This window comes from Atractosteus spatula, chromosome 7 (assembly GCF_055471065.1).
Source record: "Atractosteus spatula isolate fAtrSpa1 chromosome 7, fAtrSpa1.hap1, whole genome shotgun sequence".
In the NCBI taxonomy this organism is placed as follows: domain Eukaryota; kingdom Metazoa; phylum Chordata; class Actinopteri; order Semionotiformes; family Lepisosteidae; genus Atractosteus; species Atractosteus spatula.
Genome location: NC_142712.1, coordinates 28337145 through 28475904, shown reverse-complemented (window position 1 = coordinate 28475904; position 138760 = coordinate 28337145). Strand labels below are relative to the sequence as shown.

Here is a 138760-nt window from a genome sequence, read left to right as displayed (position 1 = left end):
GAGTTTTGGAGTTAGTAACTTTTTTGTAATTCCTGAAAAGTTCAAGGTACTGACATTTGAATATAAATCTTTCTGTTTGGTATTATTTGATTTGATTTGATTTGATTAGGAAGGCACAATTAACATTGCTGCTCATTTTAAATGCATCTCCTTATTCAGAAATGTTTGTGTCAATAGTGCTCTGTTTAATGCTATGGTCATTTATCCGGCTGGTAGACAAACATCTTCTTAAGTTTCAATGTAAAAAAGACAGATGTTGTGTTAGATTACTGGGCAGAATTTGATGGTTTCTGCTTGTTTCTGGATACACTGCTGTGACTGTGTGGGTCGAGATTAATGCTCCTCTTTAGAAACGTATATAAAATGAAGGGATATCACACAATTAAGAGTAGAAAAAATGCCTCAGAATGGGAAATTTTTCACCTATTTACCATCCTCAGGGCATGAGTTCAGAAAGTTGTTTGGTAAGTAGTTTCAGGGAAGAAGGAAGTAGAGCATGGTATATCCTGATCTCCTTGAGATGTTTATACCAGACTCACCCAGCAGTCTTCTCTTTCTTCTTCTGTACAGAACATTTTGGTATATTGGTTGGTTTTTTTTCTTCACAAGAACGTTTCTAGATCCTCATGCACTGATACCATTCCTCATTTTTCTCATTTTATATTTTAAATGTGACCTTCTTTGGATGTCCACTATTTATGTTTGATCCTTAGGTTTTCAGAATTGGAAATGTGTGTAATGCAGGTTGGTTCAACTACAGTAGATGTATTGCATCAACATTTCAGTGGCCAGGACAATCTCTTATGCCTTGGTGAAGAAGATTGAGGATAAAAGTAAAACATGTTTTGTTTTAAATACTGTATGTATGCTTTTCTGTAACATTGTACATTAAACCAGGTATTTCCTAAGCCAAAAAGTATTTTAAAGACTTACCATTTACAGATTAATGTGTGACAAGGAGTTTTTGTCTGTTAGGCATACTATTACATATAGTAGTTCAGGTGGGTAGCTGCGTCAGCATGCGTAGGCTGCAAAGGAACAAGTAATAGATTTATTCCATGCTGAAAAGAGAAGAAAGAAAACACAATGTTTTGGCCATGAAGCCTTCTACAGGTTTGAGAAAGACAGGGCAGTAAGCAAAGGTAATGTAGCAGAGGAGAACAAAAGCTGGGAGAGAGGAGGAGCGGGAGACAGGAGCAGGGGACAGAGTGGCCAATCAGGTAGTGTGAAGTCAGGATAGGTGAAGAGATGTGTGAAATGAAAGCTACAATGAATAGAGAGAATTTAGAAGAAAATTAGTCTGTCATTGAGAGAAGGGGGAAGGTGTGATCCTACTATAACTGCAGGATAATTTTAGTTTCTGTAGTCTTTCTGATGTAGGAGTTAGGAAAACCATCTTTGAGAACACAGATGGAGAGATCAGTGTGATCATGGCCATCAGAGGTGAAATGAGAAACGATAGGCTTGGAGAAATCTTTAATATTCACAGCCCTAACACGTTCTCTGAAGTGGTCTCCGAGTCTCATTCCTGTTTCCCCAATGTAGATGGCTGGGCATTTACTGCAGGAGATACAGTAAATAAGGTTGCTGGAGGTACAAGATGTCATCTGAGTGATCCGGAATTGTCCTAAGGGGCCCTTGAATGAGTGTGGTGTTAGATATGTACTTGCAGGTGATACAGTGAGCTCTGTTGCAAAGGAAAGTGCCTGGTGTGGATGGTTGCTGAGGGCGGTCAAGGGAGCTGTGAACAAGAAGGTTACGTGGATTAGGTGGTCGGCGATATGAGATGATGGGGTGGTCAGAAAAGAGGGCCCCAATGTAGAGATCATCCTGTAGTGCCGTTAATAGTCCTGGGGATAGAAAATGCGTTGGGGTAGTAGGGAAGCACCAAAGGAATGCGGTTGTTACACCGGGAGTTCCTGATCAAGTTGATGGTCCGAGGGGTGTTTTTGGCTCAGGCATGGGCCATGTCAATAACATTGATGACATAGATTTCCAGAACCAAGCCCTCAAAATGTACTCTTTTTTATCAACAGAGGATACCCTAGCAGTGTTATTGACAGGGTCCTTGCCCGAGCCAAAAACACCCCTCGGACCATCAACTCAATCAGGAACTCCCGCCGTAACAACCAAATTCCTTTGGTGCTCTTTTCTGTGCAAAAGTATTAACCATCCAATGATGTCCCATTTTATTGAATTACAAATAATATGTGCACATTTTAAAATTAAAATCAACATTTTAATCAAAGTAAAAAAAGGTCACACTGAACTCTTTTATGAGTGACAGATGCTAAATGTCAGCAGAAACAAAGATCAAAACCTTAAATATGTTTATGCATAAGTAAAGTATTTACTCCTTTTGCTATGGCAAACTTAAAATAGTTCAGGTGTATATAATTACTTTGATAAGTCTTACAGTTAGTTGAATGGCCTATGTCTGTGTGCGATAATAGTGATTTACAAATTTATGGTAAATAAACTGTCTCTGCAGAGTACCTCAGTTAGGTAGTGAATTTCAAGTACCTCTGAGCATGGTGCAGTAGATAATTAAGGAATCAGAGATATCTTGACTAAAGTCTTATTCTGATCTCTAATTTCTTCCAGCGGTACCTCCACCAAGTATTGATTAAGGGGTGAATACTTATAATATCAGTCATTTACCTTTTGATTTTGATTTGCTGGAATTTAATTTCTTATTTTTATCCATAAAAGTCTTTGAGCATTCAAGATTTCATTAAAATATTCACTTTCAAAAACGAAATACACATTAAGAATTCAACGGTCATTGGAAGGGGTGAAAGCTTGTAAGAAGTCTATTTTCTTTTGCTAGGCACTATCTATAATATTAAACACACATACTTTTCAGGAACCACAAATTTTTTCATTTGTTTCAGTTATCTTCCAAAAATGTACATTCCAAGGACAATTTGTCTTCCTCTTCCTGAAAGTGATAAAGATATCATACTGTAGCACTTAGCCTTGTGACCCCTAGCACACATGCTCCCAATCTAAACAGCTGTTTGGAAAATATGTACGTTGAATGAACAATACAAACAAGAACAACAAAGTCCCAGTCTGTACACATAACTAAATAGATTATATTAAAAATGTTGAAGATTTCTGATGTTTGGTTGACTGCTAAAGAGTTAAGAAAAAAAACATATCTAAATTTATATAATTTATAATTGTCAAGAAGTATGTATTTTTAGTCTTTATTTCACCAAATCATTTGGGGATCCTGACAAGTAAGAAAAGGTGTTATCAATATATATATATAGTATACACAAGTTTATATAAGAAGAACCTCTTTAGAGGGACCTCTTTTCGCCTTATCGAAGCACTTGGCACAAACCTTTTGTGACGATGTGTAGGTCAGGAACCTATGCAGGCGGTAAAATCCGGAAGAGACTGAAAAAGGGCAACAGGTAAACACAACAGGATCAGGATGGGATGACTGACAGGGGGGCAGTGATGGCAGTGTGCGGGGGGGCATGGCACAGGCGAACAAGTCCAAAACTATCCAGAAGGGGAAATCAGGAAGCAGTCCGAATGTCCATAGCCGGGAGATCCATCCAAAACAAAATCTAGACAAGGATAAAAACCGGAACAGGATCCGGCGCAACGAGAGGGATGATGGGGCCAGGCGCTCTGAGCCCTGGACTCAGCTCAGTCAAGCCGCGGACGTAGGGCGACTTGGTGGTAGGCCAGCATCCGGGCGTCCGTCTTCCAATGCAGAGCCGGGAGTAGCGAGAGCGCCTGCCTTAAATGAGGAGTGGCAGGATTGGCGGCCTGTTCACATGATCAACTAAAATGTGAAAGGGCCGGAGCACCCTTAAGAGGAGAGATTACGATCGTGACACCTTTAAAGAGAATAGTATAGTTTTCTTACTGTGTTTGAAGAAGTATAGAAAATTTTAAAATCTGTAAGACAGGAAAGAATGAAAACCTTCCCTTTGTGTTACCTTGTAAGTGTTTCCATTGATCAGTGTTTCTGTTGTGCATGACATGAGAATTTCTATCTGTGATTATGCCCAAGATGTATTTATAGAGGACATTTTCCATGCATTGCACGCAGGAGCATGATCTTCTTACACAAGAAAGCTCACACCAAACACCATGGTCAACTGATGACAGGTATACAACACCAAATCATTGGAAATTCATAAATGTTCTGTTTTTTGGCAATAATGAAGATACATTTAAGTTTTATAGCTGCAGATTTTGTTTCAGAGTTATACATAACACCTGCTTATTTTTAAAATATTTATTGTAGAATTGAATTTGGATATAGAGGAAAATGCTTACTTTCAAAGCCAAGCCATTTGTTTGCACTTATGCATTTTATGAACTAGTTGGGTCGTCTTTCATCTACATTTTCAGAAGTGCAGCCAAAGCACTTAAAATTTCGAAAACCATGAATCAGAAAATAAAATTAACTTTTGTCTACACCTGGATAAGAACAATAACTTGGATCTGTACACATACCTGTATTGTATTTTATTTCTTGAGAACAATATTTTTTTTCAGTTTTGAATAACAAGTAGCGTATTACATCATTCTGCAAGGCTATTTAGGAATTAGATTCCAGATATTTCTTGATTACTGCATTTATGCTGTTTATTTATTTCTTTCTTTCCTTTTGAAGCAATGCACTCTATTCAGGCACAGTAAAAGCTTATATGTCATATCCTGTATGCTGCATTTATATGGCATTTACCTACTTTAAATGGTTGCTTTTTATGCAGGATGAAAGTGATAGCAAAGTTTCTTATTTTTCACATAGACACATAAGATTTATCAGATACTCAAAAATAATGCTAACCCATGTAACTGGGTTTCTTGTATATTTGGAAGCACAAAAGTATAACTTAAATACCTATTTACCTAAAACTTAAATACCTATTTCTGTTTTCTAATAATGAATATTATTTGCTCCCCTACAGATTTTGCTTTATCAAAGACAGCTGTCTCCCCCCCGGTGCTGAGCGGCTGCGGGTACTGTGGTATTAATTTGGCATCATTGAGAGTTGTCTGGCAGTGATTTTAGTGTTCAACATACAGTTACCCAGCAAGGGGTTTCCTCTGGAGAGTTCACAACCAATAAACCAGTTAAAGGAAAAACATCCATCATTCAGAGGAATGGCTGTGGGATGCTATTTTTAGAGTGCCTGCTTGTCAGACCCTCAGTCAGTGAATTTTATGCCCTAGAAAATTATGAGTTCTCCCCCAGCTTTGAAGTTTGCAGACATGACACCTGACAATTTCACTTTTATTCTCTTCTGTTTTTTAGTATATTAAGTCACAAGTTTCTTTCCTATGACATCCATAGAGGGACCCTTGCCTCTAAAGTGTCCAGATCTGATGTCCTTTATCCATCATAAGAACATAAGGAGACCATTAGGACCGCTGTATCTTATTTGGTTCTTCTAGCTGATTGATCAGAGGATCCCATCTGGCTGTTTCTTAAAAGGAGGAATTCATTTCAGCAAGTTGCTGGGTGGCTTGCTATCAAATTCTACAAACCTTTGGGTGCAGAAATACCTCCTCTTCTCTGTTTTCAGTTTAAAACGCATTTCCATGTGGTTGTCCCTTGTGTACTCTGGTTGTTGTTTCATTAATGATTCTAAAGAAACTGTCAATGTCTTTAAGGATTTTAAATACTTAAATTGGATCCCCTCAAAGTCATCTCCATTAAAGACTAAAAAGATTCTGTTCTTTTAGCCTGCCATAAAATATAAAAAAATATACATACTGTACTGTATGTTTTGAGTCCAGGAATGTACCAACTGTAACTATTTAATAGTGATCAAAATTATTTGCAATATTCTAAAGGTCTTTTGAGGTCATACTACTGTACAATTTTAACATAACATCCCTTGTTTTAAATGTACATTCAATTAGGCTAACATTCAGTTTGCCTTTTTTTTGGTTCCCCACATTGTATACAAGAATAAAAATGTTAGCCTACACATCTACAGTACAGTATGTCTTTATCATAGATAGCTTCATCATGCTTAGTGTTTTCCATTTTATAATTTGTAGTTTATAGTTTTGCTACCAACATTTAACACTTTGAACTTGTCTACTTTAAATGTCATGTGCAAGGTATTTGCCTAATCATTAACTTTAATTAAACCTTTGTGAATTTCTTTTGTAGCTTATACAATGTTTACCAATCCTCTGCACATAACTATTTCCAGAATTTAAATAATTGTTTACAGCTAGGAAGACTGCTGGTCCTAATACAGATCCCTGTGGGACTACTCTAAATGCATCACCCCAGCTGGACCCCTTATGCACATTCTGTTTTTCATTAACCAATTCTTAATCCAAATACATGAATTTATTTAAGTGCCTAATACCTGCAATTTAGGAACTAATATTTTATGAAGAATGTTATTAAAACATCATCAGAAAATGTAAATAAAACATATCATATTCTATTTTCATACATTACTGGTTGTACAGTGTCAGTTAAGATAGACATACGTTTTCAAGATTCCTCTAGTTGAGATCTTCTTGTTATTTCCATAAACATACATGTACAGTAATAGACATAAAACTTACAGTATTAGCCTATAATTACTTGGTTCGGTTTATCGATGGACACTGCATTGGAAATGTTTTAAGTCAGGGGATATACAGTATATTACCCATCTTAAATGTCTGTTGGAATAGTTTCATCAATGGCCTGTGAATAACATCTCTTGTTTCCTCAAGTATAATTGGAAGAATACCACTGGGCCCTGAAGATTTACTTGTTTCAGTAACCTGTACCATTTCTGCTTTTTCCATGCTTAAAATAGACCTTTTTTTACTCCCCAGCCTGAGGCACATTGTCAATTGCTACCTTGGTAAATACCCAAGCAAATTATTAATTTAACACATCAACCGTTTTACTTTCAATATCTAAATACTTTCATTAAAGTGTGTCATAAGAAGCTCCATGTCTTTAACCAACATTATTTATTCTAATTTCATGATGCAAAAAATCCAGGCCAGTCCTCCAGAGGTGCAGGCGTTCCTTTATCAACGCCCTGCATGTAATGAGGATTTAGATAAGGTAGTAGGGATGCCAGGCTCCATTTGATAAGCTGTGTAGTCCTGTTCCATTTTAACAAAGCATTTGCAGCAGCAAGAGCCTTTCTGTACTTGTTGAACACTGATGGTGGAATGTGTTTGCTACAGTATTTATGCCACCTCAATTAACACACAGAGGGAAACGATTAAGGATTAAGTGGGACGAGCAGCAATGTTGGACTTAATCCAGGTTCATATGTGTTGAAATAACAATTCTACTAAATGTTTTGCTAATACATTTTTTCAATCAGCTGTACATTCATGTTGCTCTTGGGATAGTTTTATTTTACTGTTCTTTCACACATTTTTCACCTAGAGTTGTATATTTGCTAACCCCAGGCAAGTCTACATTGCATATTGATTGTGTCTGTATACAGTATACTGTAAATTGTGTATGGATTGCAGCTAAAATAAATTTGATGACCAATTTAATCTTCACTGGTGGTCTGGAAAACATCTCTGATACTGGCCAAAGTTTCCCTAAATTTTCCTCAAAAAGCTTTTGATTTTGATGAAAACAGGCCTTTTCTGCATCTGACAGGGCTACTACATTTTGGAAAGTTGTCAAACTAACCCAGGAGTCTGACAGCAACAATGCCATCCTTCAGGAAGAGGCCAATTGGTCAGACTAAAGGCAGCAGTTTAAATGCCAGTGCACACTGGAGAATAATAGGGGTGATCAGGTCATGTGTCATCCATATATTCTATCTATCTGGCAAGGTATCAGCTTTGTCCTTGATTTCTTTTTTGAGCAGAACTCCCTGTCAGCAAGTATTTCCCTGAACATTGTGCCAAGAGAACTTGCTTTAAGACATTATCCCCAGCAATATACCACAAGTACAGCATTGTCACTATGCAACAACATGAAGGAGCTATATTTTGACATTATATATTTTTTTATCTTTTTAGACATTTCCATCTCTCTATAGAATAGGGATATATCACAGAGGGATTATAGTGGGGAGTACAGTAGTAAGCATTAGAATTTAAATGAAAAGACTACCAAAGAATACATTCTGTAACCACCATAAAAGGTCTACTAATTGACCTATATTAATAGCAAATAAAAGTAATAAGAAATTACTGTTATAAGACACCATGTAAAGGAAAAAAATCTAAAATAATAACTAAAAATAACAACGTGATTTTTTAAAAGTAATTTTGAGCAATTCTTTGTTCATTCCTTAAATTTCTATTCTACACTGTGGATAAGTTAAGACTATTTAGCATTTCAGAGTGTTCATTATGCCTCTTTTGACATTAATACTGGTGTTTATCTCTGCACTATATCAAGGTGACTGAAACCACAGCAGGGATACAGAGATACCTGCTGTCTTCCACCTGTTTTTCTTAATTGGGAAAAGAATGGAAAAAATAAAATATTGGTGAAGGATAACACTGGCAGCTAAAGTGGATAGCAAGTCCATTATCATTGAAAGTGCTTGTCAACCTAATTCATGTGGAACAGTATCTTAAAAAGCAGATTATCTTCTTTACCTGTTATACTGTATGTGCTTTTAATAATAATAATAATTGCTTACACTTATATAGCGCTTTTCTGGACACTCCACTCAAAGCACTTTACAGGTAATGGGGACTCCCCTCCACCACCACCAATGTGCAGCATCCACCTGGATGATGCGACGGCAGCCATAGTGCGCCAGAACACTCACCACACATCAGTGATCAGTGGGGAGGAGAGCAGAGTAATGAAGCCAATTCATAGAAGGGGATTGTTAGGAGGCCATGATTGATAAAGGCCGATGGGAAATTTGGCCAGGACGCCGGGGTACACCCCTACTCTTTTCGAGAAACGCCCTGGGATTTTTAATGACCACAGAGAGTCAGGACCTCGGATTTACATCTCATCCGAAGGAAGGCGCCTGTTTACAGTATAGTGTCCCCGTCACTATACTGGGGCTTTAGGACCCACATGAGCCGCAGGGTGAGCGCCCCCTGCTAGCCCCACTAACACCTCTTCCAGCAACAACCTTAGTTGTCCTTTTCAGGACATGTTTGACATACAGTACAGTACCAGTGCTGCTTAATGGAATTTTTACATAGTATAAGACACAAATATACTTTTACATGTATACATCACAGGCTAAGGACTGGTAATGTTGTCATTGTACAGCACTGCATTTTTCTAATTAAAAGCAAAAACATTTTTTTGTATTTGCAAATATATTTGTTCCACAGAACAAATTTTATGTAGTCATTGTGGATTTTCTCAAGACTGTCAGCTATCAGACATCTAGTTTATACTGAAATTATATATTTGTATGAATTGTACATTTGTATAATGGAATTGAATAACTGTAAATCATGTTACATAGATCCCCTAAAGTTCCCTTAGAGTGTGTTAACACTCTCAAGGGTTGACATAGTATGAACCTGTCCCAGTGAAGGTGAATTGTGTAGTACCTCATTAAAGGGTATGATAGCCCTTTGCATTTACTGAGTAAAACCAAGGTATAATTTAATTAATCCAGTTTATGACAGCTATGTAATAGTGAACTTGTTTTAAATATGTGTTCTACTTGGTTAAACACATGAACTGATTGGTTTGACACAGTAATCTTTGCAATCATAATTTAACACACAGAGCACACCTTTCACCTCTTTGGAATCATTAAAATGTAGAGATCCTTGGAAACAGAATCTATTCCTTACTGCTGTCTCCAAGCTTCTCTTGGGTTGCTATGGAAACATTTATTTCCTGAGGAGTTGGGAAAGGGAAGGATTCCATTTTCAAAGGTGTAAAATGCAAACATTTTCTTTTGTTCAGCCTTTGGCTGTCATTACTGGTCAGCTTATAACAGATAAATGGAATTTAGATTAATAATATTTTTCTTTGAATAAGAAGGAATAAAGAACAAAATCAAGAGCATGTGTTATTCATGAACAGGTGGATTTGTCCCAGAAAAGGGTTGAAAAGCCATTTTCATTTTCTTTTTTTCCAGCTAATGAATATAAAATATATTTTACAATATATTCAACTTAACTAGCATCCAAGGCAACAAACTTATACATTACTCATCACAGAGATAATTGTATTGTCACAAGTTGAGAGGGTGTGAATATGTGAATAAAGAAGGTCAGAATTATAAAGTAGAATGTCAAGTCCTGATTCTAGTTTGCTTGTCAAATTCTAAAAATTGCATGCCCCTGATTGTCAAGGAATTTACAAACACCAACTATTTTACAGCTATTTACAAAATTGCGAGTACCAGGGTGGTGTATTTTACAGACAGACTTGAAACACAAATTAGGAAGAAGAGAGAACTTGCTTCTTAAAGATTCTACTGAAGACTAAGTTGCTCCCTAAACAGAAGTTAAACAAGTGGGAACCGTTTTCACTTATCCAAACAGTGCACCATTAAGCAAATGAGAGGCTATAGCCAAGTGGAGAACACCAGAAATAGAAAAGAAATATTAAATATATACAAATATATACTGTCTATATTTTCTTCATAAACACTTCATGATACAATATAGCATACAATATCTTCCATAGCCATTTGTGCAAATGACATTAATAGCATACAATTATAAGTAGCCATTCATAATAAATATTTTCAGCCCAAAACTAAAACAAAACTAGGACTTAAGGGCCTTAAGCTTTTTGTAGCTGTGAATCAGTAACAGTGGTTACTGATATGTTTGTGTATAATAAAATTTGACTTTATTTCTGTTTTTTACAGCATGCATGTTTTATTGTTTTGTATAGTGGCTATGATGGCATTATGACAGAGTTTTTAGTTTCATTCAAGTAAAGCATTAACTAAATTCTAGCTTTGTGCCATTTCAGGATTGTTTTCTAAGACTAACTTAATTGCTCTTCTTTCTCAATGAAACATATTAGACAATTTTCAAGGATAGGGTTTCACTTAACTCCCACCTAAGAGCATCCTCACTTTTCTATTCTTACTAAAGTTATATCATATTCATATACTGTTTATGCATAATATACATAAAAAAAGGTTTAAAACAAAAGAAAACTGGAAGTAGAATCTTATTTCAGCTTATATCTTTTATTAATATTGCAAAATTCTACTTTTGTTTCCCACAGGAATTTTACACATAATAGAAAATATATCATTATGATTATCAATAGGATTCCTATTTTTTTATAAGAGAAAATGGCTATTGTTCACCGCCCACATGACAAGCAACAAGACCACACAATCAAGTATAGAGATACATTGATTTCAGGTAGTCTCTCCACAAGGACTGCTCTGTTACTTCTTAAGACACAGCAGGCTTGTCTTGATTAGTGTTTATCAATGTAAGACTTATTAGGATTTATTTGATTTATGAGTGGCCTTTTGCAGATTAAGCTAAAAGTTACTGCAGAAAGCCACAAATAAACAATTTTATACATACATATTTTATTATTGGGTAACATTCAGTGCTTGCAGTACCTATTTGGATATGTGATTCAAAGAACAGGATTTTAAACATTAATGTCAAGAAGTTCACTTGAAGCACCAGTGCCATTGTACTTTTTCCATGATGGTTTCATATTTGACTTCCAGATTACTTTTAACTAACTTTTGAAACATTAGATATATTAGTATATGTCATTCTTTCTTGGATAAAAGCTAAAATGTTGACATACTTTTGTTTATGGTCTTTCTCAGCAATTTGAGCATTGTTTTAGCTTTTTTAATTTATCTTATCTTTTATTTGTAGTTCACCAATCCGGCACCTAATCTTGTACAATAATCTATTATTTGGACACCTTTCTCTTTAACAGTCAGAAAGCAGGGTGTATTATTTTCATTTGTCACTGCATACTGACGGACATGGCATGACATGTGAAGGTAGTGACTGGAAGGTACCCTTTGGAAGTACTTGACAGTAACCCCCACTCCTCCATTGTTATAGTAATTAGTAACAGATTTGTAATGCTTTTTCAATCTGCCATCACTACTCTGTTTGTCATATTTACCAGTTTTGTTGATTATATTTGGATAATCTCTAGCTTTCAAAGAATCAAACAGTATTAAAAGGCTAGGGTTAATAATTGTTGAGTTGACTTTTTTTGAGCACACTGTCTTGACAATTGAGCACTTAGAAATACAGTTTTGGTTTCTTTGATGTATTTTGAGAAATTATCATGCAAATATAATATGGTGAACTAACATAATGTATGTAATAAAAAGCTGTCTTATTAATTCTTACATATTTTTCTCTTCTATAGAAAAAAAAACAATTCCATTTTATTTGTGTGAGATGTGTAGTAACTGTAGTTGTAAGGTTCTCATCAGGTGCTGCAAGAGCACGTGCAGACAGCCGTGCTCACTAGAGCAGAGGGGAGAATGCTGGCCAATTTACAGACATGGGGTTTGTTGTTATGGCAACACCATCCTCTGTACGATGTTAAGGCCGTGTGGAGCTTTCAAATCAGGCAGTGCTGTGTTTATAAATGGGGACTGTTCACTGGGTTATGTTTATTAATATTCACTTATGTGGAATGTGTAATGTATATATTTTGACTATTGAAATACATGGAGTTGTACATTGAAGTGCTATTAGTGTTGTTCTCCATACCAGTAAATGTAAAATACGTCTTTGTTCTATGGATCCTTCTTCAGGAAATGGTTCAGAGTACAATCTCAGGTCTATTTCTTCACAATAATCAAAGTATGTAATAGTGAAATTATTTTTTTAGCTTTCACCTATATACTTCAGTACAAATATTATAATGCTTATGATTCTATTTTAGATTTTCATCATCATTTTTTTTATTTTTTATAATAACAAATGTCTCTTTGATGAAGTTTGACTTTTGGCAGCAAAACAACAAATTTGAAATACAGTGATAAAGAAAATTAATTATGAATAATTCAGTGCTAAAATGGCAAATTAATTATCTATTAATTAAGCCGAAGGCTCTGAAATTTTGTGGTATTGAAATTGTAAGTAGTGTTTGAAATGAGAGTAAAGACTAATGTTTAGCACATAAGAATGCATTTTATTACAAAGCCTGTGTAAATAAATATTGCAGAAAGTAATGAAAGCTGTCTGCAATTAGTACTAGCTTTACCTTTTATTAAATTGGTAAATGTACCATAATATATTCTCATAAAGATTTCATAAATGGAGAATCTTTATGTTCTTGGCACAAATTGAGCAAATATAGACCTGCAAACCATATAAACAGAATTCTTTTTTGTATGTAAACCTCATTTAGTTTTCTTACTTCGGCTAATCAGTCATCATGTTCAGGCAATGTGACGGTTTGATGTACTGAGTATGTAAAGCTGTTTTAATCCTCACTTCCACAATAGAGGACAAAAAAAACAGCTTAATATGTTCAGCTGGTTCCATCCATGCCGTTTCTATGGCGACCACAACAAAACCTCCTCACTTGGAAATCAATCTGTTTCAAATCAAACCCCTGGGGACTTTCAGGGACAGAATATAATTAGACTGCACATTCTTTCAGTGTATGTAGGTGCTGGTGGTTGCTCTTCTTTACTATAATAGAGGGGTCAGTGTGTTACTGGATGGATTACACATACTGTACTCATGCCTTGTCTATTCTAGGCCCAAGTTCATCCCCAGTTTCAGTAGTGTAAAGGAAACTGTGAGTACATGACTCCACACTGGATGAGATGCTAGTCATCCCCTGCAATGCTGGTACCCATTTCTACAATAAACAATAGGAGTAAAACACCTTGAACATAGATACATATATATATATGTCTATAATTAAGAATTGGTAGCCCAGATGCTTCACTACTATACTACCTTGGCCATATATTAATTATTCACTCTCATTTGTATTGCATCCAATCTAATCTGTGTAAAATATCTTATTATCTTTTGTATCGATTCATGTACAACACCTCTTCTTCATTCTTCATTGAAAGTCCTGGCAAGTATTAGGGTAATTCAAAAACCAATATGATTTATAACTGTGAGTCTTGCCTGTTGAGGTCTATATTTTAATGCAGTGCAGTGCTACGCATCTCTGGTATTGTCTGAGCTTTATGGATGGACCAAAACAATAATCCATCCTTTCATTTTCTAACTGCTTCATACAATTTAGGGTCATGGGGGACACAGAGCCTATCATGGAAAGCTGCAGGTACAGGGGTGCAGAATGCACCAAGCATGGGGCACCAAAGCACCCAAAGGAAACCCATATGAACACGTTGAGAATACACAAGATAGAGCACCCCAGTTCCACAATTGAACCCAGAGCCCCAGTACTGCAAGGCAACAATGCTAACCATTGTACAACCGTGACACCCTCAAAAACATGAATGCAACGCAAACATTTTATCTTTTATCTTTTCCCCCCAGATATGATCACTCTAACTTTGTGTAGTTTATGGGAAATGTTCACACACATTTTGCCTTCCAAAAGTCATTTCATCAGTCAGAAGCATGAACTGTCTGCATTTCTAGCCACTTGTAGACATAAGTTTGACTAGTCGTATTTCTAACAGCTACTGTAGCATTTATCTCACTCAACCTCATTCTGCAACAACATCACTGAAACACCTAGGTGATACAGTATATTTATACCAGCACCATTTCAAACCTTAATGCTTAAACATGATACCATTATGAGAAAATATTTTCAAAATGATATGCAAGTAGACCAAATTAATCTAAGTGCATCATTAGAAGTCAGAGTGTGTTAAAATCCTTTTGATCTCTGCAACACAAACACTTTGCTGTGCCAGTTAGATGGTGTGAAGAATTGACTGATTGTTAATTGGCATTGTGCAGACTTCCATGGTGTCTTTACATCCTCAATCAAGTAACAGAGATGTTATAACTGTTTTGGCACTCTCTGCCCTTCGTTTTTTATTCATCAAAGAGCAACACTTTATCCTAGGAAACCTCTGTTTTCCACATTTGGTTCAAGTAATGCTAAATAACTGGAATAGAAACAATTACAAAAGAAGGACACACACTCTTAACTCTATTATGATTTATTTGACTATTGTAAATATTTCGGTACAGAAGGGCTTTCATCAATACTTGAGTCAAGCTACAGTATACTGTATAACCATAACTCCAAACTGACTGTTATACAAATAACTAGAAGGAAGTTTCCTTGGGTTTACTTGGTGTGTGTTAAACACCCTCAATGTGTTCAACCATCTTTGAGCTTGAGGGCCTCCAATAAAGGGTACTGCATAACTAGCGGCCTACATATTAATTAGGAATCTCTCTTTTGGGAACAACCTATTAAAATCCCTATTAGCAAAAGGCTCTAATGCCCTGAGGCAAGGAAGTCAACATGTGAGAGCTCAGTGATTTTTCCTTCTTAATAAAAACCATGTGTGTTAAAGTTGGTGTAGGGCCTTTGTGGTATGTTACTGTATAGAATGACACTAACCTTGAGGAGTATGTAGAAGCTAATTGACTAATATGAATCAGCATAATTTACATGATGTTTTGTCTACATTTAACAAATAAATAGATCTGGCCTTTCTTTTCTATTTTAAATTAAAAGTTTAACCATTAAAAAAGTTTGTGTGACAGATTTTTATTCCCTTTTTTAAACTTCTGAAGAGTTAGAAAGATTTATTATTTAGGTACATAATGTTGCAATTTTTTGTTTTCATTTTATTTTGCTTTTTTTAACATAGTAATAACAGATCATTCAAGCCACTAATGAGAAATTTATCAAGAAACAAACACTGACATTTATATAAGGGACATAATTTAATGAGTACAGTAGGGACCTTTGTTTCATGTATCTGTCAGAATGAATTTTTGGATTGCACTGTAGCATGCTGATTTTGTTCATTTATTGTATATTCCTGGTGTTTTTCTTTGGAAACAAGCAAAGAAACAGGATAGGATTCCTTTTAAAATTTTGTTTGAAGTACAGTATACTGAATGGCAATGAGAAGCAATTCAGTATACTGAACAAACTCTTTTTTTTTAATTCAGTGAAGGTTCATATGACAAATGTATTGCTTGTTTCAGTGTATCAGTGCTCTACGCTGAGTTCTTACAGGTTTGGATTTGCTGTGATGTAACTAACATGTCATGAAAACATGCTGGGATCACTTAACAACAGTGGAAAAGACCTTGTGCCCATTGACTGACACAGATGTCTCTTATGAGTTTGTGCAATTATGTTGCAAGGCAAGCAACAATCCTGCAAGGGTCTGTGGTTAAGGATCTTGCTGTCAAATGTGCTAAAAAATCTCATTCCACAAGTGTTCATTTAGTTTCATATCATGTGATCATGATCATAAGAACATAAGAAATGTTACAAAGAAAGAGAAGGCTTTTTGGACCAACTAACCCATTTGGTACAGTAGTTATTAGCTCTTTGATCCAAGGATTTAATCCAGCTCTTTCTTGAAATACATTAGTGTATCAGCTTCAAAAACATTGCTGGATAACTTCTTTCATGCTTCCACAACCCTCTGAGTTAAAAGGTGCCTCCTGTTCTTGGTTCCAAATGGCCTATCATGAAGTATCTACTTATGTTCCCTGCTTCATCTTTCACTGTTGATTGTGAAGAATCAGCACTGACTTTATTAACACTTTGAGGATTTTGATTACTTGTATTAGGTCCCTTTGTAGTCTTGTCTGTTCAAGACTAAAAAGGTTAAAAGTTTTTTAGATTTGTCAATGCAGGATAGTGCCTTTAGCCCAATGAAGCCAATTAAACATTACATGCAAAAAGGACTACTAGTGTGACACTGCTGGGGCAAACATTGTCATGCTGCAACATAAGCTGTCTGTGTCTGCCAGGCTCCACTAAAACGGAAGGAAGATCGTTCTCAAGATTTTGTTCACGTAGCATATGACAGAGGGATTACCCTAATAACAATAGATTCTAATTGGATGTAAATAGTGTGTTCTACACTTTCACTCCTAATAAATCTTGTTCAACAATACAGATCTGAACAAACAATTCTACCTCGCATTAATAGTCGGCTTCTGCAGCTGACTATCAGCAAAAATCCGATAGAACCTTGATTCATCACAGAAAATGACAAAATTCAATTTTCTGCTAAAAGTTACTGTTGCTGTGGTTGTTGATGGGTAAGGATTTGGCCATGATAATGTTTACAGCAGCACATACAGTACCATACTGTACCTGTACAGTACCTGAGGTAAGCTAGTGCTTTAGCTGTATGTGATCATGGTTGACCAGCATGAGTCCTGTAGTAGCCTCTCAGAGAAAGACAATTTTAATCTTATGAGAAATATATTTAGTCATAAATATAAATATACTTAGTCATAGTTTTTTTACTCTTGCTTTACTTTTTTCATAGCACTACTTTGGATTTTTGCTTATGGATATTTCTGTTAGTTCCATGTTAATTTAAAAGAAATGTGGACATCTTCAGGCCATCTACATTTAATTAACTTCTGAACTTCTTCAACAAACCAAAAAGAAGAAAGCAGTGCTCATTCTTCTTCAATGACAATGTGATCCTTACACAATGCAACCTGCTGGCAAATTTATCACTTACAGTCATACAGTATCTGCCATGTATCACCCCTTCTGTAACAACCTGCACTAACACAGCAGCTCCCAGACTTGGTTCTAAGGGACTCCTTAGCCTTCTGGTTTTTGCTCCAGCTGAGTTTTTAATCATAGGCTAATTGATTTCAGTTTTCTCTATGAGGCATGCTTTTAAATTTGCTGTCAGCTCTTAAAACATTGAATGGGATTTGTAATTGGTTTTAACCCTGAACCACATTCTGAGTTCCAGAACTCCTTTTATTCAGGTGTGTTTTCTGAAATGTACTGAAATGGAAATTTGTGGGAGAGGTTGATATATTGTCATTCTTACCTCAGTTTGTTAATCATAACTAGATGGCATATTAAGCAGTTGTAAAAGAAATAAGTGAGCAAATTGTTCATAAACAACAAAAGTACTGCATTATAAAGTTAAAGGAACATTGCAATACTTCAGTTGAACTGTTGAAACTAAGTACTGAGAGAACAAAGAGGTACAGTAAACTAAAGTCTAACACACAGTTGCAAGAAAAAGTCTGTGAACTTTCCGGATTTCTGCATTAATTACTCATAAAAATGTGGTCTTATCTTCAACTAAGTCACAATAATAGACAAACACAATCTGCTTAAACTAATAACACACAAACAATTGTACTTCTTGTCAGTACTGAACACATTGTTTAAACATTCACAGTCTAGGTTGGAAAAAGTATGTGAACCTCTAGGCTATTGAATTCTACCAAAGCTAATTTGAGTCAGGTGTTCCAATCAATGTGATGAGATTGGAGATGTGGGTTGGAGGTACCCTGCCCTATAAAAAAGGCACAAAAAGGTTGACTACTGACAGAGTCTGTTCTAGAAAGAACTGTTCATGTGGACCATGCCCTGATCAAAAGAAATATCAGAGGACCATAGAAGAAGAATTGTAGAGAAGCTGGAAAAGGCTACAAAAACTTTTCTAAAGGCCTGGGTGTTCATCAATCCACAGATAGACAAATTGTCTACAAATGGAGGATATTCAGTACTGTTGCTACTATCCCTAGGAGTGGGTGTCCTGCAAAGATCACAGCAAGAGCGCAGCATGCAATGCTGAAGGAGATGAAAAAGAACCCTAGGGTAACAGCAAAGGACCTGCAGAAATCTCTTGAACTTGCCAAAGTCTCTGTTCATGTGTCCACTATAAGAAAAACACTGAACAAGAATGGTGTTAATGGAAAGACACCACAGAGGAAACCACTGCTCTCCAAAAAAAAAACATTGCTGCATGTCTCAAGTTTGCAAAAGACCACCTGGATGTTCCACAACAATGTTTTGTGGACGGATGAGACAAAAGTTGAACTCTTTGGCAGAAAGCCCAATGCTATTTGGAGCTACTTTGCTTGCTGCCGCAGGGCCGGGACAGCTTGCTATCATAGAGGGAACAATGAATTCAATATTGTATCAAGAAATTTTACAGGAGAATGTCAGGGTAGCAGTCCGTCACCTAAAGCTTAATAGAAGTTGGGTGATGCAACAAGAAAATGACCTGAAACACAGGAGTAAATCAACAACAGAATGGCTTAAATGGAAGAAAATTTGTTTCCAGACCTCACCCCATTGAGATGCTGTGGCATGATCTGAAGAGAGCTGTTCACACAAGGAATCCCAGAAATCAATGAACTGAAATAGTTTTGTTAGAAGGAATAGTATAAAATTCCTCCTAACCGTTGTGCAAGTCTCATTAGCAGCTACAGGAAATGTTTGGTGGAGGTTATTGCTGCTAAGGGAGGTTCTACCAGTTACTAGATACAAGGGTTCACATACTTTTTCCAGCCTGGACAGTGCATGTTTAAATGGTGTGGTCAATATTGACAAGAAGTACAATTGTGCTTGTGTTATTAGTTTAAGCGGATTGTGTTTGTCTATTATGATGTTTTCGTTGAAGATCAGACCACATTTTATAGATAGATAGATAGATAGATAGATAGATAGATAGATAGATAGATAGATAGATACTTTATTGATCCCGTGAGGGAAATTGCAGTGCAACAGCAGCTTAACACACACAACACAGCCACAGTGTAACGAATTATATAATAATAGTACAATACATACAATACAATACAAGAGTTACTCACAGTCCGGACGCACAAGAACAAACTAGAACAGAACAGTACACAGAAAATCGTATCACACTCATATCACACATATGAATATAAATATAGATGTAACTATAGATATAAATATAAATGTATTGCACAGGTCCCTGGCATATATTGCACAAAAAGTGGTTGTAAACGGGAAAAAGAAAAAGAAAAAGAAAGAGAACAGATATAGCAGTAGATGTGTAGATGCGTTTAGTCCAGAAACAGGTCACTGTCGATGTTGCCTCTGCCAAGACGCAAGGTGGATGCGTTGTACAGTCTTATGGCAGACGGCAAGAATGACCTCCTGTAGCGCTCCCTGTCGCACCGTGGATGAATCAGTCTATTGCTGAACGTGCTCTTCATTCCTGCCAGCCTGTCAAAGAGGGGATGGGAGAAGTTGTCCATGATGGCCTCTAGTTTGGACCTCATTCTCCTCTCAGCCACTACCTCCAAGGAGTCCAGGTCAAACCCAATGACAGAGCTTGCTCTCCTGATGAGCTTGTTCAGCCTTTTGGAATCTACTGCTCTAATCCCAGAGCCCCAGCACACCACTGCGTAGAAAATGGCACTCGCTACCACCGACTGATAGAACATGTGTAGCATCTTACTACACACATTGAAGGACCTGAGCCTCCTCAAGAAGTAGAGTCGGCTCTGTCCCTTCTTATAGATGGCCTCGATGTTCTTAGACCATTCCAGTCTATCGTCGATGTGCACTCCCAGGTACTTGTACGAGTCCACCATCTCCACGCCACTCCCATGGATGTAGACAGGAGTAGGTTTGACCTTTTTCCTCCTGAAATCTACCACCAGTTCCTTTGTCTTCGTCACATTCAGTTCCAAGTGGTTCACCCCACACCACTCCACAAAGCTGCTGACCAGTCCTCTGTACTCCTCCTCCTGCTCACCCTTGATACATCCCACAATTGCAGAGTCATCTGAGAACTTCTGCAGGTGGCATGACTTTGAGTTGTACTTAAAGTCCGAAGTATAGAGGGTGAAGAGGAATGGAGAAAGAACTGTCCCTTGAGGTGCCCCTGTGTTACTCACTACCTGTTCAGACACACAGTTCTGAAGTCTCACAGACTGTGGTCTGCCTGTCAGGTAGTCAGTGATCCACGAGGTCGTGGAGGCATCGACTTGCATCTCCTCCAGCTTCCTCCTTAGAAGTAAGGGCTGGATGGTATTGAAGGCACTGGAGAAGTCGAAAAACATGATCCTTACAGTGTTGCCAGCCCTGTCCAGGTGTGAGTAGGCCCTTTGCAGCATGTAGATGATCGCATCCTCCACACCAACACTGGGCTGGTAGGCAAACTGTAGGGTGTTATGAGTAATTAATGCAGAAATCCAGGTAATTCCAAAGGGTTTACAAACTTTTTCTTGCATAGATTAGTACCAGTAATTACTAGCATGAAAACTGTGACACCAGATTTCCTCAGGACCAAGGTTGGGAATTCTGTCTAGCAATTATCTGGCAAAGCAATCTAGCTGAGCAATTCTATTCCATGAACAGATTCCAGGAAACGTCTAATCAAAGCAATGGTATGTTACATAACTGTCAGCTCTTGAACATAAAGAGTTCAAAATGGAGCCTGGACTCCAAGATAAGTAATGCTGGAAGAAGTTTATGTATGTTACTGCTCAATTAAGTGTTTTCTGATTTGGTACTGAATTATAGTAGCAATTATTAAATTGTGACTTCCTTTTGAACATATAAATCTCTGGTCTAACTAGCTTATACATTTTGGTACATATGTAAATTGGTAAGCAATAATTATGACTTCTAAAAATAATAAATTACATAGACCCAACTCAATCACTGAACTCTGTAAACCTTTTAAAGTTGGAACTGACCTCACAATGGCATTCCTAACCTGTTCCCTCCCTGCTCAGCTGCTCAGTTTAGAGTGATGGACTGCTCTAGGCACCATCTAAGTGCCTTCCATTTCTAAATGATTGACTTCACTATGGTCAAAAAGATATTAGGGGCTTTGAAATGTTATATACACTGCTGTGCCTTTATACAGGTTTGTTTTGATCTTCATGGTTGAATCCTTGATTAATTTTTTAATCTACCTGACTAAAGACCTTGTCTTTATTTCAAAATCATGTGAGCCACTATTATTGCAGTCAAACAGACTATTCAGCTAATTGTAAGGCTCATTAAGGTAATTTTGTGGAGTAAATTAATTTAGTTATGCCACTGCAATGGATTTGAATATTTATGCAATCGTGCCTTTTTGATTTGTCTTTTTTGTTTATTTGCTTTAAATGGGTGGAGTTGGTTTTTGACATACATTAATTCCCACTTAGCTGTTATAACTGCAAGTTTTAAAGTAACAAAGTGTGAAAACTGTGCAAGGATCTGAATACTTTTGAAAGGTAATGTAATTCTGTCTAAGGAAGCTAGAACAGGTGATATACACTTATGAATTTTAGTTAAAAGATCAGATAAAGATCTGAGCAACTGACAAGAACAGGAGAATTCTAGTTTCCCCAGAGATTTTCTTATACAGTATATTGTTATGGCTCTTAAAATCTGATTGTCCATTGTTTAGTTTAAAAAGAATTTGTATCAAATATGAGTTATCTGTTTATGGTGCAGGTGAATCAAAAAAGATTGTATGTAGAAAGTGTGGATGAGGAGCTTTGTGTAGCTCTTTCTAACAATAAGCAAATATTCAACAGTTCTGTTCATTGAAACAAGTTCATTTTGCATTCAAATTTCTAGTAAAAAAGTAAAGTTGAATATTTCTTGTTACAATTATGGTCTATATTTCAGTTTGAAATAAATGTTATTTCTTGCAATATTAGTACACATTATTTTACCTTTTCTTTTTAAAGGAACAGGTAAAGGTTTTCTTTTCCTTTCAGCATGGAATAAAGAGACACAACGTTTTGGCTGTAGAGACTTCTTCAGGTGTTTCTTTTTCTTTCATCAGGGGGAAAAAAAACTTTACTTCTACAGATTATTTTAAGATTATTATGCTACGAAAACGCCTGGACATCAAATATATGCTGCTTGCTCAAGGATCTTTAGAAGCACTGTTCTTACAGGTCAGAAATGCTGCTGAGTGGACATAAAATCAACCTGCAGCCACCTGCTGCAACATTTCAGCATTTACCACCATCATTTAACTTCAATTATTAGTGATGTTATCTTTCAGGTGCCTTGGAAATCTCCTTAATGCATTGTCTGCATAGGGCTGGTTTTCACAGTGCACAAAGCACATTTGTCATGACATCCTCACAACAAATGGCATTTCAGAAAATTCAGGCTCTGTTGCATTTCCAATGCCAAAACATCCCATTAGACTTTAATTTAGTTTCTCTGAAAAAGTGATCTAATCATTCATTGGATCATTTTCTTTAAGAATATGTCATTTTGTTTTGATCACCACTCTACAGTATATTTATTTGTATAAGGCTACAAAGCAATTGATGTGTGGCACCCAACACAAATGTCTTACCACTTATCTTGTTTTTCAGATTGTACAATGTACAGTACAGATTAAATTACTTTGTGTGCCTTACACAGTATACTGTATATTTAAAATTCTAGAACTATGAATCTCACCTTTTCTTGTCAGCACATTGCCTTTTTAAAACTCTCCCTATTGTATTTATTCTTTCCTCTTCACAGTTTGTTTGCTTTAACTGTAATTTGCATGCGTTGGTTCATTTTGTGTTCAATCCTGTTTTGGGAGTTTGAGTGTTTTACTTTTAATCCTTTACTATACTTCTGTTTTTCAATATTGAATGATAAGAAATATATTTAATGCATAATTTCAAAAGAATGTATTTAGGGTTATTAATTGAAGGGGTTACAGTACTTCTGGTAAAGTATGATATTTTCTGTCTGAGTAGGGGGTGTACTTGGTCATTGGAGTTTCAGCTATGGGTCATCAGACAGCTGCACACAGCTATAGCATCACGTAGGGATGCCTTACAGAACTCATGAGGAGAGCAGTGAGTCACACTGATAAACATTTAGAAGACGAGACTCAAAGTGTGTGTAAGAGGGAAGTTACACTGTGTCCTATTTCTGCTGTAACCTGAAAATATGAGTCAGTCTCTTCAAGGGGGTATTTTATGTAATGTGGCTTATTCATTTAGCTCATCTTACTTGATTTCCTCTTTTATGAATTTGTATGTTTTGCTTCCCATGGAGCTTTTCGTAGTCATTTTTTAGTGGTCTTGAAATTAAGCTCTTCCTTCGTATTTAGATATTGCGAAGGCGTCTCAGATCTTCAGGCTTAACAAGTTAGGGAGTTAGTCTAGCACTTACAGTACATGCTTCCTCCTTGTCATGTCCTGCCATTCTACATTGACATCGCTATAATATTTATTCGGGACTTCACAAAAACACACAGAACCATATTTGTACAGCAATTGAATAAGGACAATGATGAAACATTTTGAAGAAATGTTTTAATAAACATAAATAAAGTTTTAATTCATTCTCATCCATAACTTCCATAAACCAGTTCTCCTGAACTTGGTGAAGCTGTTTACTGTAATTCAAGGTTTAACGAGTGCTTTAATGCTGAATAAAATCTTAGTGTACAAGATAATGACTTTGAGAACAGGCCAAGGTGTCTGTATTAATCAAATGCAGTGATTGGAGAGGTGCTAAATTGGTTTATGTAATCATTTGTCACCTCAAAAAAGCTTTAAACTATTAGATTTTACTTTACACTCGGAACGCATATTAATTTAACCAATTAATAAATACATTTTCAAAGTGAGATTGCTGTATTTAACTGAGATATGTCAATTTCATTTCAAACAGTGTTTTGCTGTCAATTATTGATAATGTGAAAACCGTGAAGTGGGAAATTCTATATCATCTATAGATTATTTACATGATAATACTTTTTTTTTCAAAACATGCCATCAAATTAATTCAACTGTGCATTTATATTCTGATGGAGATTAACTACAGCTACAAGAAATGAATGAAGCTGTTAGAAAATGGATAGATAGATAGATAGATTAGCTACAGACAGAGATATTGCAACCCCACAAATATATGTGATCACACAACAGAATTTGTAGATTGCAAATTAAAGATGTAAACATTTGAGATATCTTCTTGGAAGTAATGTTTTTTTTTACATGATTCATCCATGTCATTTGGACAGCTTTGGTGGAATGCTTTTTTTTTTAAAGAGAACAATAATCAGGACTCTCTCTAAAACAGCATTAGTCCAAAACTCCATGACCTACCATCTATGTTATTCTTATAGTTGACCATCTTCAGCCATTCTTCAGTATTTGTGTAAATACTAAGGAATCTTAAGGATTAAAGGATTCTAAAATGACCCAAGCCTCCTCGTCTTCTAAAAAAGAACATTTTACTATAAGTATTCTACTAAGTTTGCATAGCTCATTGGCATTGAATCTTGCCTTTTCACTTCTCTAAAGCACACCTATGTACTGAATCAGTGGCCTGAAACACATTTACTGGAGAAATACATTTTGGTTGATTGACTACATGGACTCATTTTCCGGCTCAATGGCAAGAGACGGTCTATTTACTGAGGAGGAGAGAGGCCACAGCCTGAGAGATACTCTCCAATGGCTCCAATAATGTTAAAGTGTGGCCTTGTTGCCAGGACAATTGTATTTGTATTAGAATCATCAAGGTCATAGAAATTGATAAAAAAATGCCTTTAGATGTTAGAATCAGTGAGTTAAGGTGATGTGGCATTTTGAAAAGGGATGAAGCATTAATTGTGCCCTTTTCTATTCAGACAATGGTCCTAAAAGGCTATCATACTTGAATGATTTGATTTATAATGTCATTCTATGCAGTCTTCCTTTTATATTTGCCCACTGTTATCCATAGGGCTTTAATAGTGCTTAAACTTTGTCTAGACAGACAGAAAGACTGAGACATTTGTTATGAGTGCATTAGTTATACTGTACTGTAATGTTTTGTGTATTTTTTATTTTATTTTCCTTGATAATTACTGAAGATCATTAAAGATTTCAAACGTAATATTTTCTGATATGCTGATATGCATGGGTTACATATTTCAGGTTTGATATTTTCTTTTGATTTGAACTAAGAAGCTGTGCTTCTCTGACTATTTTTCCACTAAAGCGTCACCTACCCACTTTAACTCTGTGAATAAGACAGGTATGGCACCAGTCAGAACAGTGCCAGTGCACTCTTGAACTTTGAACTTTAAACACACAGTTCACATGGCAGTCTTGTTTGTGTGCCGTATTAGATTTGAGAAGGGTATGTATTTTCTTTCATGAAAGCTCTTATGGCCTGGATATCCTGAATCTCCAGACGATTTGTGTAAACTTTGAAACATGTGGAAGGCATCCAAAGTTCATTCATGTCCATGTGTTACTGACACTTGCACTCCCCCCCCAAACACACAAGGCTTCAACCCCCCAGCCCCTGCACTCCTGAGAATGCTGTGTCAGACTGAGTTTAATAGATGACTTTGGGGAAGAATTTAGACTTAAAGAGGAGCCAGATTAGAATCTAGCTTGACCTGAATTTCTATTGAACATTTAAATATGAAAATCAAAAGTGTAAGAACTCTCTAAAAAAATCAAATCTTGTATGACACCATTTCAAAATATTTGTTACTTTTTCAATATGATGTTTACCTGATCATATTTTTACACCGTACCCTGATTCCTTTTCATGAATTTATTACATGAGTAGAGAAATGTTCAAAAAGAATGTTGTAATGACTAATGACATTCTGCCTAATCTGCTATTTATTTTTTTCAACATTTTATCCAAATCCATTTTCAGTATGAAAATTAACATCTGCCTAGAAAATTTTAAAAATTTTATAATGGCCTTGTTTTGAAAGCACACTTCCTATACCCTGTATTAATGCAGCAATGCCCTTTATAGTTAACAGCCATTTTTAGTAATGCGGCTCTATCAGTCCCTTCAAGCTGTAAGTGATGGTTACCTTTATGAAGGTTCTTAGCTCTGCACACCACCTGCTGGACATATATTGCAACTACATTATTGTCTTCAGTAGATTACTGAATGACCTTGCATCCTTCTGTCTCTACAGTATGTGTGTATCTGGTTATTTTTGTCAGAATTGATGTCTGGTGGCTAACTGATCCAAGGATCTTATCCAGCCTCTTCTTCAAATAATTCTGTTTATACCTTCCATAACATTTCTGGGTAGCTTTTTACACACTCCCATATATACTGTAGCATCAACATATATTTCACACTTATCCTCAAAGGCAACACATTTATAGGTAAATTAAATATAATGAGAATATTAAGGTCTTGGAATGTGTTAAACTGTTCTGATGGAAAAAAATAGGAGACCCTCAGGGAACAGGACATGTTCACCAATTATTTCTGAATAGAAATCTCAAGAAAACCTCACAGCACTGAATAAAAAGTTTAAAGAAGATACAAAGCAGTGGGAATTGCTTGTGTACATTTTAAATCAGGCACTAAGGTTGTCTTCAAGTCTCTTAGATTGTTGACAGCACTACTACCATGTACCCAGATACAGTACATGTACAGTTTACTATATTTACATATCCCAGCTCCAGTCCAAGCCTAAACACAATCAAACTGTACATATATTTTAAAATGAACCCACCACAAGTGTTTTTCAGTCTGCCGTTTTTATGTAAATCACAAGGTGGTCACCTCCTGTTGTGAAGATGATTGCAGAGTTGGTGATCAGGCCTGACCTAAGATTGTTTGTAATGATTCCTCCCCTTTATTGCTCTTGCATTTTGGCCAGGGCTGAAATTGTGAAAGGTTGTTTGTTATATTTCTGGCTCATTGAAGCATCACTGGTGTGTGTACAGTATACGCCAGGCACCTCTGATAGCTGCAAGCTGGGAGAGCTCTATGGAGGAGAGCCTCACTGGGAGGCATGACTAACATACTGCAGCATGTTTTAATGATTAACACATACGTACTATACAAAAGCTTATATACACCCAGGACCTTCAAAAAAACTAGCCTGGCCTGGTCTTTCACAGCAATGTTTTAATATTTGTATTAATAATTCTCTTCTGTCCGCTCTCCCTTTCTTTGCTTCGTCAAGCACCCCTCTTGCCTGGCAGCTGCATGCGTGGGTTTTTTGTGGTGTCATTGAAGTGGTTAAAAAAAAAACATGGTTTTTCCAAGTTTGCCTTTTTCACTAAAAAGGACGATGAAAAAATAGGCCAGGTTTTAGCCTTTGCAGTCCAATGCAAATATCTGTGGATGTCTTGGGAGCTATCTGCTGTTAGCATGTTGTTCAAGTAAAAATTAATTTGAATTAAATTGAGAAACATCTCACGACAAAGGATAAACAGGATCCCACAAGATATAGATAAATGTGAAATAGACTAACCTATGTTCACAGAGCTTTGAACATACATTTGCTATTACCAATGTCTTCTCTAAATAGAATAAAACACAAAAATTAAATAAAATAGAATATAAAAGTTACAATGAAGAAGGCAACTGTGCATAAAGTTCATTTTATAATACCATATGTAACTGTGCATTAATGTTAAAGCATACTGTATGTTGACATTCTGTATATACCCTTAAAATAATGCTAACAATGAATGTAGCATTATTTGGTATGAATTTAGTGGAAATGTTTTGTGAATATAGGCCTCCACATGTTACATCATCTTTTGAGTTCAAGCCCCATCTGAGATGATGGAGATGGGCCACTTATTTACATTGATGAACTGGATTCTGGTATAGTGATTAAATTAGTCAAGTTTGGGGATGATACAAAATTAGGAGGATCAGCAAACACTATAGAAGTGAAATTTAAAAAGATTTAGAACATGTGGGTAGACAATAAGATAGATTTAATTGAACAGATAATTTATTGAAATTGTCCAATGTACAAGTTACACCTTAGTCGAGTTATACTGTGTACAATTTTGATCACCAGAATATAAAAATGATCTTGTTGCTCTGGAATCAGTCAAGACAAGAGGAGCTTATAGTACATTCTTTAACTCAAATGAGTATCCGAATCTGACAGGGTATAAGACCTTAATATGTTTAAAAGCTAAATATATTTAATATGCAGAAATATGAACAAAGAAGACTGAAAGGAAACCTGACTCAGGTATTAAAAATCTTCAAAAGCATTGATAAAGTTAAACTTAGTGTATGTACTTTTTCAAGATCAACAGTAAAATATACTGATGGAAAAAAGAAATGTCTAGGAGGTGTGAGAAGAGGACCTCTGAAAGGCCAGCAGCATGGAGCCTCACTGTCCTGTCACTGATACAGGGATTGTGCCTGCCGGCAGTTTCAGCAGCAGTACGGGTGGCAGATCTGAAACGATCTTTCAGATGGACTAGTCTGATGTATCGGTCCTGCTCTGGTGTGGTCACTCGAGGGCGACCGAATCTTGGATGGTCATCTGTCCTTCCGGTTTGCTGAAACCTTCAGGACACTGTGGAGCAGCTTACTCCATATTGTCTGGCAATGCTGGCACATGACATGCCTGCCTGCAGCATGCCAATGACCCTCTCCTTCTGGTGACATGCGAGGCATTATGGATTGCACAGAAAACTGACTCTTGTGTGGCCTTTTTCTTGCAGTGACCTAAGCTTTGAATTAAGGCCTTTTTAAAGGTGACCTGATCAGGCATTGTTCCACCTGGACCTCATTGGGTAAAAGTGCACCTAACAAGTTTTCGTGTAGTTGGCAAGTGGAAATGCCTCACTGCACAAGCTGTATTGCTGGTCCGACGGCTTTAAACAAATTGACAACTTTTTGTGAAAGTTCATATACTGTAACTATAGTATTCTCAAAGTTGCACTTCTTTTTTCCATCATTATACAAACCAGAGGACCCAAATGGAAACTAAAGAGGTTTTAAATTAGAAAACATGAGACACCAATTGGACTTCAATGAAACATGTACAAACGTGTACAAATGGAAACTCAAAATGTCAACAGGGGGCACTTTGTACACAAAGGGTTGGGAGCATCTGGAACAAGTACCCAACTATGTTCTGAAGCTATTGATACTTGAAGATAGCCATTACTTTTTTCAAGAAATGACTGCACTGCAATCACAGGTTAGATGAACTAAATTACCTCCTTTCTCCCATGACCTTGTAGTGGCAGAAGTATGGACCACCTTTCTTTTGCAGACTTTCTTAAATGTGTTTCTGATGTTTCATCTGATATCAGTATAGATAGTATTGAATTACTCATCAGTAAGAATTTTAATACTATTTTAGAAAACTGGAGCACGTTTGAAGACTGGTTACTTTAATCTTAGTTAAGTAGACTAGTTTACTAAAAATAAAGGGAATAGATCATTGAGTTTATTTTTTCAGTCTTTCCTAGAATGCATTAAAATGGTACTGAATACAAGTTCTTCTTCATACCTTAGTTTTTCAGTTGAGACAGCAACTTTCTTTTTTATCTGTAAAATATTTTGCACATGAGTATTTATTACTTGTTATAGGGTCATAGAAACATCAGAATCAAAATTCTGCATGCGCATATGGCATTTCTTGCCCCAGGGATCTGTGGGGTTATCAAGTAAGCATTTGCAAAAGAATTACAGTAGATTTTTATGTCTTGTCTGGCCCATTCAGAGCCTGCCTTTGATTAAAATGTCAAACTAAATTATACGAAATCAACCATGCACTCAATAGTTTGGTTTAGCACTGAAGATTATGATTTTTCATGAATCATGAAAAGGGGTTGTTTATCTTCATTGATGAACTATGCTTCATCACATAAACCTACTGTAATTGCTAAAAAGTTTTCAGAAAATGTCCTACAAGACGTAGGACATACAAAGGGTAATGAAATGTAGGAGTGAAACACAATGAAATTATGAACCTTTCATTAAATATATTCTCAATCTCTTGCATGAAGTAATGACACATGTGAATGTATGAAAAATGCATTACCTTTTGAGACAAACGGGCTTCACCTGCAGTACCATCATTATATAATGTCTCCATTAAATAACCTGTATCACTAGAATCCTGTTCTTTATCTGAAGTATATTTGTCTTTCTTATGTTTTCTCCTATGAAGACACAGGCCAACTTAGTTTTTCATCTTTTTCTATTCAGATTCTTAAGAATCAGGTCTCCAGTGTTAACTGCCCAATCTTTGTTTTTGTCCTGTGAAGGAATCAACATAAATTCTTAAGAACACCAGGGCATCAATTGTTTTCTTTTACCTTATTGACATGCAAATATCAAGTGGAAGAGAGGACACTTTTTTCCTGTTTTTTATTCAATCTACAAAGATCTCTTGAGAACATGAAACCAAACAGCTATGTCTTCTTCTAATCTTGTCACATACTGTAGAGCGTGCTTTTAATTCTCCCTTCAACCTGTGATTGAGAAGACTTACCAAAAATTGAAATAATTTAAATAATGAAGCTACTAAAGGGTATGAGTCCAGAAGCTCATCCACCCAAGGTAAAGGTGGTTATAATTAGCCATAAAATATAAAATCACATTCTCGCTTTTCACAACAGCTCAACATTAGCAGGCAAATTGAGTCATTTTAGTTGTCTGTTTTGATTAAGTCAAATCCTAAGATTCTAATCTTCAATTCTTAAATATTCTGGTGATTAATTACTTTTACTTCCACTGTTCCATTGTGCAGCTATATTTTTGAATAGACGAGACAAAGTAATGTGTCTCACATAATACACAAGAATGGTTATATATTTTCATTCATACCATAAAAAAACATAAAAGGCATGCTTTTAAGAAGAAAACCTCATACAGTTATATAATAAATAACTTTCTGAGGAAAAAAATCATCATAGTGACAGACACATTAACCTCTCAGAAATGACACCAAAATAGAACTGCCATTTCACCTAGTCAACATTCTGCCACTGTTTCCATTTAGAAGTTTCCCTTGGTAAGGAAACCATCTCTGACATTTTGTTTTCTTAGAAGAACACACCCCAGTATTGAATAATAAATTCAATATCACCAAATTCCTCCACCACATGCATGTCAGAGAATATTTATATTAGTATTAATATGGATGATAACATAGTAAAAAAAAGTCAACCTTGCCAAACAAATTCTACAGACAGCATTAGGTAAGTATTTTTTTATTAAATGTACATAACAATAAATCTGGAAATTGTGTATTTAAAAGTTAATAATTTCCTATAAAGCTATATAACAATGTGGCCAGGGCTAAAGAGAAGTATTTGCTCACCTTTGTAAGCAAAAGTCACCCCCTCAAATAGAAGGCTTAATGGACTACAGGCATTTTTCAGACATTCATCCCAGACTGTCTAAAGCTCAGCTCAGTGGATACATCAGGCACTTATTAATATTTCAGTCCTGATTTCTGCTGAACTGCCTCATTGATTCTAATTAGGTGCAAGAGAAGGTTTAAATATTTAAATCTCATTGTCAGGAAGATTGTCAAGAAGCTTTTCCCTCCTTTTTTTTATTTCAAGATACTCTGACATTTTCTCACATGCCACTGGCATGCAAAAAGACTTCAAAATGGAAGTCAAATCTATAGCTTCATTGTTGCTATGAGGTGAATATTCTTTAAACATCACCAGAGCCTTTGGGAAACAGCCTACAAAAATAATAAATGTCAGAATGTGTGCTGTATTTTATAGATGTAGAAAAATAAAGTCTGTATTTTTCCTGAAACTATAAATAAATGTTCTGATCATAGAAAAGTATTAATATTATTAGGAAATTATAAAAAAAATGCTGGCACGTGATTAAATGCTATTTTTATAACATTGTACTGGTATGGAATTCAGGAACATTAAAATAACTACAGTACATGACTAAAGCCCCATCATGCATGTAAGACACAAGAACTCTGAAGTTCTTATAATCATTTACCCACCTTTCTTGTAACAAGACAGGCATGTTTACTTTGAAAATGCTAAAGGACAATAAAACATGAACAACCGGTTCTAAAAAAGGAGAGGTATATTTGTCAGTCTTGCCATCTCACATTGTCTCTGTCGTGCCCTGACCTGTGTTAGGTAGCACAGCGTGAAGACTGGTGTCCACAAGCTATCATTAGACAAAGACTTGTGCAAAAGAAAACCTGTGGTAGAAAGCTTTAGCAGATTGAGAAGTAATGTCTTCCTGCCTTGGTACAGTATTTCCAAAACAGATTGCATTCATTTCCTAAAGTAAAAGAAAAATCTTCACTGTGTGAAGTTTTAAATTTATAGCCATTTCATCTTCATTCAAGAATTTGTTTATATTATTTTCACTACTCCCGCAGCTGTGCTCTACTAGCTGCATGATGACAGCTGGTATATACTTAAAACTCTGAACATTGGAAATTCTGTGTAATAACTAGAATATAATTTTATATTCTATCCTGTTGTTAACATTGTTCAGGCTCTGACATACGATAACTATAATTTACTGTCACTCAGCAGATCAATTCATTCTATATGAATATATACCACATACTGTAAAGGGTGTATATATATTTTTCTAAATTGTCATACAGTACCAAGGAAATTTAGTTAAAGGGTTTGGAATTAGAAAATCAGACAATGACTGGTGATAATGTCCTTCTTTTTATTAAATAAAACCTAAAGTTGTGAAAATGCTTTCTTTAGAGTTTAACTTTCAGTAACTCCCCATATACTTTTTCAGAAATGTGTTTTTTTTTCTAGGTAAGAACAGGCAATCAAATTTGTAGTTTCAGCTTTTGAAGAAAGTCTCTGCACTGAGTGATTACTGTGACAAAGCCAAAATGTAGCATTTTCATTTTCATTTTCTAATAGCAGTGAGTAATAGTTAAGATCCAAAGGAAATCCAAACTTAGAGTAGTGGAATGTAATTCAGAGCATTTTAACAAGACACACTAAACCAGGCCATCCTGCTATAAAAGCTGTTGATCTTCAAGAAGAATTAAATGTTGCCATGCTTAGCTTACCATAGCTGCATAAATGGTACAGCTTTTTAAATGTCTATTTTAAAATACCAGTGCTTAAATTAGAAACTTTGACTGACAATCAAAAATTGCAAAGCACAGCTAGACAGGAAGCTCCCATTAAGTAGTGGATTTAGAATTTTGTAATTGGTGGGTACAGTAAAACCTATTTATTCTAGGCCCAAATTATGTTAAGGCTTGGTTGTGTTGCATAGGTGAAGTACTGTACTGTATATACGGGAAATTAGCAGAGATAATAATAGGATGAAGATAAAATAAGAAGTCTTCATGTACACTTAAAGTTTAGTAATGCTGTTGCTGTTGGTATTCAAAAGATTAAGAATTATAAATTAATTAATAAATTCATATTCTAGTTTGGTTAGGAAGAAATTGAGGATATATTGAGCTTACTACTTTTCTCAAGACTTAACAGGCTTTTTCTTCAGTAAAATATGTTTACAAAATTGTCCATCTTTGAATGGAAGCATTGAGTTTTAAAAATTTGCATATTAATCAGAATTTTTGTCCTTTTTCTACTACCGACACATACTTCTTTGGAAAAAATACTTTAAAGAGGCCTGTGATTTATCTTCAGTACACATTAACACCAGTATCCTGAGTTAATCTCTAGGGAGTTCCTTAACTCCCTCCTCAAATCTGAAGGTCAGATTGGGGGCACACAGCACTACTTTTGGTGTTGTTTTGAATGCTTCCATGGCTTCCAAAAGCCATGTAAATAAAATGCACTTAAGGAAAGCAAGCCAAAAAATTGCATGCCAACTTTCAACATTGCATGCCAGCACTGTACAACCAAAATGATGTTCCACATAAGATTTTGCTTCAAAAGGCATAGGTTTGAATCTTGCAGCTGACTTTCTGGTAGTTCAATATGTCCTCCCATGTTTCATCAAAGGGGCTGTATGGGTCAAAGGGCCTGTTCTCATTTGTAACTCTGCTTATGTTATTAGGATTATATTATTTCTTAATTTTTGGAGCATAGAATGCATTTCAGTATACCTTACATAAAAACCCTTGCTCTCTTTAATATTCAGTATGTTTTCTTCTTTTACAGATTCTTTGTACACTTTGAATTGTCTTCTTAAGGTTTGGGGCAGATAGCCAGCCTCTACAAGCAGACTGTACAATGAGGGTAAATTATGAAAGCATTATAACATCTAAAAAGGACTTTTTATAAATCCAGTTAAGAATCGCATGTCTTTTTCCTTCTGTTTTCCTTGAATGCCAAGACACGCCTCACATTTTTACCTGTTTTGTTTGGCTTATGAGCCACCAAAGCTAAAACACAGCAGAGAAGTAAAAACCTTGATTCATCATCTTGGGTTTCACATGAAATGTAGCCGAGCCAAGCTTACTAAAAAAGATTATGACTCTATAGATCTTGTGTAGCCAGATGATTTAAAGAACCCAAAGAATTTACATAGAGGCTCGCATGTCAGTCAAAATTAGGGCTAGTTCCTAATAAGAGCATTGTAAAAGCACAAACCTCAGTATGCGGTGTGAGTGGTCTACTGTCTTGAAGTGTTTTCTGGTTTCACAGTCTGAATTAAATCATGGTCACTTTATAAATGTAATATTTGTACAGTGTGCTAAATAGTTATTTTGGTTGGCATACAATATTGTGTATCAGAATGATTCATGGTATTACTTGTATTTCCTGAAATGTACTTTTTATTTTTTTATACTCCTCTTGCAATAATAGAAGTTGGGCACTGTTTTACTTTTGCAGGAGTGTCTCAGTGTGTCAGTGTAAAAAAATGCATGGGAACATGGACGTATTTCTGTTCTTCTGTCCTTTCTACAATGGGATACTTTATGTGCATTTGGAGACTGTTTGCCAGTAAGAAAAAGGTTAGCTCTCCTATTTTAAGGGTGGGGTGGCTGGTAGCAGGGACACATTGTATCAATTAACTAAGCAGCAGAATCTGAGTCTGCTCAGGAACCATCTTGTACCAGAGTGTCGCGGCATGGGATAGGGGCACCAACTCGTTTGATGTGAGCTGAGAAGAGCAAAGCAGCTTAATTTAAAAGTTGAAGGAGTATTGCAACAGATAAGACAGATATTTCCCAGCTTTTGTCAGAGACAAAGCTTTCCCTTTCCTCATTAGTTCTTGTCACACATTTTCAAGAGGTTAGATACAGTATAAGTCAAGTCTTAATTATCCCTGTTTTTAAAACTCTAGTTCATGAAAGTTCATACATAGGCAATAGAGGCAATAAAACCACAAGTAGGGAGAATTGGAACTGACAGCACTTTTTGCATTTAGAAAGTGTCTTGAGTATAGTGGTCCTTTAGCAAACATTGGGTCATAAAATACAAGAAAACCTACAAATGAAAGGAGGTGATTCAGCTCATCTAGCTCCTTTGGTTTGAATTCTTACCAGTGTGGCAGAGCAAAAACAACTTTCTTTTTTTCGTCTAAAGAGCAGGAATTGGAAAGTAAATACAGTCAAGGCTGACAGTCTTCAATCCAGAAAAGTTAGTTTGAAAGTAGGTGGGTATCAGACCTCCCACAAAAGTGGAGGACAGAAGTCCTGTGCTTTTAGTTACCAGTACAATGTGCTGTTGTGTTTGTGTGGGTGCTGTGCAGCAGAAGAGGTGGAAGTGTTTTGATTGATGTGGTTGTGAAGAGGTTAATGAATTCAAGGCTCCATCCTCAGCCCTACATCTTGATCTGCCCTTGAGGGTTTTGGTCTCTTAAGGTCATTGCAAAGACATACACTCCTGTGCTGAACAAGGGAGGAAAATGAGGACAGAGGGGAGGGCATTCTGCACTTACTGCAGCTCCACTGCTTTCAGCAGGGGAGCCAAGCGTTTTCGGGCACAAATAGGAAAGAATGGAAAGTCAGTGATTAAAACGAGAATTGCTCATTAACACTGTTATTGTATGTGCATGAGCCATCCAAAGAACAACATTCCTTTATCTTGATGGGGCAACTTCAAATTGAATTGCCACTGAGGTGAGCATTCATATCCGAGCTGTCCTCTTCAGTTGTCCAAAGGCAAAATAGAAGCATACGTGCAGTGTACAAAAGCATTCCTAAAAGGAGATTGCAGAAGAAACTCTTCTTGGTCAACAGGTCTCAGGATCACAGTACCAAGTTGAAATTAATTTTATCTACACATTTTAAAAAGTTTAATGTTTGAGTAGGCCTTTCATTTGAAAAAAGCCATTAGTCTAAATGTCAGAACCCCAATGTTAGTCATGCAGTTGCAGTATGTTTGTTGTATCCAAGCATATTTACCTAGCCATGTTGTCATGTTATCAGAACTAATATACTGGCTCTTTTAATGAAACAGCTGGATGAGATCTTTGAATCAATTGGCAACTATCAATTCTAACCTTTATTTGTCCTTAACAGTTCAAATATCACTGTTTTCTCTGAGATAAAGATCGCACTTTCAGTCTATGACTAATATTTGTATTCCTTTAGTTGTATTTTTCTGATCCCTGTTTATTTTTTTGTATTTTGAGTAATTGAAACCTAAAAATTTTAAACTTTGTTTTGGCACTTCACCTTGCCTGTATAAAGACAGTTATGTATGAGAACAAATCTCTTTGCATTACTTAATTTTTACTGTCCAGGACAGAAAAACAGTAAAAAAAGAATAGTGGAGTTCTTTTTTTCCTGAACAGTGAAATAATTAATTGAATGAACATAAACACCCCCATTTATACTGATAATAAACCTGGATGGTTTATTTTAAAAAAGTAAAATATTTTAAAACGGTACATACACATTTGCAAGCCCCTGTCAGACATAGTTATGAATACGGGACAGTCTTCTTTTTATTCATTGAAGATTTCTTTCTGTTACTCTGGTTGAAAATATGATGACTCCGCGGTTGTATTTTGCGGGTTAGTTGCGGCAGCTTAGGGAGGTTGGAGAAGCACAGCTGGTTGCGATCAGAAAGAAGAAAAAGGGGGAGTGAATTTGGGGGGTGTTGCCTAACCCTGCCTCGTCTCTCCATGTGGGAAAAGGGGCTGCGGCTTTTTTCAGCCAGAAGCTTTGAATTTAAATGGATACTCGTTGCCTCGGCGCCTGTGTAATATAATTTACTAACAAAACGAGAAACGTGGGATTGCAATTTTTATTATGAATTTTCAGTAATAAAGCGGCAAAAGGATGAGTGGTCGTGTTCTCAATGGCAAAATGCTGCAGCTGCCGGCGCAGCGAGTTGGGAGGACAATGCACTTTCATTCAAGGTAAGAGGAAATGATCAGCCACACTAGCCCGCTCGCTTCTGCCATCTGGGAAAGCATTTTCTGTTGCAAGGCATTGTTGTCCATTGCACCTATGTTTTCTGAGAGCCACCCAAACAAAAAGTGAAAAATGAGCAAAGACAAATTCAAGGACACCGCTTAAAATGAACAAAGCTTCGGTACAGCGTGAACTCTTTATAACCGTTAGAGCGTTCTTGCAAAGCAGCAATTTGGAATGTGTTCTAAAAGAATGGTCTGTCAATTTTGTCAAACGCAACTCGAAGCTGACAATTCAAATAAATGAAATCGATTTACAGTGTTGCATATTAAAATATTTTTCGGCTCCGTGTTATTAGTTACATTCATATGGATTATACAACACTTGAATCATTGTAAGTAAATTTCATTTGAGAGGATTTTTTGTCTAATGCTGTAATATTTTGAGGATTAAGCGAGTTGGAATACTATGTTCTGTCGTGAGATTATTTTAATTTTATAACGTTTTAATTGTATTTCAGTTTATTGTTAATTTGATTGTTTCTGAATGTATAATCGAACATACGCGCTGGCGATTTTTTCTCTTTTTTTATGTGTATTAGTTTGAACGCATATTTTCCCTTGTTCTAGGAATGGATAACGTTCATTCTACAGCACGTTTAAGATTAACTGGTATTTTAATTATTTATATGTGTCAAATCTTCCGAATATTTACATAATTTGCTAGACCTTAAATCGGTGCATAGCTGTAGGTAAAAGAAGACTTTGCACTGAGAAGAAATCATCTCAATTGGCATTTGATTGCTTGAATGGTGTACAGTTTTTACAAGCACCTCCATAAAACTGCAAATCCACTTATTTGTAGATCTATTAGATATGCCTTAAACTTTCAGTCATGAAGTAATTTCTTTTTTTGTCTTCTTTTGACAGGCCTGAACTAACCTGTCCAGCTCACCTTTACCCAAATGTGAAAGTAATAGTTGATAGTTTCTTCTCATGTGGATCAGACATCATAAATTTAACTTTTCTTTTCTTCCACATGCTGATACACTAGAATGTTGCCATAAATTGTTAGGCGATATGATAATTAGTCACATAAGCATCTTGTACTTGTGATTGTTCAGAAACAATGATGTATGACTGGACAGGCAAAGACTAAGAAGTGACTTTTTAAAAAAATATATACATATTGGTATGAAGGCATATTAAATATTTAGTTGACTAAAGGAAGTTCCACAATGGGCACAGTTTACATAATTGAAATGAGTAGGATTTTGTCATTGGAAATAATTTATGTATACAGTAGTAAATATACAAACACTCAAGTCATCTGATAACTGATAAAGCACAGAACAGGATGAACTCATGTAGTCTGTGGTAGCTAAATTCTGTGCTGTACAGCCTGGATTGAATAAAGTGCCTAACCCCAAAATGTCTACTTCAACCCAATTTCTGCAGTCTTGTATGTTCCATTACATTTAATTATATCTTATGGATGACTTGTGAGGTCATCACAAAGAAAGCAGAGCCCACACACTTGGAGGAAGTTTGATTTTGACCTTGGAGTGTGTGTGTTTTTTTTATTCGGTGGATGGCTGACCTGAGACCGACCTTTATATAAACGTATTAACATGGAGAGACTCGACCAAGCTATTAGCCACATAAAGAATAAGAATAAGGGTGGAAGGCAATACTAGAGGTGGCAGGGTTGATAGGTCAGCAGATAAATCGTCTTAAAGAAACTCTAAAAGCCAGGAAGTTAAGCGTTGTTGCTCTTGATTATTTGGGCACCTAGCTTAAACAGTAAATAACTCCAATTAAATTTTAGATTGTGGATAGGTTTTAAATGATTAAAAACAAAAAACAACCAAGATAGAAGAGCTGTTGTGTATACTTGGACCTTTGCGATAAGAAGACTACATTAAAGATGATTCTTTTATACCTCTGCGCTTATTAATGACATCACAAATAATTGCTTACACTTATATAGTGCTTTTCTGGACACTCCACTCAAAGTGCTTTACTGGTAATGGGGACTCCCCTCCACCACCACCAATGTGCAGCATCCACAAAGAAGTGCATTTCATTGGCTGAGTGATACAGCACAGATAAAATCGTAATAAATGAGAAATTGATGCTAAGTCTAAATCCTTGTCCCATATTTAGAAAACAAACCTGAATTTTCTAAAAGTAGATCTTTAGAAAGAAGTGTGTAAATTGTCCCAAAGTATGGTTATATTATTGCTATTACATTGTTAACAAATCTAAAACAAGGATATGTTTAAAATTTATGTAAATGATAGGTAGCAATACGCTTCTTTTTGTATTGATCTCTCCATTGTTACTTCCACTTTTTTCACAGAAGACCTGTTTTCCATTTCCAGGTGGTTCTTCTTTAGTGTTTGTACTGTACACATGCCTTAGTGAGCTGTTTGCATTACAAGCAGCTTCCATGCTTTTACTGTAGGGAGTGCAAGCCTTTTTGAGTAGCTAAAAGTGAATTAGCTAAAACACCTGTCCATAAAGGAAAAATATTGTTAATGTGAAAACAAAGAGAATACATCCCCATTTATGTATTCTATTGGATTTCTTAATCTGTATATTTGGAAATAACATGTGCCTGTGCACTTACTGACTTCCAATATGTGTACACCTGCAGGGTATAGAGGAAAAACAAGTTCTCCGATCAAAATATTAAAAATATTTTGTGTGTATACAAGAAGCAAGCACTGCTTGAACAGGATGTCACATAAACTGTATTCCACAAGCTTCTGATATATTGGTAGCTCACTTTCAACTCATTCCTCTAGCAGAATTGCAGTTGTGGTTGTGAAAAGTGTGAGACTGAACTAGACAATGCACCTGTCTAACTCAAACAGTTTATAGCAGGATTGAGATCTGGTAGTTATTTTGGCCAGAAAGATGATGAATGCTTGCTCTAAACTTGCCAGCCATGCTTGTCACTAAATGATTCAAGATTGAATTGACTAAGGAGTTCTAATATTTATATATATACTGTATATTAGTGCAGTTAATGTCTGAATAGCTTTCATTGATAGTTCAATTTATTCAGTTTTATCGACATACTGTAGGTGAACACAGTTGCATTTTTAAACCATAGAATTTATAGTGGGCTTTCTTGTTAAGAAATTTAGAAGTGCAGCTGTGGAATAATGGAAGTGTAATTATGTTTAATTGGCAGTGAGAGATTCCTTCATTTCATAAGGTTTTATCAGGTTCATTTGAAATGATGCTTTGTATTAATGTTGATTAAAACCAAAGAACTGGCTTCTTGTGACATTAATGTTAGATTTTCAACCTCTGACCTTCATTAATAGTTGTTCAGTGTTTCAAGTACCTAGGAACCAAGAGGGCTAGTTAGTGTATATTTTTGATCAGGAAGTTGAAAGTGTTTGGAGTGAGTCAAAATCTTTTAGAGGCTTTATAGAATGTTGGTCTTACTATTGGTATCATGGTGTTGTATGGTAGCCTGAGCAGTAAGAGTAAAGGGAAATGGACAGAATTGTTAATATTGCTAGCAAAATAATTGACAAAAGAAACAGATTAAAGAATTGTCATATTGCAGTTCAAAGGGAAGCTCAGTTTATCACTGACAACCTCTTCCACACTCTGCATTGCCATTTTCAACTGCTACCTTCAGGGAGGCATTTTAGAATTAATGTGACCAAGAAATCTTTTGTTCCCTGTGCGATTGGTATATTAAACACAGCCACGTGACTGTTTCCTAAATGAAGCTATAGGATTAGTGTTATGATAGACACATCTCCATATTACACTATATGTATTGTTGAATGGTTAGGACTACTGTTTGTTTTTAACTTGTATTTATTTTATGTTGAGTGTGATTTTTTTTTGTAGTTTAGTATTATGATGCCAAAGACAAATTTCTACCCTTTTGGATGGACAATAAAATTATATATGTTACATATTTTATATATACAGAGTATTTCTATATATACTGTAACCCCAGTAAGGCCTTCAGGTCCTTTTGCAAATATGTTTTAAGAGTGATGTGCAAATCCTGTGATAAAATAGAATTTGTCAGGGGAAATCCTAAAACACTTCAATCTTATTAGTGGAGTGATGGTGAAGCATTTGAAATGAAGTTCTGTGTCAAGGTCTGCAGATGAAGAGTAGAAGATACATTTAGAGAGGCTTATTACTAGGTTGTCCAAGGTGCATTGTTTTTTTTTTATTCTGCCCAGGCTAAATAGAAGTGTCCCTTCTTCAAGGTCATTTGAAAGTTAAAGTGCAACCCCAGCTGCTAATTAAATACTTTTTATTACCCACAGAGAAGTCTTTCTGTTAACTAAGGAAGTCTATATTTTTATTAGGTGACATCTCCTGCTGTTTATTAAACCCCTGTTTTGTCTTCAAAAGTCAGCTACCAGTTAAGAAAAAAACTTCAAAGACTGAAACAACATTCCTCTAGCCATAAAGTGTTATATGTAAAAATATTATTCTTTGTTCCTTGGGAATTTAAACTTTTTTCTTTGATTCTCCAGAATACAAATATTGTTTCCTAACTTAGGTTTTGAAACTCCATTGTATCACTAATGTCAGTTTTTTTTCCTAAATCATTTTAATCCTGACTTGTGATTAGCATGTATAAATCAGGGAGCCTTGGGTATTTGATTTTTTTGCTAAAGTATAAGACCCTTCATTTGCTGGAAAATTCTCTGCATTGTTAATCATAGTCATAAAAATTCCAGTCAAATGTTTTCTATTAGGTGTATATGTGTTAAATTAATATTTCAAAACTGGACTTTAATTAAAGGCCTGAATACAGCAAGCCCTTTTCTACACGCAAATAGAGAAGCAAACATTATACTGTTTAAGGTTGAATAATTAAGTATGGATTTTCACCTTCAGTATATACAAAAAATAACATTCATTGATGGGCTTTATCATGTGTGTATTAATACCTCACACCCTATGACTATAAATAAACAAAATGTGATGTTAAGCAGGTTAATGTGTTAATTTATTTCCAAGGCAGAAACAAATGTGATGCTGCTTTTTTCACTACTGAAGAAAGATGAAGTTACACTGGTTTGATTTCTTCATTTATGCTAGACTGTGACATTTGTAATTTAGAAACAGAAGAGGTGGTATTTGTTCAGTACCTAATATGAGAGGCTTTTAATAGAATATTAAGTAAGGTGTTAAATGTAATGTGTTTAGTCATGGTGTAATGAGATATGTGTTTGTTGAAAGAAATATAGGCATGTCTAATTTGACATTTCCCTTTTTTGAATAATATAAACATCAGATCCATCTTGTCACTGGCTATTTCTAACTTCCTAATTTGAAATTATGATGGTAAATAAACCATTACAGATATCTGTGTGAGAGGTCTAAAATGTCCTGACTAATAACAATAAAATGGAATATGAACCAGAAACAAGTCATAGGTGATTTGATATTGCAGGAAGTAATGATTTCTCTAGATGAAGTCAGGTAGGTACAACTCTTAAAATTAATAACTAGGATTTTATCCTGCTTTTAGTCTTACTTTTTAAATAAATGAACAAATTACTTATGTAAATTGCACTGTGAAGCACATCCCTCAATGTTCTTCAGTTCTGGGCTTTAAATGTTGAAAGACTTATCATTTAGTTAATGACACTTGAATTGAGTGACTTGTATTGTGATGAGCTAAAAGATAGAATCTCCTGAATGAGTTCAATTTGAAAATAATTTTTGGAATCCACAGAACATTCCATGTTACTAGTTTTATAGCATAAACAAAGTTTCAAAACAAGGACAACCTCCTTCAAGTAATATTCTATATTCTTCAAGTAAGAAGTTACATTCAGAATCCACAATGATGTACTGACCACTTGATCAGTGAAATCAATTTCAGTTGACCAATGTGAAAAGATTCTGGGTGAATATAACATGCATTTCATATAGTAGTCATAACTGCTTTGTGACTCTAATTATAACAATTTTGATATCTTTTACTGATAGGTCTGTCATCCTTCCAGCAGGAAAAATTGAGTCTTTTAATATTGTGTGCATCTTGCTTTTCTCAAAAGAAAGTGGATAGTTATCTATCCGTTATTAGTATTACCTGAATGTGGGTTCAAATGCACCATTAGTACAGTAGGTTTATAGTGGAAATGCAATAATGTTCAACCACTCTTGGCAACTTTACTAAGATTACTTTTTCATTTCACTGAGTACATTTACTAAAAATACCCCAGTAACAACAGATTCCTCTCCTGAAAATGATAATGACAGCATGAATGCATTCATCTCTTGATAAGAGAGAATATTGGTTGCTTTCTGAGTTTTTTGAAAGTCAAGCCTGTGGTTGATTTACACTAAGCATGACTTTCATCAGGTTACTTCACCTTTAGTACTTCTGCTCAGTTTTCTCACAAAAAGGTGAGAAAGGCACTGATGTAACACAACCACTTAAATGTATTATAGTCTGTCATGAGTGACTGTCTAAAATGTGCCTAAAATGATGCCAAAACCTTTTAATCGGTATTTTATTTTTTATAAATTCTTACAAAACTTACATTCAGAAATAATAAGTTGCTTTTGATGCTCAATATATTAAAATGTATAGCATACAATACACGCTAAGTATTATCTGGACCTAATTAAAGAAAAAAGTTTATTATTAATAAATATTCAAATATCACTAATTCAAAATCACTACATCCTCTTAAAAAGTCATCATAATCATGGAAAAAGCTCCTTGTAAGATTTGTTATATATATATATCCAAGTGTTTCAATAATCACAGTTAACTATTATGCTGATGAGACATAGTAAGGAACAGTCAAGCACACCTACCTAGCTCTGACCTTATACTGTAAATGGACAGAGTAAAATGATTCCTAAATGTTTTAATTTAGCAAGAGCTGGTTAATAGTCTTGCATAATATTTTTATCTACACATCACAGAAATATATATTTTAATATAATAAAATCTATTAATTGACTGGAGTAATTGAGGATACATTTATACTGTTAAGCAATATATTCGTTTGAACTGAAGCCACTCTTTAAAGATTAATCTTTCAAGGTTTTTATTTCTAGATTTGTGCAAGGGAACATCATTTCATTTCTTATTCGTTGCACATACACTTGTATCGTGTGTTTCTGTGGTGCTATTTCTGCCTAACCGATCTTGTGTGTTACATAATACTTCTATCTAATTTCTAACCGCTTCATTCAGTACAGGGTCATGGGGGAGCCAGAAACTATCCCAGCATGCAATGGGCACAAGGCAGGGCACAACCTCGTTAGAGTGCCAGTCCATCGCAGGGCACCCACAGGCACAAACATGCACATACTCACACCTGGCTAATTGTCCCTGAAGCCAGTTACCCTAGCAGTATATATTTGGACTGTGGGAGGAAACCCATGCGAATGTGGGATGAACATATGAACTCCATACTAAGAACTCCAAGAACTGAACTCAGGGTCCTAGTGCTTCCGCAGTGCTAACCAATGTGGAAGTAAATTTGTGTGTACTACACCTTTTTGCCTGCTGATAAAGCATTGTGGTGTAAATGTGGTTTACTTTGTCAGATTGTTCTCATTCATTATTTCAGAAACATATTTTTCCAGTTGCAGTCATAGCCAATATCAGACTGTATCATACAGCAATGTGTATGAAGAGCACTGGAAAAGTACAAGACGATAGGAAAGTGATAATTGAATTGTTTCCAATTAGCACACAAAAGAAAGGCTAAGTTACTATCCTCTCATCCTTAGGTACTTTTGGAGAATTTGTTCCATTGTATTTTTCAATTAGACTTTAAACATTGTAACCTGTTGTCTTCATAAATTAACATAATTAAGCATATTCTAAATTTCATCTGTAGTATTGGTGTGCTTTGAAGGTTATCTTTTTTTATTGAACACAGTTCTTCTATATCATTTAAAGCAATGTAAGCCATGCAACATGCTCACTTATACCAAAAGAATCAAGCTCTGGCTCCCTTGCAACCCTGAATTGGATGAAGCGATTAGAAAATTGAAGGATGAATATGTTTGCGTACACTATCCTCAGGTTTAATAAAATTTAAAAATAAAGGATGAAAAATCGTGATTAGAAGAATATAGATTAGGATTCATTCTGAATCTCTTACCTGTTTGCCCTTTTGTTTGCTTCAGAATTTTTCCATAATTGATTTCTACCAATTCTTACTTTGTTCCCAGTGCTAATTTACTAGTACAGGAATGAAAAATGAAAAAAAAAAACTTGTCTGTCCTTTTAGGCATTTTATCCCTTCTTAACTAGTCTGTGCTGCTGATTGAGGCACCCAGCTGTTTGAAACAGCTGTAATGGGAGGCAGACGCTAGGAATGGCCAGGGTAGAGGTAGAAAAGAGGCCAGAGATGGCTTACGGCACAGCTGCTTTCAGTTTAGTGAACTGGGGAGGAGCATGTATTTAAAGATTTCCTTCTATATTTTTCAAACAAAAATATTTTCTCAACGTCAGAAATTCAAAATAATGCTGACGCAAAAATCAACTGCCAGGCTTGGCTATTAGCCATGAAAAACAGGAACTATGCATTAGCTGAACTTGGTGGTAGGGTTTCTTTCAGTATTGTATGGCATAGTTCATAGTTAATGAAAAATGAGCTAGTCTTAAGACCAAAGACATAGCTAGACTGATGTCTGATGCTTACCCCACAAACTTTGTTCTGACATGCACATGTATTTAAATATGAACTTTCTATTAGTTTACAATTTGGAATACAGTTTTCTTTTACTGAGTCCTTGGCTCAAGATGAAAGCATGTTTAAGGCCTAGGAGAGAGGCAAAGCCAGGGGACACTGAAAGAGTTAACCAGGTAAGACACTTGCTTACAGCTCAGGTTGAGCCCAGTGGTCCAGAAGTCAATCAGTTCAAGCCAGGACCATATCATTAGCTGACTGTTTCCTCTCAGGTTGGTGCACAATTGACTGAGAGTCACTGGAATTGGGAGGGTAATATTGGGCCAAGCTTGTCTTTGCATATGGTACAACAGTGATTCCTGGGACCTACTGGCCATGTGCAAGCTTAGAATGATGTTAATGAGAGATGTACCAAATTGGTGATTTTGTAGTGCTTATAGTGTATACCTTCTCCACCTAAAAAGGTCTGTTAGGTGGACAATTTTGGAGTAACCTGTTCATAGGTCCTCTTTCTCGCAATGCGGCACATGGTTTGTAAATAGTAAAGTTTGTGATTCCTAATTCATTATGAGAATGTGTGGTGAGCATTCTGGCGCACTATAGCTGCCGTCGCATCATCCAGGTGGATGCTGCACATTGGTGGTAGTGGAGGGGAGTCCCCATTATCTGTAAAGTGCTTTGAGTGGAGTGTCCAGAAATCCACTATATAGTAAGTGTAAAGAATACTTATCATCCTACATAATACTCTGTTTCCTCTTTCCAAGTCACATTGCAGAACTCCATTTTCCTAGACTCCCAAAAAGTCCTACGAGCTTTGCCACCAAAAAAACCAACAATTTACATTCTAGGTACATTATTTCAGTCTAAAGGAAGGTTAAACCGTGCATGAAAAGTAAAAATGTTCCCCATTTTATATAGACAATTCAGTAATGGTGATACTCTAATTATAAAAACAATTGTCTTTTATCTGTTCAAGTGGTTGCTAATGACAATTATAATTATTCAGTAATGGATGTTTAATGAAGAAAACTGACCTTTGGATAGAGATATTGCTTTTACTTCTGTGTACATTACTTTTTTTTGCTGTATTCCGTCTCACTTTTATGACACTCTGAGGTTAAAGAAAAAAAATAATAGACACTTGGTTACTGCTGAGCAAGAACCTGGTCACATTTCATTGCCTTTTTTGTAAGACTTTCCATAAGAAAAACATCTCAAGAATGTACCTCAGTGCTTAGGACAGAAAGCTTATGGAAATAACTGCTTCACTCTACTCTAAGGCCAGGCTATCATATGCCATATGCTGGTATTTTGGGGGAAAGGAAATAATTGTGACTGGAAAAAAAAATTCTCACTTTAGTGGGCTTAAGTCATCTACAAAAATAAAATGAAATCCATAAAGAATAATACTTTGTCCCTCTTAAAGGATAAAGAATTATCCTTTGAAAAATCCTTGCATTGAGCTCCTTGCATTTGTGAATGTAAGGGTCTGTTATTATCCCAAATTTGACTAATTTATTATGCATCATGTTACACGTAACAGTAAAGAGACTAATGGAAATACCATACAATTTAAATGAACAAAGATGATTTATTTAAAAATTCTAATTGTAGATAATATTGCTGTTATTCCCACACCAATCCAATGTTTGTATTGATATGCATGTCTCTGCGTGTGGTTTTCTTAATACAATATCCATGTCATCTTGGTAATAACACCATAGTCTGGTCCACAGAGAAAGAATATTAACTTTCTAACTATATAAAGTTAGGAAAACCATTAACTGCACAAAGGGGAATTCAAAACTGTCTTGGAAGATGGTACCTATCAAAGGCCTCAAAAGACTGAATGCTTGAAAAGATGAATATCAAGAAAAGGACCCTTAGTGGGCAATGAACACATTGTAGATAAAAGGAAAGACATTTACCTGTGGCTTGTGGCTGAGTGACAGCGGCTGGATGGAATGCGATCATTGCTATATACTGTAATAACTTGGGTGTCTCCCAGGTGGCTCAACCAAATGCACTCTCCCAAGCAGGGGTGAGACCTATGATTCAGACATCACAGGTTCGTGTTTGCGTTATCTTCTCATTAGCTGACTGTGAGTGGGATTTGCTAAGCAGTGGTACACTGACCACCGTTGAGGGTAGAGTGGTGATTTAACTTGGCAGAGCTGTCTAGGCTATCATCAACATGGTAGCTCCTGTGGTCTCCCAGGTGCTTGCAGGTGTGCTGGGCTTTAGGTGAGGAATGTGCCTTTCCTTCAATCAACACTGACGCTTCATGATATTGCCTGTGACATTTGAACCATTTGTGTTTTAAAAGATGGAAGGAGGAGAAGATGGTCAGAGGAGTCTGCCTACACTTCGTGTGAATCTGATGGGTGTGACTAAACATTTTTAAATACATAAAAAACACCTAAAGTTAATGAGATCCTGTCCAATGAAAATCAGTCAGAAAGTTGAAAATGCAGAACACTTACTCTAAATTCTGAAAGCCAAAAAAAGCTTTTATAGGAATGACTGAAACATTGGCAGTCACTAATAAAATAATGGAGTTGAGTCTGTGCATTCTGATTTTTTTAACTTTTCATTTCTTAATTTATAAAAAAAATACCTATTGCCCTTTTCTGTTACATAGCTATTGTTCTCCCTTGTTTACTGTTTATGGTAATTGACAGAGATTGGTTGTCACAAATACGTTCTTGTAGACAGTCATTCCTTTGTGTTTTATGTGAACAATAAACATTTTCATTAACTATTATTACTTAAAATTCATTATAAGGACCATTAACCACAATTGTACTTTTTTGTAAATATTTAGTGGGTTTTTTGTTTGATTTTCTTTCGTCACTTAGTAATTACACATTTCCCATCTCTTCATTTGTGGCTGTGCTAATTTTCAAAAGGAAGTACATAAGATAGCTTTGTAACAACATAATGTTAAAACAGGTGCTTAATGTATAGGAATGTAAGAGTGTTTTAATCTCAAACTCCACTAAGATTCTTAGGGTACATCAAACTAAATACACCTGCTATACAAAAATAATTCAGATTATCTTAATTCTGAGGAAGACCATGCTGAAATTCCTGGGAAGGGTATAGTTCCTGTGGTGACAAATGCCATGAGAGTAGTGCTTGCCATCAGGTTACACGTGCTTTGTGATAAATGTGTTTTATTGTGGTTTAAAACAAGTTGTATTTTTCATTCTTTCCTTTGCCAACTATAATCCTTCAAACAGATGGAATTACTAGCAATTACAGAGCCATTACTCCAAATTGGTCTATAATCCTTCATAATTCCCATTGTTCAGGATTACGTTGCAGTGCAACAGGCTTGGAGGACAGGGATTTTTTTGAAACACCATCACTTATCTACAGAGCCAATTAATGATGAAAAGATAAAACAATATAAAGCTGAAATTTATATAAGAACATCAAAATAAGTCTACCATGGGTCAGCTGAAGTGTCATTGTAAATACAATGCTACAACTATTCTTATTCAATCAACTTTTTGTTTTCAAGAATTTGAAAAAAAAATGAAACAAGGATTTCAATAACAAACTGCTTCCAACCTCCAAATTTAGAGTGGTATAAATATTAAAGTCGGGGTTAACTAGAAAATTATTTTATGGAATGTTCATCCTTAATGAAAAAGTGGTTTCCTTTACCATCAGAAAAAAACTACTGTAGATTCTTCTATGTCTCTTTATAATAATTGCGTTTTAAGCAGATTTTGCCTTTTTATTACAATATAAGTACCATTTTAGAACCACACCTTTTACATATCCTAGAATCCCATGTGTATTCTAAAGTTCCTAGATTTCTAAAATCTCAGATGTATGGACAAGCTGTTCACTGAAGATTAGCTTGTGAAGCTGTCTAGCACCACATATTGCTTCCCATCTGTGCTTTCAACCATTGTTTTTGCTTGTCTTTTGTATTGAACTGGTGGATTTGTAAGACTGTGATCACAAAAAAATAAGTGCTTTGAGTTTGTTGAAAAGTGCTAATATATTATTATTGTTGTTGTTAATAATAATGCAATTTTATATTATTAGTGTTATGAACTACCAATATAAATGTGAAAACTAACTAAACTAAGGCTCTAGCTTCTAAGCCCTCTACAGCTCCATTGGGCAATAAAAAAATGTTTTGGTGATTTTCATGGTTCACAAATAAAAGGACTATATTGCTGTACTGTGGAAAAGAAACAAAGAGTTTGGCTTGGCAAGGAATGAAGGGTGGAGGTATCCAGCTCATTCAGGCAAAAAAGGCAGATGGTACATGTTGCTTTTTTGTGTTGTTCATATTCTGAGTAATTAGGTTTAAAATTTATCAGGGAGCAAAAACTTTTCAAATTAATTGTTTTTACTGAAATGCATATTTCAAAATCATTTAGACTTGGATGTCTGAAATTGAGGTTAGTTTGAAATGATTTGTGTTTTTGCATGCCAGATTTAGTTTATCTTGGAATGTTCTTTGTTTTCGGATTGTTCATGCTTTTAAGACTATTGCATGATGCTGTACATCAAATCCATTCTTAATATGCAGGTTCCATCTTTAATGAAGAATCTCTTAAGAGCCTACATTTTGTATTTTGGAATTAAGTGGTTTCTCTAGAATTACTATATACACCATATAATAAAAACATACAGCCTGCTCTCTGCAGAACTAAAAACAAAGTACGCTCAAAGTCATTTAAAAAAGTAACTAATCCTGTGTTACTCTTACAATGTTTAAATTGGTGTGTATTAGGAAGAAAATAAAAAAATCACATGGCAGCTGTTTCACATTTGGAAACTGTTTTCCATACTGTAAATAGATCTCGGCTTCTTTACTGTTTTTAGATGAGGCACCTGGAATATGTTCGTTGAGCCATCAGTAAGTAATCAGACCAGTTAATTAACTTAAATGAAATGAGGGCCAGATCTGAATCAGTTGAGGTTTTGTGATAATCTGAGCTTTCTAAGCCCAAAAGCAGATTTGCACTATAGTGAATTGTGTGTATGATGGATAGATTTAACTCTTAAGTTGTCTAATCTTTGAAGACTTTTTTTAATCATGAGACCATTGAAATACAAAATTAAGTATCTGTTTTGTTTGAATTGTAATAAAAAGGGCATAATTCTACAATTCATCATTAGTATTTTGAGCAATATTAACATATAAAGGTTTCTGAAATTCAGTGCTGCTTTTTACATTACAAACAAAACACCAATGGTTCTAGTTCATAGTGTTCTACTAATATGAATGGAATGCAGAACTAACGTGTTTTGAAATACAAATAAAAAATAGAATGAGGGATTATCCATATGAAAAATATACAGCATCAAATGCTATATACAGATCCTGCTTGACACACTACATATTTTCCAGTTGTATTTACTGCATAATTCATTGTGAACATAACATAATTCATTATGGGTTTTTACAGCCACTTCAAAGGTATGCATGAAATCAACTTATGATAAGTGATACAGGCTTGATGTAGGGGCTTCCAGTCCTGCAAAGCCACAATAGCTGGTTTCATATGATGCTCATTTTATAGGTCTTATAATGGCACGGTGACTAATTTATGCAGTAAGGTGTTCAGGTAAATTACTAGTGGAGACCTTTTACTGATCCTGTAAAGCTTCAGGGTATTTACACTTTAATTGATTCCTAACAAAATTACCTTCTTAATTTCTCAGTTTAAATTATTCCAAAATTTAAAAAACTGAGCATTTGTGTGAGGGAGCCCTGTGAAACCTGCTGAACAGTAGCTTTGCGAGACCAGTCCTAAACTGTACTTGAGATGGGGATTAAAAGGGTTTTAGTCAGCCATCTGCTTTTAACATTGTTGTAATAACAATGTTGTAATTATTGTGACTAAAACATTTGTCCAGCTTTCTGAATCCTTTACACTGTAAGACTTCTTCTGGACCTGGATCTGCTTCAGTCACCTCCAGACGTTTATACTCTGTAGCCATTGCAGCTATTCAGAAGAGTATTATGAGTTTACTATTTTGTGTGCATGTTGCAGTCTGCATTACGTGTATAAAAAGCTTGTGCTTTGTTATGCAAGAAAACATTCTTCTCCAATACAGGTGCTTTACAATCTGTATAGAGTGAGTAAGTAGCACTTATAGTATTCCTATACTGTTTATGGGTTTGTTATTGAGAATTGTATTAAATGTGTTTTTCTGTTTTGATGAATCTTTGTCATTTAATAGATTATTTATTCAGTGTCAATTATCATCAGAAGAATTTTATTAAACAGCTTGTTTGAGACTGTTATGCCATGGGCTATGGTATAATCATGAATGCAGTTCATGCTGTGAATAAATGACTAGTCTTCTTTGATTTTTTTTTCTCCCATTAATGCATTGATCCTCTTAAGTAGCTAATGCTCCTTTTGCGAAAAGCTCAACTCTGCACCTTTTCTATCCCTCATCCCATGTTATAAACTCAACTGGTATCTGAGGGCCATTTGGATTCAAAATCTCCTAAAATGTTTATTCTGTTATCGGATTCATGACTTCTTGGTTTGTATTTAAATTAGTCTTACCAGCTGTTGTTCTTAGGCAGATTTGGTTATTGCTTGTCTGTGCCAGGCAAATCAAAGACTAGGTTCCAAAGCAAGAGGAGGCTTATTCAATGCTCAGTGCCACACTTAGCCTTTTAACCTGTTTTAGGTGGTTCTCTGCTGAGCAATGAGCGGAAGCATTGGGCTCTGTAACAAGCGTGTGGCTGTAAGATACCCAGAGGCCTGCCTGCCATGTCCCATGGTTGCAGTCCCAGTTGGAGAGCCTCCTGGGAGAGAGTCTGTTCCATATGTCTCCCCAAAGCTCTCGGATTACACACCCGCCATCTACTACACACAGAAGACCACATCTATCTTTTTCTCATTCTGAACTTCCTTTTTGCTTTTTCCACACTTGAGAGGGCTTCCTGAGGTCAGCACGCTTATTCTTTCACTACAAATTTACAAATGTTGGACTGCTACCACCTTGCTGCATAACTGATTTCTATTACTTTGTATTCCACAAAAGATCTCCCCACTGAATTAAAATATAGAGAGTATTACAGCTTGTAAAAACAAATTAATTAGAAGAGCTTCTTGGTGGTAACAATGTGTAAAATAAAACTGGCTCTACACGGCATATTTATATTGGTAAAATATAGAGTCCTTCCAGATGAAATCATTCTTTTTAAGAGGCCCTTCACAGTAAAATGTACTCCGTTGCCTTAACAGAATATGACACTTGCAAGACTTAATATCCAGCATACAGTATACTCCAAGAAAATATCTGTAGACAAAAATTTCCTAAAGATAAGATAGAAAAAGTTAAACAAAAGGTACTAATTAGAAATCAGCACATTTAGAGTGACGGCAGAGTATGCTACTTTACGTCTAATACAATACTGGGTTCTACTTTCAGAAAAGGTCTTAGCTTTCAAGGCAATTCAAGGTTTAATCCTGAAATGTCTCAACTAGTTACAAATTGGCTTGTTGGTGTATGTGTGCTGGGACATGTGTTCTCAAATGGATAAACTCTCTATTAAAATAGAACATAAGAACTTTACAAACAATTGGAGGCTGTTCAGCACATCTAGCCCATTTAGTAGTTAGCAGTTAATTGATCCAAGGATTCAGCTGCTTCTTGAAGGAAGATAGGGTTTCAGGATAGCTTGTTCCATACTCCCACAACAAGAGGAAATTAATGTACACACTGACGGACTGCAACAGACATCAACATTTTTATACTGCACAAAATACTTTCTTTGCCAAATCCTCAGATAACCATTTCTTAGATATAAAAGTAGGGTAGTATTACTATGTTATTATGCAGACAAACTTCCTTTTAAAAGAGTTAAATTTTCCTGATGCTAAAACAGAAGAGAGTGGTGTTTAACATGAGCTAAATTAACAGCTTCTCATGAATGGTTTGCTCTAAGGTCTGTGGTATGTTATAGACCACCAGAGTTGCTATACCTCTGGCGTCTATAGTGAACTCTTATTAGGTGACGCAACAGGGAGTCTGTTTATTCTGTTTCCTAAAAAACACATTAATCCCATGTGTGCTGAGATTAAAGCATTAGATGTTTCTGATTTCTCTTTAAGGTTATCTTTTCTTTTCTCCTTCACTGTCAGCTTTCCACACTATGCTTTTAAATAGATTATATCTCTCTTAACCTGTCCTGTGTTCTTCTTTCACGATCTGACTGTCTGGTAGGCTTTCTGAAGGAACATTACTAAGTGCCTGTAATGTTGGCTTCTCTCCTCAAACTGAGGTTTGGGTTATGAGGATGTGTAATGTAGCATAACGAAATGCAAGAAAAAAAGAAATTTCTGCAAAAAATCTGTTTCCTCTTTAGCATTATGAGGTACTTCCTTATGTTGCCATTTTAATCCTTGTCTTTCACGAAGCTCTACATCCAAAATTTTTACAACTACAGTATTCTGCTGCATGGCAACACCATCTGTTCTCTACTCATTTTGTAACTTTATAGTACAAATGACCCTATATTTTTTTTAATTGTCCAGTTGCAGTGATTTAATTTTTTTCTCAAAAATTGGGACATCACAAGCATAGACAAAAGGAGCATTTTAGGACCCTTTTTGCCAAAACATCCATTTGTCCATTTTCTAATCCACTTATCCAGTACCTGGGTATGTGAGAAGCCTAATCCAGCAAGCAACAGGCACAAGGCAGGATACACTGTGGACAGGATGTCAGTCCATTACATTGCAAACACAAACATAAGCATGCACACACTCAGACCAGGGCCAGTTTTACAGAAGCTAATTAACCTACCAGCATGTCTTTAGCTTATGGGAGGAAACTGAAGAACCCCATACAAACATGGGGAGACTATACAAGCTCCACACAGATGGGACCCCAGGAATTGAACCCAGGGCCCCAACACTGCAAGGAAGCAATATAACCACTGCCCCACCAAGCTGCCCCATTTCCCTATTAAATGCCTTATATTTAATAAACTTATATGTTCTTACAAGAAATCTGCATTTCAAATATTCTTATAATGTTGCATATATGAACATCTTTGCAAGGACAATGTTTGAATATGTAATCACTTGTACTATAAGTGATTGGGTTGAACATATTGAATCTAGAGTATATTTTTTAGAATTTGGCTAATAATTGTGTTGAATTCAGAATGTTGTATACATGTAATATGTGTGTGTAGAAAAACATAACAAATAGTGTCCAACCTGTCTCATCAAAGCTAATAATTTTTAGTAATTTTATTTCATGTGTCTGTGTAGAGTTGTACAATATTTAAAATGTATTATTTTCAAATGGGCTAATGACTTAATAAAATAGGCTTTTCTGTTATCACTTCTTATCTCCTTCACCTTTTTATGCCCCTTCACATGATGGGAGAGAAACCATGAAAAAATTAAGATTCTGGCTTGAGTTCCCAAACTAAAATCACAAGGGTTTGACCAGTTTGATTCTAAGCATAATAGCTCTATTATTTGCTTGCCTGGTATCTACATAATTAAAGCTAATGTTTGGTGTTCAGAGTACACTTAATCTTTAAATGGATTCTTGAATTGTCAGGCTTTTCTAACAACAACTGTACTGTTGGAAGGGACTAGCTACTGTAATTACAGAACAGCAGTGGTACTGAAAAGGCACTGTATGACGTGTTCTAGGGAGGTAGTGGGGAGATCCTTTGTTATGGTGAAATGGGTGGACATGTAAAACAATTCAAGCTTAGCAGGGTGCACCACTCTTTTTTACAGTGTAAAGGGGATAAAGCAATTAGCCGAACTGCATGTTTTATTTTAATTGTAGTATAAAGCAAAATTAATGCAAGTTCCTGTGGTTTGGCTCCTTTGTCCTTTATTAGTCTCAAGTAAGCTGCCACTGGTGGCAGAATGGATGACCTAAATGGACTCTTTCTAAAGATTTGTACTATTAAAAGAAAACTGAAAACCTTTCACATCCTGTGGCTGAAAGGTAAATTTGTCATGCAATTCACATGTAATGCCAACTGAGTTTGTATGTGAACTTTGTCACATCCAATTTATTGCTGTTTAAATTATTCCAAGTCATTCACAAAATCGATCAGTCGCAAGCCAACTCTATTAATACCGGTGTCACACTACATGACTTCTCCTAGGATTTTCAGTAGTAGTCCTCATTTACATAATGGTAAGAAAATCACAGCAAGATGTAGAGTTGAAACCCGCAACCGTTACCGTCAGTTGTGTAGTGTGACACCCCCAGTGACTCAGTCATAGTGCTGTTAACTGCCCCCATGACTTTCTCTTGATTTTCTTGTAGGGGTGGGCAGTGAGCCAGATGTGTACTTGTGAGATAATGTGCCCATTATATTACACGTTATAGTGCACAACTAATTTGTTTACAATATTTGTTTTAAAGGTGTTTTATATTTGTAAATTTGTTCAATATTTATAAAGAAGAATTATATTTTAAGATGTTTATTTGTGGAAACCAATGCCTGTGTTACATTTTCCAAGATGTTTACATGCTTGTTTTCCATGTTGGTTTACTTTCGTGCGGTGCTCCTCTTATGCTCCACGTTGATTGGCTGCCAAAATGAGGTGACCTCACGGTACTATCACTGTGTAATACGAGATTTGGAACCATGATGAAAAGTTGGGAGGGAATCATGTAATTATTCACCCCCTGCGATTCCTAGTTATAAAAGACAATTCCTTATTTTGCTAAGCCACCTAATTTTGCTGAGTGGCACTTAAAATATCCCACGTATGAGACTGTACTGTGCTACTACTTAATATTCTCCAAATTAGTTTGGTAATTTCTGGGATATTACTGTTTCCGGGATATTACTGTTACTGGGATATTATGTAGTTACTCTGTAATTTTACAGTATTTAAAGTATAAATGTAGCTAATAATGCAATTACATTAACATTTGCATTAACAATGTGATTGTTCTCAGAATTGTGGTCTGCCTAAATGTACTGCTGTGTTCTCCTTTTGGAAACATGATTGTGATTGCCCCTCTTTCCATGGATGTGTTACCTGTCAAACTATGGTTACAGAAATTGGACAATTATCCACTATTGACAGAATAGTGGAACTTACCCTGATTATATTGATGTGGTAAAACACTTAAAAGCCTTGCCTTACACATTTTATATTATTAGTTTTCTGAACCATCGGTTATCAAACAAAGGTAGAAGGCATTAAAACATCCCATCATGTGTCTGAATAATAACCAATGAATACTTTCACTATCAATTTCAGTGGGCAATTAGTGTGGCAAAAATAATAAAAACAGTGTTGATAAACTTGATAAAAATACTGAGAACATTTTCAAACGTTTTGGGCAAAAGCTTAAAAGCTACCTCTACTATATATAGAGGTGTCAAGAACAACTGTCTCTATATACTCTGATGAAGTAGATATTGGAGATGACCCTCGTATATCACATATAACATGTTAACAGATCACAGCTAATCAATGGAATTTAAAAGTAATCCTGTGGAATTATTTAAAACACCTCACTAAAGGGTGACCTTTTCAGACCTGTTTTTTTTATGCAGAACTAATACATTTATGGTCAGAATTACCAGTGGAAACTGAACATCTGAGTGTACTAAATAGTAAGCAGTACATCCTTTTCTAACATCCTGTATTAAATACCTTGTCTATGCAATATTTGAGAAAAGAGCACCCTTCTGTTTTTCACTAACCAGGTTGATCCTCCAGTAGTATTGTCTCAAATTTAGCAGTTCTATTTATTCGGAATTGGCCTATTCTTGATACCGTTCTGAAAAGATACATTAGGATTCTTATATTGCATAGTTTTAGGCATTCTGTCAAATACAGTGTTTTAACAAGTTATGAAGTGACTGATCAAATGTATGCTGTGTGAGAGTATTAATGATAATCACAATTCTTGTAGTTAATCCCCTTTCTGTGTTTTTGTCTGTCGATCCATCATCAGACTTGAGGAGTTGTTAATTCTAGACAGCAGTGGTCATTTAGGAGACTTAGCCATGTTTCCTTATAATGAGTCTAGTTATATATTTAATGATCTGCCCAGGGCATGCACTATCTATAAGTATTTCTAATTTTCTGTGAAAATATGTGAAGGGAAAAGGGTGGGGGGGGGTCATACATAGGAATCTAATATGGACCCAATTGTGGCACTATTCATTAATTTGACATAAGCTATAATTACATGAGAAATTTAATGGGCTTGCCTAATTGAGTTAATATTGTGTCCTAGTGTTAAATTTAATCAAGACTTTAAAACAACCTTTCAGTCATGAATTCCAAAATAAATGCATTATGGCAGCTTTCCTTCTGGCAAAAAGTGAACTACTATCAAGTGAGGCAATTCTATCTTACTATCGGCTGGTGCGATGAAATTTTCTTAAAATCCCGGCCTTGTCTGGAACATTGTGCAGGGAATAACACAAATTGTTGGTTCAAGCAGCTGCACGACTCATGGTTCTACAATGTCTCACTTGTCCCAGAACTCAATTACTTTTGTTCTTATTTTTGTTTATTTGCCTGCTATTTTTATCCAAAGCACTTTACATTTGTCCCCATTTATCCAGTTGGTTATTTTGCTGGAACAATTTGAGTGAGGTACCTTGTTGAAGAGTACAACAGCAGTGCCCTGGCTGAAACGTCACCCCATATTTTTCCAGTTAAGATGTCCAGAGCTCGAACCACACTGCTGTCTGATCTCATTTGTTTGAATCGCCTTGCAGTTACTAATGGGCAAACTTCAAAGTATCAAGTTACCTATGGGTCACGCTTGATTTTATACTGCTCGATTTAGTCATTTCTATTAGCTTGGAATAGTAAAAAAAAATGATTGTAGAGTTTGTTACTTTTAGTCACAGTTGAAATAAGGGCCTTATATAAACGCATACCTGTAACACCAGCCATTTCAGATTTTAGATCAGATTTCCAATATGATTTATGGCTCTTATATCATAAGTGACCCAGCCATTAAATGGATTCCCTGTTGTCATAAACTGAGCAGGCAGCCTGTGAAGGGTAAGAATGGTGCAGTCTCATTGCAAAATAATTACATCTGGTTGTCATTCTTTTGTACATTAAAGATGTCAATGTCATGGTTTTTTTTAACAAGTAAGGTTTCACAAGCAAATTATTAAAAATATATTCAGGCAGTTATACTTAAGTGTAATTTAGTATCTCAGTTTTCAGGTTCCTGTTACAACAGTTTTTTGTGCTTGAATTTCTACCACTTGATTTACATGGGCAATTTCATCAATTACATGACAATTTATAATAATAAAAATAAACTTTATTTTATATAGCGCCTTTAAAGGTGGCTTCTCAAAGTGCTTTACAGGATGACAATAACAATAAATAAGAAGAATACAACAATAGATAAGAAGAATACACAAGATAAGACACAATTACAATATATAGAGGAGACCGTGGATGGTGGTACTAAGAAGAGCAGAGGGGTGAAGAATGGAACCAGTTAAGTAAAGGCTTTTCTGAAGAAGAGGGTTTTTGAGTCTGGATTTGAAGGAGTTTAGAGAAGGTGACTCTCTGATATCCTTGGGCAAAGAGTTCAAGAGCTTGGGGGCATAACAGGAGAAGGCCCTGTCACCCATACAATGTAGACGGGCTTGGGGGACAGTAAGGAGGGCAGAATTTGAAGAGCGGAGGTTGCGAGGTGGGGAGTAGGGCGATAATAGTTCAGACAGGTACTGAGGTGCCAAGCCATGCAGAGCCTTATAGGCGAGCATGAGGATTTTAAAGTCTACACGGAATTTGACCGGAAGCTAGTGCAAGGACTCCAGGACAGGAGTAATGTGAACACTTGCACTAGACCTGGTCAGGATTCTGGCTGCTGAATTTTGGACATACTGCAGTTTGTTCAGAGTAGATTTAGATACCCCAGCGAGTAGAGCATTACAGTAGTCAATTCGAGAGAATACAAATGTGTTGATCAGCTTTTCAGCCACAGTTAATGATAGCGTAGGGCATAGTCTTGCGATATTTCTAAGGTGAAAAAAGATGTTTTGACAGTATGCTGCACATGTGGGTCGAATGTTAAGCCAGAATCGAATATAACCCCAAGGTTTTTCAATTTTGATTGAAGCTCAAGTACAGAGCCATCTACAGATAGGGTTACAGGACTGGCTTTACGAAGTTGATGGGGGGTACCAATAAGCATGACTTCAGTCTTGTCGCAGTTGAGATGAAGGAAGTTTTGAGTTTAGCTAAATAACCTCCTTCACTCGGGTCTAGTCACTGCTTTGTTCTTCCTTGTTCTAAAGAACAACTAAAAAGTGTCTTGTGTTATCTTTTGAGTTTATTACTCAAAAAGAGTACGGGTGTTAACCCTGTTGTCCTGACCTTTACACTTATGGCATCCCAATGGATTGGCTTCATTACTCTGTTCTTGTCCCTACTGATAGCTGATGTGTGGTGAGCATACTGTGCACACTTTGGATGCTGTCACATCCAGGTGGGTGATACACATTGTTGGCGTTGTCCCTATTACCTGTTGATCTCTTTGAGTGGATTCTTCCAAGAAGCACTATATAACTTAAGTATATAAGGATTATTGTTTTTTTTTCCTTCATATGGTCTTGGCTAATTTGTCCATTCTTGATCATTGAGAAATAGTCGTTTTTCCTGTTAATCTAGACAATAATCATGGTTTACCCCCAGGATATGTCTAAAGGCCAGCAGAATAAAAGTCCTTATTCTGGCAAAATTGAGAGCTGTCAATCAGCATGAATTACAATTCTTATCGGAATGGGCCAGCAATGCGCAAAGATAAGAACGGGTAAATATCACATTGTGGATTCTGTCTTTTTCCCCAGTAGACACTTTCATTGTTTTTTTTTCTGATGCAGGATATCATCAGTTTACGAGATGAATTGGGTCACTTATAAAGCAGTTTAGCATTGCAGTTTGATTTTAAAATCTAGCTCCTGACTTGCATTTATTACCACATGTTATTTGTAAGAAGCATATTTGCTGTTAAAATGAGAGTTCCTTACATTGAGTTATGAAAGATATATACTCATTCATTTTCTATCTATTTGTTCTCTTGAGAATCATGATACATATACACAAAGACAAAAACAACGTTTGTGCGAGAGTCCAAAGAAGACAATCATGCAAGCACAATAAAATAATTTCATAAAAATATTTCAAAAGCTAGGAGTACACTGCATGTGTCATGCAAATTAAAATGTCATTGTAATAATTAAAAGAGAATATAGTTAGTGTGGTGATACAAACCCCTATATTTATTCCTTACCCACAATTAATTAATTAATTCAACTTTATTTGTCATTATACTTACACGGGTGCATAGTATAGTGAAATGTGTTTCTCATTAGTCTCTCAGGTACGGTATATAAATAGAACAGCAGACAAGACAATAGACAGAAATACAATAACAATGTAAAAACAGTATGGTGCCAGTGCAAAATTGTCAAAAACTGTGCAAATCCTCAAACAGAGAAAAGTATACAAACAGAACAAAAACGGTGCAAAGGTAATATGGCGATTAATAAATAGTACAACTAGTACAGTTTTAAGTACAATTTCGGCTTACATACAGTTGTTGTGTATGTAGTGGTGGAGGAGTATAGTCATTGTGGGTACAGGAAGAAGTGAGGAGAGATCATAGTATGATGGGAGGAAGTGGGGGCTTCACCAGCTTGATGGCTCTGGGGAATAAGCTGTTTTGCACTGGAGCATCCGGAACCTTCTACCAGATGGTAGGGGGACAAACAAGTTATGACTGGGGTGAATGGGGTCAGACATAATTTTGGTGGCTTTTTTCAGACTCCTGGTGTTGTAGATTTCCCGGATGGATGGTAAGGCACTGCCGATGATGTGTTGGGCAGTTTTGACCACCTGCTGCAGTGCCTTACGGTCGGATGCGGTGCAGTTGCCGTACCAGACTGTGATGCAGCTGGTCAGTATGCTCTCCACCGTACATCTGTAGAAGTTGGTGAGGATCTGTGGATGCAGGCGTATTTTCTTCAGCCTTCTCAGGAAGTACAGCTGCTGTTGTGCCTTCTTGATGAGACTGGAGGTGTTGAGTGCCCATGTGAGGTCCTTAGAGATGTGAACACCTAGGAATTTGTTATTCACCATCTCCACCACAGAACCTTCAATGTAGATGGGGGAGTGGACTTTTCCTTGTCACCTGAAGTCAACGATCAGCTCTTTGGTGATGGTTCGGTACCAGTGCAAGTTGTTTTATCTCCTCCCTGTAGGCAGTCTCATCATTGTCAGTGATCAGACCCACGACTGTGGTATGGTCAGCATACTTGATGATGGTGTTTGGGCTGAACTTGGCAGTACAGTCGTGGGTGAACAGGGAGTAAAGCACACAGCCTTGAGGGGCACCTGTGTAAAGGGTGAGCGTGTTGGAGGTGAGGTTGCCAATCCTGACAGTCTGGGGTCTGCTGGTGAGGAAGTCTAGGATCCAGCTACAGAGGGTAGTATCTAGACCCAGAGCCCTGAGTTTGGTAGCATGTTTTATGGATATGATGGTGTTAAATGCTGAGCTAAAGTCAATGAACAGCATTCTTGTATAAGTGTTCTTTTTATCCAGGTGGGTTAGTGTGGTGTGTAAAACTATAGAGATTGCATCCTCCGTGGAGTGGTTTGTGCGATAGGCAAACTGGAGAGGTTCAAGTGTTTTTGGAATGCTGGTTTTAATGTGTGGTATAAGTAGTTTTTCAAAGCACTTTATTATGATGGGGGTGAATGCAATTGGGCGGTAGTCGTTCAGGCATGTGGGTACTGATTTTTTTTTCCGGGTACTGGCACGATGGTGGTTGTCTTGAAGCAGCTAGGTACACTAGCCTGGGCCAAGGACAGGTTGAAGATGTCAGTACAGAGATCAGCTATCTGCCAGGCACATGTTCTGAGTACCAGGCCAGTACTGGTAATTAAGGTAAACCAGTAATTAAGTGTAACACTTCGGATCCATACTGTCACATGTGGAGAGGCTTGAGTTATGGAATTACATTAAAACCACAAGGAGGATGAATGATGAGGTGAACCAGCAGAAACCTGAAGTAGTTCAGGTGGGTAGCTGTGTTGGCATGCGTAGGCTGCAAAGGAACAAGTCATAGGTATACTTCAAGCTGAAAAGAGAAGAAAGGAAATGTAACGTTTTGGCTGTGGAGCCTTCTTTGGGTGTAAGAGAGATAGGGCAGTCAGTAAAGATAATATAGAATGGTATTTTGAGGTGAGGAGAGGTGTGAAACGAAACCTACAAATGAATAGAGAGAATTAGAAGAAAACGAGTCTGTTGTTAAGAGAAGGGGGAAGTTGGGAACCAGGTTTCAGGATAATTTTAAAAGGATAATTTTAATTTCTGATGTCTTTCTGCTATAGGAGTTAAGAAACCCTACTTTGAGAATGCAGTCGGAGAGATCAGTGTGATCATGGCCGTCAGAAGTGAAATGTGAAATTATGGGCTCGGAGAAATCTTTAATCTTCACAGCCCTAACAAGTTCTATGATGCAGTCTCTGAGTCTATACAGTATAGTTTTTAACAGTGTCTTAATTTGAAAAACCCTGTTATTTGGAATGTTACTTTTTCTATGGTAATTTGCAATTATGGCTTTAAAAAAATCTACAACCTTTTGTATTGGATTTTGGTGGATTTTGATTGAGTAAATTGGTATGAAAATGATCTATTACCCCAGGCATTTGGAATGTAGTTGAGAGATTGTTGCAGATAAGCATTTTATGTATTATGAAACATTTTAGAAATACTCCTTAAGATTTAAGATAAGCATTACTTGCAGTAAAGTTAGGTTTATGTTTCAAGCTTTGGGTGTGCTATTATCTGTTAAAACAATTGATGAGAATGTTGTTCAAAAATGTGGGTAGGGCCTGGAGTTTTTCATTCCAGCACATGACCCTTGGGGCTCCTAACCTGTAGTTCAATCAATATCCTCCAGGCATCCCTGTAGGCACTCTAAACTCGGGAATTATTTTTTAATCAGCATAGGAACTGGGTATAATTATAAAGTAAATATGATTTATGTTTATAAAAAAAATTGATGCAGTTAATTAAATCAACAAGCATTTTATTGAGTGAATGAGTGCCACAATGTTAACATGTATATGGTATATGTACATTGCTAGATCTACCTTATTTTCCAAAATCTACATTTTCTCATTGAACCATGCTCAAAAGATTACAATAGACTGACATTTAAATTCATTAAGCAAACAAATTGAAATAATAAGATTTACACTAATCAAAGGTGATTCACTGCAAGACTTGGAAAGCTAGGGTTACATTCCCCTAAAATAGTCTTAAGATATGTACATTTATTAACAAATGTAATTACATGTGATGCAATTCCTACATCAAGTCAACTGAGAAGTGAGTATTTATCACTGATTAAGTTAAAAATTATTCAATTAAATCTGAAGTTGACTAATACAAAAACAACCATGGGATATGTTTGGATGAGTTTTGGAATTATTTATTTCTTAACAACCACAACAAGATGTACCAAAGACAAATGGTTATGAAATGTATGCTGGAGTTTACAGGAGTGGTTGATGGATGAAAAAACACAGACATGAAGTGCAAATCAGGCTGCAAGAAGCCAGTGAATTGAAGAAACAGATGGTAGATTTATGCCTTGTGAGAAAATCCCATATCTCCACAAACATCTGTGAACATCTAGGGAATTGATGCCGCAATTTGTTGCATCTGCGATCATCACTGTAGTTGAACCCACCAACTATTAATGTATCCTCTAATATTTTGGCAGGGTCATACAAATATGTGAGTATATACTATATACTTTATATTAAGGAACAAGTAATAGGTTTATTCCATGCTGAAAAGAGAAGAGAAAAAACAATGTTTCGGCTGTGAAGCCTTCTTCAGGTGTCATGTTGGGGAAAAAGGCCTCCTCCAAAGTCTTTTTACAAACACCTTTGTCTATTTTCATTCATCCTGCTTCTAAAAACATTGATATATTCAGATCCATACATATGTTCTTGAATTTTCAGGTTATGTCTATCTGAATGTTGTTTTCCTTGGTAAAATGGTCTCTCTGCCTTAAAATCTGTCAGGAGTTTATGTGAGCAGATGATTGAGATGAGCTCTGACAGGCAAGCTGGTTGCCTACAGCCCTGCTACTTGCAGCACATCAAGGAAATGTGACTGGGTTGTTGAATCTTTCAGGGAAAATAAATTTTCTGTAGATTTATGCAAGAACTTTCAGTGTATTTTCTCAAGGTGACCCCTGACTACAGTGAAGAAAAAAAACTTCAAGGACTACACTTCTCTTGTCTAACAGAGGGCTAGCCATTTCAGCTACTAACCCTCTCTTTATACGACATTTTTTGAGAGATTGACATCTTGGCTGTATGTTTAAGTTTCAAGGCCATTTTCTCTGAAGTGAACATCTAATGTTATAATTTAATCTTTATTACATTCATAAAACTAACTTATTTTGTCACCATTGAAGTATACAGTGGCTATAAAAGGTCTATGTGTGCACACTTATGCAACCAGGTTTTTTAATTTCAATTATTTTTCCTAATAATAATCTATTTGTTTTTCTCTTGAATTTTGTTGGTTGCAAGCTTACATTAAAGATGGAAAAATGTCTGACATGATTTAGCTTGAATTCTGGCTTTGTCACAAAAACCTGCAATTTCAATAAGGGTGTGTAGACTTTTTACATGCACTGTAGTGACATTCATTGGATTCTGAGCAATGCCAAAAATATCTTGTTGTCTTGAGGATATACAATACCTAATGAAAAAAACATCACTTTATATATTATAAGTGGAAAGGTGAACATTAAAGATTGCTAATGGAAGGTTGTGTAAGGTTAACACAACTAGCATATTTATATTACAATTAGGGCTGGGCGATATGGCCAAAAACATTATCAAGATAAAAATTTTCATATCAGTCGATATCGATAATCATCACGATAAATGTCAAATCATTATTTCTTTCAAGTTTAAAGGCAGATTTTTTCTCCTGAGTGAAAGTTGAAGAAACCAGACAGTTAATTGGTAAATTAAACAACTCTTTATTTTAAGAACACAACAAACACTTGCCAAACAGCAGAAACATTAAACAAATCTTAGGTAGAGAGTATTCAAGTCTTTTTTTATGTCAAAATATGCATAAGTAAAATTTACAAAATAAATATCTTAATAGAAAAAATAAATACTGCAGTGTGATAAAACACACATAGAAGATGGCTCAGACAGACTGCAAAGTTTAAAGTGCTTTAAAGGATCATATCAGAAGTAGTGGCGAAGAATGGCACCGTTTGCAGCTGCCGCTCTACCATCTCCCTACACTCTGCATACAGCCGAGGAAGTGCAGTCAGTGCAAAATGTTTCTGACCAGGTAGCTCGTATCTGGGGTCAAGGACTCTGATAAGCTTCTTGAATCCCTCATTTTCGACAGTGCTAATGGGAAGCATGTCTTTTGCAATGCAATATGCAACTGCATTTGTGATGTCTTCATGTCTTTTCGTTTTTTTGTCGTAAGGCACGGTGCTCGAAAATGATAACAACTAACAACACTAGTTTGTGACTGTAATTTTTTACTTTCTGCGTGTTCTAACGGGTGATGTTGTTTTAAATAGTGAAATAGGTTCGTGGTGTTGCCTGTCTTTGCTGGCACGGATCTGCGGCACAGTTTGCAGTGCACGCTGCTCTGTTTTATGTCTGATCATAAAAAGCCAAAATATCTCCAAATTACCGAAGTTGAATGACCTTTTCTGTCGACGATGTCATCGTCCTTCGAGCTGGTTGTTGGCAGCACTACATTTGCTTCACTGTCGCTCATTTCTCCACTCTAACTACAATCCTGTTAGCCACCACCGTGTGGGTAAACAACACCACGTTAGCTGCCCAGTCTGCAACACGCACGCGCACTCGCGCAGTATTTTGTGCGCATGCACATATCATGCGCAAAGCATAAACGTATATATCGAACATTTATCGAACTTTTGTTAAAATTATATCGAGAAAAACTATATCGCGATAATTATCGTTATCGAATTATCGCCCAGCATTAATTATAATGCCCTGTTATACAGCAGGTGGAAAAAAAATGTATTGCAATGTAACACAATATCGAATCAGGATCTTAATCCAAGGAAAATATATAGCAATTGTACAGTATATTTGTCTTAAAGTGGTATGCTTTTTATTAAACTGGAGAATGTTATGTACTGTAGGCCCCACTTTTACATTTAGTAAGAATTCCTTTAACGTTGATCTCATGAATTTTTAGTTTTGCTTTAAAGTAGATGTTAAAATGTGTGTAATTTAAATTTGAAAAAGTGTTCTGAAAACTGACTTAAAACAAGTCACAATTAATGATGCCCTTTCCCTATATTTTAATTCTAATTCTCCACACTTCTGCTTCTGTTTCACATCCCTCTAAAATCTCCTTAGGCAGCAGTTTGACCTATACAGCCAATTAATTGAAAACCTTCCTCATGTCCTTGGTCATGAGACTGTACAGTAGCCTCTGTACTGGGAAAACACAGACTGGCTCAGAGGTGAACTGAGACCAGTCTGCCTTCAGTATAGTTGTGTGCTTTTTCCTGGGGAAAACATACCTGTCGCTGTGATTTCCTTATACTTCCTGAAATCACAGTCCAGAATAGACAGTTTTCCCATGCAACTGGCTATTTGTCAAGCATGACAAACACCAATTTTAGCAAAAACAACTTGCGTTGATATTCTCAAAGGTGGTGAAAAACTTCAAGTCATCACTTGGGAATTGTGTAAGTGAATATAAGTCCTGTAGCTTAAACAATATATGAAATATATCTGGTATTTTTCTTTTTTTGCCTTGATTTATTTGTGTATTTTAACATTAACTTTTGACTGTCAGGAATTGTATTATTATTATTTTCCCCTGTACTGTCCCTTAAAAAATCTGCTAAACCCCACACTCAGCTTCTCCATCTTTTAAATACCTATTGTAAACTTACATTTTTGGTTTGAAATTGTAACAAGCTGGGGTGAAAGACCTGTAAGGCAACCAAGAATGAAGACCGAAATGTTTTAACTGATTTCACATTGGCTCCTGTATGGAAGCCCGTTTCCGCCAGGGAGTAAAAAAAAACGCACAATGGAATCTCGCAATTGCAACTTAAAAACTCAGAATTCCGACTTTTTATCTCACATTTACGACTTTGAAATAGCTCACATTTCATTGTCTGTCCTTTTGTTATTGTTATTGTATATTCATAAGTCATACAGGATCATAGGATCTATAGGCCTGAAGACTTGTCTTGTACAGTGCCCTGATAAAAATAAATTACACTACTTTTTATGGAATCCCATTTCCGCCAGGGAGGCTTCCATAGTACCTGGATGGAATAGTGGACGTTGGGCTTTTTTAAAAAGTTTATTTAAACACCAGAAATACAAAAAAGGAGACATAATATGAAAAAGATACAGAAATAGACACTTCACATCCAGAGGAATTCACCATTATAAAAGCTGAAACTTATACTTTTTACATATTTCCATTGTATGTCTTGCCTTTGATTCTTTACATTTCTAATAGAATTTAAGTAAAAAAGGAATTGTACTTTAAAAGCATTAATAGAGGGAGCAGTATTAGACCATTTACTTTTGTGGATGAAGTATTTCGCCAACATAATGAACAGATTAATAATAAAAACATGTTCTTTATCCAAATCGGATCTAAATATAAAAATATTAAATATCAAAATCTTTAAATTTAACATTTACCTTTAAATGTTTAACAATAACATTTTGGAAATCTATCCAATTTTGGTACAATTCTTTTTTTACTTAAAGAAGGTCTTAAGCTCAGCTGGCAAGCCAACGCATTTAGGCACGAACTAGGGTGGGAGCGGCGAGGGCACAAGCCCTAGAACCCGAATCCGTTACAATAACAAAAGGACAGACAATGAAATGTGGACCATTTTGAAGTCGCAAATGTGAAATAAAAAGTCGCAATTGCGAGATATAAAGTTGTAATTCTGAATTTTTAAGTCGGAATTCTGAGATCTAAAATCGCAATTGCGAGATACCATAGCGCATTTTTTTTTTACTCCCTGGCAGAAACGGGCTTCCATACTCCTAAGAGTTAGATAGTTTGTGCTTGCAAAGTTGAAATAGTGAAGTTGGTAGAAAGACGGCCTACTACTCCTCATCTAACACAATTACTGTAAGTATTTTGAGACATGTATGTCTGTCAAGCTTTTGATTGTTATTAATATTTACTTTTTTCTCATTACCTTAATTCCTTAAATATTCAAATGCAATAATGCCTTATGGAACAGAAGTCAGAAATCACTTTCAGTATAGCTTTAGAAAACTACCTATTATAACCATGTAGCTTCCAAAACACCCTCTGGTATGTGTGAATATGAGAAAAGTAAGAAATGAGAGGATGCCAATTGATCTGTTTTTTTGTTTGTACAGTAGTGTGTTCTGGTATTAGTCTCAGTGATCAAAATCCACTTATAGTTACTGGACAATTCCAGCTTTTATGAGAATCGGAGCAATGGCCATTTTGAAGCTGTTGCTTGAAACGGAGGTCTTTACTTAATCTCAATTTAAGACGGGTCAGCAACAAATGTTTTCTCTAGGGAGATGTACATATATAATCTACGACTTCTTTTTAAGCAAACATTTAGGGTCTATTCTTTTATGATCTGGAGTCTGCTACATCAAATATTAAATATGATACCATTGCCACAGAAATAAAGCCTTTACTATTTGTGATTGAGCAATGATAATATGCTATGTTGTGTGCAAATTATATGAAGGAATAACCCTCAAAGCCTTTCCTGAGTGCATTCTTTGCCAACAGGGCTTTTCACTCAACAATTTCTCCTTCTGGCAGACATTCCAATCTGTTTTAGTGTTCAAACAGTACATATCGGGACTATATATAATAGCTCAGCATCTTTGATGTTAGTATTTTAATGTATGAAAAGTAAGGCTAGACGAGACTTAAAAATGCCAAGGCTGCCAGATCATATGGTCTTTGAGGAGTTTTAGACCACTTTTCTTCTTTTGTGAATGCACTGCCAGTATGTCGTGTGATGGTATTTATATGACGGATCACACATGGTATTTTGTGACTTCTTAAAAATGTTATCTAAAAAGAGATGTACTTTTAATGTTTTACTTAAGTAAATATGCTGTAGTAATACTATACAGTACTGGAAAAGATGGCTTTATGATGATTCATTCATTTATTCTTGCCGTCTTATGTTTATTCATACAGAAACTGTAAAATCCAGGTCCTCCGGTATTTGAGCTTTGAGGGGTTTAGAATCCAACAGTACAAAATTTAATCAAACATCCATTTTTTATTTATAAAAACGATCAATAGGTGATCCGTTTCCCTCTCTATGTAGATGGATACTTTATTAGTCCCGTGAGGGAAATTGCAGTGCAACAGCAGCCAGGCACAGTCAACACAGTACAGTGTAACATAATAATACAATACAATAAAGTAAGCACAGTCACTGAGAAGTGCAATAAAACGGACTGTAGAGATTTGATCACAGTACAGAATATACAAAAACAAACCAGAATGTACAGTACACAAGAAGGTATATTGCACATTATCCACAAGCTTCTATCGCACACCAGTTGTGAACAGAAAACCAGCTGTAAACAGAGAATTCATGTTTAGTCCTAAAACAGGTTGCCCCTGCGCATATTCAGGTCTGAATATGCGTCAATAACCTTTTAAATCTCAGGCTATTAACTCTACTTCACACCTGCATGTCAAGATCACGGTTTCAAAATAAAAAAAAAATCAAACTGATTGATTGGATGAGAACGTCATGATTGTTTCTGGTTAGAAAACCCGGGTGTTGTGATGTGCCACACCTACCGTGTTTTACCGCAGCGTACTCCGTTCATTTTGAATGGCTGCATCTGTACATTGCTGAATGTATAAAAAAGAAGGAAATTAGGGTTGGTTAGTTGCATCTTTTTCTTTTGCAGTTTTGGGCTTTAATTTTGATAAATCTCACCAATAAAACATTGTCATCTCATCTTAATAGCTCTATCAAAGGAGATATGCAGCATTAAAATGTGAGAAAGCATTTTGGGAGGTGACCGTTAATGTATTATTCACAACTGTGGTGTCACAAATGACCTGGCAGTTTTCTTAACTACGCATGTAATATGAGATTTAAAGCACATTACCTGAAAATAGTCTATTTTTGTTTCAAAGCCAAGAGATAATTGCCTTTCAAAAGTTTCATATAGATTGAGCTTTTTCATATACAGAGCCAGCTTACCAGCGCGGTGACGTCACTGCCCTTCCCTGTGAATAGCAGGGACCGCAGCTGCCGGGCTGACGGAAGATTTCCCTTTGGCTCAAGTGGCTGGGTCCCTGTTGAGTGATGCCAGAGGCCCAGGTTCGAGTCCCTGACGGTGGGGGGCCGACCTGAGGCGGCAGCGGTGAGGGCGCATACCCACGTGAACCCCGGAGCGTTACAATATTCTCTGTTCTTTCTATTCTGGTTTATCTGTTTCTTCTACTTATTCTTGGTGTCATGTGCTTGTATAAATAAGACAACGTCTTCTGTCTCTGCCTTTTTTCAGCTGGGATGAGAGCAGCTCTATAAGCAGTGGTCTCAGCGATGCATCAGATAACCTCAGCTCTGAAGAGTTCAATGCCAGCTCCTCTCTCAATTCCCTCCCAACCACTCCCATTGGTTCACGAAGAAACTCTGCCATTGTGGTGAGTACTCTGTGACATTGCTGCCATCTCAGGTCTGAATGTAGGCTCTCCATCCTCTTAATAGAATATTGACTACCTACTATATGAACAGAACATCCTGGAGTTCTAGACTTTAATAAATGTTTTCAGGCAACAATTAACATTACACAGTCTTGCCTTGATTTAGGAACTGATACAGATTTTTTTTAAATCCACTATTTTGTATTAATCCATGATAACAGGGTAAACATGTACATACTGTACAAATCGTAATGTCTTCAATGCTGTGACACATTTTGTAACCCTAAATGTTTTGTAATGTTTCTAATTCAAGAGCTAACCTAGCCAAACTACAATACCAAGCTACCATGCTTAATTGGTCATATTTTTCTGTGGGATAAATGGAAGGCAGTAAAAAGAAAGAACTGGAGATTTAGAGTTGTAAACCAGATAAATACAGCACTATATCAATTCAATACTATATCATTTCAATTACTGCAAAGGGAGCTGGCAGGTATTGTTTTTACTGGTAATCAATAGTTGACAGGGTCTAAAACTGAAATACAACATGAAGAAGATAATTCCCTACCATAGCAGATTATACCAAGAATTACAATCATTTGACTTGAGACAGACCAGACTGAATGACCCATCATCATTGTTACAGTTCTGAGTCAGGCATGACCTGTAGATGCCTCCCACTGAGTGCTCACATAGTAAAGATGCTCTGTGCTGGTTAGGCTTTTTGAATTGAGCATTTCGTTTCAAACCTGGGTCATGACACCAGCGCACTGTAATAATTCCTTACACTATATACTTTTCTGTACACTCCACTTCAAGTGCTTTACAGGTAATTGGGACTCCCCTCCACCACTACCAACATGCAGCATCCAACTGGACTTTGCAACAGCAGCCTTAGTCTGCCAGTACGATCACCACACACTAACTATTAGTGGGGAGGAGAACAGAGTAATGAAGCCAATTGTTACGACCCCAAGTGTCTAGGGGTAAAGGGGTGTAACATTTAGGATAGTTTTTAGATGCAGGTGGGTTCTGGTGAGGGACTTAGGAAGTGTGATAAGTGTTAGTGCAAAAGTGATTTATTTTAAGGTGAATAAGTGACTAGTACATAATAGGACACAATAACACACAGGGAGGGGGAAGTAGAGCAGTGCCAGAGAAAAGAAAACAACAAACAAAATGGTGCTGGCTAAAAAAGTGAGGGAAAGCTGATCTAACTACAAAAGAAAACCCCAAACACTCAGTCTTCAGCATCTTCAAACGCCCTAGCTAACCTTCACTGACTACCCAAAACCATACAAGACAAACGGCACTCACCTGTACTAAACTAGTGTTACCAATACAAAGATCAACTACATGTGTAGAATGTACCCGACAACCTAAACTAACCCTATACACAAAAGTTCACACAAATACACAAGTGAACTACGAATACCAAAGGGAAAATGAGAGTAGACACAAGTAACAAGGTACAAAAGAACACAGAGGTTGATACAGTACATCTCGGCAAGGTAATGGCTAAATAAAGGATAACGCAAACAAATGAAAGTACAGGACAAACACAAACCAACAAAGCCAAAGCTATACGAAAACACACACATGAAGCCAAACCAAAAGCAAAACGAAACTGAAGCTGAGCCGAGCGGGACTTAAGTCAAACAAAAGGCCCCTTCTTTCTGAAAACCTTATATACTAAATAAGTTATATACTAAATAAGTTGAGTTATGATTGTCCGAGAAGCTGATTGATGATGATGTAATATGGAAACAATGGTGTAATGATAGACCAATGGGGGAGGGAGAACAATCAAGGTCAGGAAGTGTAGAACATAGCAACAAAACGCACATGGACCACACACTGGGATGTAACACCAATTCATAGATGTGAATCATTAAGAGGCCATGACTGGTAAAGGCCAATGGGGTTACACCCCTACTCTTTTCGAGAAATGCCCTGGGATTTTTAATGACCACAGAGAGTCAGGACTTTGGTTTTATGTCTCATCCGAAGCAAGGCGCCTTTTTACAGTATAGAGTCTCCGTCACTATACTGGGACATTAAGACCCAGACAGACCGCAGTGTGAGTGCCCCCTGCTGGCCCCACTAACACTTCTTCCTGCAGTAACCTTACTTTTTCCCAGGAGGTCTCCCATTCAGGTACTGACCAGTCTCACACCTGCTTAGCTTTAGTGGGTTGCCAGTTATGAAATAGCTGCTGGCAACAATGTATATGTTGTTGGGATTCCTGATACAGCGGCATACAATTGGCTGGATTAGGGCTGGGATTCGTCAGCTGGAGCCCTGCAGCTCCTCAGGAAACAGTGATCACGATGTCACGATGATAATGTTAAGGGCATTCGTCAGTGTCTCTCCTTCAGTTGGTGCAGAACCTCTGGTATGCTGCTGCAGAGCTGAGCCTGTGGTGTTCTTAAAAAGATGGCTTGATGTGTAGGCAAATTGAAGGAATTTGTCATCACTTTTTCTCTCCAGTATGAGTTGAGACATACCTGCTAATTGGCAATTCCAAATTGGGTGGGGATATTATATAATATACACATGGTTTTTAGGAATGTTTTTTTCTAACAATTATATTGTGCATTGTTTAGATAAAATAGTTGTGTAACGCACCACGATATTTTTACGATATTCATTAGTGGCTCCTTTAGCAGTGCTACACACAGTGTTGAAAACTGCAAAAATAGATATTGCCTTACATCAGTTGTATTTATACAATTATAGATATGCTCAAATTTTATTCTGTATTAATATGTAATGGTGTACCTCTGTAGTTTGCAGTTGTTGCATGTAGATTTGTTGTCATGGAAACTTTCAATTTGGGTTTACCGGCAGCAAGGCAATGGTGTATTCAATCTAATATTCCTCTTTTATGTTTTTAGTAGTTTATTGGATGTTGAAAACATAATTCCATATTCTTTAGCCGAGACTTAATCAGAAAGTGTCAAACTGCATGATCATTAGAAGAAACAGGTGATCTTCCATCTTAAAACCAAAAGGAAATTACAGACAACAGGAAAAAAAGTTGATACTTGATATTCCTTGATAATAGTTTTAGAACTGTGGAGATTACAATGTGTAATCAGTCTGAAATGGGTATTCCTGGTTTAAAGAAAATGTTATATTTTATTTTTTCTTGAAAAATAATACTCGTTAGGTTTGTAAACTGAGAATTTACTTAGAAATGTATTCCTTCAATGGGAGTCCTCAAAGCCTTGTCATCCTTAGTGCTCTGTGTAAGGATGTGAGTGAAATTATTAGAACAGTGGTTTCCTGGGCCCACACACACCACTGTGACTAATTTTGTCTTTACCTGTAATGGATTTTACATAGCTTTGAGATTATATTACTGTATGTTAAATAATGTGTTTTAATTTATCAGTCTTCACAATTTTAACAGAAGCATTGAACTGAAGCACTGATAATTTAATTCAAATACTGCTTTGCAAATATGAAAGTGGGAAGGGAACCCACTTTATCCATCACTGAAGTGCTGCACCAACCTGGATGGAGTGTGGAAGCCATTATTCAGTTCTGTTCTTTATATAGTGCCTTTCACAACAAGGTTACCCCAGGCACTTAACAAAGCTGTGTGAAAATACATGACATTACAATACAGAAAGAGAAAAAGAAAAAGCCAGAAGACAACGGAGGAGAGGTACCAAAAACTCCTCTGTATGGAGAAAAAAGCCTCTAGGGGCCCAAGGTCAACTGCCTTTGCCTTTGCAGGCTATCAGTCCATGCCGACTGGAATACTTGCAAACCAGTAGACCTCCATTTGCACTCTAGTTTACGGCACTCCTGTTTAAGAGGTCGTGTGTGATCATTAAACCATGGAGAGTGTCTAGTGGTTTTGACTACCTTAGTCTTTAACAGGCCTATTTCATCAAGCGCCTGTCTGACCACTGTATTATAGTTGTGTTTGATTTCGTCAACATTAGTACTGGAGGTGAAGTTAGCATCATTCATTGCGTTCATAAATTTTAAAGACGTACCCCTATGATGTGCCATGTCGTATTAATCTTCTCCTTGGGAACTACAGAGGGTAGTTGAATCTCAGAAGTAATTAAAAAGTGGTCAGAAAAAGAGTTATCCATGGGATGGACTACAATATGATGAATATCAGCTCTATGAGTGATAATGAAGTCTAGTGTATGATTGTACACATGTGTTGGTCCTGTTATATGCTGACTACAACCTACAGAGTCAAGGAGGGACAAGAATATTTTACTGAAAGCATCTGTACCTATGTCGATATGTATGTTAAAATTGCCTAATAATACAACTTTGTCTAACTTAATAACTAAATTAGAGAGCAGTTCACCAAATTAAACTAGAAACAATGCATATGGTCCTGGGGGTCTGTATACTAAAGAATATATGTGAGAATAAAGACTAAAGAATATATGCGCCAGGTACTACATTACACCCCTGATCAGGTGCAAGTGGGAATTAAAGGTGACTTTAAAGAGGACAGACATTTAAAGCTGAAACAGTAAATTAGCCAGGGCATCATGCTAATAAATAGCATGGTTTTATAGTATCCGATATATAAATCAGTAGCTACATCACCCTGCAACCCTGCAACAGGTGTGAGCTGCTGCTTGAAGAGGTGTTAGAGGGGCCTGTAGGGGGCGCTCACCCTGTGGTCAATGTGGGTCGTAATGCCCCAGTATAGTGACAGAGACTCTATACTGTAAATAAGGCACCATCCTTCGGATGAGACGTAAAACCGAGGTCCTAACTCTCTATAGTCATTTAAAATACCAGAGTGTTCCTCAAAAATTGTAGGGTTTACCCCCGTGTCCTGGCCAAATTTCCCATTGGCCTTTACCAATCATGGCCTCCTAATAATCCCCATCTCTGAATTGGCTTCATCACTCTGTTCTCCTCCCCACTGATAGCTGATGTGTGGTGAGCGAACTGTGTGCACTATGGCTGCCATCACATCATCCAGGTGGATGCTGCACATTGGTGGCGGTGGAGGGGAGTCCCCGTTACCTGTAAAGTGCTTTGAGTGAAGTGTCCAGATAAGTGCTATATAAGTATGGAATTAGTAATTATTATTCTAAAAATATAATCAATTAAATAACTAGATGCAACATTTCATATATATAATATGCTTGCTTTCTTTTATTGTTTCAAATGGGAAATTTTCTTTGCAGGCAGATAAAAGACACAACAAGATACACAACATGAACCCACCAACAAATAAGAAAGCTCCTTATACCTGTATGATGAAAAAGAAATATAAATTTGGGTAAATGCCCCCAAACTAATGAACAGGCTCTGGGGTTCTTTTATGTCCAAGCAGTCAGACGCTATATTTATTTCTTATTCAACATACAGCACATTATTCTACATTGCAGTGTCGCATCAGATATGGTTCAGAAGAAAAAATGTCTTGTACTGTTTCACAAATAACACTTGCAACATTAACCTTGTTTTCCCTATAGTTCCCATTTTAGTACTGACCAGGCCCACTGCTTAGCTTTTGAAATCTGATGAGATCGGCCTACAAGGTGGTAATGCTATTGTTTATATGCTGTATATTATGCATTTATTTTTAGAAAGTGTTGTAACATGTATAGGACCCATAAATGTTTCCAAAGCCTGTCTGTGGTTTGTACAGAATATCTCTATATAGTTGTGTATGGAATATATGAATTTCAATAACAAAGCACAAAGGCACAGTACTGTGAATAATATTATTCATTTTATAGCACCTATTGTAAAGAATTATCTCTAAATGCCTTATAACAGAAAATATATATATCACAATACAAATAAGTATTATAGTTACCAAGCTACATATGAAAACAAATCAACAACGGGACACATTGGCCAAAACACCATTCAAATTAGTTTTCAGGCTAGATTTAAAAAGACTTAAATGTAGCTGATGGCTTTCTTTTCATCCTTGAAATAAGACTTTATTAGTTTTCCATCTTCTCAAATATTCTTTTTGTTTTATCAATTGAGAATTAAATTCCTTAGAAAAGCCCATTCCCTGTAAAGTACAATTTGTTAAGACCATTGGGATATAACAACAAAGAGCCTTGTCATTTGTTAGGTTTAAGTGAAGAGTGGGGACGAAATAAACCAGAAATATTTGAGCTGCAGTTGAATGAAACCATGTAAATGGATTAAAGATCAGATGGAAATGGTGAAGTTGAACAGACATAAGCAGTTAAGGTATTACAACAGAGTTTTGTAAAAGCAGCTCCCGTTTTAAGACTTGTGCTGAGCCTTCTATTGTAAATATTGTAAATGAAGAGATTCTGGGTAATTTCAACTGGGTAGTTGAGTTGTTTTCTTTGGGATATTGTGCAATTTGGCCTCCTTTCCATTGAAAGCCTGGGGCACTTTAAATGTATTTTATTAGGAAGCAGTAGTCCTATCTTTGCAAAATTAAAAATAATTATTGGGTCACTTAACTATAGTAACTCCACAAAGACATTACAACCGCCTATCTGGGTTGAAAAAAACATACGTTCCTCATATGCCACATCTCTTCCTGTGATCTGTTGATTTTAAAAAGTATGTTTTTTGCAGATAATACATTGGTCCAGCTCTTTGAAAATAAACAATAAAACTGAAAAGAAACAGAGTTCATTACACAATTTATACAAAACCGGTCTGTCATGCCCCTAGGGAAGGAGTACATCTCATGCTATATTGTGCTGAACCCAAGACCAAGCCTGAAAAGACACATGGCTTTTTACATTTCTGTCTGCTTATTGTTTGACTTCCTACTCAAGCTGACTTTTATAATTTCATTACCTATGTCTAGATTCTTCTTTGGTGTATTTGTTTTGAAAATATACAAGAGAACGGAATGTTTTCAGTTATATTTTATTTTCCTGTTTTGTTTTTAGTTTATTGGATCTTAAAAATAGAATTCCATATTCTTAAGATGAGATGAGATCAGAAAAAAATTATAGACAACAGATAAAGATGGTTCTTGATATTCCTTATAGTTTTATAACTGTGGAGGTTACAACGTGTTTATGAATATAATCAATCTAGAAGGTATTCCTGGTTTGAAGAAAATGTTATAGGTTTGTTTTTTGTTTCTTTCTCAGGTTTGCAAACTGAGCATTTCCTTAGAAATACCCAGTTCTTGTAAACTGGGTAAAGTATACAAGCCATTGCCATTCTTAACACTTTTGAAACAGTGCATTTGACTATAAAGTATTTTGCAAAGTCCATCTCCAAAGTAAGCTCCAAAGTCTTATGGAAAAACATGAGGAATATACAGTAACAGATGTTTGAAGTCATCATGTAGCAACAGTTATACACTGAAAATTAGGTAAATACTGTCACAATTAGTAGGTTACGAAAATGGTGAAAATCATGATTATTTTAATAAATAATTATTCATAACCCCCAACTTCTAAGTGATTTCTAGCAACATACCCGAGTGGCTGGTATAATTAGAGGCACTTTAGTTCTTTGTTCTCTGGCACTTCTCTGTTGAGAGGAGTCACAATCCAGGCACACTTGGTTAAACAAATATTTATTACAATGACTAGACACAAACTACACTACACACAACATAACCTACAATACACAAGTTACTCTATGTACAGTGTTTACAAACAAGGCGTTTCAGAGGCCTAACATTCTGGTCACCCAGAAAACCCCAGAGTGCCCACGAAGGCAATATAAGAGATGAGCTGCCTTCTAACTAAATACAATGGAACCTGCAGTTAATAATAATAATTGCTTACACTTATATAGCGCTTTTCTGGACACTCCACTCAAAGCGCTTTTACAGGTAATGGGATGATGCGACGGCAGCCATAGTGCTCCAGAACACTCACCACACATCAGCTATCAGTGGGGAGGAGAGCAGAGTAATGAAGCCAATTCATAGTTGGGGATTATTAGGAAGCCATGATTGGTAAGGGCCAATGGGAAATTTGGCCAGGAAGCCGGGGTTACACCCCTACTCTTTTCAAGAAACACCCTGGGATTTTTAATGACTACAGAGAGTCAGGACATCGGTTTTACATCTCACCCGTCACTATACTGGGGCATTAGGACCCACATGGACCGCAGGGTGAGCGTCCCCTGCTGGCCCCACTAACACCTCTTCCAGCAGCAGCTCACACCTGCTTAGCTTCAGTGGGTTGCCAGTTGTGAGTTGCAGAGTGATATGGCTGCTGACCAGTTAAATCTCTCTCTCTGCACCCCAGTTGCCACAAAATAAATGGGAGCCTATATCCGTATCCATAAAAATATAAGAGACATTTCTTAGTCTCTTAAAGCTGTAACAATACATATTTATCTATTAAGGAACGAGTAATAGGTTTATTCCATGCTGGAAAGAGAAGAGAGAAAAGTTTTCTCTTTTCTCTTTTCAGCATGGAATAAACCTATCACTTGTTCTTTTGCAGACTACGCATGCTGACCCAGCTACCCACCTGAACACATTTATCTATTGCTGCCTTTACATTTTTCGATACTATAATTTATTGTGTATTTTTTCTGGTTTTAGCAGCAAAGGTAAAAATACAAATTCAGTTAATTCTGAATCATGCTTATTGAAAGCTATTATTTCTGAGGTGCAACTGTGAAAGATCAAATGTTAATTTCCACCTGTGGGTTAGGCATGTTGGGTTTTATATTAATGTGCATTTGTAAATGGTAAAATGAATTGTCATGTAGTACTTGAATATAAAAATGGAATGTAGCTATTTAAATTAGGTCATTAGGGTGCAGCTTTGAAAGGTGGACGCAAATAGAAATCCAGTTTGTTGTTCTGTCTATCTTGGAGGGTCATAGACAACTTCTTTTTGAGCTGTTCATAACATCAATCACTTGCAAAAGAAACATGTATTTTTCCAGCTTTTATGCAAGAACTGTGCAAATATCTATATAAACTACAACCACCATTTTCACTATTTCACTTTGAGATGGACTCCTGATGTCCAATCTGACATGGGTGTTTTCTTTTTTGTTCCTTATTTTTTCTTTCACTTGAACAGCTGCGTACAGATGCTGAGAAGAGATCCCTGGTGGAAAGTGGGCTGTCGTGGTATAGCGAGGATGGTAAACCACACCGGAAGATGGACAGTAGTGGTGGGTACGATACTGGCAGCCTCAAGACGGAATCATCAAGCAAGTGGAGGAAGGTGCGGCCAGAGACGAGCAGTGAGGAGATGGCCAAAGGGGAGCTGAAGAAGCCTCAGAGCTTGGGGCAGCCCAATGTCCTTAAGAAGGGCAAGAACCCTCCTGTGGGTGTCACCTCTCCTATCACACACACCTCACAGAGCATGCTCAAAGTGGCTGGTAAGTTTCAATACATAACAATACATATACAATACAATTCAATACATAACAATACATACATTTCATACAAATGCTGCTTCTCAATTTGAAAACCAGGACATTTTTACCTTGATTGATCGAGGATGTCTGATAGACCTGGTTGAAAGTGTTTCAGAAAGTAATCCGTCAGCTGAAATTGTCCGTTTCATTGTGTAAAAGATTCACCTCTTTTCTGAAAGGAAAAAAAACAACACCAACAAACCTCTCTTTGTACAGGCCTCTGACCTCTGCAGGTTCTGAAACTCCCAAATTTTGCAGAGGCATGACACAGTTACTGTACCAGGAAGGCCCCTGTAACACGTTCCTTCAGAGACAGCCAAAAAGACTATTTTTAGGACCTCTTCAGTGCCCTAGATATATGCTTAAAAATTTGTAATCTCTGCGGGCTTTGGAGAGCATTACCTTATTCTTCTTAAAGGAGATATAACTATGTAAAAATTCACACTAAGTATTTTGCTTTAAGCAGAAATTATATTCTTATTAAATTGGAAGGTGCCTTGCTGGGCAGAATAATTGCGTTCAGTTTTTGAATTGCGGTGAAGCAGCTTTCCCATTTCTTTAGTTTTTGATAAGCAATGTGTGAGTGAACTTAAAGGTGAGCTTTTGATCCTGTCGCAGTTGGTAAATGATATAGGTTGGATTGGAACCTACAAACTCTAAACTTTAGGACCCATGTTGCACTCAGATTGGAAGCTTGTAGTAGCACTCATAAGCTCCTTGAAAAACAAAAAACAAAATTGAAGTGCTTTTACCATCATTCCTTCAAACATTTCCAACGTTACCAATGTTTCCTTCAAATCTTTATTTATAGTTGCCTCGCCTTGTGTCTCTGAGGTCATAGAATATTCTGAGTATTTTGTCAGCCTTTTCAAACACTGACTTTAAAATGCCATTTAAATGTCATATGCATTCAAATACTCTTCAAGAGCAGTGAGTGATAGAAAGTGGTGTTTAATGGGGTTTTACCTTATGGCGAAGAATCCCATGAATGCAAATAGCAATTGTTTCATGGTTTCAGGTTTGATTGCAGTTTCAATCAATTATGCAATATATAAAAATTAAACCAGCATCAGATTTCTGGGGAGCAATTTTTTATCTTTTTCTTTTAAGGATAATTGCACAAATAGTGAAGTAGTAGAGGGCTGCTTTAGATAACCTTGTCTCTGAAACAAACATTGTTATTGCATAAAATGCTTAATATTGAGTTAGAAGGGTATAATATAAATGTAAGATTCCTAGCCGATACTGAGAACTCCCATGAATGTTTGAAACATAAAATTATCAAAAACATGATAATTTAGTAACGTTTGCTTTTAGTTCAGTAATGTCTGAAATTAAGGTAAAATTTAGGTGGAACCTTCTGGATTATTCAACTATAGAGTTCGGTATCCTTGGAAACAAGTCTTCAAAAGCACATTTCTAGAACCAAAAATGGCACAGTTAGATTTTTAATATGCTGGAAAACAACAGGAAACCAAAATTTAAAAGACACTGCAATTGTGCCTTTGGCAAAGTCTGTGCAAAAACCTCAACTGTGCTTAAATAGGAACAAATAACTTAATTCTACCCTGGAAACAGCAGTGGCAACAGGAGTGGTACATCTAGTCTAAGTGGCAGGCCCGGTTCCAATAGGGACGGATGCTGTGTCCCATTTTCCAGATACTTGCTGCTAAAGCTTTGATTCTGATGAAGAAACCAGAAGGCTGGAAACTGCAGATGCCATGTGGAAAGGGAGACAACTAGAATATGAAACACATCAGCTTTCAACTCAGTCAGTAAAACCAGGGCAGAAATGTTGCAAAACCAAAGCTCCCTAAGATAGCCTCTTTTTAAATATATATTTTATTAAATAGTTATATTAATAATTCAGTATTACAATAGATAGATTCTTGTGCAGCACATGGTCAAAATTGATCAGGTGTGGCACTTGGCACAGTGGTTATCATTGCTGCCTTGTAGTGCTGGAGCCCTGGGTTCAATTCCAGACCTGGCCTGATATCTGTGTGGAATCTGTATCTTCTTCATCTCTTCACATGGGTTACCTGTGGGTGCTCTGGTTTCCTACAGTCCAAAGACATAGTAGTAGGTTAATTGGCTTCTTTAAAAACTGACCCTGTTGTGAGTGTGTGTGTATGTGTTTGTCTGTCCTGAGATAGACTGGTAGGTATCACCTTTATTTGTACAATCCTGTGGATCTGCAAGGTTATTTACAGCACAGAAAATCCCAAGGCTTTACAGATAAGAAATTCCTTTTCTGTTCAATAATATTTTACATAGATTAGAGTAGAAGATGAGCTCATTAAGTCTTTGAACATAGAACAGGGAAGGAAAAAATTCTTACTTTAGCAATTAACCTCACATGATCTATGGTACAGTACTTATGCTAACATATTGTAATATTGAAAAAGCCTTGAAAAAGATTATCCAGTTTTCATTTGAAGTGTCTGTATTCTATAATGCATTTGTAATATTTATAAATATTAATAATGCAGTTGTCATTTATTAAGTGATATCCAGTATTATTAAATAGTGCTTATATATTAGAAAATATATTTGGAAACTTTGTCAGCAGTTTTACTGGAAATGTGATCATGGTCTTATGCATAGAAGGGAATCCCTGTCAAATTTGCCATGTGGATATTGAGTCACCCTTTAAGAAAACACATCTGGGGCTCCTGAAAAGTAAAGGCACTTGAACAGAGCACAATATTGTATGTATTCCCATACAATACTGAAACACTATTCCTTTAATTTTCCACATATTGGATATCTTGGCTCTGTCATGTCCTTGTCTAGATTTTATACTCAGCACTGGATTTTCAATAATTTAAGGTGCTGTCCAGCAGAGTCAAATACTGTAAAACGTCTGTGTTCATCAGTAAAGCAATATGATTTTTCGTCATTACAGTACTACTACAGTGTGCAACTTTACATTAAGATGCCAATTCTGTTTTTGTGCATTTTTCATATAGTGCTCCAAACCAGGAACATCATACATCCACAAGAAATACAGATGTACTAATAAGTTCCCAAAGAAACAGAATTATGCACACAGAAAATAAGTGTTCCCATTATCTTTGAGTATTATTTAAATTCAATTAAAAGAAAACTACTAAAACTAATCAAATAAAATCATCATTATGTTTAAAATCATGTTTAAAATCATTACCATGCATTCACTAACAATTGTGTAATATGTGCTTATGAATAAGAAAATGTTTTATTGAATCAATATAATCTATTAATATTCTACATGAATTACTGATGGACAAAGCATATTAGCTGAATATTGGATTGGGAATGAAACTGTGAAATTTACAATGACAGTCAAAAGTAGTTGCCCTGTTGGAATTTCTTAAATTTTATTGTTACTATATGGTATCATAATGTTTTCGCAATTGATTGACAGAAAACACTCTTAGAAATTACAGCCATATAGTATGTCTTCTTGAATATGTTTGTACCAGATTTGCACATTTGGACACTGCATATTTCCCCTTGTTTACAAAATTGCTCAAACTGCCTCAGGTTGGATGGGAAAAGTTGGTGAACAGTAATTTTCAACTCCAGCCACAGGATTGGGTTGAGGTCGGCTTTGACTGGGCCACTACAGGACATTGGCTTCTTTTTTTTTTTAAAGAACTCCAGCATGGCTTTGGCTGTTTTGGGTCCTGCTGGAAGATGAATCTTCTCCCAAGTTCCATGTCTCTTGCAGACTGCAGCAGGTTTTCCTCAAGGATTACTCTGTACTGCATCCTTTTTTTCCTTCTATCTTCACACTGTTTAAAGCATTTTTGCTCATTATTATTTGTCTGACACTTGTTATGGATTTTCTACTCTTTATATTGCTTTTTGTTTTTCTTTATCCATTTTTTTTAATAAAAATTTTCAAGGAAGTCTTTACAGGACAGGGTAAAGCAACTGAAAAGACACCGAGGATGTGAGAGGATCACACTAATCTGCTCAAACCTACTGTAACAGCTTCTTCATGTCATTACCTGTTTTAAATGACGCCATTGTTTTATTGAGTCATTCACTGAAGTTAAAATGAGTTTTGACAGCAAAAGAGAATCATTGAATGCCATTTCTGACCATTTTTGCTCAAGTCCTTGGCTGAAGGGCAGGAATTCATTTTTTATTTTGTAAAAAGGCCCTGACATTCCAAGATATTAGACTGCTGTGCTCCTCAGCTTCCATTTTGTGCTTGTTGTTGTGTCACACTGGTATAACCTCTGTAAAGGATACTCATTATAATGGTCTGGGCTTTAGCTTTTTGTTTATTTTCACCCTGTCCTTAGCACCGGACCTGTTCACCAGCCGAATCTCTGCTACAGTGGTCTTTGTTACAAGGTCCTTGAAAACGGCAGCAAGCTGTTTTTTCTGGCATGCAGCCTGGTATAATCCTTGGCACAGTGATAGACATGACAATGTCTGTAGTGAAATGTGGCACTGTTTCTTTTTGTTTCCTTCTCATATGTAGAATGGATTTTTTTAATGTGATTTTTATAGGCGAGGTTGACATTAATAGTAACAGGTGCCAGCAGTAGTGTAATCATTTAAATATTCTGACAGTTTATCAAATGCTTCATGCTGTGTACCAGTGAAAGGAAATTATGTTAGCTGGATGAAGCAAGATGGGCTCAAACATTAAGAGTTTAAAAATTAGTGTTTAACAGGAGTTTTTATTATAAATCTTAACTAAACACTGCAATGTTCTAATGAAGCCCAATAACGAAAGGCAAGAAGTTTGGACACTGACAGTTTTCTTTGGGATTAACTGAAATAAGACTTTTTCCCACATACTGTAAGTGTACTGTCTTGGCTTTTAGAAATATTTATAAATCAATGCAGATGACTTCTTGGCTACAGTTTGTCTACTTTGATTTAGTGTCACATAAAGTAACATTTATTATAACATAATTCTATAGTGAGTTTACAGTAAGCAAGTAATTCTTATAATACTGCCCTGTCTGGTCAAACACCCCAAGCTATTTAGCAATGGTTAATTGCTAATATCTTTAGCAAAGGTCTACCATGTGCTTGCTTATCCTAAAAGTCTGTCTCATTTAGTTAAATGTTAGTTATCATAGATGTTTGACATCTCAGGTTCAGTCTCTTCTGATCATGTCCTTTCTTTTTTATCTGTATACAGTAGGTAAGATTTGTTTTGCCATTCTCAGGAAGCAAATCGATTATGAAAAATGATCAGGGGTTCTGCTTACAGTCGTCACTATTTTTTCAACTTTCTGACCAAACAAATATCAGGCCTATGAATCTGTAAACATAAAGACATACCAGTCAGGTAATTAATATAGGGGTTTATGATAGAAAAAGCTCTCACTATAATAACCTTCCATCATTTTTAAATTTGAAGAGTAGTATTTTTAAGGATACTTTTTTTTAGGTTTGTTACATTCTGATTTTTTTTTCCATTTATTTTAAGAAACAAATATACATTGGTGTTGCAGAAAATGCTTTATGGATATAGCCTGCATTTGCTTTAGGTTATGACTTAACTATGTTTTGTTTTGTGTTTCATTTTTGTAGCACCTAAGAGTGACCACAAGGCAGTGGACAAGGCCAAGATGGCGGTGAAAGCTTCTGGCTTGCAAAGATCTTGCTCAGATGCAGGGAAAGATCGTGGTGAATCCCGAAAACCACCTTCAGGACTTGCCCGTCCCTCTGCAGGGACCTCATTTGGCTACAAAAAACCTCCTCTGGCCACAGGAACAGCTACTGTGATGACGGCTGGAGGAACTGCCATCTCCAGTGGCTCAGCTACTGTTGGGAAGACGCCCAAGACCTCTGGTATCCCAGTGAAGCCAATGAGTGGTAGTGGAGGAGGAGGGAGTGGGGGACGCAAGACTAGCCTCGATGTGTCAAACTGCACTGAAGGATTTCTTTCTCCTAATGCCCGCACTAACATCCAGTATCGCAGCTTGCCTCGGCCTGCCAAGTCCAGTGCCATGAGCCTTACTGGCAGAGCTAGCTCACGCCCTGTCAGTAGCAGCATTGACGCCAGTTTGTTGAGCTTAAAGCCAAGTGGGGGCTCCTCTAGGCTGAAGGAGCCAGGCATCACCAAATCAAGTGGACGTGCCAGCATGGGGCCCGTCAACCAAACAGACAGGGAGAAAGAGAAGGAGAAGGCGAAGGCTAAGGCAGTGGCTTCAGACTCAGAATGTGGACCCATGAAATCGGGCCCCCCTGCCCCTCAGACTCCCCAGGAGCCCAGCTCCAAGCTTCAGGGCCTCCGTCAATCCAGTGGAAGCAAGTTCTCTGAGCTTTCTTCTCCCACCACACACAGGTACCATGAACGGCAGCCTGTTGTTCGTTTTCTGTGTTGAATCATTAAATGGGTCAGAGCTGAAATATAGCTTTTAATAGTAGATTTATTACATAATGGTTCCTACATTTATGTCCTAACAACAGTTATTTACAAAATGCATGGATTAATGTATACTGAACATTCATAGTGCAAAATGTACTATATAATATTTCCCATAATTAAATACAAGAATGTTAGATGAAATTGGTCTCTTCAAATGATTAAGTACATGTGACTAATTCATGTCTTGAGGTTAAATTGCTCCTCTGATGCTTAAAGAATTTCTGATTAAAACCACATATATACATTTATTTTAAATCTAGGTTTTAGTTCCATTTAAGGGTTCCTGTTAAGTATATCTTAAGATAAGGAAAACTGGTTTATATTGTCATGTTTATAGGATGCTATTCACATTAAAATAGCTGTCATTTCACTGGAATACTATTGCCTATCTGGATGAGACTGGGAAATGGTTGTATCATTATTTTATCATCACCCTGCTGATATAGTCTGCTTTTGAGTGGAACTATTTTCACTGTTTTAATATTTTTGCATTGATTAATTTTCCATCGATCTGCAAACTACTTCTGCAGTATGAAAGCCATTCCTGTAGTATTCATGGAAAGACATAGAAGGACCACCATTTTGATGATTCAGTGCTTTGATTACTTTTGTATCACTTTCAAGATGTATGAAATTGTAAGTAGACCTTTGGCTGCAATAGCAAATCAAGTGATGCTAGATTTGATTCAGACGTTTGTGAGGACGTGCACATAGTAAAACAAAGCCTACTTAATATATGGCCCTCAAGAGCATTGTGTTATTGCCTTTTCAGAGTTCCCCTGCTTCACAGGGGAATGCATACATTTTATGCCTGACTGGTTGTCAGTTTATAAAGGAGATTTGAAGTCCAGGCCATTGGTCTATCAGTATTCTGCAGTGTGTTGATAGGATTGAACCTCCATAATGATGTAGTGAAAGGTTTCCTCTGAGACTTGAGACGTGTGCTGACTTGGCACTGCAGAGCAGGACGTGTGGTATTAACCCTCTAGCCCTAACTCAGGAACTCTTGCTGCAAGTGAATAAATTGCTGCATGCAAGTGCTTGGCCTGGATTCTCAATATTGCTGTGCTGTCTCCTAAATAACACTACTGCACTGCTTTATTCTAGCAGCAGTGAGCTCTCGAGCAGCAGGTATGATTTTAGCTGTTGAAAATGAAGTTCTGAACAAAATAGGTCCTCAGCTATGGAGCTTTAGGAATTCTGGGTTGAATTTAATAATTTCTCCAGCATTCACAATTACTTTATGAGATTGACTCAACTAGCATTCTGTTAGCCAAATAATAATTGCTCTTAATTATTGTTAAGCTAATGTCTACTGTCTTAACAGCACTAAAATACATAGCATACTATAGTATAATACATAATACATAGCACAGTATAATATACTGTGGTGTGAACAGAAGATTATTATTATTGTTATTGTGAATAACACCATATAATTTAATGATAAAAACAACACAGGCTCAAAATGATTAAAATACTAGGTTTTCAAGGTATAGCCTAGTATGAATTATAATTCATATCTAAAGGATGGGTCAAGGTACAAGTTGCTGATGTAGTAGGATCCTACTACATCAGTAACTTGTAGGTGTTGTGGTTAAAGATGTAATGATTTAAGGAGTCACATAAAACCTGCTGATAGGGCTGTGGAATCTTTTTTTTTACACAGATTTTCAGCTTTATATTTTCATGTATTGTACAGATAATTCTGTGATAATACAGTTTTTATGTACGAGTCCACATTTCCTGGAAAAAAATATTTTTTTAGACCATAATGCAAAATCTTATTAATGTCTTATTCATTGAATCTTCTGTTCTACTTTTAAAGGCCAGTGAAAATAGCATTTCATTTCTGATTGAACTGCCTTAAGTTTTTTTTAGTTTTGTGTGAACATTTCTTAATGTTTTTGCTACTTTAGTATTTAAGCACATGTTGTTGTTTTTTTCAAAAGAATCAGTACTGTTTCTCTTATGTATATTATGGCCAGTATCAAAAAGTGGGTTCATCAGCAGAATTCTAATAGTTTTTTTATAAAGATATGGGGTAACACTTCTAAACTTCTAAACACTAAACATGTAATTGAGGCAGAAAGCAAATCCAAAAAATGAAGGAGAAAAACTAGCTGTATTATGAATTATTTATATCCTGTCATTAATTGTAATTATGGATGTGTATTATTCACAGGGTGCTGAGCTCCAAGTCTCTTGGTAAGCCACCCAGCCTGGCTCATTTGGATAAGGTGAACTCCAACAGTCTGGATTCAGGGATGAGTGCCCAGGACCACCCTCCATCTGTGTCCGCTTTCTCCAAGATGCAGGAGATGCAGGGATCCGGGAGTCCCTGTCTTACTCCCAGCCCTGCTCCAGTCCTCAACATCAACTCTACTAGCTGTTTCTCTGACCAAGCCTTGAGCCTGAGTTCCTCGCCCCTGCTCTACCCCAAACTCTCAGGCCTACATCGTAGCATGGAGTCCTTGCCCCTGCACATGAGTGTTCCCTCTGGCCCCAGCTTCAGTGGAACAGATTCCCGAGACAAGGAAGAGGACCGCAGTGCCACAGGCTGGAGTGGGAGCACAAGGGCCTCTCTCACAGAAAGGTGAGGCCCAATTCATATTTGTAATGTTTTTTTCTTTTCTGCCATAAATAAATAAAAAATAGACTTTTGATTAACTTCTCCTAACAGTGCAGTTGTACTAACCTGCCAAAAAAAAAACCCAGTCAAATTAATAGACTGTTAATAACAGGTATTGTGTGGCTGGTCTTGAAAACAGACTTCCCTGGTCGGAATTCTGATGAAAATGTGTGGAAGGTGCAGTGCAGTCCGATATACCATCCATCCATTTCCTAATGACTTCATCCAATTCAGGGTCATGAGGGAGCCAGAGCCTATTCCCCTAGACAGTGGGCATAAGGCGGGGATACATACTGGTATTTCCATCCTGTTCCAAAGCCTGATTAAGCAGCCCTACATAGAAACATCTGTCTGTTTGGGTTTAGTATTTGAAAAAACTGATGTCCCATGAGGCTTGGGTGGGACTGCTCTACTTTAGATGAAGCCTGTGACCGAGAGGATTGCTGCTTCTTTTAGCATAATTTATCTGATGTAGGCCCTGGTGGAGTTTCCATTACAGGCCTTCAAATGAAAGGCCTATCTGAAGCTCTGCCCTCTCTCTAGGGCTTGCTGCAGTCAGAACTGAAAGTGATCTTTTTCTACCAACTCCCAGTGAGAAATGACTCTGCTCTTTCCACACTGACTAGCCATTGTTCACAAACTGTGATAAATTTGTTTTTTAATTTTTTTTTCACTATTCCTTATGAAGTTTATCCATTTATTCTGAACAGACTCAGTAATTTGTCATATAAACCACACCCATCCCTCAGTGATATAAACATAATACCATGGAGTTTTCTTGGACAGTTTCCCAGAAGTTAGGATGTAAGTTTGAGGGGGCAGAGAGAATTTGGTCTGATGTTAAAAGTGCTTATGGTGCCATCTAGAGGCTGGAGTAGAGGAAATCCTATAAAGGTGAACCAGACTCATATTGGAGTTATGAAAGCTGATCCTGAACAGCATGGAGTTGTGCTGTGGGGTTCCTTCATTTGTTTCACAGATGTAGCACAAATATTAGGTGGCACATTTAAGACATCCAGAGTTGCATTTTGTGGTTATTGGTAAAAGTGAAGGTGTATTGTATCAGTAATATCATGAAAGCAAAGAACTGTACTTTAAGGTTTCTTGTTTTACAAGGAGAAAGTGCCAAAACATGTAAAGTACAACTGTTTTAAACCCGATGGGAACATCGGTTTAACCTATAAATGGGGACGTCGCAAACATTTTGGCTTTGTTTTTGGTTAATCAGAGGCCTCCTGGTATCATGTTATGAACAATAAAGTGCAGTTTGGGAGACCCAGAAATATAACCAGATTTTTGAACAGCACACAGGTAGAACAATACGCTGTAAACTGTTTTTATCCAAAACGGTAAATTATCCTTTTAGAAAAGCAGGTCTTCTTAATCTCCCTTGTCGCAATCATGTGATTTTACATTGTCTTGTTGGATAGTACTCTTAATACAAGTAGCTCACACCTTTGCCCCAGACTGAGTGCTTCATTCAATCACTTATCTAATATATAGTTGTATAAAGCATGCATGTCATTTGCTATTATTCACATATATCTGTTTCAAATAAACCTCACCTTCAAATCATTGCAAAAAGTAGGTCATGAAAATGGCATTTCATTGCTCAATCCAAAGCCTTTAGTCCTTTTTTGACTAAATTAGCTAAAATGCAAACACACTGGAAAAGAACAACATAATGGTTGCAGCCATTATATTATTGATCCAAGAATCACATCCATCTGTTCCTTGACAGCTGTGTTACATGTTTCCACAACATGTAAAGAACAGCTTGCTTTTCTCAGTTTTCAATGTACTGTACTTCTACTTAGTTTCCATTTGTGTCTTATAGTATGTTTTTCACTGTGTTGGCTTTGTCAGTACCCGAATCAGGCCCTTCATAGTCTTCTCTGGTCATGAATAAAAGATTTGTTTTTTAGACACTCCCAAACTAATATTGTTATGGTAGATGTATTTTTAAGGTCATAACAATATGATATCCTACTCATCTTTTCTTGTAATGTAGTGAACAAAATTGTACACTTTTACTGTATGTACACCATCTTACCTATATTGTCTAGAAAATGTCACCCCAAGCTCCACAGCTCCATTTTGTTTATTTTCTTTTCTTTGGCACCTCTCTAGTTCCCTTTCCCTGTGTGTTATTGTATCCTTTATACGTACCGGTCACTTATTCACTTTAAAATAAATCCGTTTTGCACCAAAACTTGTCAGGCTTCCTAGGTCCCTCACCAGAAGCCCCCCTGCATCCAAAACCATTCTAAATGTTACACCCCTTTACCCCTAGACACTTGGGGTCGTAACACAATATAAGGTTTTATATTGCTTAAAAGCATGGGAAACACTGAATATACTGTATATAATTTATAAAATAGAACCATTTGTTAACACAAAGAACTCACTTTTTCTCTGTCTTTATTTTTAAAAATACATTTAGCCGATTTTAAATGCTTATGGCTAAAATGAATGTTATTCTGCTTAATTTGTCTTTGCTGATCTAATCATGCTTTTATCTGGTTGTTTCTATTTTAGCTCTCAACGGGATAGGAACACTCTGCCCAAGAAGGGCTTAAGGTAATTTTTTTTCTTAATCAAAAGATTTGGGTTTCCACTGTGTCAGCACTCTGCTTTCAAAGTGACTTTCTAAAGAGAGTTGTTTCACGGTGTTTGATCTTCCACTTATGAATGTTGATATTTTTACCTGTGGACAAGATGGCAATGAGTTTGATTGTTGTCAGTAGTGTCACCTTCTTCCCACTGTGCCTCAGTAGCCGGTACAACTCATGCCAACCCGAGGAAGATGGCAAAGAGCGTCGGCACTCACACACCATTGTGAGTCTGACCGAGTCCGAGTGCGCTCTGCAGCTGCCATCACCATCCTCTGTATCGCTGTCCTCTACTGGCAAAGCTCCCTTCACCAACGTTGGTGAGTGCCTGGCAATATCTGTGGTAGGGCCCCATTTGTTTTGTGTTTATGTTGAAGCTGATGGTAATTAGTTTAATATCATGCCAGTTTTACTACAGTGCAGAAGCATGACCAGTAAGTCTCTATTTGTTTTTCTTTTAATGGAGTCGGTTAAATACTATTATAATAATGTTAAAATAGTATAGTTTTATAATATATCATGTCAAATAATTTAACAGTAGATTATTTTTGGACAGTAACTCTTCACTTGAGCATAAATATTACAAAAGTAAATTGAACTGTATCACCAAAACTGAGAATTTAGTTAATTATATGCTTATAAATATAAGCACTGCTTTTGAAGTCAAGACATAATATTTTTTTGTTTTTTTGTCATTAATTTGTATTGATATTTACTAATATCCAAAACATTGGAACAAAATGAAATGTATTTTTACTTTTAATATAGTTTCATCATTTACTGTAAGATGTTTTGGATGTGATGACAACATAAGAAAAGGTGCAAATGTGAGAAGAGGCCATTTGTTCAGTCTGTCCATTATCTTAACAATTCAAGGATCCCGCAGACTTTGCTTCTAGGGGTGCCTTAGGAAACTGCTAAATGAAAGTTCACAGTAAGATGCAAGTCATTAGATTCACGATTAGAGCACCTTGGTCATGATTCTGTAGCAATACTGATGTATCTGTCCTGTGTTGGCAGTGAGCCCCAGTCCCACAAGTGCACCGCGAATGACCCGCTCCAACAGCATCCCAACGCATGATGCTGCCTTCGAGCTGTATGGAGGCTCACAGATGGGCAGCACCCTCTCCCTGGCAGACAGACCCAAGGGCATGATCCGCTCTGGCTCCTTCCGGGACCCTGTGGATGACGGTGAGAGGAACTCATTGCAGTTCTGTTTCACTTGTCTCCTGCACATCCATAATCTGTTTTTGTCCTTTTTGACCAGATCATTTGACATGCTTATTAATGATTCTGAACACTTTTTAAAATACAGCTTGTTTGCTGTCAAATATGTAATATGTTCAGAACAAGAATTATTTTTCACTTTATAAACTGAATATCATCAGATCATCATTGCAGAATCTACCATTCATTCCTATGTTGTTTTGATACACTTTCAAATGGCACTTGAATTATTTTAGTGTTGACTACCAATTACGTACAAGCAAAGTTATGACACTGATCTGAAATCTCTCATTACATGGAATTCAAGCCTAAAAGACGGTCCTTTTGAAATTTGTAAATATGGAGAAAAGTACTGACTTGAATACCCTGTATTGTATGCTGTTTTTTTAACTCAAAGCTATCTTCTCTCCTTAGTCCATGGTTCAGTTCTGTCTCTGGCATCCAGCGCTTCATCAAACTATTCTTCGGTGAGTTATGCAGTGTCATGCAGAGTTTCACTAGGAACATTTTCACATGTCATCATAAATGTGGGCAGTGTTATTGCTATAACTGCAAAGACTCAATAATGCTGTGCTGTGCAATTTGCATAGATGGAAATGCTGATCATGGATATGTAGTGTCCTTGAATAAATATATACATTTACTGCAGTAATCTCCGAGTTACATTGGTAAAAACAGTATTCACTTTGATCTTGCACGAAATGCCTGTAAATATCTTTGTGAGTGTTTTATTTTTTTAGCTCAATTGTTTTGATAGCTCGGAAATGTCATGTGTCATAATATTTAAAGGGGGATTTTTGAACAAACTAATCCAATTAATATCTGAAATTTGGATTAGGACTAATTTAAACCAAATAATTGCTTTTTTGTGGCTGGTGTATCTACAGCTAAGACAGTTATTTTAAGTCTTTTTTTATATCTTATTTTTTCTGCATTATTCAGTTATTTTTTTCCCCTGTAAACAAGATAGTTTGCACGGTCTTTACTGTCTGTGATGTCACAAACTATACTAGAGCTATGCTTGATTTTGTCCTTTAGTTCTAGGACAACTGTTAGTTTTGGCACTATTGGTTCTTTAATCTCATTACTGTTCCCTGGAGACTGTCACATCTTACTCTAGATCCTTATCCTTCCTTTCCTTTCTCAATCCTGCTTTTTCAGGCTGAAGAAAGGATGCAGGGGGAGGTATGTTTTCTCTTTCTGTCCATTCTGTCTGTCTTCTACTGTCTTTTTCACTCATTACTCATTCTGTAAAAAATTCCTTGACATTTAATGTGAACCCTCCACCTGAAATGGAAAATAAGTTCTTAACACAAAGGTTTTCTAAAGGTTCCGATTTATATAAATGCAAAACCTTTAGAGGATTTTTCCTGTGCTTTGTACAGTGTTTGTTCTTAGTAAGTTATTTATTTTAACATGCTTGAACCCATGCATTAAGGGTATTCTTCCTCTTGCTTTATGTGTTTTTAATCATTCCTCGACATCTCATTTTCACTACTCTACAGCTAGTACTTAACCAGTGTTTATGCATTACATCTTCATTATGTTTATGTATCATTTTGTCAAAACATTTTATGACACATTTTTGTATCGTAGTTCATGAATTTAGATATTTTGGTTTGAGCGTTCCTTTTTCACCAATAACTTCATAAATGATACTTGAACACACCTTACCTTTCATGAGTTTGATTGAGTAGCTACAAAGTGCATAAGGCCTGTCAGATCTGAACAGAAGGTAGTTTCTGCCTTCACTTTTCGAATGGAATTCCCTCTTCTCAGTTTTTATACGCTATGTAACAACAAAAGTTTACTTTTTTGCAGTGGATCACACCATTTTGTAAATACAAAATATTTTTTAATTATCATAATTATTTATTATTTTCTGAAGCAAATCCGTAAGCTGCGAAGGGAGCTGGAGTCCTCTCAAGAGAAAGTGGCCAATTTGACTACTCAGTTATCGGCCAATGTGAGTATATCCGCTGTGATCAATGTCTCATGATACAATAGGAATATCTTTATCCAGGTCTTTTTTTTTTCTTTTTTCATGTCCCCCCCATTTGAGGCTTTAAAACTGCTGTTGGCTGTGTTTTTAAATGCATTTTTGAATAAGCTAAAATTGCTACTAAACATATTAGACATTGCTGCTTTTTTCTTAAAATGCATGGGATCATTTTAAGTTAAAAATAATCAACTCAAATAATTGTCTTAATTTAGTAAAATTCCACTCTATAATATAAATCTATTGACTTTTGGGTACAGTTTACATGATTCACTGTGATGAATGAAAGCTTTTTTAAGTTTGGCTAAAATCAAATGTCCACACCTTACAGTTAATGGGTTCATTTTCTGTCAAGTATAATCTTCAGAATGATTAAAGTCACTACCCAGTCCATTATTGCAAAAATGTTCATAGTTGCATAGAGAGGCAAACAAATATAACTGAGGTGTAAAAATCCTGAACTATGTACTGTACACTTTCTATGAAAGAAAAACTTCTAGCTCCTAGTCATGAATAAAAAAACAAAGTGCTTTTGATTGGGTGCACCAAAAAGTGATACGTTACAAGTATAACTTTGATTTTTGGCACTGAAACACTTTTTTATGTTGTATTGCTGTCATATGCTCTTGCCAGCTCTCTTAGCTTTATATAGTAAAAACTTAGAGATACTGTATAGTTAGAAGTATACAGTCCTCCCACCTTGTTTCAATTTGTCACTGTCATTATTTTGAATATTTTCAATTAAACCTTTAATTTTAATTTTTTTGTGATTGTTTGCAATAGGTAAAGTTGTTATCTTTTTGCATCCCTTATTTTTACAAAGAAAACATTATACAGTAGCTGTTTTTTATATATGTATATACTGTAATATTACAAATCCAAAAACCATACCCATGGGGAGGCAGGGATGACATTTTGGGGAAAAAAAATCATATTCAAAGCAAATCCTACATAGCAGTAGTTACGTGTTTTGCTATAAGAACGTAGTGGATTTTTTTTTTATAGTGGATTTCTTTTTCAGGGCTTTAGCCTACAATCATGACTAAAAAGGATTTGGTAACACTCATGGGTGGAATGGAATAATTCATTTTATTTTGTTATTATAGTTATTTCTATAAGATTTTTAGTTTTATTTATTTGCATCTGTATTATTGGGTAGGATGGAGGATTTAGGAGACAATAAAACTGACTGCTATCATTTTCTGCTATTCCTTTGAAAGAAATAAAAATACAAATGCAGCAGATTACAGTTTATTATGCCATCCCAATATTCCTTCATTATACATTCCTCCTCTCTCCTCTGGCCTAGTGTCCTCACTTGCCTTCTCTTGTAGAAAACAAATTTCTTTGAACATGGATGTGCAGCTTTGACTTAACCAAGAGATGTTGCTAATTGATTTGAGCAGTTTAATTGAGAATTTTTGCCCGTCATCAACACAGAGTACTCTATAATGCCAAAGTGGGGGAAAAATACAGACATTTTACTAAGTTAAATAAATCAATTAAAAATAAATGAATGCATTATTGTTCACCCCCACCCCAGAGTTAATACACGGTAGGACCACCTTTGGCAATTATAGCTGTGGGTCTCTTTGGGAAAGTCTCTATCAGCATTGCACATCCTGACAGTTGAATTTTTGCCCATTCTTCTTGGCAAAATTGCTCAAGTTCCATCAAGTTGGATGGGGACCGTTTGTGAACAGCAATTTTTAAGTCATTCCACAAGATGCTCAAATGGATTGAGGTCTGGGCTTTGACCGGGCCACTCCAGGACATTAACCTTTTGGGTTTTTAGCCACTCCAGTGTGGCTTTTGCTGTATGTTTCTGGGTCAGAGTCCCAGTGCTCTTGTGGATTTACAGCTTGTTTTCCCTCCAGGATTTTTCTGTACTACAGTATATTTATGAGTTTTCTAGTCCCTGACACAGAGAAGTATCCCCAAAGCATGATGCTACCACCATAATGCTTCGCTGTAGGGATGGTGTTCTCAGTGTGATGTGCCGTGTTAGGTTTGCACCAAACTTAGTTAAATTTTGGTCTCATCAGACAATAGAATCTTTCTCCAAATTGTTGAGTCTCTCACATGCCTTTTTTGCAAACTCCAGCCGAGAGGTGATATATGTTTTTTTTCAACAAAGGCTTTCTTCTTGCCACCCTTCCGTACAAGCCAGATTTATAAACTGTGTGTGCTATTGTTGTCTCATGCACAGTTTCTCCCATCTCTGTCGTGGAGGACTGTAACTCCGTTAGAGTTGCCGTAGGCCTCTTGGTGGCCTCCCTTACTATGGCTTTTCTTGCCCTGACACTCAGTTTTGGAGGATGGCCAGTTCTGGGCAGATTCACAGTTGTTCTGTATTTTCTCACCTTTTTAATGATGGAAATTTTCTTATATCCTTGCCCTGACTGGTATTTTTGAAAAACCTTGTCTCGGATCTGCTTGGAATGTTCCTTGGTCTTCATGGTGTAGTGTTTCCTTGGAAATGCACTGTGGGGAAGCTCCCAGACACAGGTGTATTTATTCTGAATGAGTATTTATTGTGAAACACCTCAACTGCACACAGGTGGACTCCAGTCAAGTAATTATGTGACTTGCAGAAGAGAGTTGGTTACTTCAGAGGTAATGTAAATGTGTCAAAGCAAGGGGGTGAATACTTATGCATTCAATTATTTTCTGTTTTTTTATTTTTAATTAATTTAGTAAAATGTCTGGATTTTTTTTCACTTTGACTTTATGGAGTACTTTGTGTTGATGAGTGGCACACATTCTCAGTTAAATACATAATGGTTCCATGCTGTAACACAATAAATTGTGAAAAGGTCCAAGGGGGTGAATATTTTTGCAAGGCACTGTAGTTCATTAAAATATTCATTATTATTCATTATTTATGGTTTATCCTGCTCAGTTTATTAATGTATTTTGTTTGATTTTATATATATTTCTTTAAAAATAGATATCCAAAGTGAGCTAGGATAAGTAACATAAAGTAGACCATTGTGTTTTGTTTAAAAAAACTGACATTTCATAAATAAACACTTGTATATTTATATTTATATTTCAGGAAAATGGTCTATCCTATAGGAAAAGACAAGAATGTAGAGCACATTTGAAGTAGAACATAAAATAAAACATTAAACATTATTGAATGTCAACATTATTTAAGCCACTGTACTAAGCTGAATTCTAGTTAAAGATGCTAACAAAACAATGCTGTCTACACACTCAGTAGTGTAAGCTTTTTAATATCAACCGTGCAGGACCTCTTTTCTATGTGGAATGAAGCCTCTTTTATATGTTAATTCTACTGCTTTTGTTATCATTATGTGGGAAAGTCTTGGTTCAAGTTTAGTGGTTAGAAGTCTCGAAGTCTGCCAGCATGTTAACCAAGTCTCCCTACAGTCAATTCATGTCAATATTTATTTTATGGTCTGAAGTTCACAGTCTTGTAGTCTTGCTCTGCTGATATAAATTAAGTTGTTCAAAACTGCATAATTAAAATCTTTTATTATCTAAGAGACTTTTGTAATCATGGGCATTACTGATCTGTAATATTGTTATAGTGTGGAATCTTAGCTTCAGGATTTTTTTTCTGCTGTCTTTCTTTGTTTTGCGTGTTGTGCTTGAAGTTACTGGCCTCAAGCTCTGATCTGAAGGATACATAGATATAGCATACTGTATATATAGCAGTCAGATTTTTTGCATCTTACACAAAATAAAATTTCAGCAGATTCAGTGGGTCACTTAGAATTCAGAGTACTGTTGCCACTTCTTACTTGCATCAGGTCTTTAGTGTAAGTATCCACAAAACATGGTTTAATGGAAAACCATTAAAATGTCATTGTAATCACTTTTGCTTAATTAATATAATTATGTGCATGTAATATGGTATATTTTCTGGGTTGATTTCACTCTGTAGAATTCCTTTTTTGTAATGCTTCATTGAAATAGAGGGTGTTTACTTCAGCTTCTACTGAGGTAGATCCTTTTAGAATTTAAGGGAATGCTTTTGTTGAATTTCGGTCATCTGTATAGCACTGGATGTGCCCATTTAAATTAACCTACTTCATATTTGAGACAACACGTTAGCCAATTAACATTGACAGGTCCTCTGTTATCCACATCTCGAAAAAGCCTTACATTTGTTTGAGAATTTGTTGAAGCTGGGTTTTCAAATGCTGGCAATGGCAGAAGTCAGATCATTTCTTCCTGACCTACATAGAAATACTCGAGTGATGATTAAGACGCAAACCAAGACTGACTTATTTTTCAGTTGAGCAGTTCTTTATACTATATTTAGATCTGACACTTGGGGACAAATGGGGAGTTAAATCATATTATGAAACAGTTATAGTGACAACATCAGTTATTTAAAAATGTAAATGTATTTAAAAATGCTACAAAGGATGTCTGAACACTTGGGATATGAAATTGTAAAAAGCATTTTAGGAAGTCCAATAGATGTAGCTTAATGGAAATGTTCATGCTATTAATACATAACTCTCTATAAGGTTCCGATTCCAGTTCCTTTACTGTTTAAAGAATAGAATTGAAGCCAGTCATTTTAATGAAGACAATGAGATCCAAAAGCTCAGATTTAGTGGGTGAAATTTCTATGGAAACCAGTTAATACTTCAGTTGCACCTGATTTAGCAACTCAAGTCAAAACTTCTAAACTGGATCAGTAAAAACACGCTTGAAAACTAAGAAAAATAATTATAATTCATGTGTAAATCTGAAGTGTGTAGCTGGTAGGACTAAGCCATGCCCGAGGTGTAAAAGTGTAATATCACCATATTGGCAGCCTCCAAGAGATCAGTCTCTGCTAACACGTTGCACTCTCCAAAAGAAAATGGCCATTCACAACATCAACCAAGGACACAGGCAGCATGCCTCTTCATGCAGTCAATTTGGAAGCATGTGAAGTAATTGCTGTACTCATAGGTTTATAGCTCCCTGTGGTGTGACACAGGAGTACATTACACACCTCCAAGTAGTCTCCTTATAGCTGCCACTTGTCAGACACTTCATTAACACTTTGGTGTAATGTAGACAGTGCTAAGTAAGACTAGAAGACCCAGGGAAGGGAGACCCATGTATGTTATTTTTGGTTGATAAGAAATACCAATTATGTTCTCTTTAATGCTTCTAACAGATTTATAATCATTCTTTTGTATTTGGTAAAATGTATAGGGGGTGTCAAATTATAGTATTAATTAAAAATTGTTATATATCACTGATTTTAGTTTTTTCAGTGAGATGCTATGACAGTTTCATTGCAGTATTAAGAAATAATGCAAATTTATGCTGTAAATGATTGGCATATATAATGCTTCAATGATCAGGGACATTTTGGTTTGTTGTCATGAGTGTTTAAAAGGAAGATATATGATAATTTGATCTTAGAACATGGTAGTTTTCATTATTGTCATGAAAAATTACTCTTTATACTGTTATTGGGGTGCAAAAGTATTTTTTATCTTGAAGGACACACCAACAAAAACAACAATGGCAGAGAGAGGATTTTATGGCTTGTCAGTTTTTAGATTTACCAGATCTATCATCTATCTGTCCATCAGCTAACCACAATATGGCTAAAGATTGCTACCCATTGCATCAGAATTCAAATTAATCAACAATTGAAAAACATAAGAGAAGTCAGTTTTATGATTGTGGCCAGCCTTCTCTAGAAAAGTCTGTAACTGCAGATGACCTGCCACTAGGGGCCGCTACATAGCCTCTAAAATGCTTATGCATTGTCACAGTGAGGGTGATGTTGGGTATCTTTTTGAAAAGATCTGATGTTTCACAGGGTCTTCTGGTTTTCATTATACTTGGGATCTTAATCACTTAAATTAGAAATTTAATTAATAGGTTGCATAGCTTTAGTAATTAAGACATTTGAACTGTATGTAAAACATCACTTGTGTAGAGAATAAACATGTTTCAGGGTCCATTCTCTGAAATTCCAGAATCTCCCCGGTGCCAAAATTACAACTCTATGAGCCATTCAGGATTTTAAATCTATGGAACTCTCATCATCTCCACAATTGGGTCTAATTGCCCTGTCTTCCCACCTTTTCAGCAACTAAAATGCTCAGTAAAATAGTAAAAGACATTATCTGGTATTTTTTATTTTAATGATTGATTATGGTTTCTCTCTCAGGCTAATCTGGTTGCTGCATTTGAGCAGAGCCTGGCGTTTATGACATCACGGCTGCAAAGCTTGTCTGTCAGTGCGGAACAGAAGGTGAGAAATTTGTGAATCACTGTGTATGGGGTTGATACTAGCTAACGTATAGGAGAAAAGTGTGCACAATGTGTCCAAAAAGATGCCAGCTACATAAATGTGCACAAATGGCACATAACAGCATTCTTAAAATGCCATCCCCAATATCTTGCAAAGAATCAATAAAACAAGCTTTTTTTTTCCTTTCTCACATTTTAAAGAGACTTCACCCAAAAATGTGCAGCCAAGACATTTTTTCTGTGCATGAAAAACATTTTGCTAAATATTGTTGTGATTAAATTGATAATTATAATTAATAATTTATTTTACCATACTATGCTCCAAATATGGAAAATAAAATAAACTAGGAAATCTAGAATATTAAATCAAAGCACTGATAAAACACCATACCTCATGTCAATTAAAAATTTGTCAGATTGAGGCAGTGTTCCGTTTGACAGAGGTTTCTTAACTTTACCCATGGAAAGAAAGTAACAACTATTGGTTTGAGAATTTTCCAATGGCAGATGTAATGTTTTGATTTAATCCACACCCTAGATAATCAATGTGTGATTAATCTCACATTTTCTGGCAAGTGTTCAGTAATCTCTTAAAAGTAGAGACAAACCAAAACTACCCTTTAAGTATTGGAAATTTCCTTTGAAATAAAATAAGGAATTATGACAGACTGCCTTATAAGAGTAATGGGATATTACCGTTTCCTTCAGGGCAGAGGAGTGTGGAGACTTAAGATACTTTACTTTTAACCTGTCATCATTGGGGTTAACTGGCCTGGGTTCCCCACTGATCGTTAATGCCTTAGGACGTTACATCTCAGGAAAGGTCTGTCTGACAATTGTAGAAATCAGCCTCTGTGGTTGCAACTCGTATGTGGCAACCAGCAAACAATCAGCTACAGTAGCAAGGACACAGTATTTCCTGTCAATGTAGACAGGGCAAATGAGAATCTCCTGAGAATGAGAATAAGTACATTGACAACATTATTGTACTTTTTATTTGGTTTGCATGATGTTTTGTTTTTCCTGCAGCTACAGTTGCCTTTTATATAAATGCATAGCAAATATGGCAGACCTGTGCCTTTTGACAAAGTAAGTCATGACATTAGTGATTACAACACTATAAGATAGGAGATATTTCTCAACAGACTGCAAAGGTCACTGATATTTCCATTTAAAATATGCTCTCTTTACTTATAAAAATAATAGTAACTGGATATATTTGACATACATGCACACCATTCATCCTTTGAAAATGAAATCCCAATGTTGTCTCCTTAGGACACTGAACTCTTGGACTTGCGTGAGACAATTGAGATGTTAAAGACCAAAAACTCAGAGGCGCAAGCAGTAATCCATGGAGCCTTAAACAACCCAGACATCACACCAAAAGGTAACTTCTGCTGATGATGATTCCAGAGGCTATTTGCCTCATTAGGTGGCCACCAAAAAACTACAGTATTTTCAGTTTGCCACCAGTAAATGCTAGAATAGCCTCAAATAATTGTACTCTGTATAAGCTGATCACAAAATAAAAGATGACTGGTTCTGCAAAAATCCTATTATACCAAAGCAAATCACTCTACTCCTAGAGTGAACCCTTTGTAATGTGTTCCCAGGATACAGCATTTTCTTGTATTTGGGGGGTGTTGCTGCAGGGAATAGTAAAGGATGTACTTCTGTGTTTTTTTTCACCCTAGAGCTGCGAATAAAGCGTCAAAACTCATCTGAAAGCATCTCCAGCCTCAACAGCATCACCAGCCACTCCAGCATTGGTAGCTGCAAGGATGCGGATGCCAAGAAGAAGAAGAAGAAAAGCTGGGTAAGCAAGAGCACACCTCACTGGCTGGCTGTGGGGCAAAGAACAGGAAGAGATAATATACACTGAGAGCAAAACCCCATGCCATTCAAAACATTTTTATAGTTCTCTCTGAAAGTAGAAGGTAATAAAAGCTTCCAGAACCTGTGATGTGTATATACTGTATATCATTATGAGGATAAATGATAACCTGGGAATTGGAATTACTCTCAGTATTTTCAATCACCTACCATGGGAAGGAATCTTTCAGGCAGTGGTCAGGTAGTGAGTTCTGCCAGGATAACATGGGCAGAGTTGGGCGAGAGATTAATGTCAATGTGTTTATTAGAGCTGCAATTCACAAGATCACGTTACATTTTCAAACTCGCCTGCAGCTAAGCAAGTGGCTGCCAGGATAGTGTAGGTGTGAGTTCTGCTGTGCAGCAAGTTAAAACTGCAGCCACAAATGTTGTGCAGTTGAAATAAGAAAATGTGCAAGGTGGTCATTCTTGAAATCATGTGGTTCTTTAATTAAGTAACTTGAGTTTTCCACTTTGTCAGTGGTGCAGTGGGACCAAGTTATTTTTTTTAGTGTTGTAACTTGAGTTTCACTAGAAGGTATGTCCATTCTAAGCAGCAGTGAGAAAACGGAATGATGTAATGAAACTAGGCTGCAGAGAACACCATATATCACTTTGTTTGTGAGGGAATTTTATTGCAATAAAAATTGAATACATTTTTTTTCTACATTAAAGTTTAAATTACACAGAAAAAATACATTTTTTCTCTTGAACTGAATTAGTGTGATAAAGCCAGTTGTGCAATAAAACAGATCTCAGTATTTCAAGGTCTTCTCAGATCCCTGAAGTGTCACTCTGCTTGTTATACATTTTGTTCAAGCCATTTCAACAGTTGAAACCCCGCACACCATAGCAACTTACCTCAGGCTCCTAGAAGTATCATATAAAATGGTGAAAAATAACTGCTGCTTATGCCAACCTTGAGAAGAATTAGAAATTTCATTTACTTCTGGATATAAGTTCTCCTTGTGAAGCTCAGAGGTACAATAAATAACAATCATGCCATCTGATGAGTGCAAGTCTCAAAAAAGCAAAGAATTAAAGCATGCAGTACTTTAACTGATCTCTCTGACTTTTTCTCTTTTTTAAAATATATTAAACAAATTAAAACTGTATGAAACAAATCTAAAAAAAATCTAATGCAGACTGAATGCTCTGAATTATACAGATATCATCCCTTTATTTTAACCTACCTACTGCCAGTGAGAAATTTTGGATCAGAAGGGGAGTTATTTGGAAAGAAAATGTCAATGAAAGAAAGACGTTGATTTTTTTTGTCTGTTCCAGACAGAAGTATGCTTTTTTGACAGTCAAAGTGAAAAGTTCAAGAGAATATTATCAGTTGTACATTTCAGAAACTTGTAAATTTAGAAAGTATTTTGGATGTTTATTCTGCATCACTAGATTTGTTATCTATGTTTGTGTGTTCTTCCTTGTTCTTGTGAACATTAGAAACTTCCAAACCTGATGATAAGTATGACTCTATGATCTCTCCCTCATGCCTCCTTGATATTTTTTTCAGGTGTTTGAGGTGAGTAACTTGGTATGCCCTGCCCCAACACTCCCTCTAGCCTACTCCAAATGGGTCATACTTGAAGTTGTTTGGAAATTCATCATGTGTGTTCAATTCAACTTTATTGTCATTATACTTACACAAGTGCATAGTATAATGAAAAGTGTTTCTCATTAGTCACTCAGGTGCAGTATATAAATAGGACAGAAGATAAGACAATAGACAGTAACACAATAGCAATAACAGTAACGTGTAATAACATAACATAAATAACATGTAATCAAGTAATCAAAACTGTGCAAAATTCCGCAAACAGAGAAAATATAACAGGACAAAAACAGTGCAAGGTAATTCTTGGAACAGTGCAAAAATAGTATGGTTAAAAATAGTATGGTTAATTAATAAATATTACGACCGGTACAGTTTTACTGGGCTATCGAGGGAACAGTACAATTTCGGCTTACATGTGTGTGTAGTGGTGTAGGAGTTCAGTCATTGTGGGTACAGGAAGGCATTAGGAGAGATCATAATATGATGGGAGGGAGTGGGGGCGTCACCAACTTGACAGCTCTGGGGAAGAAATATATTGGAGTCTAGTTGTGTGCGACTGGAGTGACCGGAACCTTCTGCCAGATGGTAGGGGAACAAACAAGTTATGACTGGGGTGAGTGGGGTCAGACATAATTTTGGTGGCTTTTTTCAGACTCCTGGTGTTGTATATCTGACATTTTATTTTTTAAAGAAGAAATAGTTTTTAAGTTATTATTTATGGCTATATTCTTTGAATGAATGTAAGCATATGTTGATGATCAACAAAAACACACCAATAGCTAGTTAGGCACATATTGCAAAATGTTGGTAACATTTTAAATAGATTGTTCATTTCCATTCCCATGTTAACAGCTAGTGTTCTGACATTTTATTTTTTAAAGAAGAAATAGTTTTTAAGTTATTATTTATGGCTATATTCTTTGAATGAATGTAAGCATATGTTGATGATCAACAAAAACACACCAATAGCTAGTTAGGCACATATTGCAAAATGTTGGTAACATTTTAAATAGATTGTTGATTAGGAACTTTTGTCATAAATCTGGGTGTGAATGTCTGAATAAAGACATGACACCCACTTGTCTTGCAATGAAAGTCCTAGATTTTAATTTCTCACCCCCTTTCGTAAGGCAAGAACCAAGCAGAACACTTCTATAGAAACATTTCCAGTGTTTCCATAAAGTAGTAAACCAGTCAGCAGACACTAAAGAGACAGATATTTACAAACACCTACATGAAACAACTATTTTGTACAGATTTCTAGCACTCACAAAACTGTGAGTACTAGGGTCTTTTCATTTACAGACACAGAAAAACAGAACTCACCCTGTAACTGAGGCTCAAGTTCATTATGAAGAAGTGACCTCTCTCTATTACAAACAGTACATCAGTAAGAGATAACAAGTAAGAGGCTTCTTTAACCTAGTACTGCACAAATAGGAAATACATTCCACACTTGTAGCACAACAGTCCTGTGTCTAGGAGTAGGCTTTTTAGTGCTAAAATTACCTGGATGTGCTGAATTCTTTGGTCCATGCGTCTTGGGTGCTGTTTCTTCTTCGTTCTTGTTTCTCCATCCTTGTTTCTGTGCAATCTTTTTATCATGTCCTCTCTATTAATCCTCCTAGAAGGCTGCATTTATTAAGTAAATAAGTTGCATTTATTTGCAACTGGTTAACAGTAGTTAAAAATTACTAGTTTCCTGGCTGTGATCGATTGTCCAAGAATACCTGTTATATTCGCTTATAGAGCGGGTGTTGTAAGGTAAATTTTAAACAGTTTGATACCTCCTGACATGTTACAGTATTGTCCCTTGGGATAATAAAATATTGAACTCAAGTCATTTCATTTAAAAACACAAGTGTTCAGTGTTTGGTGTCTGAGTTTTCTAAACTTCCAAAATGAGATCTTGTGTCAAATATACCAGTATGGTAGCCTGAGACTAGTACTCCTGTTACTGTCCCCCTTTTTTCGTTTTTCTCCTGTGATTCATTTTCATTAGATTAAATTTGAAGCCTGGTCTTTCTGAGACAATGGGGACCTCGAAAAAGACAAGTTTCTCCTTCTATGAAAAGGCTAAACTAGTTTGATTCTGCTGAGCTGGGTAAGATGTTGCTCTGCAACAGCAGTCAAGGAATCTAAAACTCAGCTGGTGAAACTAGGTATAGAAAGTGGCCTCCTAGACTGTAATAATGTTTGAGAACTTAAATGCTCAAATGATGACTGTTCACTAATTGTTTTCAAATCTGAAGCTTGTTTTTAGCCAACAGTGAGAAGAAAAAACAATGTAAATTTTATAAATACTGTCTGGAACAGAAGATCAGTACAGATTAAATAATTTTCAACTACAAGCCTGCCAGAAGGATCTTAACATGATGATCTAGATGCATCTTTGGAAAACAAACAATAAGTATATAAGTGGTTTTCAAATCTAGAAAGATAGGCATAGAAAGACAAGACCTATTTGTGGAGAAGAATAGGATGTATGGACACTGTTCATCAGAACACTATAATAAGCTCCAGGTGTGAAATTTCTCAGGTACACAGTCAAGCCTCATGTTAACTCAGAAGACTGTGCTGTACTTCTACCAACAAAGTCAACAGTCTAGTGACAACACAGACGAAGTTGGAGATCTAGTCCTTCCTGTTGTACCCCATTGTGTTTAAGATCTTCCTTGGCAGCAGACAGGATCAATGCAGGAAGTGGAAAAGTTTGACAGATCTGAAGGGATTTTCTCACTTACATGGAAATATTTTTTCCTTACAAAAATGAGTAATTGAATTTCTGTTTTATGAGGTAGTTTCAACTCACTCAGAGTGGCTTTTCTGCCACAAATAATGATCACTGAAATACTTTTGAATTCAACCTTTTTTTTCCTCTCGCCTAGACCATTCTGATTTTTTTTCTCCCTTTTCTTTTTTTTTCTCAAAGTTGTTGGTTATTCCGTACTGTATATATATATATTATTCATTTTTATTGTGTAGAAATCTTTTGATGTCTAAGGGCTGGATTGTGGGCTGGGAGTAATGATGTTGTGACATTGAATCATAACATCCTTAGTATCACCGTTTAGAGGGATTCTGACTTAGAGATGTTCATAACAAAAACCTTCAAACCGTTTAGGGGTAAGTTTCCCAAAAACGATGAATCTTAGAGATTAACGAGCAACTTTACGATGTACATAACGTATGTGCTACTTTTTCGTGCGTTTCCCAAAACCCCTCTTAATCGGTCGTTTTACGAGCAAGTATAAAGTACTTCTTTGTTAACCCCACCCCTGAAGTCGATTAGCAAAAAGCATTACAAGTCGATTGAAAAACAATCGATTGACTACTGTCATTATATGGTGTCAGTTTTGGTCCTTCAGTGAGATTAAATAAAGTTGTAAAAAGGAATATGAGGTAAACATGACATCATAATTTAACAACCAATTAAGCGAAAGCATATAGATAAGCACAAAATGGGACACCTATTGTTTCTAAGAGAAAATAATATAAATGACTGACATGCCGTAAAAGAAAACCAAGATTGACTGCGTGGAAGGTGTATGTGTCCTGCACGGCATCTTTGATTTAAAGCAAGAATTTTGGCGCGCTGCCATTGTTAAGAATCACAGTGTTTCATGAGAAAATACTGTTGTTATTTATAGGTATTGGGTGTATTGGAACAACATTTTAATTGGTCTTATTAACATGACATCTGGAAAAATTAACTACTAAGCTTGGCATGTGTCACTCAACAAATACAGGACCTATAATCAAATTTAAAAACAAGCAGGTCTAAGCTTTACCGTCAACAATCACAACAGAACATAAAATGGTATTTGAACTTTATAAACAAATATTTGGCCCAATGATTTAACTTTAATAATGCATTACTGCATTTCATCATGAAAATCAGATCATCTATTCAAGTATAAAACTTGGCTTTTTTTTTTAATTAAACGTATTGGGGTTCTCTGGGCATGTGCCCTCAACCCTCCCACCCCAGTTCGTCCCGCCACCGCATGGGATAGAACCCAGGTCTCTGGCGTCACACAGCGGGGAACTTGCCAGCTCGGCAGGGGCGTATTCGTTACAATATAACAAATTTACAAATACAAGTAGAGGAGAAAATACAGATAAATGAAAGAAAACATAAATGGGACAAAAAAACAATTAACTGCCAGTGGTAATGAGGTAAATATTTATGTAACCAAGTTATATTTTTACATATATCAAATGTTTTCCTTACTTTAGCATTTTTCATGTTCTTTATGGAATTTAATACAATTTAAACCCCACCTCAAAAGTACTAAAAGAGGGAGTATTACTAAAACATTTGACTTATGAATATGAAATATACCCAAGATGACTAATAAATTCATTACTGTATAAATAAATGTTCTTTTTCCAAATTTCCTCTTACATAGTACAACAAAATATCAAAATCCTTAATATAAAATCTTAGGATTCTAAATTTCCAGAGAATTTTCATGACGTGAATTGAATGTGCTCTATCTGGTGATCTCTGGCGCCAAGGTTGGCACAAGAGGTAGCCAGTTTAAGGAGCACTTAGTGATTAACAAGTGGGTCGAGGAGCACGTAGATTACAAAGGATTTAACATGCTACTTTAGTTATGATGGGTTTTGGGAAACACTCGTAAATTAATGATGGATCTTAAGATCAAGTTTACTATGTTCTTAGCGCTACGATGCTTTCAGAAAACTCACCCCAGATCGTCATAATCCCTCAGATGTTCAAAGGGTCATAATCCCTCAGATGATACCTTCCTACCATTGGCTCCTCACACAGCTGCCAAATGTTTCAACTATGATAGGATATGAGATGGTGAAGGGCTCCACACTGGGGTTTAATTCTGTCACTTCCGAATATGCACTTAGTCTGGTTTCACAACATAGACTTAAAAATACAATTTATGTTGAGTTTCTTCGTTTTCCTCTTTGTCCATTATTCTAAATGTGAACAATTCTGGTTGATTTGTTTGCTGCTAAAAATAACCTGGCACTACACTGGAAACCTCCAATGGCTTTCCTCCTCTCGTTTCATCTTGGCCTGACCTGTTTTGATATTCTATATAAGGAGTTTTCTACTGCTTGGGTCCGTGGTGCTAATGAGAGAATGGTAGAGATTTTGAGCACTATTTCTAGAAGTATCGTAAACTGACTAATTTCCTTGATTAGAAACTCCACTGGGGAGTATTGTTGAAGATGATTGGGGATTTTGTGGGGGGCTTGAAAATATTTTTTCTATACTGTCATGTAATAAAACTTTGTTGATCAAAATGCAAAATGTAGGATCTAAAAATGTATTAAACTATAGCTACTTGAATATTATAGTGAAGATTTCCAAGTTGCTGTTAGTAGATATTGAAAGTGGCCTATCTGTAAAAAGTTCTCTGAAGACTTATTCTGCTTTAGCAAGCTGCAGTCTTCCAAAGAAACCAGGACTGTTTTGGTGAGAGACCAGCCATTTCGTGGAAGGCAGAAGGCCAACTCACTAGCCAGAGACAATTGTATCTATTTGACTCATCTGTGTAAATGCTTTTGGTGGCAGTGATTACAGCATGAGAAATTCCAGGAGAGAAAATACAACTTTAGCAGAATGACTGCAGCTTGCCATCTGCATGAAAATGATTAACATTGGAAGTTGTTCAAGCAAAAAATGTTGAAAAATTAGAGACAAATCAACATTTTATGTGGGCAAGAGCGTGTGGCACAGTTTTTCTCTTGACAGACTTGATGTAAGAGAAAACATGGAGACATTATAATAAGTGACGTGCTAACTGTTGAATTTTTTAAGCCAACTGAAAGAGCAATTTATATGTGATTAGAAGGATAATAGTCTCCTTTGATGCCCATTTTTGGGTACTCTTGCTCCCTAAAACAGCTGTTCTTCCATTCCTATAATCTAATCTGGAAGTTTGAACTTTCCAACAGAACAATTTAAGGCCATATAGTGCTAGAATTGTGAAAGTAAAACTCTTAGAAAATGTGGAATCAAATGTGGACTTCACATGACATGAGATAAATGACCTAAAATAATAACCAATAATACACCTATGGTAATGCTGGCGTCACACTACACGACTTTTCCTAGGATTTTTCAGTCGTGGCCTTAATTTACATAATGGTAAGAAAATCACAGCAAATTGTAGAGAGTTGCGGCACATGCCCGTTAACGCCTGCTGTGTAGTGTGACACCCCCAGTGACTCAGTCATAGCGCTCTTAATAGTCCCTACGACTCTCTGCGACTCACTACGAGAAAATCAAACAGGTTTGATTTTCTCGTAGTGAGTCACAAGTCGTAGGGGTGGACTCTTGTGTCTGAGACAGTCAACAGCCAATGAGCGCTCAACCGGAAGTACAATGCATACGATGTGGCTGTAAGGAAAGAAGTAAAGTGAGTGTTTTGGACTGTGCAAATGGAGGAGAGGCTTGTCGAACTTTGAAGCCAGACCAGATGTCTGTTCGATGTTTTGTGTTTGTTGTATGTTTACTTTCGTGCTGTGCTCCTCCTCTTATTCTGATGTGCTCCATGTTTATTGGCTGCCAAAATGAGGCGACCTCGTAGTACTTTCGCAGCGCAATATGGGATTTGGAACTGCGATGAAAAGTCGTGAGGGAATCGTGTAATTAGTCACCCCCTTATAGACAAATTATAGTCCTATAATTTGACACCCTCTAGGACAGAAAAGGCAGCGAGGTTCAGCAACTGCAGTCGGAGAGGACATGCTCTCCGACTAGAAGTCGTGTCGGGTCCTGTAGTGTGACAAAGGCTTAACAATTCTCCAGTCCTATCAACAGGACAGAACCACCATTGACCATCCTTCATTAGCAGCTATGCTTGCGTAGGAGAGTGACAGGACATTCCATAGTTGTCTTCCAGAGGCTGATTAGATGTACTGTACATGTTAATAACTGCCAGAACTGTGTTAATACTCAAGATAGCATTATAGTCAGATGTGTTAGATGTGTGTTAGATCTGCAGTTTTGTTCACATTTTCTGTACCTTTCTTTATAACTGTGAGTTTACTTCATAATTCACTAATAACTTCCATAATTAAGTTGTAAATGAAGTTTCTCTACATGTGGTTTCTCACGGTTTTGTGGCGATACTTTAGTTGACCTCTTGAAAAAGAGGATGTTGATTGTCAAATGCAAACCATAAAGCCTGAAATACTTAAACAACAGAATAACAGTTCTTTCAGATATCTGTAATAAAATTCCTGTAAACTTTTAAACTGTTAATGTCTCAAGAAGAGGGAGTTCTTTTACAAGTAAATTTTTCTATTGACCTTTAAAGTGTTCCAAAATTTTGATAGTCCTCTCATTGCCATATCCTTTCTGTTGCAGAGCATTATTCCTCATTCAGTCTTTATTTCATTTGAAAAACGTTTGGACACCGTTAACTCTTGTTCATTCATGCCTGTTTTAAAGAGATTGATGTTAATGCATTGCATTTCACAAACATTCATATGCATAACCTTTCTGAGTATTTTTAGACTTTATAGATAGCTTTTGTTTCATTTGGTTTGTAGAATAACCCTTAATTCCTCAAATGTTTTCTTTCACTATGCCTAAATATTCAACACTCACGGCATTCTGTATATTGATCTAGCCCTGAATACTACCTCTGTTTATTGTATATTTATCATTATATATGTGCTTTTGGGAGCTAGTGAGTGTTAATATGGTTTGTATTTCAAGCAATATGCTATGTATAAAACCTGTAATTTAAACTATATCAATTTCTCCTATTAACTGGCCTTATACTATAGAATTTTACTATTTCACTAATAAAGTGCTGTTAGTATCATTCGCAGTTAATGTCACATGTACAGTAAAAGAAAAAGCTTACTATTCTGCTTAAAAAGTCAAGTGGGCTACAGAAAATGGCAAATATTGCAATTGACTTTCAGCTTTAGTTTTAGAAGACAATAAATGTGCTGAATCAGACTTAGATAGTTAAGCTTTTTTTCCCTGTTTTGTGTTTAATGATTGTCTTGTTAAACAACATCTTTCAAAAGAAGTTGCTTTAATACCTAGTCTATTTTTAACCTTTAAGTCTTTTTAATAGAATACATATTAAAAATTAAATATTTAAATAAAAAATAATTAAATTATTACAAATTATTCTCCTAGCTTGCAGTAAAGAAAAACACTCCAATCAGCTCCCCAATTATGGTATTTTACTTTTTTCTGCTGAATAACTTATATCAGAAATTCGTTAATACTTCAATATAAGATTTCAGTTCACTCCAATGCAGCTCTTTGGTAAATCTAGCTCCTTGATAATTGTAATTAGTAATTTTATAATTGTGTTGATCAACAATTAATCAAAAACAGCTGGGTGTGTTAAAACCTTGTAATGGACATTGAGTGACATACTGTAAATCTAGACAAATCATACTGGAAATGAAAGCTCTGGTATTGTGTTAATCATATAATAAATATATTTTGCTCAAAGTAAGTTTCTGCTTTGAGCAATGTAAGAAATAAAAACAAAATGAAAAAAATAGATATTTGCACTAATGTGAATTCAACAGGGTTAATATTTATTACAGACAATAATGCAAGCCTCTAAGCTCCATAGAGGTTCGACTTACACTATTGTTCATTACAAAAAATGACATTTTTCCAAAAACATAGTTTAATTAATGAACCACTGTCTGTCTGCCTCTCCAATTGCAGCTGAGGACCTCCTTCAACAAGGCCTTCAGCATCAAGAAGGGACCCAAATCAGCCACATCATATTCAGACATAGAGGAAATTGCCACACCAGACTCTTCTGCCCCATCTTCCCCAAAACTGGTCCATGAAGGGGCAGAGAATACAGCCTTGTCCCTCACATCATCCACATCCACTTCCTCCTCAGTGTAAGTTTGATTATACTTTTTGACCTTTTTGAATAGGTCATTATTTTTGCTTAGAGTGTAGATAAAATAATTTATGCTCGCTGGACTTCAGTTCATCATTACCTGTTTTTATAGCACAACATGTGATTGTTTGCAATTAAATTTTTTATGTTGTGTGATGGTGGTATATACATATTTAAAAAATGAAAAGGTAGTGCATAATACAGTATATTTATTTAATACTAATAAAAAAGTAAAGGTTCTACTATGCAACCATAGTCATTAAGTAGTATTATGGATTGTTCATGAGAAAAATGCCTCTCATTTATTACCTGATTTCAATTTGTCTGAGGTCAAATCTGGAATTTTGTGATAGTACTTGTAAAGGCAATTATTAATTGTAAACCTCTTTTTTGTGATCAGAATTTTTGAGGGGAATGAGGAACCAGAGAATGAGGAGAAGGTGGTATCAGAACTGCGCTCGGAATTATGGGAGAAGGAAATGAAACTGACAGACATCCGACTGGAGGCCCTTAGCTCTGCCCACCAGCTGGAGCAGCTCCGGGAAGCAATGAACAATATGCAGGTACCGTAAACTTTAAATTGGGTCATCATACTGTCTGTATTTCACCTTCTCACCTAAGCTGTCTCAAGTTCCTTTAAACCATTTTGGATGGTACAGGCAATTTACAGTTTTTACTGTGCTACAGCACCCTCCTGCTGTCTTTTTTTTATCTATACATCTTAAGTTTTGATGGAGAGAAAGCATTCCTCTTTCTAACTATAAGACTTACATGGATCTAATAGATTCAGGAGAAAACCTCATATTTTTCCATGCAGTTCATGGTACGATATACAGTATATAATCAATGTTAGTTATCTTAGGTCACACTTGGAAGTGGAAAGACAAGTGGCTCTTTTAACAAAGGTTATTTTAGTAAGACAGACATTTCCGATGCAGATTTTGTTCGTAATGAAACAAATGAAATCTGGGATTGAGAAAACTTGAGAAATTTAACTTGAAAGTAAGCTGAAAGTCTAATCTTGTTGACTTGGTTGACTGCTGTGCTGTCATAGAGATAACTTCCTTTTTTGGCTTAGATACTTAAAGTACACGTATCTTGCTCCATGAGAGATACTGCATATTTTGTCGAGATGTTTTTAGATGTGTAGTGAATGAGTAGGTACTACTAAACAGTTCTTATTAGCATTCCCCATAGTTTTACTTTACATTGTAAACTTACTGCTTGAATGGAGGTATGAAAAGTTGTTTTAACTGCACAACCTGTCATTTACAAATCGGTGAAGGTCATGTAACACGATGTAAAGGTCTTTAATTTAAAAAAGTGTTGTGTCCAACAAAGGAGACGCGATCCGGGTGTGTATGAAGCAGGCATTACCTTTATTATGTGTGCACAGGGGAGCCAAAACCGATGAAGCACTGCCTCAACTTATTGTTACAAAAGGACACTTTTTATACAACATCACAAACGGAAAACCCACCCAGAACAGTTTCAGTACAATTCCATGCCATATATGGTGTAAAGCCAAGGCTGCTAGACTTGATACGTAATAAACTGTAAGAATATTCTTGGGTTTCTCTATTTATTTTTTAAGCAGACACTATGTACTTCTAGATTTTGTTAATTATGTCTTAAGCAGATATCAGGCGTTCTCAGTATGTTTGGCAAGCACTGCCTTATAAATAGTTATTCTTTTGGGCTAGCACAGTAATGTGTGATATTTTGTTAGCTGCGTCAGTGTCCTTTCATTATTAATTTAATGTTCTGCTTTGTGGTAGAATTTTGTTAGCATTTCTGTGCTGAGTTTGTATTTTCTCCCCGTGTTTGTGTGCGTTTCCTTCAAGAGTGGTTTCTTCCCACAGGCCAAAGACTGGTAGATAAATTTGATTCTGGGAAAATTGTCCCTGGTGTGAGTGTGTGCATGTTTGTGTTTGTGTCTGTGAGTACCCTGCCATAAACTGGTGTCCCATTCAGGATGTATTCAGGATTGCCCATTGCTTACTGGGATAGGCTTCAGGTCTCCCACGAGCCTGTATTGGAAAAAGCAGTTGGAAAATGGATGAATGGAACCCTTGGAGTATGTATTTTATCATGCATTTCTTGAAATGTGAACAAATTAAAGGTCACTATCATACAAATAAGTTTTCTGTTTTCTCATAGATGACAGTGGAGAATCTGAAGGCAGAGAATGATCAGCTAAAGACAGGGACAACTGCTCCCAGTTCTGCCCCTCCCTCATCCATCTCCCAACCACAGAGTTTGACCGCACTGCTTACCTCATCATCACCACGGCAATCTATGGCCATGTCCCTCACCCAGTCCTTCAGCCTGAGCCTAAGCGAGTGCAATGAACCAGGTATGGTGGTTAATATCAACTCATACAATTGAGAAACTTTATATGCTATTTGAGTTACATTCCCCCAATAGTTTGGAAAAAAATGATTCACAGGTACTGTAGGAGAGGTTCCTGAAAGGTTAAGCAGTTTGTATATTTGTGTATAGTACATTTTGGACACTTTAGTATAGGATTTGTCAAAAGTCTCCAACCTGACACAAAGTTGGCCGAGTGCTGCCCATTTTAAATGTTTGTGATTCAGCCAGACATACTTGGCTTGCTGTGCCTCAAAAAATCATGTCATCTTACAGTGGCACTTGTGAGTTTGCAGTTTATATCTGTTTGCAGACAGAAGATGTGAAAGAAGATTCATAGCGTATGCATCCCTGCATATACTGTATATTACAAAGTGTTATGATCTTGCAGTTCTGTAATGAATCTGCGATTACCTCTTTCAATGAATCATATTTACCCTGACCTATTCCACATTTTTAATTTACTGGAGTGGAGCCTGTCACTCATGGGCCTGAAAACCACAATAGAGCAGGTTTTACAGATTAATCCTTAAATAGATGGGGAATAATTTCATTTTTACCTGTTGTACTAATCATTGCTCAATTCAGTAAGAGCATGAAATATTAGTCCTCTACACCCTTACAAGGCTGCTCCATGCTGTACTGAACAAATTATACTACTAGATAAAATAATTAAAAACTGTGATCAGAAACTGTGTAGAATTAACCTTGATTGGGGCACTCTAGGGCAAGTCAGGACTATCCCTGTAGAAAAAGTATAATCCCCTAAAAACCACAGAGATAACAGTACCTTTAGAAAACAAAATCTGGACAGCTTTGATAGTTCAGAAGTGTAGTAAGGATTTAAGATGTTTCTCCTCAGAGACAAGTCTATTTCTCAATCCCTCAAACTTCCTTTTCTCTTCAGATTTGTCTCCAATGGACGCGATGAGTACTTCCTCCCAGAAGGATGAGCAACGTCTTCGTGTGGTGGTCTGTGTGCCAGATCTGCGGGTTTTCAAAGATGTAAGTGACTCTATTCAGCCCTGACTTCAGATAATGTTAAAAATGGATGGCGTTTATGTAGCACTTTTCTGCTCAAAGGATCCCAAAGCTGCCCTCATGCATAAGCTGGTTCAAGTCATGCTGAAGGTTGATGCAATTACCATGTGTGCAGAAGTATCTTGGCAGGGCTCTGTAATAATTAAAACTAATGAAGAAAGTTTAGATTTTTTATTTTTGCATCTTTGCTCACGAAGTTACTGCCATAATGCTGCTTTCCTATGAAGTTATAAAATATTCTCTGTTTATAAAATAGATTTTATAATCTAGTTTTGAAAAATGAAATGAAAGTTAACCACAACAAATTGACATGACTGGCTGCTCTGCTCTTGTCCAGGAGGTTAAACAGCAGGATTTCTTCATTGGCTCAGTGAAAATCAATGCGAAGACAGACTGGACCATGCTTGACAAAGCAGTCATTCAGGCCTTCAAGGTGACTTCTTGATGTGTTTTTATCCAACTTTAACACCCAATCACCATTTTTAATTTATTCACTTTTCAGATATTCTTTTAAATTGTTTATTTAAGTTTGCATGAAAATGATTAATTAAGTGCAGTACATTCTAGTTCTTGTTGTAAAAAGCTGCTATTCTTAAAATAGGTATCTATTTCATAGCTATCTTTGAGTAGTGGCTACAAGTCTGAGTGACTGCAAAAATTAAATAATTTAATCAAATGTAAATAATTTTAAATTAAATAAAAATAATAGGATTAAACAAAAATTAAAAAACCTTTAACAGAATTCTATTAATTTAAAGCTTACTGTGGTTCACAAAGTTTTAGACTTTAAGTGTTTCAGTTGAAATCTACTTTCTATGTACAGTAATTTCTTCTTTCAGTTAAGCTCCTATTAAGCTTCCTGTGACCTATGGTTCATTGCCAAAGCCTTGGAGAATTTTAATCTTTGGTCTCTCAATATGTGGATATTTGGTCCCCTGATCCAAGTATTACTTTGACAATGTGTTTTACAGCTTTTAATACTGATGTCCTCTTATGTGTAATTCTGTTTTATAAACAAAATTGAAATCAATTCTAATATATTAGAATTTAACACAAGATCCCGATCACAATAAAATAAAGAAAACAAACTGCAAAAAAAGAGGAACAGTAAAGAAAGGGGACTGTTTAAATGTATTTACTGAACTGTGGCTGAGAAGGTTCTTGGAGCCAATCAATGTATTTACGCTGTACTGTATTTCCATTTATAAAAATACATCCAAATATCTGTGAATCCATATGAGATTTAAAGAGAACTGAGTCTCTGCCCACCACCTCAGTCACAGTAAAAGCCCATACTATTTTATTTCACACAAGAAAAAGCAATATATCTGTGTCTTTTGAAGTCTATTTACATTAGCAGATTTGAGATGGGTTTCATGAAGTGAAGGGATTTGAATTATGATATATATATATCTTTACATATGTCAAGTTTAAATCTGAATGCATAGCACACAGGATATAACAAGGAAAACAGACATAGAATAGATATAAAACAGTGATGAAAGGCAGTCTGCACGCTAGCACAGAACAGATAACAGAAAATAAAATAACCTGATTACATATTACAACCAGTCTTTTAAATAAGATGTACACAGAGAAATACATATACTGTATACTCAGATTCCTTACAGGACTGTATCACCAAGCTCCCATATATTGTATTTTCTGAATTATTCTGATAAAGAAAGAAACTACTGTATTACCAAGCTTCATCTACAGCCACAGCTTATTATAGGGAGTATTTCACAAATTCTCAACAACAAAAATGAAGGATTATGGTTTAAAAGTGAGAAATAAAACTGCTGTATGAGGAGACACGCTGATTAGATTGTGTGCACAGAGCTTCAGAACTTTGTTTAAACCAGACCCATTGTCATTCTTCCTCCCATCAGGACTACATTACAGTTGTGGACCCTGCCTCCAGTCTAGGATTATCTGTTGACTCCATCTATAGCTACAGCATCAACAATGGCAAAAGGATCCTGGGTACAGAGACACCTGAAGTATTGCCATCCAGATGTATGAGCAAAGGAGTCAACAACATCTCTGTGACATTGAAAGGTCAGTTGTGTGAAGGTCACATGAGATGTATGTATTTTTTGTGGTAAAGGTCAGTGATTGTATCCCTATTATGATGGCTTAAATGAGGAGTTATGTCAGCATGCAGTGGCATGTTCTTTTCAGATATATCTTTCAATATCAAACTGCACTTCCCCTGCTTTGACATATTAAGGAACAGTAGGCTAGATGACTAATTTTATCATGTCTCTAACAACACGAATAATAACCTATTTGTTATCAGTAGTGTTGGAAAACACAGCTAAAATATGTCTCGTGGTCCTAAGGTTTAAAGTACACTTTGAAACCCCATGAAAGAGAAATGCACTTGAAAACATTGTGTTTTATAAAAGCAAATCTTCCAGAATCTTTTGTAGCCCGAGTGAAAATTAGAATCTTGAAAGTGTATGTTAGACTGTTGGGCTGTTAGACTGGTTACTGTTGTCAGACACAGCAGGGGGTCTTCAGAGTAGGACCCTTGGCACAAGTAAAGTCAAAACATTCTAAAAGTAAATGTCAAAATAAATTACTTTTAAGTCAGTACATTAAAGTGTTCTAGAACTAAGTGCTACTGATTTTTGGTCTCCCAAATCCTGCTAAATTTATTTTCCACAGGCTGTAAATTAACCACTATCTGTTCCTAGGAACAATGGAACTCTTATGAATTATAAGATAAGAAGGATAATTTTCTTCAGTACTCAGAGCCATGTTCTTAAATCATTTTGCACTATTCCAAGTCTGCAGCTGTTCATTAAATCAAAGGAGCATAATGAAGTTATAGGGTGAGACATAAGTTTGTGGCTTCTCACATATAAGCATCTTAAATGTTTAACTTTTAAAGCAGTAAGTAGTTTTTTTTCTTTTCCAACACCAGACAATAACCTGACTATGACAGAATAAGCTAGGTGTTAGTGATTATAATGCTTTTGATGCCTACTCAGTTATAAGCACATAAGAAAGGTTAGGAATGATAAATGATCAGAAGCTGTTTGGTGCCTTTAACCTGTTTGGGAAATACCATCCTCCTCATTCCTGCATGAAAAAGAAAACCATACAGTACGTGAGTGTCCCCCCAAATGTACACCTCTTTCTTACTTTCACAGTGAACAGGGCCACAGAGCCCATTAATTGGTGGAGGGCCATGATTAGTCAAAGGATTGCTATTGTATGGCATATGAGAATTCCCTAACGTGCTCAAGGTCAGCAAACTCTGTCACTTGCCCATTTGTTGATAGCTGCTTGAAGAACCACAGTTTTAGTCAGTTCATGACAGCTCAGATTTCAACTGTTGAAGTCTGAAGTATACAATATAACAGTGAATGAGACACTCAGGAGACCCTATTAACTGTATTTTGGGACATGTCTTTCTTAAATTATTATAATTGGTTTTGCGTTTAAAAAATATTTTGAATTTCATGATGACTGAGTATTCTCAAATTGGATAAAGATACTCAACTGCTCTAAAATAATTAATCAGTCATTAACAAGGGCTTATATCTAAAGTGACTTAAAAAGACTATTAAGAGAATGTTGTTCCATTGCTGTTGTAATGTGCTCTCACGAGGCACCAGTTCTGTAGGGGTTTGGGCATTTACTGGGACAATTATTAATTGTAGCAGTAAATCACAAAATTGATTCTTTTAATGGCTTTAGAATCCAACCTTGCGATATAACTCAAACAACGCGCACACACAGGTACTAATACACTAGGATACATTTATTAATACATAGAATATGCATGTAAACCTAATAGATCTTATAGAGAGGGTTATCAGAATACAAAAGGTATATATTCAATCAGTTACGAAGAGTTACACATATCAAGAGGACATACGTTCAGTATATCATTCATTTAGACCGTTTCGTAAATGAACTTGGTTATAACTTCTATATTAGATACTCAAAACAAGTACATAACTCTTAGGAATTAAATTGATATCAACTGGTTGGGATAACAATTGAATTCTCCAGCTGTAATGCATTGAAGTTGAATACTCATCCAATCTCTGGGGATTCAGATCTCCTGCGGGCTCTCTGGCTCCGTGCCAGGCTGTGCTGTGCGGCTTGCGATGGTGCGCTGCTGATGCTCACTGACCGGCTAGTTAGTGTTGGCTTTAACTAGCAAAGTTTGTGCACAGGAGAAAAGATAACTGTGGGTCCCAGCAGGTCAGGAAGAAGACCAGTTCGTTCCTGATGAAGCGCTAGTTCTGAATAGTGATTCAGCTGTCCACAGTTCCGACCTGTTCACGAGGCTTGCTGCTGATGCTAACCTCGGGTGGATCCTTTGGTTAGTCTCTGGCAACCTCCGCTCTAGACTCTTAGAACAAAGGAAAGTTCTGGCACTCGGACACACTGGCCGTTCCGTGGTTGTCCGGGCTGAGTCTCAGGATGGTCAGGAGGCGCGCTGCGAGAATGTCCTGCCCTTGGGAGCCTTCTGCTCCTGGGCCGTCCTGCCCTGGAATTGTCTCGCACCCCTGGAATTCTCCTTAGAATTCGCTTTAGAAAGTCTTAGAATAGTCTTGGAGCTCTGTGTTGCCTGTTTTTATCTGGAGGAACTTCAGCTCGTTCATTGGCTGAAAGTTTCATGGGTATCAGAGAACCACGTGGGTTACTCAGCCCTACCAGTCCCTGATTGGTTGATCAAGGTAAGACATGAGTCACTTACTCCTGACACTTAGGAATGCAGTCCAGATGTCCATCTGGCACTCCCTAGACAGATAGGTGCCAATGGATGACCTTTGATCATGATAGCCAGGCTTAGCTAAGTGCATCCCCCTTTGGGAGCTGTCCCTTATCAAAGGAAACCTTAAATCAGCCTGCATGAATAGTTTCTCTGCGGCTGCACCACAGAGATGAAGAGAGAGATGGGGCCTCATTTAGGAAAGCACAGCAACACTTAATTCTGTCTTATTAACAAGCATTGCCGCTACACTGTTATTGAGTTATTTATAAAAAAAAGACTCCATTTAAGAATGTTGTAACTTAGAATGTGTTCCTTTGTCATTTAGCTTTACTTTAACATCTTTACATTAAAAACAGAAACATGAAGCTTGATGTCAAGAGGTCTTGTTTCCCCCCAACCCCGCTTCCTTTCTATAGGTTTGAAGGAGAAGTGTGTGGACAGTCTGGTGTTTGAGACTCTGATTCCCAAGCCCATGATGCAACACTACATCAGCCTACTGCTAAAACATCGACGACTGATACTCTCGGGGCCCAGCGGTACAGGCAAGACCTACCTCACTTCACGTCTAGCGGAGTACTTGGTGGATCGCTCTGGGCGGGAAGTCACAGAAGGCATCACGGTCACATATAACATGCACCAGCAGTCCTGCAAGGTGAGCTCCATTGAGTGGCCTACAACAGCTCAAATTTACTATTGCAATACATTTGCTCAAGTTTTGTCATAACGTGTTTTTATTTTCTCAAAATACTTATTTACAAAATGTTAAACCCGACAATCGGTTAACAAGTGTTTTATTCTTGTTTACACTGAGTTATAGCTACCGATTTAATATGATTTTTTATTGTAAAAAAATTATCCTCAATCGTTTCACATTTTTTATACATCTAAGTAAACAAAAAATAAACAGAAAGGCTTGCCATTTTAAATTGAGAAACCCTCAATATAGCAAAATTGTCTACTTTCCCCCCAATACTTTCAAGGCAGAATTGTGAAATAAATAAGAATTTGCTCATTAGATATGCCTGTAATTTGAACACATTTGTGTTATTTGTATAACAGTACCACATTGTAATATGGCATAGCCCTGTATAAATGGTTCTTTACATTATAAAAGGACACAAACATAATATCTTATATCTTATCTTATGTTATCTTAATATAATATCTTATAATGTACACAGTATCTTGAACTACAGATATTTTCAATTGTAACAACAAAATTACAAAGGTTACACTTGTAACCTTTCTTGAGTTCTAAAGTGCTGTTAAGGAATGCAACACTACCAACATCATGTAAATCTGTATAAGAGATATTAAATTATTAAAGCAGTGTATTAAGGCAAAGTATTTATCATCTTTCCATTTTGGTTTTCAGGACCTGCAGCTGTATCTTTCCAATCTGGCAAATCAAATTGATCGGGAGACTAGCAGTGGAGATGTCCCATTGGTTATTATCCTGGATGACCTTAGTGATGCATGTTCTATCAGTGAGCTTGTTAATGGTGCTCTGACCTGCAAATACCACAAATGGTGAGTCAGGATTTTTGTAAGGTCTTCACTTTATTTCCTATCTTGTATTTATAATTTGTTTTTGCTAACTGCATACAATATCCTGTACTTGTCTACATTAAACATCTTCTGACAAGTGTTTGCCCAGCCTAAACTTTTATCTTTTGGATTTCATTTGCTGCTTCTATAATACTATTGTCCAATCCTTTTGTCCAGGGCAACTTACACAATGTGCTATGGTGTACTGTATAACGTAAATATAAAAAGCAATTCACATGTAGCACTAATTTCCATTGGAATTCCATATGATTTGGATGGTTAAGTATAAAGTTAAGAGAAATTATTTAGCATAGATTTTCTTACATGTTTCTTCTTGTTTGCAGCCCCTATATTATTGGTACAACTAATCAGCCAGTCAAGATGACTCCAAATCACGGTTTGCATCTGAGCTTTAGGTATGTGCTGGAAAACTGTGTAGCTCTCCTAATTAGGGTGTATATATATAATAAGATTAAACTGTAATATACTGTGGAATGTACAGTAGCATATTTTTCCTGAGGGACTGCAGTGAAAATCCTGGGTCCAGAAATATGACATTGGGTCCTTCACTGTTCACTTTTATTACTGAACCTGAAAGCTCATGTACTTTGTATACCTCAAATCAGATGTTTGTTTGATTTTCTTTATCATAAAATAATTTTAAAATATGCACTTTCTAGTAGATCTTTTGAAACCTTTAAAACCTGCTTTTATGTAGCCGGGATCTTTTTTCATAAAAAAGTCTTTTGAGGTTGTGTTTTCTTCAGAGATGCTATCTCTCTATGCTGAATCTAAGTAAATTAAATGACTAATACAAAGCAGATCAAATTCACCTTTTCTTTTAAATACTCTGAGATGCAGCAGTTTAAGATTATTAGCAAAATATGAACAACCAAACAAACTTATTAAAAACAGACTTAAAACCACATGCTACAATTAATGAATATAGTGCAAACTGCATTTCACCTTCAATTTAAATATACTGCCATCAGTCACAAGAAGAAGTCTCTTCTTTTATATGAGCTTGTGAATGATGATTGAGCCCAACCTCTGTCAAGTAACTCGTGATTCCTATCATCTGCAGAATGGTGACTTTTTCTAACAACGTGGAGCCAGCTAATGGCTTCTTAGTGCGTTACCTGCACAGGAAGCTGATGGAATCGGAGAATGAGAGCAGCATTTGCAGTGAGGAGCTCATGCGGGTGCTGGACTGGGTGCCCAAGCTCTGGTACCACCTGCACACCTTCTTGGAGAAGCACAGCACCTCTGACTTTCTCATTGGTAGGACTGACGCAGAATCCTGGGCAGAATGACTACAAATACCTGCTTACAGATCCACTATATGAATAGGATTCTTTTTTCATAGGTTATTTCTTGCCAGGTTACCTGATATTAAAACTGAAATAAGCTGCAACTAGGCAATCTGACCTAACAGTGTTTTTGACAGAAAGAGTTTAATTATTTTTGCAGTGGAACTTAGGCATGATATTTTACTCTTTGCATATTGCTTTTATTTAAAACTAATTAATTTTAATTAAATTGTAGAATAGAATTGTAGAATTTAATTTTGTAATAGAAAATAAAATCTAAATTAAATCAAATAAAATTAATGTAATTATTTTAATAGATTTGTTTAATATGGTTAATATAATTTCTGTACACCTGGAACAGGTCTCTATTTTTGTGCACCTTTACACCTCTGATCTTAATAGATGTCAACCCTTATAGTATGTACACAAGAGTGGGCTTCATGAAATGCTTTTTTTGTTGTTTTTATTAAACTGAATAAAGTATTATTGAATACTGACTTAGCTTAACTGGCTAAGTCACAACACAGAGATTCTGAAGTAAATGAATTTCCTCTAGAACGCACGTTCAAACAGTGTGGTTATTTGTCCGTTGTCCAGACATCCAACCTTTATAAACCTCGCCAATGAATAATCTTGAAATCAAATTCATGTAAAACTTAATTTTTTTAGATTGTAAAATGATCATTGAAACAAATTTTAAAATCATCTTCCTATCACTTTGGCAGTAAAATGAGGGGATGTGAAGTACTTTAATCCTGGATTTTTTAGAAATGTTCCTATATATGGACTGTTGACATTAAACAGAAAGGTTTCTTCCACATACTTAATTGAGGTGTTGTAATTACTGGTTGTTGGATGGACATGTATGGAGTTAAGATTTTTGCTAAAGAAGAAGGCTGCTTATGAAGGTTGCATATGTCCCTTTGCTGAAAGACATCTGTCTCCTCAGGGCCCTGTTTCTTCCTGTCCTGCCCAGTCACAGTGGAGGAGTTCCGTTCATGGTTCATCGACCTTTGGAACCATTCCATCATACCCTACCTGCAAGAAGGCGCCAAGGACGGTATCAAGGTACAGTATCCTACCAAGCATCCTCTTTATAGAGGAATAAATTACCATTTCAATGTCTGTTATAGTTTAAGATTTAGCTGTGGACGTGAACCTTTTATTGCTTGGGATACAGATTGTAATAGTTTGATTGTACTCAGTAGTTTGTAGATCAAACAGTGTTCTAAATTAATTTTCCACATCTTCACTCTCAAAATATTATGACTTAGTATTAGTATATTATACTTATCATTAGTATATTGAGCATTATGTAGAAGGGCAAATGGAACAGGTTTTGGTTTAAAATGTCAGTTTTCAACTTAGACTATTTGTATACTCATATAAGAACTTCTTCTATTTTAATAATGTTACTAAAATTCACATATGTTCCTGAAGGTAACTGAATGTGGAAATAGTGACCAATGTGACTAAATAATTCTGCCTATGTTGTTGCTAGTGACTTAAAAAAAGGACTTCTATTTGTTTCTTAAGGGATTCTTCACTGTCAGCTTCAAGAAAGTAGTCAAAGAGTTCGTCCCATTACACTGTATTTAAAGCAGTGTCTTGTGTTTTCTGTCTGAATATCTCTTGATTTAATTTTCATTCATGTTCAGTGGCAATTGATGTTGAAGTAGTACCCTGGGTGACTTGTTCACAGCCCTTCAAATACCTGCATCAAAATCCCCCACATAACCTTCTGTGTTCCAGACTAAGAATATTCTGTTCCTTTTGTCTTATATCCATTTCAGACCACAGATTAGTCTGTTTTCTTTCCTTGGTACTCTCTCTTTCCTGCAGCATGGTGACCAAAACTGAAACATGTTCTAAATGAAGTCTAATGGTCATATAATTTTAACATCTATCCTTTTGATTTAAATTCAGTACTTTTAACTACAATTTCATCATGACCACATTCTGCTGACCATTATCAATGTTTTCCTACATTGACTATTGACTAGACTGTTGAAATCGCCATAAACCCATGTTGTCTGCATGCAATATGGTTATTTTACCTGTTATTTTTACCTTTTTGTCTTTATTATTTGTTACCTGTACTGTTAGGTTTACATTCTCTTTTTTGGTGTTTAAGTTCTGGGCCCTAATATTTTAAGTGTTTAAAGTTTTTTTCTTCTTTTTTCAGGTGCATGGCCATAAGGCTGTTTGGGAGGACCCAGTGGAGTGGGTGAGGGGTACTCTGCCCTGGCCCTCTGCTCAACAGGACCAGGCTAAGCTTTTCCACCTACCCCCCCCAAGCGTGGGACCAGTTAGCACAGGGCAGGTTGCCGAAGAGCGGGTATCCAAGGAGACAACCCCCAGTTCCCTCGAGTCAGACCCACTAGTGAGTAGGCACTAGAGATGCCATTTCTCTTTTTCTCAGTATCCTACTGTTTAAACCCTAGACAAATACTTCATTATCATCCAATCAAACTTTGGTTGATGGATAATAATCCAACTGCTGACTTTCACATTCTGGTCTTCTTAAAGGAATCGCCATCATAATTGAAGCCCATCAGTTCAATAAATTGGTTAAGCACTTCCTTCTACACAGATCTGCCATGTACTGAGGCTGTTGGTGGGAAACAGCTGCCATGCCTCGCCCAGGTGGGGCTGCACTTCAGTGGTGGATTCTTTGCATAAAATTAAGTGTTAAATCCTTGGCACGTTTGTCTATTCTGTTGTCATACAAATGACAAAGTTCAGGTGTCTGTGAAGCAGACGTCTCTTTATTTCATATGCATATGGAAGTCCGGCTTGCAACCACCAGACTTAAAAAATAACTAGCTGAAGATGGTCCTTTATACCTTAAAACACAAAGAATTACTATGACACATTCTAAACAAATGATAAGACAGCAACACATGCCAATTAATTATATCTACTGTAAGTTGCAGACTGGACAACAGTTAGTTCTTTTCATATTCTGGGCGTACAGCCAGCTTACCAAATACATGCCCTTTATCTTACTGACCAAGGACAGGCAGGATCTTTATATATATTGAGCGTAAAGCTGACTTCAAGACACTGGACTGCATAGATTGCAAAAATACAAAAACAAGAAATTATATTATCATCTCACTTCCCAGGTAGCTCTCTTCTCTCTTCAAATCTTGCAAGAGTGTTCCTTTAAGAACTATCTTGGTTTACTAACTATATAAAACCTCCATAAAATATTAGATTTTATAGACATAAATCAATACAAATTGCTTCCAAAATGAAAAGGCAATCAAATAGAAAGAGAATATGCATTAATAATTTAATTACATTACTGGTCAGAGGTACAGCAAAATATATTTTGATGGGCTAAAAACTAAAATAAGCCATTTTATTTCTAAAACCAGGTATTTTATATTTTTCCCTTTTCAAAAGCCTATTATTAGTAGAAGCAGTATAATATTTTGCATCTGCTGAAGTATATTCCTCACTTTAATTAAAGCAAAATCAAAATTATCTCAATGTTCAGGCCATGTTCCACATTATAAATATGTGCCTGTGTAACGTTACTGGATGACCTTTAAGCTTTTCACTCTGGTGATGAGATTACCTTAAAATGGCTGAAAAATTATGCTGAAACTACATAGCTAAATGATCAAAAAGATCAAAAGAACTGTTGGAATAAGAAACGGGGGAACTATGGAAGAAAGAAGTGCCTCTGTTGGACCATCCTTGATATAAATGCACCATCGCATGATGTGAATCTGACATTTTTTCCTTTCCAGATGGCCATGCTGTTAAAACTTCAGGAGGCAGCCAATTACATTGAATCTCCTGATCGTGAGACAGCAGTCGAGCCCAATCTCCAATCTACTCTTTGAAAACTACAAGGAGACTAAAGACTGAATACCTTTGGATGGCTAGTGCTGTTAAGAAGCTTTCTGCCATGTTTTTGATTAATCGGTGGGCCTGCAGTCTTTTGGAGTGTCTTTGTCTTGGTTGTGCTGAGTTACAGAAGGAACCTGCAGACACAGCATGTTCTATATCTAGTAGAACTAAAAACTAATACTATTAAAAAGAATTCAGTTGGATTTCACCTTTAATGTTAAGAGAAAATAACTGTTCGTACCGTACTTTTTTGTTTAAACTACAACTGCATGGCAATCATTGCAACAGGTTAAAAACAGAAATTACAGTTTTAGATTTTTTTAGTTATTTAGTTTTTCTCAAAGAAAATTAATCTTAACCTGTTATTAGAGGTTATATTTACTTTTACTCTAAAAAAACTCTCATTGGGAGCCATTACTGTTCCACTGCTGCCCCTTCACATCACTCAAGGAAACAGGTGCTCACTGGGAACCTAACAGTATTTTCACACCTCTCTGGTCCTCACAGCTTGTGGGCAGAAATTGAAGCTCACAGAAAAGAAACGGAAACCTTATCTTTGAATGCTTGGCATTGTTTTGATATGTCTAGAGCATGTCAAAGTTGAACAGCTGGTTTATTGTCATGGAATTATCCACGCACATGGAAAAGATTTTAGTCTGTGCTTTGAAATTCTCTGATCCACGAACAACAGGTTTGTGCATTCATTTTCTAAATGACAGTGTCTGTTTCCCCAGTCTCACATTTATTTTCTGGAAAAAACTGAAATTAAAATTTAACAATCAAAACTGAAACACTAACATAGTGTATTTTAAAATGTCATCTGGTGTTCTCAATGAATATTCAACATGCAAGTAAGTAATTACATTCCTTTCCCTTATAATAAATAGTAATCGCATTTCCCTTATCTCTGTAGCTTGAAGAGCATTTTCCTGTGTTTTCCATTCTGAACATGGAAAACACACAGAAATGGACTGTCTTACAGGTGTATAGTTTTACATTTTGAATTCATTACCCCTAACCAATATAAATTATAGTGAGAACAGTTTAACTTTAGCTATAGTTTAACTGTGTTGATTCACAGAAAAGTAGTATCAAAATCAATACTTTTGTTGACATATTTGAAAGTGAACAGTTTCCATTAAAGTAAATTAATTCAATGGTCAATTTAATGTTCTTTGCTCATAGTGAAAACACCAGCATTCTTCAGCTACCATATATGTTGGTCCCTATTACAAGCAGACGGTTTTGGCAGGATGGACAAAACAGTGGTTTCTATCTTGATCTCATTCAGCTGCCAACATCTTGTATTTGATGCTTTGTTAGAAGAAAAAACAACCTATGTTCTTGGATCATGGAATTCAGGTTTCAGTAAAACAAGCTGTGACGACTAAGCCTCAGACACATATGCAATTTTCAATTAAAATAGATGTTAAAAATGGTGCTTAAAAGAACGCCTTAATATATGAACCTCCTTTAGTTATTACTAAGAGTCATCAAAAAATAATGTTTCTTTCGTTAGTATCTGAACAAAAATATATACCTGTACATACCTTCAAAAAGTATAGTGTAGCATGCAGGGAGTCCACATTACCTTCTGTAGAATTCAGGATAAATTAATTGGTGCTCTTCTCCAGTGTGCTAGCTTATTAAAGAGACTACAGATTATAAATTCGGTCAGGAGTTTGAGTATCATGTCAGCAATGAAAGCAGTACTGCATAATCTGAGCCAGAGAAAATGTTGCAACAAGCTTGGAACTAGAGTTGCCCAGATTTGGAAATAGTAGCACCTGAAATTATTTTTTTTTTTAATATGCAGGGAATTTGAGAGAAACTTTTGAGAGGAAACCTGCCTTGTATTTGCACATATACCTAATTTATAATCTTTTGTTCAAAGAAAAAATAAATCTGCTTTTAATAGATCCTGATGTTCAGATTTTTTTTTAACTCTAGGATCAATGATAATACAATAAAATTAACCTTCAAGATGTTTTGGACTGAGGTTGTTGAAACAACCTACGATAAAATATTGCACATGTTGCTTAACCTAAATGGCCTGATCTACGTTTATGTCTATGTCTCGGTTAAATTTGTCTATTGATTTAATCCTTGATGCACTTTGTTTATTTTACTTTTGAGGTAGACATGTATCAGTAAGTATTGTTTTAGAATAGAAAGTACAATTATTGTCAGATCCCTTATCCATGTTGGAGGCTGGATTTTAAAGTGCAGTTCAAATGTGAAACTACAGGAGATTGTGGGCTCCCATAACTATATTTCATAACTTATACATAGGTTATCCTGAAGTGCTTATTCTTACAGTAATGCAGTTTATGGATTCACTTGAATGATGGAAATGGCCATGAACAAAGCTGCCTTTTAAGAGCTTTTTCGATAGAATGCTTCAGGCTCCATTCACTTTTGGTTAGGATTAGCTGTTGGGAAAATGCTGTTTTTTCTGTTTTTTGTGTTGTAGATGGTCATTTTTATTTCCTGCTTTTCATTTCGAAGTCATATCTGTGATGAGAGAATGTTATTTTTTAATGAATATTATGCAGATGTAAGTTGTAGGAGTAAAGATTTTTTCCTTCTACAGGATGAACATCTTTTTTTAGCATTTTGGAAGATACAGTTCTAAAGCACAGACATATCTTCAGTGAATCTGAAAGATAATGGTCAAAATGGTCTGCCAGTTTGACTCCCACTGCAAATATTTTTTGCAGTTTTATCATTTTAAAGATGAAATAGGATAATGTATTGTTCTAATTGCCATTGACACTGGTTTTTGTAAGTGTAATGTTTTTATTGTCTGGCTTTTAGTTTGACAAACAGATTTCTGGGTCACATTTTTCTTTTGATTTTTTTTTCAAAATTAATGTTAGGCTTAAGAATCTTTCAGCACCTGCAAAATGTTAAGGTACTTTAACTTCAAAGAAATAGAAAATAGATGTAGCAGTTATCTGAGATTTGTAACAATTATAGTCTGAATATAGGCATTGGAAAAAGATATTGCAGCAATGGCCACTGACCATCCAAGTGAACTTCTATACTTTACATTACTTCTACATAAACAACATTTGGCATTGATGGTAAGTACTTTAGTAATACGGTGCGAATATATTTGTATACTTAACCAAATACTTGAATTGTTTTCTAGAATAGTGACTGTAATGTTCACAGATGGCGTAGCTGGGAATTACAAGGAATGTAAGCTTAGTACCTGTTATAGTTCTGTGCTTTTATATTCGATGCATAGATGTGTCAGCCATAGAACAACGTAATGATATTGGTGCTATTATAACTGTCCCTTAGTTATGCTTTTAATTGCTTCTGAAAAGCTACAACCTTACCTTTTGGATGGCAGTTTATTTTTGATGATTGCCAGCATTTCTGTGTTCATAGCATCAGGTTTAAAGTGGTGTTATAGTGGTCACATTGTTTGGGAATAATATTGGCAGAGTCATTTTATTTGTTGGTTGGTATGCAGTGACAGAATGAGTGATTTATACAAAAACCTCAATAGATGTGGTGCTTTGGCATATCCTATCAAAGTATCAACCTGGTCAATGTCTTTCAGACAGTTATATTTTAAAAGAATTATGCCAGTAAATTTTGAGGAAAAACGTAAGGATCAGATTAAATGGTAAAATCTGAATGTCTTTTTCTGTTAGAGCAAAAGTGCCTGCAACACTGTGTGTTTGAGTCTCCTTGGATTTGGTTTACCATAGAATTACATTAGCCAAGAGACAAAAGGCAGAGAAGTACCTGAAAATAAACTTTAAAAAATGGAATGAAACAAAAGGAATGCCCATACTTTCTGGAAAATCAACATATAAAATATCTAAGCATATTATCATTTGTGATTGTATGAGTGAATACTAAAAACAAACACCTCAAAATAGTTGACTAAGTGCCTTTGGAAATTTGGTGGTACAATGAATGCAGACTTCATAAACAGGAGCTCTGCACTGGAGATGCCCTTGAGTTTTTTCATCTTTAAATACAGACATTGTGGTCTGAATGCATGATGCAAATTGGGGCTATTTCTACATCTGCATTAGTACATTAGTAGCAGGGATGGTCCTTTCACATTCTTAGCCAAGTACTGGTATGAATGAGAAGTAGCAACGCCTGATTTGTTCTTGTCCAATTAAACACAAAAATGTGGTGCGTCAACAAAACCCTCAAATCCACTCCAACAGCACTGGCTACCGGAGTGTCAAAGATCATTCCCCCACCCAATACTATTACCCTCTATGAAATCCAGCAAATCAAGGAGAATAAACATCTCTCTATCCACCAGAACCCCTGCCATTGTTTGAAGTTGCACGAGACCTTCTGGAAACCTTTTACCTCTCTGAAGCTTGGCTAGCCAAATGGATCTCGTAATGTTGCAAACGTTGTGAAAGATCCAACTAATTAGGTCCCTGGCTTGATGTTCCACATAGGTCATGGGTATATCTGAACCTCATCTTTACAAATCATTGCAGATTGCAGATATGGATTCATGAACCATGAATGGAAAAGAAAACTTGAGTGACTATGGTCACCAGAAATAGACTATAGAATACATCATTCAGTGTCCGATCTGCAAACATTAAGGAACTTCTATAGTGATGCACTTTGTCACTCCTGATCTTATTATGTGGCTTATACACCCAAATCTAAATTTGTAGTTGCTGCTCTACAGCTACACATAATAACCATATGAAAAAAGAAGAACTGGTTCCAATGCTGTTGTACTGGTTCCCTGTTGTCGAACTAATCCGCCTGAGCACTTCTTCTAAGCGTTGGGGAAAATAAAGTGAATTGGAGAATCCCCCAATGATCCTTATTTTTTGTCAAGGCAACAGCTGTTGAACCTAGCCTCCAGTTAACTGATGGTATAAGCTTTAGTGTTTCAGAGTGTGAAGAAGCAGTAATGAGTCTGCTATCTTCTATCCCTGGAGGACAGATGCATGTATCTATGATTCTGGTATTAATTCAGGAATATGGCTCTGGGGGCAAAAATGAAAAGAGGGAGCCTTGGAACTGGGGCATTTAAAATGGGAAAAATAAATTGCCATTCCTGAATTCAGAACAAATAAACATGAAACGTGACCAACCGGCATAGAGGGAGACAGCTAGAAATTGATACGGTTGTGGTTTTTCAGAATGCAGAGTGTAAATTTACACTTATTCATCTCAGCATCTTAATCTTAATGGAATTGATGGAATCTTAATTGCATATCTCAGCATTAAGTGTCATAGGGCACAAATGCACTTAATGTAACAAAGTACAAAAAGCTTTAGGCTTTAGCAGTTGTGGACCAGTAACTTCCCATTATGGATACAGAAAATGTTAAATCATGTCAAACTTAAACTGAAACTGCATGCTAGTTTTGTACAGTGGGAGGGTGGGAAACTATGTAACACAAGGTAAAAACCCATCTAGGTATTTTAAATGCATTTCTTATGAAAAGCTTGTTAGTTTTTTTATTGTTCTGAATTAGGTTACAAACTTGTGCAAAATTGAATACTCTTCTTTTTTAGCAGTTATTGAAATAAGTTGTCTTTTTTCCTTAGGACTTTTAACTCAATGCATTCAGGTACCAGAAATCTCATAAATAAGTGAATGCAACAGTGTTACTGAAAAACCTCAAATCAAGCCTTAGAAAAGATGTATTTAAAAGAGGCTGTCCTATCCTGAATCTATCTTAATTTTAGCAGAGACAAAGTGTTGACTAAGTCATGTTCTTTACCTTCTATCATGTGTGACTCTGAGCATTTCCTGTTTTAAAAGTAAGGTATGATTAACAATTTGTCCCAAAAAAAGTAGACTTGGGGCTTTTGCATAGTTAAGTAATTTTCAATCAACAAGACCATAATAATGATAATATTATTAATAATGCTTTTTACAAACTAGATTTTTTTATTACTTGGGATTTTTGTGCATTGCTTTTTATTAAGCTGTGGAAAATAAGGTTTATTTTTTAATTGGTTTATTTTTTAAGAAAGGACAAAGCATTCATGGTTTCTATTGGCATGCTCAGAAAGTAGGCATTTTTGGAATGTAATTAATTTAAGACATTGGAGTATTACAAATGTATTCAGCGTTGGAAAATTTGAAAAAAAAATTAAACTTTTTTTTGTATGTTCCTAATTCATAGCTCTGTAGGATTTTTATTATTTTTATTTCATCATCAAAACCTAAAGAAGTCTGGCACTTAAACAACTGAAAATGAAGGCCAATACAATTTAAAACGAACACTAACGCACAAATGAGGAAACGCCTTTACTCCACAAAGGGGCATATTCGTACTGTCACACTAAAACATTTAAGTCTGTATGTATCTCTATCTTAAGTATGTTAACAGGGTATTGATAAAATGAAAATGTACTTAATAAAGGTTAATAATGCATGAAAATTTATTCTCCATCTGCGAAACAAAGCACCTGTATATATGTTGTCGGATTTAAAATAGATATAACCAACCTATGTAAAAGCATTTAATAGTTCCAGATATAAGTTCTCTACTTTTAACATTCAAATCTCATTTGAAGATCACAAGAATAGGGAACATTTTCTTGCATAATAAAGATACGCTTCAAGATGTCTTCGTATGACTCGCTTAAAAATGACTTCAAAAAGCACTGTACTTTAAATAATACCCAGTTTTTGGGATAGTATTTACATCACCTTAGATATAAATAAATGCCTTCCATACTTATTGTTGTTGGAATACATAAGGATTAGAAAATTGTCTTCTGAACATCAAGGCCAACATATAAGATGCTGAAAAGAGAAGAAAGGAAACAAAACGTTTTGGCTGTGGAGCCTTTTTCGGGTGTGATGTTTCCCTTCTTCTCTTCTCAGTATGGATTAACCTATTACTTGTTCCTTTGCAGTCTATGCATGCTGATGCAACTACCCACCTGAACAACATATAGTGAGATTGCACATTAGTATTTTTCTTACCTTTAAAACAAAGTTCAAGAATACAAATTTAATTTACAATCTATTGAGAAACCTACCTGAGCATGCCATACAACACCATTGTGATTCTGTCTTTCTAATTTTTTACCCTGCCTTGTGTAAACTTCCTCTAATTGTTGTAACTGTTTCTCTTTGTGGGTTCATGTGCTGTGCTGAAGCAGTTATCCTGTGTAAGAGGACTATACAGCAACTTATACTGGCTTTGCCAAAGAATATGTAACAAAGCTACATACAGGTTTGCGCTAAATAAAAAAAAACAATAATAAAGCATTGTCTTTATGCCAGTAAGGATGTATCAGTTTGTTTTAATAAAATTTGAGAAAGGAATTGAAATTTTTTCTCTCTTCAAATAGTGTCACTAGAACTACTTATTTAAGGCCTTATTCTATACAGTTTTAAATGCAGAGCTTGTGTGTGTGTGTAATTTTAGGACCTTCTGTGGCCTTATTAGTTTTTTGAGGGCTTTTAGAATGTTTCAAAAGCTATTTCTTTGGAGTGGTGGTGTTTCACACTCATTTACTACAAATGTTGACTTCAAAAAATGGCCTTTGAATGGTTTTACCTGACAAGCCAAAGACATTAGTCCCTAAAGATAAAGATAGGTAAGATTTTGTTGATACCCCAAATAATTAGTGATATTATGAATGTTATATTTGTAAGCTGATTTGGTTTCAGAAATATTTCAAGTGTCCAGTCAAGGAGCTCAACACTTTTTACTTTACTTTTTATTTGTGTAAAGTATCCCAGTCCCAGTTCTGATTGTTTCACCTGCATCTTTTTATGCAAGTGACCAGTTTATAAAATCCAGGTATAATTAAAAATCAACCTTTTGAATTTATAATTTACCTGGCATAGTGCAGGTTAGGAATCAGAGGTGGTTTGGAGGAGAATTAAAAAAAAAATTAAGTCCTTGGCATAAGCTATCTGATCTGGTTGAAAATATATGTAATCATTTGCATTAATACTACAGTCTTTAAGGCACAATTAAATTCTATCTATATCTGGTTCGTTTATTACACAAACTAGACTAGAGCACAATCTGAATCATAGTAGGGAGTTTGATACTCTACAATATACATAGCCCAATGAGAAATGAGGAATGTATTTTTGCTGCTAGACAAAAGAAACTGGCATAATTATTGGCAAAAATCAAAATTACTGTTTGGTTTTTAGAGGTCATTTGACTTAAAAAAAAATTGACCTTTCCAAGATTCTTAAATAATACAACTCAGTTTCCACCATGGGATTGTCCAGTGCTATACATTACAAGTTTTTCATTTTGAGGCCAATACAGGTTGCTGAATAGTCACACTTAAGTCTTAATCTTGCAAAGTTAATGACTTTTTTTTAAAAAAGGTGTTATGATGGTATCTTATGTAACTGACGTGCAACTTCGATGGATTCCTAAGTGTTGTAAATGCATGTCACCTTGGTGTGTTTGCAAAGCCTTTGAAAGGACCTGAGTTTGTTGAATTTTTTATATATTTGATTTAACTTTTTTTTTAAAGAAACAGACATTTGTTTTTCCTAAGCAATCCTTTGTAAAACTTTCTCTCTATTTTGTACAGGATGTTATAATTGTAAACAGTGTAAATAAGTAGCGCATCCGCGACAACAATCATTTATCGAAAAATAAAATAAGAATAATTTGGCCATTGGAATCTAAGAGAAAAACTACCTTTTTTATTACTTAAGTGTCAAGGAACCTTGCAGAAATGGGTACATAAAAGGCATGTTTTTAAAAATACAAAACTATCCATCTGTCTAACATTGTCCGTTTGTTTCAATAAAGTCATGCCATATAGAATGTCGTAATCTTGCTTCTTTTTTCTCCCTATTAATGAGCATTCTAAGTTCAAGTTTACAAATTGTGAGAAAGCATCTTTTAATGCTCAGGACTATCTCAGGGCTGTTTACAATTAACTGCAGTTCAGTCAGCCAC

The 138760-nt window shown here is 36.2% G+C and overlaps 1 protein-coding gene across 1 annotated transcript; it reads left to right on the top strand.

The window, feature by feature from the left end:
- Positions 1–37726: 37726 nt before the first annotated feature.
- On the top strand, positions 37727–131749 carry nav1a (neuron navigator 1a). Its single transcript, XM_088921068.1, has 26 exons — positions 37727–37795; positions 72060–72198; positions 81207–81510; positions 87097–87853; positions 90123–90533; positions 93108–93149; positions 93344–93501; positions 94202–94372; positions 94823–94875; positions 96297–96374; positions 102568–102651; positions 103929–104040; positions 104348–104469; positions 114785–114969; positions 115372–115534; positions 117132–117327; positions 118249–118346; positions 118720–118815; positions 120275–120443; positions 123540–123775; positions 124499–124653; positions 125016–125087; positions 125756–125952; positions 126931–127049; positions 128167–128364; positions 129743–131749. The coding sequence occupies exons 1-26, from the start codon at positions 37743–37745 to the stop codon at positions 129836–129838; spliced, it is 4464 nt and encodes a 1487-aa protein (XP_088777194.1). The 5' UTR covers positions 37727–37742; the 3' UTR covers positions 129839–131749.
- Positions 131750–138760: the final 7011 nt, after the last annotated feature.

What these genes read in the sequence shown, in the direction of transcription:
- nav1a (XM_088921068.1), top strand. Translation starts at nt 37,743, where the DNA reads ATGCTGCAGCTGCCGGCGCAGCGAGTTGGGAGGACAATGCACTTTCAT. An exon ending in AAGCAATGAACAATATGCAG is followed by an intron (nt 115,535 to 117,131) that starts GTACCGTAAACT and finishes GTTTTCTCATAG; the next exon opens with ATGACAGTGGAGAATCTGAA. An exon ending in GGTTTGCATCTGAGCTTTAG is followed by an intron (nt 125,088 to 125,755) that starts GTATGTGCTGGA and finishes TATCATCTGCAG; the next exon opens with AATGGTGACTTTTTCTAACA.